Here is a 140,985-nt window from a genome sequence, read left to right on the forward strand (position 1 = left end):
GGCAACTTAGCAAAGTCCTAAACAATTTAGTGAGACCCTGTCTTTACATAAAATATTAAAAAGGGCTGGGGATGTGGTTAAGCATCTCTGAGTTCAATCCCTGATAGAAAGAGAGAAAGAGAGATAGAAAGGAAGGAAGGAAGGAAGGAAGGAAGGAAGGAAGGAAGGAAGGAAGGGGGGAGTGGAGCCACTAGTTTGACGTAAAAATGGCAGCCCAGGTGGGATTTGCTGATAATTTGGAGGCAGGAGCTGTGTCTTGTTTTCCGGTGTCCCTGGCACCCAGCACAATGTCCGGCACATAGCAAGTGCCCACAGACTTTACTTAATGATTGATGAACATCATCTAAGATGACTCGGTGACCATGCCTTCCACCTGTGCCCCAGTCCATGATTCACTCCTATAGAATCCACCGTCTGGTGAAGCGAGTCTCTGAGGAAGCTCCAGGTCGCTGACCGACCTTCACTGCAGGGCAGAGGTGGAACCCTGTAGGCTGGCATTCAAAATGGTCTGGGTCCTCTTGGTCCTCAACAGCCATTCACCTTTTCCGTTGTGTCTGGGCTTGAAGCAGGCCAGAGACCCCCACCTAAAGACCCTTGCCATAATTAAGCTTCCCCGCTTGTCAGACCAGCAGGACCTCCGTAGAGGTTACTGAGGGTGGCAGTCTCTTCTTTCTTGTAAATGCCAATTTGCACACAAAAAGTGTGACAGAGTCTGCAAACTTGTTGTACAAAAGATATTGTCTCTGTGTTTATTGGTTAAAAAAAAAAACCTTGTGAAACCCGTTTCTGGTCTAGAAGATGGAACAGAGAGTACTTACCATGTGACCCTCCAAGCCCTGCCTCCACTGGGCATAAAGTTCAAAGAACTTCCAAATCTTTGTTCAGAGGAAGGATTCTTAGGCGAGAGCCACTTCTGAACTCCGCAGTCAATGAACCTGCTTCCTGGCCACTCCTCAGGTGCCAGCCTCCTCTGTCCTACTTCAGGCTACCTTCTGGTGACTGTTCTGTGGACTTCTTGAAAGGTGTCACTAAGCTTAGCGACCCTCTAGCCTGGACGGAGTGTGCTGCATCTGAACCCAGAGCAGAGGTCCCTCCCTGCATGGAGCCTGCCTTCCCGATGCTCCCGCCAACAGACGTGGGCCGTGTGTTGACCTATGACTTTCTTTTATTCTGTCGCCATGAAAGTTCATACAATCTTTCCACAGTAGAGCATGGCTTTCAAGGTAACTGGAATCCATGTTTCCAGGACGTGGTCTTCATATTTTGCTCAGAATAAGTAATTTTCTTATTTCTTTTAAAACGACCTGTTGTCTTATTTAACACTGGACAGAGGAGAAACTTAAATAACCCAAACAACTCTGGTCTAATTCCTCAGGGAATTGCCTCAACTTTTACCTTTTTGACATTTAACTTTGACAGATCTTGTAGCATCCTGATTTCAAGGAGCGATGCTGTTATCAGTAGGTATATTCCTAAGACAACCTATAAAATCCTTTTATCCTAATATAGAAGAATAACACTACCCTAGGATTGTAGAACAATCTTCTTATTGTAATACGTCTGATTAGCAACTTTCTGAAATAGCAAAAAGAGGCTTTCTCCTTTCTGATGGAACCCCAGCTTCAGATCCGGGACCTCCTCCCCCTTCCACTGCCCTCCCCCATGTTCCCTGCTCTGCATCCAAATGATGCCGGGGTCTTCCTCCTGAATCTCGGCGAACGTGCCATTTCTCAAGTCGGACACCTTGGACCTCCAGCCGGCACCTGTCCCTCTAGCCACACCCGCTCACGTCAGGGAGGCCCTCGGGCTCTCCAGTTCTACCCCGGCTGCTGTTTTAGTTCAGAATCTCATCTTTCTGGATTACTTACTGCAAAGTTCTCTGGGGGACAGAGAAAAGAAAGCCTCACGGGTGGGCATTTTTGCCCCTCACGTGGACACAAAGCTGAAGTCGTCAGGGGAGAGTTACCCGGGTGAGAACCCTGAGCCGATCTGGAACCCCAGCGTGGCTGAGCTTTCCAAGTCAGGACCCTGGAGAGCGACCACCAGGCCCAGACCTAGAGGTGCCTGCAATGCCAGGCCGGGCTCTGCAGGGCCGAACGCTGGAGAGAGCACTGGTGGGCTGCTCCGTCCCACGCCAGGGCTGCTGCCCCCTGGACCCCCGGCCTTCAGAGCTCCTCATTGTCCACCTCTCACCGTCCAGTCTCCCCCCGTACGCCTCGGGAAAGCCTTCCCTCGTCATCCTCCCATTCCCCCACTTGCTCCTTCATCACAACCAGGACCCCCCCCCCCGCCCGTGGGTAACTCCCTTCTTCACTGCTGTCGTCTGCCCCTCCTCCGCAGAAAGCAAGCGCCGTGAAGCAGAGACCACGTCCCTGGGCTTCACCGCGGTGCCGTCAGTGTTTAAACCGTGTCCGACACCCAGAATGTACTCTATAAATATTTGACAATTAAGTAAATGAAATAAGACAAGCAATAAGAGCAGGAAATTAGACTGGAACATCAGGAGGCTACTGGAGACCCTGAGCCCAACAGCTCGGGCTGATACCAGCCGCGTCGGGGTTGCACAAAAGTGCTTGATTCAGGCTCCACGTGGGATACCCCCCACTCACCAGGTGGCACCGCCAGGGGTGCATCTAAAGTTCCAGAATAGTCAATACACTTTTGAGCTAATATGAACTAGGCCCGGGCAACCTCTTATGTGAACCTCAACACAGCTGCCCACCTCATTCATTCCCCCGAGGCACGGTGACGTCTGGACATCAGGTAGAGGACTGACCGAGCTGGGCCACTGACCGCCCCACAGAAGCCAGCAGCCAGCACCACTGCCCTGAGGCCCTCTGCAGGAGGCCAGGGAATGCTCCAGGGAGGCCCCTGGCTGGGCGCTGGGGACCTGCCATCTCAGGACAGGGGCAGGGACACAGCAGGGGTCAGATCTGGGGAGCATGTTTAGTTGGGTCCCTGCTGTGGTTTTAAATTAGTCACCAGTGGTTTTTGTTTGTTTGTTTAAATCAGGAGATTTCACATAAAATAAAGGTGTCTAGCATCTCTTGAAAATTCAGAAGCTCTGGAAATATTGGGCTTAGCATTCCCACAAGACGGCAGTCACCTGACATAGAGTAGCAACTGCCCCCTTCCACTGGGACTCTCCGTCTTGAGGCTGCCCCAGTCCCCGTCCCTCCCCCCGGGCAGTGCTCAGCCTGTTTCATTTACTCCCAGTGACTGCATGGCCCCGATCCTCCCTGAAAGCTGATGACAGGATGGTGCTAAGACTGGGAACACGCAAAGTATCTATAAAGGATCACAGTATCCATTTTCCCCCAAAAGCATGGATCTATGGTATATTGCAACAGGCACGAAACTTGTGGTGGATAATATGGTAAAGATCTGTATGAGAACAGGACACATTTCTGGAGGAAGTGTGCATCTATGTCCATGCATGCATACATGTATGCACATAGTAGGTGCTCAATGAATATTCATTGGATAATAATGTGTTTGAAATCACAAACACTGAGACTCTGACTTGCTACTGGGCACCTCACAGCTTCTGGGCCCAGCACACTTTTCTGTTTTTCCTCATATTTTCTCCAGTTTTAGCTCAATGTGGACAGCAAAACAGAGACCTGGTCACGGCCACTAATAATCATAAGTAAGAGCTGGTTCGTGGATCATCAGGGTCAGTTTGCACTCACGACCTCATCTGGGGAAGGCGAGGCTTCTTGGTCGTTGGTGTGGGCTCCTGGCTCTCCACCAGCCAGCTGTGACTCTGAGCACGTCACCTGGCTCTCGTCCACAGCAGGCTCCTCTGTCACATCACACCATCGGCGGGACTCCTTTCTGCCTTCTGATTTCTCTTTCTGTGAAAAAACAAAGACACGAGAAAAGTGACTGGAAACTCAGAACCTGCAGCGCTTAGCAAAGAAAGGTCAAGAACAGATTTCCCCCAATAGTTAAGGCAAGAGTCTCGAATGCCTGGGCAGCAGTCCACGGACGGCCAACAGTGGGACGCGAACCTGTTACAGAAGGTTGAGTAAAGCTCAGAGAGGAACAGAGGGTGCTGACGGGGAGCGGCCTGGAGACAGGGAGCAGCAAGGGAGCCGGCAAGTGTTGCTGATTAGATCATTAGAAACTGAGCAACTGAAGGTGATTCCTACTGAAGCAGCAAGAAAACAGCCAGGGGTGCTCGCCCGTGACAAGGACCTATGCTAATGGACAGAGCAGGGTCCCCCAGGAACTCAGGACAGTGACCCCCACAGGCCACTGATGGCCAGTGGAAAACAGCATCGGACGGAGCCCAGTCTCACTTACCTACAGAGATGGAAAATACACTGAAAAGCACACAGGAAATGCCCAGAAAATATTTGTTGAATTATATTCATAAAAGCTCAGGAGTGCTTCACTACTTGAAAACCTTAACTTGAAGAAAATGAGAAGTATGAGGAATACCACAACAATTATTCTTCATAAAAGGATTCACTGTTAGTATATCTCAGGCAAAACTCTTGTGCATGCATTTAAAGTGTAAAATTAAAATACTTCCATTAGCAAAGACTTTCCCAGCGTCTATAAAGAAGATGGAGTTCGGAATCCCTGCTGTAGATTTCGGATTTGCCTCCACTTGACCTGACAGCATCAGGCACAGATGCACAGATAAACGACCCCCAGAGAATGGCGCGCAGGTCTTGGTTGTCATCTGCTGCTTCCCGGTTTAATGACTTTGAGCAACAGCCACTTTCCTCTCACAGATCCACAGGTGGGATAGGCTCCGGGAAGTTCTGCTGGGAGTCTTGGTTGGCTGCCTCATGTGCTTGCCGTCAGGCAGGAACCTGGTGTGGAGTCCTCTGGTGTGCTGGAGCCCGGTGGCCTGTCTCCCGCTCCACGTCCATTGAGCCCGGGGGGGCTTTCCAGAGGAAAGCCAGGCCTCTCGCACAGTGGCTGAGGTTCCCGGCAGTACAAAGTCAGGAGCTCCCAGGGCTCCTCACGGCTCTGCCCAGGGCTGGCGCGGGGTCTCTCCTGCCTCATCCCGCTGTTTAGACCAGCCAGGCTCCATGAGCGAGTAGCCAGAGGAGGTCGTCAACCCCGGAGGGACGTAGACTCGACACCACAGTGGGCTCTCCCTGAGGGCCCCAATTTCCCAGAGAGCAGGAAGCAGGCTTAGAGCCAGGCACCTGCAAACAGGCCATTCTTAGTACAGAGAAGGCAGGGCCCAGGGGGTGCGCCCAAGCCCCCAAGAGACCCTCTTCTAGAAAACAGAGGTGAGCCTCAGCCAGAGACCTCCCCAGGCCTCGGGGCAGAGACACCGCTGTGTCAGGCCGGGTTTCAGAACCAGCCAGGACGGGGCCTCCTCCTGCACAGGGGGTGGTGGGAGCTCTCCCGCCGTCTTTCACCACAAGTGCGGGACAGGGAGGGCAGGCCACCTGTCCTTGGCCCTCACACCTGAGGCGGTGCCTGTGAGGGATTGCGTCCACCCCTCCACACCAACGGGGCCTGGTTTAGTGGACAAACATCCTGGAGTCCCAGCTGATGCTAAGTGCAGGGGGACTTCGGGATGTGGGGAGAACGTGACTATCAAGGCCAGAGGGCAGCAGCCAGGCTCCAGAGATGGCTCCCTGCGAACCCACCCAACTGCACACCGCTGCATGGGTCCCCTTCCCTGAGCGCAGCTACAGGACTTGATTTAACTAAGAGGCCAGGCAGAGCTGACCCTGAACCAGCAGAGGACCGAGCAGAGGACTGGAAGCTGCTGAGCTCCATGTAAGAAGCCCGGCGGCCTTTCTGGAAACACAACATAGAGACACCACAGAGCAGCCACATGGAGAGTCCTGAGTCCACAAGAAGAGGAAAGGCCCAGGTGTCCCGGCACCAGGCTTCCTGTGACGACTGCCACCCAGGGGACCCAGAGAGGCCAGCCCAGGACCCAGAGGAGCATGAAAGGCAGTCGTTGTTCTCAGGTACCACATGTCAGGAGAGTTCACCTGCAGAAGCAACCCGTGAGCACCGGCAAAGCTCCACATGTAAGACGGTTTTCACATCCCATGCATACACTGTGCTCCATCCAAGAAACACTTGTCACGCCTCTACATCGGCCGCGTGTCCTCTCCCCGTGAGAGCACTTGCGCCTTCTGCCCCAGAGAACCAGGCTTACTGTTGGAGTTAAGAAAAGTCTCCAGTTGAAAGCGGGAGTCTCCGTGCCGAGCGCATCAGCCCTTAGGGGATGTGGTCTTGAGGCAGCAGTAGCAGAAGCCTCTGCAGGGTCTCAGGGGAGAGGTGACATGGACCGAGTGGTGTTTGGGAGGCTCCTTTTGGCAGCAGAGCGCAGACGGCTGGCAGCGGTGTGATCTAAGTAGACCCTAGTCCAAACCTGGGCTGCTAGAAAAGGAGAGAATCATAGAGCCTGATTAACGACAGAAAGTTAAAGATTGCTGAGACCTGGAGAAAAGTGCTTGCGTTAGCAGAGAAATGCGAGAGTGTGAGAGCTTGGGAGGAGGAGCTGTGCAGGGAGGGTCCACCCAGGTGTGGACATTGGGATGCCCCTGAGAAGAGGGCTGTCTACAGGGATCTGTGGCAACGAAGGCTGAGCAGGCGGTGGGGAGAGGAAGGCTGGAATGGAGCCTGGGACCAGGTTAGGTGATAGGTAAGCGACGCTTGGGGCAGTGACGATTCAGAACCGGGTTCCTCCTTGCCGAGTGCTTTGGTTCTGCTGTCCCACGTGACCACTTGTTTTACTGTGTTCAGAAAGTTTGTGATGGCTTGTTTCTGTGGTGCTGGGAGTCAAACCCAGGGCCTGGGAAATGCCAGTGAGTGAGGTGAACCCCAGCGCCCCGTGTTCCCGTGTTCCAACAGTAGGCAGAGCGTCCCGAGTGATCATTTGAAACCCACGCTCCAAAGAATCTGGACTCCAGGTGTCTCTGTCGTGGACTCTTCAAACCCCACACAGAGCCGAGCTCTCACCCCTGTAAGGAGCCAACTATAGCCTCCCCAGAGATCGTTACATCTCAACAGAAACAATTATTCATCACTTAGAGGACAAAAGGGTTTCTTTTAGGCAGGAGTATCTCAGTGCCAGTGTTGCCCAGGATGATACTTAAAAGTACACCAACTGTCAGTGGGTTTCACTGTGGTTTAAAGATTCCCTGCAGAAACGCACCCAGTTGTGCCCACACCATGTCGCTGCCTGGACTCTGGTCTGACAGCAGCACAGTGAAGTGGCGCTCAGCGGCCTTGGTTTCCCCAGTGTGGAGGGCCACACACCAGATGAAGGGACAGGTTGGAGCAAGTCCCCTTCTGCGCAGATTGCACACCACCAGGGGGCTGTTCTCACTGCCTTTAAGATCCAAGAGTGAGCACCGTCCACAGTCCCCTTGTCCTACAACCATCCAAAGAGGAAGAGCTGCCGTTTCAACCACTCCTGTGCAAACCCGGAGCTGACCACCTCACCTGAGGGGCCTGTTGGTTCCCGCAGGAGCAGGGGCAGCACCCTAATGTCTTCCCTTTCACAGGGGAGGGACCTGAGCTCAGAGAAGGCTGCCCGAGCACCTGGCCCTGTGTGGCTGCGTGGCTGGGCTGCTGGCCCTCACCAGCACCTGTCTTTCTGTCGTCTTGGAACACGCTGATCGCACCCCAGCCCCTGGCTCCCAGTGCAGCCACTTAGCGCCAGTCACCCCAGCCCTGCCCCTAAGGCAAGTTTCGCCAGTTCCCCTGGTCTGTCTCCTTGGTTGTCTGTTTGGGTGCAGAGAATACAGTGGAGGACTTGAGGGGACACTGGATAGAAGGGGCCTGGGCCCTGTGTTAGTCAGGGGTCTCCAGAGAAGTAGAACAGACAGGGCACATAGACATACACGGAAATAGACCCGTGAGCGTTACGCAGGCACGCAGAGCTGCCGTGATTCATTGGCTCACCCAGCTGTGGCGGCTGAGAAGCCCCGTGATCTGCCATCTGCAGCTGGGGCCCCAGGAGAGCTGGCGGCAGGCGGAGACCTGAGCAGGTGTCCAGGGCGGGGCAGTGCAGTCCACTCAGCTCCAGCAGCAAGCGCCTCTCCCTTCCCCTGCCTCTGGACCTGCTCTAGCCCTCAGCCTGGATGACACGCACCCACTGGGGAGGCATCTTCTCCCTAGCCGGCTCTTCAGAAAACACCCTCCCTGGGACACACCCGGAAGACATCAGGGCCTCCTGTGATCAGGTCAAGTGGACACACAGATCCACTGAAGTCTTCATGGACACGTGGAATGAGGGCAAGCTGGTCCTCTGGAGTATGAACAGACACGCGGTCCCAACTGAGCCACCTCGGGTGGGCCAGCCCCAGCCAACAGTGCAGCTGATCACAGATGTACGAGACACCAAAAATACACACATGGCCTACCACGTGGGAGAGAGATGCGTCTTTGTTGTGTGAGGGCTGAGACTTGGTGCGTTGTGACACAGTGCTACAGTCTGAACTGGCATCATTCAGCTCCAAAGCCGATACTCCCAAAGGACAGAGCCTGCGACAGCCAAGATCGCCCAAATGTGAGCTGACTGTACAGGAAATTGTCCCCAAATTCCCTACACCCACGATCCCACCAGTAGCACCAGACTCTAGGAAAACCCTCGGGAAATATCTGCATTGGCAAGCTTTAGCCATCTTCAACCAAGTGCTTACAACAACAGCAGACATTATTGCAGCTCACAAACTGGAGAATCTGAAGCCTTGTCTGGTCTCAGAAGGGCAATTCTGCCCGCCTGGGCCAGACTCTGCCAATACCACCTGGGCTCACTCAAACATCTGGGCCCTGGCAGTGTTGGCTACCGCAGGCTAGCAAGATAGCTGAGCTTGACCAGGTGAGGGTGGTGGCAGAGCGGCAGCAAGAGGACAGTCTCTAAAGCAAAGCACTTTTTAGCCAAAGCAAGTCACATGGTTACCAAAAGGAAGTGTGGAAGGCGTTGCCACCTGTGTGGTCTCCAAGGCAGACCCAATGGGGTCATTCCTACGACCGGTCTACGCCAGCAGGCCAGGGTCAGCTGCGGGAACCAGAGCACAAACCAGGATGTCTCTAAGTCCTTTCCTCTGACCTGCGGACCTCCAGCAATCCAAGGGTAACAGATCACAGGACAGCAGCCCCGGCTGGCTCTCGGAGTGTGCTGGGAAGCAGGCTTGGAGAGAAGTGACCGATTCAGTGTTGCCACGTCTGGTTTGGCAGAGCCCAGAGGAGAAAGCCGACTCCACTGACAGAAGCAGCTTCCGCAGGATGTGAGGCATCCTCCCCGTGAATCATGGGGAGGATGTGTTCCAGGCCTCCCTCGGCCTCCTCCACGTGGCAAGGAGGAGGTGACCGTCCGCAGTGAGTGTGTCCCCTTTCCTAAAAGGAGAAGGATAAAAGAAAGCCACCGTAGGGCAGTGGCACAAGTCCAGCCCATCTGCACTCCTCCAGGTCTCCCTTTGCCTTGATTTCTACATCCAAGAGCTTCTCTTTGCGGCTTGCTGTTGTTTCTATAAAAATACCTTTCGCTTGGCAACATCTTAGACAAGAAAGAAAAATATCTAACTAGAAAAAGCACAGCTTGTCTGTCATTCAGTGTCTTAAGGCCAGAGCAATAACGAGTTGTTATGGTTTAAATTATCTGCCTCCAAATTCACATTGAAGTTCTGACCCCAAGTACCCCAGAACCTGACCTGACCCAGAGAGAGGGTCAATGCAGATGTCATGAGCTGAGAGTGGGTAGCACTGGTCATGCACACAAAGAGATCGCCACCAGACGATGAAGTCAGACTCCAGGGCCACACAGCCGAGCCAAGGACGGCAAGGATCTCTAGCAAACCAGCAGAAGCCAGAGAGGGGCGCAGAGCAGCTGCCAGTCCTCGACCTCCAACACCAAGCTCCAGGACTGTGAGGCAGGGAATGTCCGTTGCCCAAGACACCTATCTGTGGTCTTTGTCATGTGGCCTCAGCAAACTAGTGCAGAACAAGCACCCACGCCACCCACCACTTCACACTCACCATTTTTCGCTTCCTACCCCAAGACTGCTGGCCCTAGACCCAGGTGAGAATACAGACACAGGCTCTGCCCGGCTCAGCCAGCATGGCCCTGAGCAGACCCCCACCCAGGGCCCCAGGCCGCCCTGCACTTTCCTCTGCACAGAGCTGCTGTGGAAAGTTTGCAGGCAAAGACCGGAGCTGCCATTTTAAAGGTAGCTGCACCCACAGTGCAATAGATTATCTGCTCAAAGAATTGGTTCTTAATTGATTCCTTGTAAACTCTGAGTGCTCCTGGGTGCTCCTATTTAAAAGAGCTCTGTGGGAGACCCTTTGGTATAGCCAAGGGTCTTTCAGGGTGCGAATGATCACCTGCCTCCCTCCAAATTCATTTGCTTTGCAAGCGTAACTTCTCTTCCCAGGAGAGATTTTCCTGAATGTGGGTCTGCCCTGGATCCTACGCCCTGCCCTGGCTGTGGGGCCCAGTAAATGCTTCCCAGTGCCACTGTATCCTGGTTCATGGTGACAATACAGGACACCCACAGGGCGCACTGCCTGTGGGAGGCACATGGTGTCTGGAATGATCTCCCCCAACCCACTCCATCGTGAACATCCTCAACTTAAAATCATTGCTTCAGGGAAAAAAAAAGTGGGGGGACAGCATTTTGCTAAATGCCAACCTTTGACTACTAATTACTCCTACTAGTGAGCTCTGTGTTAATTACTACTCTGGGTACCTAGGTGTTTGTGAAATAGCAGGTGCTTTGCTGGGTCTGCTTTAGGCTACCTGCACAGAAAGAGATTCCTCTGTGGGTGCACATGGGCCACAAGAGGGGGACAGCTGTGGCTGGAGTGACTAGAATCACATCACTTTAACAATAGCCTCTATTTGGGGAAGGTTGCTGGAGTCTGGCATGAGCTTCAAGGTTCTCTCCAGCAATTGCTTTCATTGATGATTAATTAATTTATTGCATAAGCGTTGATGGAGCCTGACTAAGTGTCAGTCACTGTTCTCAGCCTGGATGTGGAGGAGAAGAGGCCTCAGCTCTACCCTCCCATGCTGGCCGTCTAGTGGGACGATCAACTGCAAACCAACACGCCAGGTGGCCAGTGCTGTCCCAGGTGGAGAAAGGCAGCTTGGGAGCACAAAGAAGCACCTGGTTCTGCTGGAAATGCCAGGCACTGCTCCCAGAGTTGGTGGCATTCTCAGGAAAACTCGGGACGTGTCAGGGTTTGCCCAAGGCCTGGAGTCAGGCGTCTCAAGAAGACAGAGCAGCGTGAAGGGTCAGCAATGAGGTCCAGAGGCTGCAGACTGCTGGGGGCGGGCGGGCGCGATGGGGAGCAGGAGGAAGTCACTTTAGAACAGTCGCATCATTGGCTACTGAAGGGCTTCACCCTGGATGGGACAGGGCCCAGTTACACTTGGTGGCCTGGAGGATGCCTGAAGTGTGAAAGGACTGGAGGCAAGGGCTGAGCCGGGTCACACCCACCACGGGGGACGTGCAAAACTGGGGCCTCCGCTGCGGAACGGAGAGAAGGGCAAAGACTGGGCAGTAGTCACGAGGTGGAATTCCAGAGCCCGGGACTGCCGGGGACCGAGGAAGGGTCTGGGAAGGCTGCACACCTCCAGCTGGGGTTCACAGGAGTCCTTTCTAAAACGGTGGTGCAGGCGGAGGGTGACTAGTGCCGTCCACTCCCAGGAGCAGCAGAAACGCAGGACAGCTTCCAGGGAGACCTCCACCCACTCCTTCCAACAGGTTCTCCTTCCGACCTCCCAACTCAGCCACAGTTCACAGGAGATCAGTGCCACTCACATCGGCAGGAAGCACCGGCCCTGACCCTCCAAGGCTGCCAGGTCCTGCTGCCCACGGCACAGCACCCGGCAGAAAAGAAGAGCTATTAAAGTACACTGGATGGCTCCTAAAATCAGGAGCAGGGCTGAAAGGCCAGGCCTGGCAGTGGCATGACCAGGGTGGACCACACTTGTACCTCCAGCACAGATGCGGCCCTGACCCTGGGCCCGGGGACCCGGAGCCCTGCCCCCTTTGCTGCACGGCTGCCTTCACCAGGAGACGGTGGACACCGCGTCAGTCTTCCCTAGAGCATATCAGATGGTAGAACCCGGTTCTGCAGATGTGGCCGCGCTGGAAGGAGGGGGAACGCCAGTGGCTGGCTTCCTCTTGGACAGGTGAGACCCACCGGGCAGAAAAGCCCACATGGGGCAGGTTCAGGACGCGCTGCTAGAACACTGCTTCAGAGGCCCCACTAGGACAGACCTGGAACCCAGTGACCCGTGCCTCCTGGGCTGTGCGACACAGTGAGTGTCCACCGTGCAGCTTCCAACTTTGTCCTGCGGTTCTTCCGCTCAGACAGGAATCTCCCTGTGGTGGGTGAGGGCTGGTGGGTGAGCTCCCGTGGTGGGTGAGGGCTGTTCTCACCTCACCAGACAGCCCTGGCCACTCCATGACCGCCAGGGAGCGTGGCTTGCTCCATGAGCACTTCCTGGGCTGCTGCGCCCCCCGACCTGCGGGCACTCAGCAGAAGTACTAGACACACCGGTGCTCAGGCTGCCCCGCCCACAGGCCCCTGTGACTGCAGAGATGCTGCGGCGCCTGTCGTCTCTGTGACCACCTACCATCGGTGCAGAGGCTGTCATGGTTTGCCCTGCAGAGGGGCCCTCTGGTCACTCAGGGAGGCGAGGGCCACCCTAGGCAGGTGCAGCAGCACACCTGGCTGCTACTCCTTGGAATGGGCTCCTGCGGACTCTGTCGCCATAAAAAGAAACCAGGGGAAGGGCTGAGCCAAGGAGATGAAAGGAAAAGCCGGCAGCCCGTTGGCAGACTCTGAAAGGAGGCCTGGGCTGGGAGAGTCTGAACTCCTGAGGAGTCCACTCCACCTCTTTGTCCAGAGGGAGGTTGTCAGATGCACGTCCAGGCGGCCGGCCTCGACGCACCAGGAGCTGCCAGCTCTTCCTCATGTCCACAGTCCGCTGTGCTCGGAAATCTGAACGGCTGTACAGAGAGAAAGTCCCTCATCCTGGTCCCAAGGGGCAAAGGTGAGGCCCGGGCTGGGTGGCTCCATTCTTAGTCTTGAGCTTGAGGTCCAGGTGTGCAGAGGCCCATGGCCCCGGGCTGTTTCCCTGGGAACCGGGTCAGAAACAGTTTCAAGGAAACCAGGCAGATCCACCGAGACCGGGAGCAGCTGGATTCGGGAGACCCATGGTAAGGGGGTCCGGCCTCCCGGCTCCTCCGACACATGCTGACAGAGTCCAGAGGCAGGGGCGGCTGGTCTGCGGCAGGTGGGGCTGACCACTGGGATTCAGGCGTGTCGGGGCTCCCCTGATGCCCTGTGTGCACAGGCTCCAGTTCTCCATGACCATGACATGACACTTTGGATGGGAGACTCCTCAACTGTGAGATCTGTAAGCAATTCACCTATTTTACATCTATCTCCACTCCCACTTTACCAGATGGGGTAAAATGACCCCAGCCTTAAAGAACCCAAACAAGGGAAGTTCACAGACATTCAGACCATGGAAGAAGAGGCAAGGGAGGGCCGGGTCCCCACAAGAGGAAACCTCAAAGGGGCCCTGCGATGGGTCCCGATTCACACCTGGAAAGTTTCTGGACATAAAAGAGGGGGAGAGGGTCCCAGGCAAAGGGGTCTCCCTGAGCCGAGGAGGTGGACTGGGCATGGGGGGCCGAGGCAGCTAGATCCAGTGAACAGAGAGAGCGATGCTGTGGTTCCGATCCGAACACTCCCAAAGGCGAGCGCGGCCCGGCCTTGGCCCCAGCCCCGGCTCTGTCCCGAGTAGTGGAACCTTTACGTGACGGGCTAGTGAAGGGGGTTAGGCCCCCGAGGGGTGTCCTTGAGGGGACACTGGAACCCGGGCCGCTCACTTCCTCTCTGCTTCCCAGCACCACGAGGTGGGCAGCTCTGCGCACAGCTGCTCCTGCGTGGTGCTCCGCCTCCCCACAGGCCCAACGCGACGGCCAACTGGCCAGGACTGAAGCCTCTGAAGCCATGAGCCACAGTAACCCGTGCTCCTTAGAAGCTGTGTCCCAGTGCTCCACTCACGGGGACGACAGACCAGGGGATGACGGAGCTCAGGGTCTGAGAGGGCTCCTGCTGCCGTCCACGGGTGTCCACAGGAGTGGGCTCCCCACAGAGGGGATGCCGAAGTCCCTCTATGAAGGGCACAGGATTCGCACATCACTTGCCCACCTCCTCTGCCCTGCCCTGCGTCACCTGCAGGTGACTGTGATACGGGAGTCAGTGTGAAAGTGTATGAACCGATGCTCTCTGTATTGTCTAGGGATGGCGGAGAGCAGCAAGGCCTGCGTGGGTGCTACTGACACAGCTGCCCCTCAGACACTCTCACGGTCGATGACCCCACAGAGGTGGGACGCCAGGGCACAGAGGGCCATCTGCAGGGGGCATCCCTGTTGGTGAGGACACTACCTGAGTAGAAGGACCATGGAGAAGAACACGGGAAACAACTCCTGACGCTCACACAGGACCGGGCACAGTTTATGCTCCCGATGACCAGAGTGCAGACATCGTGACACACAGGTGTCGGGAAGAGCGTTCAAGAGAACACCGCCAAACTGGCCCCGTGAAAGGTGGCCTGGCCTCCCCAGACAACGCCGAGACGCAAGTCTCAAAAGGATCGTGCGATTGCATCCTTACTGGGTCCCAAAACAAGCACAGAAGCATTTAAAGGAGTAAAAAAAAAAAAAAACAATTCAATACCCAAAACATAAGATGTACAGTGTTTGGCATCCAGAGAAAAACAGAGGCAGGAAAATATGATACACGAGGAGGAAAACCAGACAAGTAAACAACGAGAAATGGCACAGACCATAACATGATTAACAAGGACATTAAAACACCGTCATAAACATACCCGTAGGCTCAGGGTGATAACAAATCGTGAACGTGATCAGGAGAGAGAGGAGAGGTGTCTTAAAATCCAAATTGAACTTTTATAGATGAAAAACACATCTAAGGTTAAAAACAACAGAAAGCATTGAGGGATCAGTCCTATATAGAAAGGTCCCTTAACACCAATAAAAATACTCAAAGGTTAAAATCGAGGGGAAACATTGAAAGAGTGAACAGATCATGAACGAGCTTCAAGCCAGCTAGCAACGTGTCACCGGTGGCCCTGAAAGAGAGTGGGAGAAAACAGGAAGAGGAAACAGGAGGAAAATGTCAAGAAATAATGAAAAATTTCCCCCAATTTGAAGAAAACTATAAACCAGACTCAAGAAGTTCAAAAGAAGAAACAAGACACAGACCTATCAAGGCACATCGGAATCATACTGCTTAAAACTGAAGATACGGAAAAATGTTTTTAAAGCCGCATTTATAGAAAGGTATGTCACATCTGTCCTATATAGGACAGACAGGAGAACAACAGACTTCTCCCTGGAAACCAAGCAAGTCAGAAGAAACGGGTAACATCTCAAAGGGGCCAGAAGAAAACACCATCCACCTCGAACTCCCTGACATTGATGAATTAAATAACTCACCTACCAACAAACCCTGAGGCCCACACAGAGGACTGTGGAGTGAAATACAATGGAAACTGCTCAGAGGAAAATGCACAGCATGCAGCACTTGAGTTAGACAAACAGGAAGTTCTCAAATCCATTACCAGCTTCTGTCTTAAGAGAGTAGACAAGAGACGAGCTGGAATCTCGGTGCAGTTTTAATTTGCATTTCTCTAATTACTAGTGATGTTAAGCATTTTCTCATATATTTGTGGACCATTCGTATTTCTTTTTTGTGACATATCTGTTCAGTTCCTTTGCCCACTTAGTGATTTGTTTATTTGCTTTTATGGTGTTGAGGTTTTTTTAATTTTTTGTACCCTGGAGATTAATGCTGTATCTCAGGTGTAGGTGGCAAAGATTTTCTTCCATTCTGTAGGTTCTTTCTTTACATTCTTGATTGTTTCCTTTGCTGTGAAAAAGCTTTTTACTTTGCTATCAACCCATTTATTGATCCTTGATTTTACTTCTTGTGCTTCAGGAGTCTTGTTGAGGAATTTGGTTCCTAAGCCAACACAATGGAGATTTAGGCCTGCGTTTTCTTCTAGTAGGGGCAGGGTCTCTGTTCTAGTTCCTGAGTCCTTGATCCACTTTGAGTTGAGTTTCCTGCAGGGTGAGAGACCCACACTTATTTCATCTTGATACATGTGGATTTCCAGTTTTCCCAGCATCATTTGTTGAAGAGTCTCTCTTTTCTCCAGTGTATGTCTAAGGTTCCTTTGTCTAGTAGGAGATGACTGTGTTCATGTGGGTGTGTCCCTGTGTACACCAGGGTCTGCGTGTCTGTTTGGGTGCCAATACCATGCCGTTTTTGTGACGGTTGCTCTGTAGTATAATTTGAGGTCTGGAATTGTGATGCCTCCTGCTTCACTCTTCTTGCTAAGAATTGCTTTGGCTATTCTGGGCCTCTTATTTTTCCAAATGGATTTCATGGCTGCTTTTCCTATGAAGAGTGTCATCAGAACTTTAATAGAAACTACATTAAATCTGTGTAGGGTTTTGGTAATATGGCCATTTTGACAATATTGATTTTGCCTAGTCAAGAACATGGAGACCTTTCCCTCTTCGAAGGTCTTCTTCAAATTCTTTCTTTAGTGTTCTGTAGTTTTCATTGTAGAGGTCTTTCACTTCTTTTGTTAGATTGATTCCCAGATATTTTTAGGCTATTGTGAATGGGGTAGTTTTCCTGATTTCTCTTTCAGTTGATTCATCACTGATGTATAGGGGCACAATTGATTTATGAGTGATGATTTATACCCTGCTACTTTGCTGAATTCATCTATGAGTTCTAGGAGCTTTCTGATGGAGTTTTTTTTGGGGGGTCTTCTAAATATAGAATCACGTCTTCAGCAAACAGGGATAGTTTACGTAGCTATTTTCCTATTCATATCCCTTTTCTTTCTTCCTGAGATTCCATCTCACTACATTCAGAATGGCAAATATCAAGAATACAGGCAAAAATAAATGTTGGTGAGGATGTGGGGAAAAAGGCACACTCATTCACAGCTGGTGGGACTGAAAATTGGTGCACTACTCTGAAAAGCAGTAAGGGGATTCCTCAAAAAACTATAGACCACTCCTTGGTCTACACCCAAAGGATTTAAAATCAGCATACTACAGTGACACAGCCACATCAATGTTTATAGCAGTTCAATTCACAATATCTGAGCTATGGAACCAAACTAGATGCCCCTCAACAGATGAGTGGATAAAGAAAATGTGGTACATATATACAGTGGAATATTACTCAGCCATAAATAAGTATGAAATAATGGCATTTGCCAGTAAATGAATGGAACTGGAGACTATCATGCTAAGTGAAATAAGCCAATCCCCCAAAATCAAAAGGCTGAGTGTTCTGATATGTGGATACAAACACAGAATAAGGAGGGGAGAGGGAAGAATAGAAGTTTATTGGATTATATAAAGGGGGAAAAAGGCAAGGGAGGGGGTATGGGACTAGGAAAGACAGTAGAACGAATTGAACATAACTCTCCCATGTTCATATATGGATACACAACCAGCATAACTCCAGGTCACGTACAACCACAGAATGGGAAATCATACTTCACGTATGTATAATATGTCAAAATACATACTACTGTCATGTAACCTAAAACAACAAATAAAAAAGAAACATGCGATTGTATGTCTTTTTCTACTTAGCATTTAAACAAAAAATAATTAAGGAATGTACTACCAGTGGTTAAATGACTGATTTCATTAATCTGACTGTCCATTTCCCGAGAGCCAAAAAACTGTACTGAAAACTGATAAAGGAAAAAGTGAACGATGAAAGAAGGAAGTAAAAAGGGACAGATCAACCTTGGTGTAAGAAGAAGGAAATGACGACGTCAGGAGTCGGCATCCACTGAACAGGAACGACACTGGTCATGAGAAAGGTGTAAGACCCCGATCTGACTCTTGGAGCACATCAACACAACTCATAACCTTCCACCTAGATTGATATACATGACAAAGGAGGAAAAGGGTACAAATGAGCAGTTCAGAAATGAAAGGGTGGATTCATGACGGACTGCACAGAACTAAAAGAAAACTGAGGGGACCAGATGCTGCCCTTATCACCTTGGGGCACCAAGTGCCAGGGGTCTGGGGCAGAAGTGGGTGACCGGCTGGGCTGCAGGTCAGTGGGAGCGCTGCCCAGCATGCAGGAGGCCCAGGTTCCCCGAGGTGGAGGGAGAGGAAGTAGAAAACCTGAAGAGCCTTATAAAGAAATCGCATTGTAACTCAAACATGGTTCCGGAAAGAAAACTCCAGGCCCAGATGATGTCACTGCAGATTCTACCCAACATTTACGGGAGAAACACCAGTCCTTCACAAACTCTCCCCAAAAGTTGAAGAAGAGGGTAGCAGGGCAGGTGCAGTGGCACACGCCTGAAATCCCAGCAGCCCGGGAGGCTGAGACAGGAGGATCCTGAGTTCAAAGCCAGCCTCAGCATCGGTGAGGCCCTAAGCAACTCAGTGAGACCCTGACTCTAAATAAAGTACAAAATAGGGCTGGGGACGCGGCTCGGTGGTGGAGTGCCCTGAGTTCAATCCCTGGTACCTCCCCCCACCAAAATAAAGCCTAGCAGGCAGGATAATGGTCCCCACAAGTGCCCGTGTCCTGTCCTCTGTGTGTGTGGCACCTCACGTGGGAAAAGGGAATGTGTAAACGTGACTGAGTTGAAGACCTTGAGCAAACTGTGTGCCCTGCCCCACCCAGGGGAGCCCACTGCAGCCCCGGGTCCTCTCGATGGAAGAGGGGGCAGCAGCGGGAAGAACAGGCGCTGGGAGATACCCACTGGCCTTCTCTTAAGGAGGAGAAGGTGGCCCTGAGGAAGGAATTGAGAAAACCTCTAGAAACCAGAAGACGCAAGGGCAGAGTCTCTCCTGGCCCCCACCCCCAGGAACCAGCCCTGCCGACACCTGGATTTTAGCCAGTAAAATTCTCTTGAGACTTTTGACCTCAATAACTCGAGGGCAATACTTTTTTGTTGTTTTAAGTCACTGACTTTGTGTTAATTTGTTGCAGCAGCAGTAGGAAACCAGTCCAGGAAAGGAACCTTCCAATCCATTCTGGGATTCCAGCAGCATCTTGGTACTGGGACCAGACAATCGCCTGGCAACCAAGGAGCCTGCAGAGCGTTAAAACGGACATCATTACTCAGCTCCAGCAAACCCAGCCTGTAAAGAGGAAACTCATCGAGCCAAATGGGACGTATCCCAGGACGGGATACGTGGAGTTCAGACCCCACTGCTCTTCCCACACCCGGCTCCTTTAGCGGATCCGCCTCCAGCCTCGCGTCCCGGGTCACCCTCATCTTCCCCCTCCTCCCCAGCTCGGCCCCTGGCCCTGCGTCTTTCTGCTTCCTGTGTGAAGCACCTCCTGTGCTCACGCCAGGCCCCTGCTCACACCGTCTCTTCCTTCAGATCTCACGGGGGATCCTCCTGGTCCACGTCCCAGTGTGGACAGCGGCCTGTGCTCTGGGACGCTCCCCGTCCTGGGCAGGCTCCCTGCTCCTCTGCCCCATGGCACTCCAGTGGGCCTCCCCCCGGGACTCCCTCTTCTCTTGAACTACTGCTCTCTTCCTAGACTGCGGGTCCCACAGGGCAGGAGCGGCGACCCGGGCTTCTTGGAGTCCCCAGTGCCCCGCAGGGCCTGGCACGGGGTGGAGCCTTCGTGAACCATTGCTCAGCAGACACTTCAGTGGAGAAGAGTCGGCACTTCCTTGGGATAAAACCCAGTATCCCGGGGTCGGAAAAAACGAACCCAAAGCAGAAGTGGTCATCAGAGGGACGGAGGTGTGCAGACACAGCACTCCATGTCCGCCACTCAAGACCTCTCCATGGACTCTGGGGTCAGAGCCTCAGCCAGCGCACCTGAGGCACCAAGAGGATGGGGCCCCCTGTTTCTCTGATGAGGAAACTGGAGCTCAGAGGTGGATTGCTGCCCAAGATCCTGGTGTGAGACGGTGCCAGGGGAGGGGGTCCTCGCCCAGCCCACTCACTGTCCAGTGCCCACCCGCCACACTGCCCGCTCCCTGCAGAAGACACCTCAGCAGGCTCTCCGCGCGCCCCCGAGGATCACTGCAGACAGTGCTGGAAGCCCCACAGCCACCCTGCTTGCCCCTGCCCGGCCCCTGATGTCTTTTCCTAAGGGAATAAATATGGAGAAGAGGCATGTCTGAATGAGAACCTATGGGAACGCAGTCCGCGGTCCCGTGAACATTTCCCACTCACCTCCTAGCCAACCTGGCCTCTAAGACAAGCCCCTGCCCACCAGGACGGTGCCCCCTGTGTGGGGTGACTGGGGACTCGGGCCCCACGGGCTGCATCTCATCCCAGCGGCTGCCCCGAGCCTGTGTTTCTGTTTCTGCTTGGGTCTCCTTCACACCTGCTGGGTTGTCACCGCGTCCCAGAAGGGGCAGTGGTGAGGCCTCCTTTGCTCGGGCCACCACCCTTCACTGTGAGAGCTGCCCCAGTCCCTGATTGGGTCCTGGCTCTGTCATCTGGGAAGGAGTGAGCTGCTTCCCATTGATCATTCATTTTTCCATTTGTTTGATGTCATATTTTAATTTCTTCCTTTTTGAGCAGGGAATTGCACAATCTCCTTAGGCCTCTGCCAAATTGCTCAGATCTGCATTTATTTTAGCTATCACCACAGCATGTGCAGGAAGACGCTGCCCAGCAGATGGCCCTTGATCTCCGAGAACAATCACTTTTCCAAGGTGGACACAGAGTCACAAAGTCTGGGGACAAGCAGAGGGGACACTGAGCCCCTTGAATGGTAATGTCAGGATCTGGCAGTGGCTCAAGCTTCTCCCGCATCCTCCATCTCAGGGCCACACAAGGGCAGCCAGGTCTGGGCGCTTCCCCAAGTAGCCAACACAGTGACCCGCTCTGACCGCGATGGCCCACGAGGGTGTCTGGTCTGCTGCTGGGCTCCTTCCCCAGCTCACGTGTGACCCAGGTGTACTCAGAGCTGGACTGCTCAAATGCCCATGCCATGCCCTCAGAAACCCCTTCCCCTCAAGATGTCCGTCCCTCTTGAGGACTTACGTCCACTCACTCTTGCTCTGGAGGCTGTCCTCACTAGCAGAGGGGATCTTCCCATCTGTCTGTATCAGCTCCACTCTGTCATCGTCATTCCTGTGCCTCTGCCCTAGAATGGCCCAGACGTGGAAGATGGCCACTCTTCACATACACACACACACTCACACACACACACTCACACACACACTCACTCTCACACACACACACTCCCACACATACACACTCACACACACTTTCTCTCTCACACACACACTCTCTCACACACACACTCACACACTCTCTCACACACACACTCTCACACACACTCACACATACACACTCTCACACACTTTCTCTCTCTCACACACACACTCTCTCACACGCACACTCTCACACACACACTCACACTCTCACACACACATTCACACACACACACTCACACACTCTCACACACACTCACACACACTCACACTCTCACACACACTCACACACACACTCACACACACTCTCTCACACACACTCTCACACACTCACACACACTCACACACGCACACACTCTCACACACACATACTCTCACACACACTCTCACACACACACACTCTCACACACACACTCTCTCTCACACACACTCACACACACTCTCTCACACACACACTCTCACACACTCACACTCTCTCACACACACACTCACACACACACTCTCACACACACACTCACACACACTCTCTCTCTCTCACACACACACACGGCCTTCCTGTGTGAACACGGCTGTGTGCTGTCTGCAGACACAGAGGAGCAGTCTTGTGACGGGAAAGACTGGCACAGACCCCCATCTGAGCGTCCTGCCGTCCTTGTACTGGATATTACTGGCTATCATCACTCAGCTTCAGCAAATCCAGCCTGTAAAGAGCTGGGTTTGTATTGTGGGACTTGCATTGAGGGTCCCCCAAGGCCCACCGCTGGGCATAACTGGGGAGTGGCAGGGTCTTCAAGAGGTGGGGCCCAGGGGGTGGCCTTGGTCACCGCAGGTACTCCCCAGAGGGGACTGGGACCCTGATACTCCTGCCTCACCCCTGCCATGGTGAGGGGAGGGCTCTACTGGACCCCGGGTCCTGCCACCGTGAGCTGCTCTGCCACAGGGCTGACCTTTCACCTCTGTGAGCTGTGACCTCAGGCGCTTGTCACAGCGGTGGACAGCTGCGTCCACCCTCCACTCTTAACTCCGTCCCTCTTCACTCTGTCTCTCCCTTCTCCAAAGCCACGCTCATGTCCACGAGAACCACGCATCAGCTTCCTACAGCTCTCAGCTGCTCGTCACTAACGCTCTTCTCGGACCCTCTTAGCCACACGGGAGCTCCCAAGAAGGAAGGCAGGAGGGGGTCTGAGGACAGCTTCGAGACGTAAATCACCATATGAACAGGGAAACTGAGGCTCAGAGAATCCAAGTAACCTGCCTGAGCCCAGAGCAGCCAAGCAGAGGCACAAAGCTCAGAGACACAAGTTCCTACCCAAAAGAGTGGCACAGAACTGCCATCTGAACCCAGTATGGACAGGGGTCAGGCTGTGGCCTATTTAAGATGCGATCAATGTGCTTCGAGCATTCTAGGGAGACAGCCTGGTGCTCTCCACCCAGCCCCAGGGACCTGGGGAAGGAATTGGATGTGGGGCTGCTTGGTGCTCGACTCGTGTGAGCGCAGGGCCGTGGGAGTTGGAGGCAATGGCCTAGGAAGTGTGACCACCAGTGTCATCCTGCCTGTGGTGTGTGACGCTTACTGAGTGATTCCGATAGAATGAGTTTCTATCCACCTAAAGGGATCTTGGCTTTCTCTCTCCCTCCCTCCTGTACTGCTCACGTCCTCTCTTATGCGTGGTTCAGACGGGCTGTCTACTCACACCCAATCGTTTACGGCAATAATAAACATGCTCACAGAGCCCTTCTGTTCACCCAGCCTGGACCCAGGCCGCATTGGGCTTCCTAAGAACACACAGCACTCAGCAGCGCTTCCCAGACGCCACCCCCTGAAGCCCCTCTCGGAGCCCCATTTCACCTGTGGGTCTGCAGACACCTGTCCCCAAGGACCAGGGGGGGGGCAGTACTGGAGAGGGACCTGGAACGCACATGAGATCTCAAAGCAGGAGCTGGCAGAGATGTGTCTGGTATCTCACATGTCCCAGGTGCCCACACATATCCCAGGAAGAGAAAGGCTGGCCTCAGCACCAAGCCCCCGCCGGGGGGACAGATGTGTCCAGCAGGGGCCAGAGAAGGCAGGCGGGGCTCACCAAGGTGAGTGAGCAGGGGCCAGACTCCAGGGCGGAGCTCAGGACCCTCCCGCCCAGCCATGGGGTGGAGGGGTCAAGGTGAGATAGGGCAGTCTCTCTAGAAGGACTGGGACACTGTGAGGGTCACCAGAGCAAGGACTCAAGCTCATTCGTTTATGCAATAAATATTTTTTGAACCACCACTCTGTGCCAGGCATGGCCTTAGGCCATGAAAATGACCAACAGAGATCCTGTCCTCATGGAGCCTGTGACCAGACAGGAAGGCAGACCTGATCCAACAGGGGCAGAGGACATCGCCTCCTCATCTGACGGGTGCCGAGGAAGAGGCGCAGGAAGAGAACACAGCAGCACCCAGCTGGGGCTGGGGGATCGAGAGCAGTCCGGGGCTGCACTGGGGCTGGACTTAGAAGGCTGAGCTGCTCTGGGAAAGGTCTGAGCAGGGAGAGGCAGGAAGAGCGACCCCATCAGAAGCAGGGCCTGGCACAGGGGCCTGGGGTGGGTGAGCTGGACTTGTTCTGTGGCTCGAAACAAGGGAGATGGAGCAGCAATGTGCCGGCGAGGCAGCCAGGAGCCAGATCACCAGGAGCCTGTCACAGTCACGGCTATGGCAAGGCTGATAAAGGGGTCCCAAGAGCAGGGTGTGTGTGTCGGGGTGGGGGGGTCACACTGTTTTCCAGAAAAAGTGGAAATTTTTAAGGATCATTATCAAACCATAGTTTTAAAAAATAGTTTTTAGGCAGGGGTGAGAGGGAAATGTAGGGGACCAGCTAGAAGGCTCGGAGAATCGGAGAGAGCCACTGCAGAGGTGGGACAGGGAGCTTGGAGTGGGTCCTAGGGAAGGAGCCGAGACTCTGGGCTCAGCACCAGAGGCTAAAGTGAGCCCTGGGTCTTGGGCACACGCCCAAGGTCAGGTTCATCCCAAGGCTAAAGTGAGCCCTGGGTCTTGGGCACACGCCCAAGGTCAGGTTCATCCCAAGGCTAAAGTGAGCCCTGGGTCTTGGGCACACGCCCAAGGTCAGTTGGGGCACCCCGGCTCCACTGAGGCTCAGAGTCGGCCTCCTTGGCAGTCCCTGGTGAGCTGAAACTTGACGGTACCTGAGGGCCAGATCCCAGGAAAGACCTCCACCCTCAGGGAGCTGCCACGCTCACAGGATGGGAAGACAACAAGCAGCCGGGGTGCAAGCTGTTTGGGGTGCAAAGGACCTCAGTTGGTTAAACATGAGCCTCAGGAAGGAGTTCAGGCGGCAGGCCAGGGAGGGGCCAGATCACTGTTCACTGCGTCATGGGGAGCGAGGTCAGGCCAAGGGCAGCGCCCTCTGTGTCCTCCTTCCCCAGCCCTTCCTACAAGGCCTGACCGCAGCAGCTGCCCGGCACATGAAGGAAGGGCTAACGGGGAGAGCATTGCCTTCAGAAGGGCCAGCAAACAACAAGATCTTTTACATAAGTAAAAGAGGGACTGAGAGAGAGAACCATCCGGAAGGGCCCCCCACTGTCCAGATCGGTGGTGACCAGTTAGGCTTGCTTATGTTTATTGGTTCTAACACAGCCACTAACAAAACATACATAAAAATACACATTTTTAACAGGAAACCTCCAAAATGATGGAAAAATTAAAATTCCATTATGTTCTTCCTCTGCTCCAGTGGAGACCATTTGGAGATCAGAGCTCTACTCACGAAGAGAGGGGTGGCTGTGCCCCCGTGTGCATTATGGCCGGACAGCAGCAGCCCCGCAGACGAGAAGCCCTCCAGACTCCAAGCACCACACTGCTGCTCGTGCAGGGAGCTGGACATCCTACAGCCAATCTCACCATCTGACCATGAGGGGCATGATGATAAACACCTTGTCCAAGATCCCCTGAGTCAGGCAGGAAAACCCCAGGGTGCAGCAAGAAGGTGGTCAAGCTGTGCCATGACCTCAGGTTTATCCCCTCGAGACATGAAGGGAAACAGAAAATGGAGGAGCCACAGCCAGGCCTGTCCACTTGCTGATCCGACCACTCTGGAAATTCCTACAGGAGGAACTGTGCTGTCTCCATCTGCCCAGACTTCACGTGGCCACCATGTTACGGCCACTGTTGATTAGCATTCACTGAGGGACCACGGGCCAGGTGCGGCACTGGGTTACCACTGAGTCAATGCAACAGCAGCCTCAGGAAGAAAATGAGGCCTAGGGACAGCAGGGGTGTAGACCTGGTACTTGTGTAATTCAGCTGGGACCCAGGTATGTCCGTTCCAATGCTTTCCCTTTTCACTGCCCCTACCTGGTGTAGACCCTGGGTCTGGAGGCTGGGGACCCAGGCTCCCTGTGGGCCTCTCTTCTCCCTGCACCCAAGTGCATGCTTGGCCACAGTACGCTTCCTGCTGCTCCCTGGACAACACCTCCCTTGTGCTTCTTCAACTCCAACGCCAAGACCGCTGGTCCTCAGAGCACAGGGAAATGTCCACTCTCAGCCCTCCAACTCCAACGCCGAGACCGCTGGTCCTCAGAGCACAGGGGAGTGCCAGCTCTCAGGCCACATCGCAGAGGGACCCCGGCAGAGTGAGCATCATCACGAGACCCCAGGGAGCTGTGTGGCCATCATTTGCACCCGGTCCTCACTCATCGTCACTGGAGGATATAAAAAGTGCCAGGTCTGTGCATAGACTGCAATAAATGTGACACACAAATGTGAGACAATGGTCACATATGCACAGGAGAGACACACAAACCACCTGTGTCCTGAAAGGGCACGAGCTGTGGAGAGCAGGGCAGCACCTGCTGCCTACGTGCTTTGGACGCTCTGGGCACTCACAAGGCGGCACCAGGAAAAGGCTCAGAGGGCCCAGGAAGGAAGGAGGGAGGAAGAAACCGGAGAACAGTAAGCCGTGACTTCTAGAATGACCATCAGACAAAACATCCCCCAGCCAGTCCCCAGAGGCCATGGTCACTGGAACACCCGCTGCCTAAGACCCAGGTTGCCACAGCTCCCCCAGACTCAGCTCTTCTCGTGTGATCACCTTATGGTGTCCTCCTCCATGGGGCTGTCCTCTAGGTTCCTGGATTTTCCCGGTTCTCCTCCTCCTGGGGCTTATCATAAGCCTGCCACAAAGCCCTATTGTTCCATTCGTCCATCCACCAGCTACTCATGTCCACCGGGTGTCCCAGGAGGGGTCCTCATGGGACCCAGACGGTCACTAGTGTGCGGTCAGAGTCTGGAGTTGGCCTGAGCATTCACCAGTTGGGACCCTGGGGCATCCCTTGCTCTCTCTGCCACTGTACCCACATCTGTAAAGAGGGCAAGGACATTACCCCACAGGCTGGGTAAGGAGTGAATGAGCCGCACACCACTGGTACTTGTGACTGTCATGGAGCGCACAATCAGAGGCAGGGCTTCACCAAAACCGAGAAGAGGCCTCTCAAGGAAATGGGCCCTCTACTCTGGCCGCGGCCTCCATGGCTGGGAAGCAGAGGGAAAGAACGGTAGAGGCGGGTTGGCCGGCTCCCACCGGGCCCCACCGAATGCCAACCTGAGGGATGGGTGGCGGGATTGAGGGCAGAGGGGAAACACGAGGATTTCTCCAGCCAGAAGAAGCGTCATCAAGATCCCTGACGTGATGTGTCAGAGGAGAGAGGCCACGAAGCAGACGCAGGAGCCAGTGTGGCTCAGGCTTTTAAGACTGGGATGACCCTGGGGGCTTCAGCCAGAAACAAGGGTGTGGCGGAGATGTAGGCTGGTGAGGAGGCCGTCAGCCCCTGAGATGGCGGGGTGGCAGTACAGCCAGATGGAAATGTCCAGCCACAGATGGGGAGGCCACGCTAGAGCTGCCGGGGCTGCGGGGCTGGTGGGACTCGCAGAACAAGTAGGAAAAATCAGTCAGAACCAATAGCACAGGTAAGTTGCCCGAGGGATTTCAGGTTGGACCAGGGACACCTAGGAGATGCCACCCTGGGAAACAGGGAAAGCAAGCAGGCTGGGAGCCAAGAGAAGAGCCAGAGGTAGGACTCCAGGGATAACGGAAGAAAGAGCATCAACTGCCACCACCCGGGACTGAGAAAAGGACTTTGAGTATGGCAGACAGGAAGGGGAACTTCACGGGACACCTGAGGAACTGGCACCCTTTGCTGTAGTTTCCACAGCCTGATATAATCCAAGACTGTAAACGTGGGCTGCTTGAAGCAGCTCCCACAGCTGGGGCTAATGGCTCTGGCAGAGCAGCCGGAGACTCTTGCCTTGCCCTCTCCACGCTGAGTTCTCAGACTGTCCTGGAGAGAAACTGGCTGCTCCGCCCCGGGGTGGTGGTCTGCACAACTCTCAAACAGGATTTGTCTTTCACTTTGCAGTCTTGGAACATCTCATTTAGCCTCTTACCTGCCGTCAGGCCATCTAAATTAGATCAAAATCCGTCTTTATTTGAACCGGATCAGGGACCATTCCTCAACTTTTGGTGGTCTGTTCTGTGATTTCTGAAAATCCTTGCCAAGGTCAACCAGAAAATGAGCCCCTATGACCCGAGTTTCTAAAAAGCATTCTTGAAAAATTGAGTAATGAGTCAATCAATAGGAAAAATACAGTCAGAGATGACTCTGCTTCCTAAAGGACAGAGGGCAGGGTCATCTGCAGCTGAGGGAGTGCATTGTGGAGGTGGCAGCAGGCCAGCACCCTGGAGAGTGCTCGAGAGCCTTGCTTGGCACTGAGGGGCTCTACCCGGCCCAAGAGCATGCACAGTGATGGACAAAGGCATTTGTGCCGTACTCTAGAAGGAACGCCAGGAAGTTGTTCATGAGGATCCACTGCCGTCAACATCCCGTCCTAGAACGGATGATCCTTGAGAAAGGGCACAGTGCTCAGAGACAAAGGGCGCCACCTGACCTCAGGGAGGCACACAGAGAAAAGAGTGGGAGGGCAAAGAGGCACCGTGCAGAAAGAACCAGGAGGAAGCAAATGCCCGCAGCTATCGGGACCGCCTGGAGGCCCACAGGATGTGTGGGGAAGGACCTTTAGCAGGTTTCTGAGAACACCTTAGCAGAATATCTGTTGAGCAGCTCTTGGGGCCAGGTTCTGGATGGGCACCTAGACACAATAGCAGAACCCCACAGAGGGAACCGCCCAGCGGGGCAGACAGGTGTGAGCAACTGCAGCAGCATGGGAAAGGTGCCCACAGAGGCAGAAAAACCCAGAGGGCTGGGACGCAGCTCAGAGGGGAGTTCCTGCCTCGCACCCGGAGGCCCTGGATGTGAACCCCAGGACTGTAGGAAGGGAGGAAGGGGAGAAAGCAGGGAGGGAAGAGCCGCGGGAAGCTCACGCAGCTCTCACATTTCTGAGGACTTCCTCTAGGCTAAGTGCAGCGCTGCGGTGGCAACCAAGAACTGAACGTTCAAGAATGATGACAGTCTCCAGTGAGTGACTTGAAAGGTTCCTGCCATGAGGCAATTTGCTGAGACATAAATTTGGATGGGCTGCTTTGAGGCCAGAGAGCACTTGCTAGCAACACAGCTCGTGCGTGGACCCTACTCCAAACTGGCATTGTGTCCAGCACAGTTCCGCTCTTCCGACATCTACCCGGCAATTCTCGTCAGGTTGTCATCGTGGGCTTACAGTCAGGGAAAGATGGAATTAATGAGGTAGGATATAAGACAATGAAATAAGGAGTCTATTTCAATGGGAAATTTGAATATCTTTAGAAATTACCTTGGCCCCATATTTATAGAGCCATGAAGAATCTGAGAGAACTCCTTATACTTTCCAGTTACATATTACTGCATTATATATTGGAAATCATATGTCATGGTGACACTTATGATTTTGAAGACTCACTAAGGTCATGAATGAACCCTTCAAGAAAGTCAAGGGGGCAAGTCTGTGGATAATGAATTCATTTTATTGACACTCTACTGGATATAATAAGGTCTAAAGTTCAAAAAGTAAGGTATGTTCTCCCTTACATGATTTCCCTATAATCTGGGGAAAGTTATTGTTCTCTTTTCATTTAAGAGACTTAGCAGAAGCTGAGAGAAGACAAAGGAGATATTTATCCACAATTCTGCAATGGACAAATAACTTAATTGGAAATATGACCTAATTTCTTAACTGAATGCTTTTCTTTTGGTCTATTTCCTAGAACCTAACAACCACTAAAACTCATGACCCCTTCCCAAAATGACCCCCAAGCACCTCGAACTTAACACGATTCGTTCACAAACCCAACTTGCATCTGTTTGTCTCCTTCTGCCCACATATACTTAATTACCAAGTCTTTTGGAAACAGAGTTGATTCATACCTTCCTCCAGCATCTAATCAGCAAGTAAATCAAATCTACCTCCTAAATGACTCTCCCAGGCAGCCAGACCCCTGCAGCCCCACAGTGCTACCCAGCACAGAGCCAAATCATGCCTGAGACCCTGCTTTCCTATCCTCCACAATGATACAGACTAATTCTTCTCAAAAGCCAACTCTTGCTTTCAACAGCTTTTGCAGAAGGTCCATCTCTGGTCCTATCAACAGCTGGTTCTTGGACGATGGTTCTGCTGTGTTGGTCCACACACCACATGGAGACGCACCTGGACTGTGCTCATCCAACCCTACCCTTTCATCCTTGGCTTCTTGGCAAGCCTCCATCAGCTCTTCAGATCCATTTCAGCTGTCACTGCTTCAGGAGAGGCATATGTAAATCCCAGACTCTCTTGTCTGGTCTTCCGTGGCACTGGACAGATGTCCCTATTAAGCATGTGTCACAGTTGACTGTAACGAATTGTTAACAAGTCTGTCTTCTCCAGCTTTCTGTGTGCTCTTGTTCAGCTTTGAATTCCTGGTACCCAGCACAGTGCGTGGCTCCTGCCAGGCAGAAAGCCAGTGTGGATGATAAAAGGACTTACGATGGAGGTGAGATAAACTGAGAGTCAAGCCATCAAAGAGGGAAACTGCTTTTCTGTTAACTATAAAGTGAACCAAGGTAACAGAAAAGTTAAAATAAGGATGAAGAGTAGTTTTAGATCACAACCAATTTTTAAATTACTGGTCACATCTGTCCTAAAGACAGTCTAGCAGCCTCCTGCAGCCTGTTAGTGTATTTCACCCTTGGCCATTAGGTCCAGCAATGTTCAATGCTCATGGAAGAAATACATAAAAAGAAGCTATTGGCTTTGAAACCTCAGTGTGAGAAGATGCCCAGTAAAAGTGTCTGCTAAATTTTCTTCCTGATGGCACGTTAGCAATAACAGGCACACAGCAGTAGCCCAACGACACACAACATCCATGGTCTGTGGTGGCAGTTCCCACAGGTCAGCGGCAGCCAGACGCTTCATTCATGTTCACAGACAACTGTTGGGTGGTCACCTGTGCCAGTCACTCTGCAGCACTCTGGGGAAGCAAGACTAAAACGGAACCCTAAGAGGCCAGGCTTTCTGTGGGGTATGTGGGCTGCTACCAACGGTACCCAGATGTCAGGGTTGGGGACATAGGTCAGTGGTCGGCCTTGGCATGCACCAGGCCCCAGGTCCAATGCCCAGGACAGGCGTCTGTGTGTGCGGGGGCGGGGACATTAGTATAATGAATAGGTTACTACTGGATCCTGCCTGGTTCCCAAACGCTCTCGAGTTTCCCCTGTCCTCGGCAGAAGCCCAGGCGGCCACCCCAAGGAGGCCGCGAGCATTCCCACCCGGCTGGCCGCGCGGGGCACGGGCTTCCGGGGCTCCCGGGCCGGGCGAGCGGCGGTCCTGCTGGGGACCATTTGGAGAGGCCGAGGTTCGGACGCGGCGGGCCACCGCGGAGGCGGAGCCGGGCTCGCGCCCACCCGGACCGGCGCTCCGGGCCGCGGTGCTGGGACCCGGTTCCCCGTGCGCGCGCTCGGGCGGGAGGAGGAGCTCCCGAGCGGCTGGGCCGGCCGAGGAGCGCCCCCGGCCCGGGCCGCAGTTCCCCCGGCTCGCGATCCCGCTGCCCGCCGGCGCCGGCCGACCCTGGACAGCGCCCGCCACCTGCGCCGCGCCGCGCCCCGCCCCGCGCGCGGCCGCTGGGCTCGCGGCCCTTTAAACACCCCCGCCCCCCACCCGGACGGCAGCCGGCGAGGGACAAAACGCATGGCGCAAAGCCAGTGTCTTCCGCGCAGCTCGTCCCGGGCGGCCCCAGCCGCGGGCCCTCCACCCGGCCGCGGCCCCTGGCGCCCCCAGGCCGCGGCGCCCGGCGAGGAGAGTCGTCAAGGCCCGGCCGCGGGGCGGGGCCGGCGGGAGCGCGATCTCCGCCGCCGCCGCTGCCTCCGCCTGCCGCTCGGGCCGCCCGCTCGCCGCCGCTGGGTGCGCTGCACGCGGGGGGCAGCGCGGTGCAGAGGTTCATGCAGCAGCGGCGGCGGCGGCGGCGGCTGCTGCTGCTGCCGCCGCGGAGGCAGACAGACCGGGCGCTGCCGCCGCCGCCCTCCCCCGGCTCCATGCCGCCGCCGCCACCTCCTCTCCGGCGAGGGGCGGGGGGCTCCGGCCCCGAGTGGGCGCCACTCCGCGCAGCGCCGCTCCCCTCCCTGCCCTCCGCCTGGGCGCCGGAGCCGGCGAGGGCGCCCGCCGCCTCCTAGGAGCGCACGCTCCGCGCGCCCTGCTGGAGCGAGGGGGCGGGCGTGGGCGGGCGTCCGGGCAGCCGGCTAGAGGAGGGGGCTTCCCCGAGGATGCCCGGCGGCCGCACCTCGCCCGGAGGCGCGAGCTGAGCGGACCTGGATCGAGCGGCGCGTCGCCAGGCCGGCGTGACGGGCGCCCCCGGCTGCCCGCGCGGGCCCCCACACTGCCCCACGCCGAGCCGCGCCGGCGCTGGGCGGCAGGATGGGCTGTATCCAAAGCATCACCTGCAAGGCGCGGATCCGGCGCGAGAACATCGTGGTGTACGATGTGTGCGCCACCATCGACCAGTGCCCCACGCGCATCGAGGAGACCTCGCCCATCGTCCTGCGCTACAAGACCCCCTACTTCAAAGCCTCGGCCCGCGTGGTCATGCCCCCCATCCCCCGCCACGAGACCTGGGTGGTGGGCTGGATCCAGGCGTGCAACCAGATGGAGTTCTTCAACACCTACAGCGACCTGGGCATGTAAGCGACCCGCCGCGCGGCGCCGGAGCGGGGTGCTGGCCCCCATCTCTGCCCTCCACCGCGACCCCCTCCCCAGTTCCTTCTTACCGCTGTCCCCATCCTCTTTTTGAACCTTCATCCCGCCTCCCCACCCACCTCCCTCCTCCCTGCGCTTTTGTCTCGGTGACTGGGCGGGGGTAAGGAGGCTTCTCGCGAAGGCATGTTTTTCGTGGCTGGCTTCTGACTCCTCCGAAACGCAGGGAGAACCGTGCGGGGCGGAGAGAAAGCGACCAGGAGGGTTCGAGGCGCAGAGGTGTGGGGTAGCTGGAGAGTGCCCTGGAAGTTTCGGGGCTCCCCGGGAAGAGTTTGGGGGAGAAACGTAGAGAGGAACGGAATGGAGCGCGGGGGGCGCGAGGGCTGTGCCGCGCGTCCTTTGGAGAAACCCGAGCCGGCTTGGAGGAGAAGGTCCAGGGCGTCGGAGCGGGAGTTGGTAGCTCTTGAATTCGAGCCCTGTGCCCCAGGCCGGGATCCCCGAGGCATTACCCTCTGTAAGCGTCAGCCCATCTGAGCCAGCCGCCTCTCTGGCCCTGCGATGAGTTCTGGGGCGTGGGGAGCTGGGAGGTGCCGGGCGGGTCCCCGACAGGGCTGGCGGCCTTCTGCAAGCAGCCGGCTGGCGCCGCGCTGGGTGTTTTTTATGATAAAGAAAGGATGAGTCTCTTTTCTGTCTGGGGTCTTTACTTTTCAAAACTTTCCGAATTGCTGTGCTGGAAGGAATTCCCCGATGCCCACCGCTGAGTCCGGTTGTCAAGCTGCCAGCTCTCCAACTTCTTTCAACCACGCGGGTGGGTGCGCCCGGGGTTGGGCGGCTGCGATGGAGACCCAGGATCTCCGCCGTTGGTTCTTTGGCCGCCAGGGGCCGTCAGCCGGCCCTGGAACTAACTGCAGGCTTCAGGCTGTCTCGGCCAGGACGTTTTTAATTATTGAATTTTCATAACTCCCGCCCGCCTCCTTGCAGGTGTGTACCCTGAGCAGTTGGTGACTACAGTGGCTAAAGGGCCCGGGGCCTGTATTCTACCTGCTGTACAATGTAGGTCTAGAGCACCCTAATTAGCCTGTGGCCTGTAGGGGATCCCTTTTTCTGGAAATTCAACCTCATTTCATTTCTTAACCTAAAACTCTACAGCTCCAGGGTTTACCTATTTAATATGGATATGGGGTGGGGGAGTGCTCGTTTTAAAAGGTCAAGGCATCTTTTTAGCAGCAGTTCGCAGGCTTTTCATTGCACTCTGAGAGCATGTAAGTTAACACTAGTCAGAGGCGCTAAAAGGAATTTGACAGATCATTTTGTTTCCTTTATCCCTCCCAGAGTTTGCACTTTTCTCTTTAAGCATAAAAGCTCAGTGCTGGAGAAAGCTCATTCCTGGTGAAGAAATGTGAATCCCAGTTTCCAATGTGCCTCTGCACACTGTGTTCCTGTCTTTCTGGAAGACAGTTAGATGTGAGAAACGGGGGACATGTTATTTTGGGTGAATCATGCCATTTAAAAAGACACACCCTCAAAAGAATAATTACATCTTAACACATGTGTCTTAAAACTGCTTTTGTTTTCTATGGAATTCATTCTTTCCAGCCAAGTCAGAGAAAGCCATGAACAAGGCAAAGGCCTGTCGCATCCCCCGGCCTCACCCTGATGGCAGTGAGGGGATCTTGCCAGGGGAGAGTCACCATACCTCCCCCACCCCCCGCAGCCTGGAGGGGAGGAGGCCAGGAGAGACCCAGCAGAAGCAGCCACACTTTTCCCAAGACTGCACAGTGGGCCGTCTGTGGCCTCACATCTCTTGTAAGTTAGAGTAAATATATAAATAAATAACTCTCCCGAAAATGGGCAATGTATTCTTCCTCTTGAGTCTAGAGGAGGGTGAGTTCACACTGGAACCAGTTTTCAGGGGTGTAAATCAGAGACAGCATGTTCTCTGACCTTTCATCACTGGATTCTTGCATTTGGGGTTTGGAAAGAGATTTTTGGATTTTTAACTGCAACTTTTGATATTTTAAGATTCCTGATTTTCATGTTGTTTGTGCAGGGGAACAAAAATAGGCCCCAAGAATACTAAACTGTACTTTAGATCTGTGCCCGGAGCCCTCCTGTCTCTTCATGGCTACAGTTATTGAGGGTGTTTAAGGCCACCGAGGAGCCCAGACTGTATTGAACCAATTTCCACAAAATGTTTATACCCTGCAAACTCCGCCAATGGAGACTTTTTAGTAGAAACTCGTATTGCATGAGAGTTGTGGTGATGTGTTAGTTATTGTGTTCACTGTAGCCAGTGCCTTGGGTGGGGGCGGGACACTGCAGGCCACATTTTCACTCCTGTGTAGTGTTCTGACCCTGAAGCATGACGTGGTGAAAGGTCTGGGTGAGAAACCTGCCTTTTTAATGTTTTAAAAAAGGATTTTGCCAGAGGATACCCACAGCTTAAAATGGTAAGACCTGTTCACAAGGTCGGTGGAAGACAGGAGCTCTTATGGTCTGAATTTCCAACAAGAGGGAGGCTTTTTAAAGAGCCTTTGGAATAGTTGGTGGCCACCGTGGCTTAATTGGAACCTGAACTCAAGTGACTTGGCACTTTCTTGAATGACTGTACAGAAGGCAGGCTGGTAGATGCCCCAGCCACCTGCTCTCCTCCTGCCTGGGCCTGCTGGAGTCCATCAGTGTGTCCTTAAGCAGACCGACACAAGTTGGCACCCTCAGGCAGGACAGGTGCCATCAGTGGACACACACTTACCAGGTGCTTTGGAGACACAGGCACCATAAGGCTGAGGGAAGCCCACAGAGGCCTCACAGTGGTGCCCCCCACTGGGGTAGGAGGAAGCTGGGGGGGGAAGGCAGGCAGGTGGAGTGTGCCAGGTAGGTAGGGTCTGCAGGGAGGGCCTGGAAGAGAAGGTGGCGGCCAGATGTTGACCAGACAGGGGGTGTTGGGAGGCTCTCTGCCTTCTCCGAGCCCCTCCGGTACCAGGAGCTTTCCAACAGACTCATATTAACAGAAGCTCATGCTGCATGAAGGTTGCTGTGGTCTGCTAGCTGCCAGTCCCGTGTGTGGAAGAACACTGCCGAACACTGTCATGAGCACTTCACGTGCTGGAGCACCGTAACCCAGGGGTTTCCTGAGACAGGTGTGAACAAGGAGTGGGGCTCTCTGTCAGGGGATGAAGCAGAGGTTCAGGGAGTGCCGACAGGAGCCGAGACCTTCCATGTGTTTCTAGGGCAGGAAGGGACTCTCCACAGGCTGCGGTTTGAAGACCTTTAGCCTGGGCAAGACTTGAGGACGTCATTGCTCACTCTGCCTTTGGGAGCCAGCTCCTGTCTGTGTCTCTCCTCCTCCTTCAGAGCCAGTGGGTGAGGGTCTGACTCCACCACTGCTGCCTGTCCCCTGCCTTCCAGGCCGGTCCTCTCCAGCCTGAAACTGTTCTGTTTGTGATTCCACGGTCCCAAAGCCAGAGCCACTTTGGGTAGGTGCTTGCCTTTTCACCACCATCCCTCTGTCTCCAGTCACCCATCTTTAGCCTCCACTCCATTTTCCCACTGTTCTCTGGGTCTTTCCCCAGGACACGCTGTATCACACCTGGACTCTGCCTGGGCGGTCCCACCCACCCCAGTGGTAGGGCGTGCTGGTGATGCACACCCTGTCCAGGTACGCATGTCTGTGGCTGTCGGGGAGACGTCTCAGGCTCCGGGTGTCCCCACCTGAACTCTCCGCTGTAGCTCCCACACGAAGTCACACATCTGGCATCCCTCCTCTCCCAGTGCATGTCACCCCTACTCCCTGAGTTTCTCAGGCTCAAATCTGCGCCACCCCAAGTGTTTCCCCACATATCCAGGCCATCAGCCAGCCCTACTGATCCTATCTGGGGACACAGCTAGGATCAGGCCACCACCGGCCCCGGCCCCGTCACAGGCCGCGTCCCCCTCCCCACCTATGCCTGCAGGAGGTTCCTAACTGAACTTGCCCCCCCATCCTTGCCCCCCTCCGGTCTGTCTCCCACAGGGCAGGCAATCTTACGTTAAATCCCGTCTAAACTTTCCAGTGACTTTCTGTCACAACGAAGGTAGAATTCAGAAGCCTCTTCCCCACCGAGGTTCGGCTCCCCATCTATGTCAGCCTTCTCCAGCTTTTCAAAGCCACCCACTTTGTCTGCTCAGGACTTTCCCACGGGCCGCTCTCTGCCCCAAGTGCTCTTCCTGCTGCCCTGTTCTAGCCGGTTCTTGCCCAGCCACCCCTCCGAAGGCTGGGCAAGAACCTTCCTGGTTGCAGTTCCAGCGGGGTCCTCTGCTCTTGCCTTCATGACACACTGTTCCTTTACTTGTTACAGTCCGTGAGAACGTAATGTGCATTCAACTTCTGACTCGCCACTACAATATGAGCACCAATGAAATCAAATATTGTATCCACTTTTTTCTTTGGACTGGGGTCACGGAAGCAGATATGCAGTGAACATGTGATACAGGTAAATAAACGAGCCATTATTATGGCCCAGGTGTTGGTGCCCTCTCCCACAAGTCCTGTCTCTTGGACCTTGGCTCTTCCTGTGAGCTGCAGTCTTGAACTGTTGACCCCCACAGTTGCTCAGGACCAACACGGTCAGCTCCGTGCAGCATGCTGTTGTGTCTGGGTCCTCTGCGTCACTCTGGTTGGCCTGCGCCGCGGCACGGGCCGTGCGCCTGCCACTCGCTGTCTCCCTGCAGTGTGCTCTACTCCAGGAGAGCTGTTCAGCAAACCCAGAAACCTCACCCTCCTGTCACCTGCCTGCCAGCACGCAGCATGTGGTGTCTGGTCAAGGAAACGTGATGTGGAGACCTTGTTAGCCCCGTGCCTCCTGCATCCTGAGTCCATGAGCCCCGGGACTTGTGCACCGGCTTAAGGGCCCAGCTTCAAGGCCTTCCCTGGTCACCTCCGAGCTGGGCCAGCACCCACCTTCTTCTTGCATGGGCAGAATGAGGGGCCTTGCTGTGGTAGAGATGACTCTTTTGGGCACTCTGCTCCTGAGGACGAGATCAGCCCATCGACCCGGGGAGCCCGGGGAGCCTCTGGCCACTTGCCCAACGCCCAGCCCCCTCCCTGTTACACTCCACCAGGAGGCTCTCTGCCTGGAAGGACCAGTGCTGCTGCTCACCAGGCACCCTGGGGCCCTGCCTGGAGCATCAGGGGAAGCAGATCCCGCTCCCCAGGGCACATTCTGAGTGCCCTTGAAGCGGGGATGGCCCAACCCTTTGCCTCTAATCTCCATCTCTGCCAAAGAGGAAAGCGGAGGATTAACTGGCCTTATCAGTGCAGCATTAAGCTGGCTGGAGGCAGGGCCCACTCCAGAGGTGGGGGGCCTGCAGGGGCGCAAGGAGACAGATGGTCAGGCAAAGGGAGAAGGAAGAAGCACCTGGGCTCGTGGGGCTGAGGGGCCAGTCTGCAGCTGCCCAGGCTGGGGTGAGCAGGGGGCATCAGAACAGGAGATGAGCCTCGAGGGATAGAGGGCACTGGTGCCTGCAGGACAGTGGGGCAGATGCTGTCTTGGAGCCAGATCTGCAGGGCATCAGCGTCCCGGAGAAGGACGAGGCTGGCAGTCGATCAGGGAAATGCAGGCTCCGTGTGGGGCGCAAGGTCCTGTTCTCCCCTTTGTGTGTTTTGATCTCGTCTGACCCAACCGTCCTGGGAGACAGGTACCATTATCATCCCTTCTTACAGAGGCTCAGAGAGGTCACACAGCCTGCCTGAGGCCAAGACCTGTCCTGCAGCTGAGCTGGGATTATACACCGTGGCTTCTGACCCTGTGTCCTGCCTGTCTGCACTGGGGCCAGGTTGGCCTGTGACAGGGACAGGTCCCTTCATTCCTGTCAGCACTAGAAAGCCTCATGTCGTGTTGCGGGTCCATTATTCAAAACCCTTGGGAACGTAAGTGTTTCAGTCTTGGGACTGTTTTGGGTTTTGGAATCTTTGCATGCATATAGCGAGGGGTCTTGGGGAAGGACCCAGGTCTGCTGTTGAAACTCACGATGTCTCACATTCGTGGCTGGCATGGTTGTAGAGTCTCTTTAGTGAGCCTGCATTTTGCCTGGACCCCGCACGTAAGATCGGGCAGTGTCACTTGTGAAGGTTGGAGCTCAGACAGCACCAGATTTTGGAGCATTTCCAATTTGGGGTTTTCAGTTTGAACAGCTGCTGTAGACAGGCCCCAGCGCCCAAGCTCAGCGCTCCTGAGGGAGGGCCTTGGCTGCCCAGAGGCCCAGGTGGTGGTCGCAGCTCCCTCCTCAGCAGCCTCCTTCTCTGCTCTGAGGTCCTCCGAGGACAGGCAGGTTGTCAGCAGGGCCGTGACTGCTGTGGCACTGGCACCAGCCAGCCAGGGGCTGCAGTTTAGAAGCCGGTAATGGGGACTCTTCAGGAAGACAAGGAACAGTGAACGAGCAAGCACAGAGCTCCTGTGGACACCACGGAGGCAGAGCGCAGGCCGTGCCGAGGGCCCTGCGTGGGGTTGGGAGCCTGCACACCAGCAGCAGGGTGCCCGCAGTGGGCATCGTCCCTCGGAGGCAGCCAGGGGCAAACTGCCTCCCGTTCTCACTAGTCCAAACCAAGGGGGTGTGTCAGGGTGGCCCCAGGGTTGTCATGGACGCCAGTAGAGGTGTGCCCGGGCCCCTCTTGGAGAGTCGTCCTCACCAGGGAACGCCTGGGACTCTGGGAGAAAGCAGAGGCGAGGAGAACAGGTGGCCGGGCCGAAAGGCCTGCGGGCCTCCTCTGCTGGGCTCCCTCCACACGTGAGGGACGTACTCTGTTGTGAGGTCCAGGGAAGGTCAGTGCCTGACCTGAGCAAGCAGGCCAGGCAGGAGGCAAGTGCGGTCCCCTGGATACTCTGTTTCTAATGGGCTTGGGCAGAAGGAGGTTCCCTGACCTTGCTCTGCAAAATAAAAATAACGAACTTGGCCTTGCTGTTTTTCTCTGATTTGTCTATTTCCTTGCTCTTTTGAAGTGGAGCTGAGAACATGGATGTGCACCTCTTCCTCCTGAGAGTGGCAGGTCAGCAGTCAGAGCTGCGTCTTTGTGGGAGGGCTGGAGCAGGAACAGCAGGGAACTTGCCTGGGGTCTCTGCTCGGGTGCTCCAGGCTGCCTGGTCTGGCTTTGGGTTTCAGTCCCATGTCTACACCTCTGGGACCTTCCTGTGGCCACACACCAGCCCTGAAGGGCAGTCATGGGCTCTGGTAGAGTCCAGAGCGCTCTGGTGCTGGATTTGGAGTTCTGTGCATCTGACTCTGAGCAGATGAGTAGGAGGAACAGGAGGAAGAGCGCTCCCTGCTGGTGGTGGGAGGAACCGGGCTCTCTCTCCAGCTCCAGTTGGAACAGCCCCGCAGTGCCAGGTGAAGACCTCACTCAGCTGCCCAGCACAGGGGCTGGAGGCAGTAGCCCTGGGCTCAGCGCCAGCCCTGTCAAGTCTGTGTCCTCTTTGCAGGACAGTAAGACCTGTCCCATACGGGGTCGGGAGTCTCTCCAGCTGCAGCGTGTGTGTTCAGGCTGTTTCTTGTCGGTGGTTGGAGGGTACCTCTGGGAGGTTGTGGCTCTGGCCCTGGCTTCCCTGGGCAGAGAGGCATTCACACACTGGGGAGGGTCCCCGATAAGCCAGCCCCGACCCCTGCGTCCCCACCTGGAGCTAGAGGGAGGAGGGAGGCTTGCTCGTGCCTCTGGAGCCAGGGTGTCGCCCACTCACACTGAGGAGGGTAGGAGAGACCATACCCCACCCAAAGCCGCCCTTCTGCTCTGCCAAGGGCTGCACCCAGGACTGGGCTGCTCCTAACCCTCGGGCATGGTGCCTGCAGCTTAGGCACACCCTCAGGGGAGGGCCTGCCCCATCGGAGTCCTCCCTTAGGGACAGTCTTGGTCAGGCTCTGGTAAGGCGCTACGCTGTGTCCAGGGCTGTGCCTCCGACGGGGCCATACTGGGGCACGGGCACCATACTGTCACGCTCAGGAAAGCTGTGGAGCTTCCGGCTCGGGAGATGGATGAGACCAACATCTGAAATCATTTGTGTCCAAAACTATTTTTAATATAGGTTATTCTTTCCAAGTCCCTTTCACCATTTCCTCTCCCTGTAAGAGGACCTCATATCACTAACCTCGATACGTGAGACATGCTTGGGGTACCAGTTGTTCCCCTTCTTAGCTGAGCAGGCTGAGGCCCACAGGCCACATACTCAGGGTCATCCTGCTGGTTGCCCAGCCTCCAGCCCCTGCCCCAGTGCCCTGCCAAGTGCATGAACACAGCCCCAGGGGGCAGTTGGGGCAGAAGGAAGCATCCTCGGAGCTGTGCGCCGTGGCCTCTGAAGACCAGAGAGAGGACAGGTGCATCTAAATGTATTTCACAAGTGCAAAGAGAGATTTTCAGGCTGTCAGATTAAAACCAAGATGGCCACGTGCCATCGATGGTCCGTCAGCAGGCGTACTGTGTCAGTCCTGTCTGTCAGCTCTGCTGGCCCTTGCTCCTGGGGCCTGGCCTTTCCCAGCAGGCTCCTAGGCCCGGTGGGCCTGGGTCCGGCAAGGCACTGGGGCTGTCAGAGGCCTGGCCGAGGGGCCAGTCAGCAGTCTCTGCAGCATCGGGAAGGACCCTGCGTGAGCACGCACCTCTTGTCAGGTGCTCCCTGTGTACCATCTACGATGTAGGCACTGTTCCTGTGTCCGGGGACTGAAGGGGGCTGGCACCGGCCCAGCATCACCAGCCAGTGAGTGGCAGAGCCCCATTTAGAAACCAGATCAAAGGCATTCAGTGGTGTGGCCTGTGCTGTGCCCTCGGAGGTCGGGCAGCGAGGTGCTGTGCTGGCTGCCTCGGGTGCCCTGGAGCTGCCGGAGCTGGCCTCCTCTGCTGAGGAGACTGGGAAGCCAAGGCTGAGTCCGTTGGAGGTGGCTTGCCTCCTCACCACCCCGCTCACCAAGCCGTCGGGATAGACTCGGGTCTTGGGATCAGACCCGGGGACATCTCAGCACCAGTCAGTGCTCTGCCCTTCCGGCTGCCACAGGCAGTGACTGAGGCCAGCTCCCCGTCACAGCTCAGAGTAGAAAGCCCCTAGGAATCGCAGGTGCTGGGTCAACAGAGTCCTCTGCGTCTCCTGGGGTGTTAGGTGCGCGGTGCCGGAAACCATCTGGTCCAGCTGCCCACTTCACAGATGGGGACAGGCCTAGGCCCAGAGGGACAGCATAAGAATGGAAGTGGGGCAGTCAGGGCGCAGACCCCTCCCATCCGAAGCCATGCTGGTGCTGGTCACCTTTGCCCCACACCCTCACCCTGTCTGCAAAGCTGTGGTCAGTGCCCACCCCCTCTGCCTTTTCACCCTGTCCCCACGGACTTGATGGAACTTACTTCTCCCCCTCCTTCCTTCCCTCCCTCCCCACCTCCTTCCCGCCCTTGTTTTTATGGTCCTGGGATGGAACCCAGGACCTCACACAGGCCAGGCAAGTACCGCACCACAGGGCCACGGCCGCCCTCCCTCACTTGCGGAGGGTAGCCTCCAGGCAGAGATGGCCACTGACCCAAGGGTGGAACAGAGTGGCTCCCGGACTCCCAGGAGGGTGGGCGATTCTGCCCCTAGGGAAGGGCCCTGCCACTCCTCCGGGTCCCTTAGACCTCAGACCTCTGAGGGAGTGGTGCACCCAGACAGGGGCCCGGAGAGCTGGGGTAAGGCGTCCTGTGTGCAGGATGAGCCCATGCCTTGGCAGCACACAGAGGGACTCGGATCAGCCCAAGGGACGTCTACGCAGTTGCCAGGAACAGAGACCAGGCTATTCCCAGTGTCCATACGCAGCTATTAGCAAGCTAGAAGGGGGAGGGTCTCCCCGAGACCCCAACACAGACAGCAGGAAGTGGGGGCTTGGCAGCCACTGGAGGAGGGCAAAAGGAGAAACGAGGTTCCACCGGGATGCTCGGCAGCCCAGAGCCACGTCCCCCACTCGGGTCCAGGTGCGAAGGCAGGCCTGGGCCCCTGGCTCCCTGCCCACGGACCGGCAGCCCCAGGGGAAAAGACCAAGTGGTTTCCAAGATGACAGATTGTGAGGGCCAGGGGCCCTCCCCTGCCAGCAGGGCTCAGCTGGGAGCCCCCGGGAGCAGAACAGATGGGACAAGTCTGAGAGGGTGTCCCGGCCTGGGGACCCTGGCTGTGCCCTGGCTCCGGTTGGGTGTGCAGTCCCCTCTTCCAGCCTTCCTGCTGGCTCTCCCGCCCTCCTCCTTCCCGCCCGCCCTTTGCTGTTAACCCAGCCTCGGACCTGGGCCAGCTGCCCCGCTCACCCTGAAGGAGACTGTGGAGAGCTGCCGGGCAGCGCACGGGTTCCCTGCCCTTGTTGGCCTGGGGCAGGTGTAGAGGAGGGGCTGCCGGGGACGAGCGTGCTCCTCCAGTGGCCAGTCACCTCTCCTGGCTGGCCACTCCAGAGCTGCAATTGTACCCTCCGGGCCACCTCTCCCGAGGAGGACCTGGAAGTCCAGGGCCCTGTCCGGTGTCCACCCATCCGAGACTCAGCCCAGCCTCGCCTTCCCTTCCCTTGAAACTTGCACTGGACCTAACCCTGGCCCCTGCCCTCCAGGCCTCCCTGGGGGAGGGCCTCCTCGGTCTCCTGGCCAGCTGGGGCCCTTCCTGTGCCAACTTCCTGGCGCAGCCCATTCAAATCCTGTGACTTCCGGGCCTCCTGACCCCAGTCTGGCGGGCCTGCTGCCTGAGTGGCTAGTGTGTTTCGCCAGGCTCCTGCCTGCCTCAGTCCCAGTCTCCTACATGTGTCCATCCCAGCATCCCCTTGTCCGGTTTCTGACCCTCTGCCTTCCTTGGTCAAGCCGCTGGCTTAGCCAGGCACCTTACCCCAGCTCTCCTGGCCCCCTGTCTGGGTGCACCACGGCCTCTGAGTCTGAGGACCAAGGGACCTGGAGGAGTGGCAGGGCCCTTCCCCTCAGGCAGAATCGCCCACCCTCCTGGGAGTCCAGGAGCCACTCTGTTCTAAAGAAAACCCCCTCCTGGGTGATCGTTGAAGAAAATCACTTGTGACTTAAAATGGCAACTGAACTCTGGTTCCTGACGCCTGGTGAGAACTGGTGAGCAGGGGACTCTGTCCAGAGGAGAGAGGAAGACTTCCCCTGAGCTGGTGACTTGGAGTTCAGGAGGGAGCAGGAGAGGGGTGCCTTCGACAAACCTCGGGGGCTGGCTCCTGCCCGGTAGGTCTGCAGCACAGAGCAGGTCGGAGAGAATATGAAGAACGAGGTTTCTGCCCTCAGGGGCCTAGGCCTCTAAGGTCCAGGAGAGCAGACCCTAAGAAGTGAGCAGGCTGCACAGCAGAAGCACTGTCAAGGCTGGCCTGCCTGTACCTCTGGTCCTGCCCTGTGGGCTGGTGTGAGATGGCAAGTCCCAGCAGAGCTGGCGGCTGCTCCCACCGTCTCTGGCAGCTGCTCCCACCGTCTCTGGCAGCGGGACGCCCCCAACACAGGGTCCCCTGTGTAGCACCCTCTCCAGCCTCCTGGGTTGCCCTTTCTCGGAGGCCAGCTGACTGGGTTGGCGCGGGGCTGCTCTGCCTGGCCTCCAGCTCGCTGGTGAAGATGGACCTCAGTCTGAGCCACGCCCCTCGGCGCACGCTTCCAGTCTGCTTCTGTGTGCTTCTCCAGAGTCTGTGTCTGTGGGGTGGGGAGCTCCCGACGGTGTCCCGCACACCTTCTCCTGCCCGTCTGGGCCGGGCGTTCGTGACGCTTGTGGTTCTTTTCCATCTTTGCCTGGTAGGTCTTGAGGCTGAGCCCGCTTACCTCTTGAGTTTGCAGTTTCCTCTTCATTCTTGACCACCAAACTCGACCATGCATTCAGGAAGAAATGTGCAGTGAGGGTTTGTCCAAGGTATTTGGTTTGCTGTGATTTGCTTATTAGAGTCTTCTGTTCCTCGGTTTAGACAGAGGAAGCTTTCGGGGGCTCTGCTTCTGGTCTGGGTGAACCTTTCAGAGACGGTCTGCCTAGGCAGTGCTCTTGGGTAAAAAGCTGATGTTTCTTAGCACTGTGCTCCTGGGAGCCAGGGCACCGGGAGGGTCTGGATGAGGCCAAGCCCACGGGAGTGCAAGCAGCAACTCTGCCCTGGGCACACCTGGCCCCCAGGGTTTCAAGGGACGCTGCTGAATGACTGGCCTCTGTCGGCCTCCTGGGCACATTGCTAATCTGCCTGGCGAGGTTTTCCAGAGAGGAGGGTGCAGACCCCTTGGGTCCCCGCAGCACAGTGTCCTCAGTGTCCCCCTGCAGCAGCAGGAGTCACAGTCCCTGGCCTGGAGCCTCCCTGCACCTGTCCCTGGCCTTGGCCCCAGGCTCCAGTGCACTGGCCTCTGGTTCTGGCTTCTGGTGGTCAGTAGCGTATCCATGCCCTTCTCCTCCAGATGGCTCCCAGACAGACCAGCAGAGGGCGGGGACACAGGTAGAGCATCTGCCCCTGGGAAGGTGCCACCAGGGACCCCCAGTGGCACGGAGCTCACAAGGTGGCTGGGTCAGAAAGACCGAGAACCTGCTGGGAAGGCCTGGCTGGAAAGCTGGCGGGCTCGGCAGTTCACACGCTGGGAAGTGGCCGCCAGATGGAAAAGAGAAAGTGAGGGGGCTTCAGAGGCTGGAAAGACCTTGGAGCCCTGTCCAACAGCCATAGCCAGGGTGAGGGAATGGCCCACGGTCGTCCGAAAAGCCGAGGCACTCAAAGGACGGAGTTTATTTTTAAATGTCTTGCTTTTGAATACCATTTAATTCAGCAAATTTAAGTTTATGCTGCATTTTTTCTGAGAAACCTCCTATGTGACAGAATGACAGTGTACAGGAGTGGCATTTCCCAGCCTCTGACAGTCTCAGTGGAGGAGGGACCCAGTGTCACCTGGGTTCAGAGTGACAGAAGGGGTCTTGTCCTCACATCCATTTAGTTTCATTAGAAATCTGAGCTGCATCCCACCCAGCCACATGACCCTCCTCAGTCCTTCCTGACGCATATGTCCGTCACTGCTTAGCCACCTGCTAGGTGACCTAGGACATGGGCCTGAGGGCTAGGGGTCTACACAAACTGACTCGCCTAGCGCTCATTCACACCCGGGTTGCATCCATTTCATGCAAAAGAAACAGGCTCTTGAAAGATCACATGACTTGCCCGGACTTGCGGTGCTAGAACCAGAACTTAATGCCAGGGTCAACGTCAGGGCAAAGAGGCCACCTCTGTGCCTCTGACCACCATCACCAGGCAGGTGCTTCATCCCAGGTCTCCGGCCCTACAGCGCTTTGCATTCCTCTGAGGAGTCCCGAGGGTGGACCTGGAGCTGCACAGCCGTGGGTTGATGAAGGTGAGGGTCAGCTCCACAGAGATGGTGCTGCAGTGGAGAAGAAGAGCATGAGGTCCCAGCACCACCACAGCCATGAATTCAGGGCCACCCTGATGGGAGACGACATTGTCAATGCATGGACTCAGGAACCTCAGTGCCGTGTCCAGTCCTGTGCCTGCCGCCTGGAGGCTGCGTGACTGCAGCAGAGCCACCTCCCTACCTCTGCCGCTCCGCCTGCAAGAAGGGGACCATTTTCCCACTTCAAGCAGTTGTTAGAGGTTACAAGAGTCAACATTTACAAAGTGCCTAAAACTGCCCTGCGGGCACCATGGTGTTGGGCTTCTCTAAAATCGATGAGCAACAACCCAGTGGGAGATGTTCACTGGATATCTGGTGTGTGCCAGGAACCGTGCTAGGAAATTTTTCATACTGTAAAGAAAAGTGTGATTTGTGGGAGCCCTTTCGGGACCTGCCGGCTGCAGCTTAGTAGCACCCACAAGCCGAGTCCTCAGTGGGCTTCACTCTGAGCAGGGGAACCTGATGGACCCCAAGCCTTTCATGCAGCCTTCTCCTGGCGGAGCCCTGCCCGCTACTCCCCGAGGCGTCCGTGGGGTTCCCGCTAGGTCATCCTCTGCACTCTGTGCCCAGAGGCCTGGCCCACACCACTGCAGCCCTGAGCAGATTCTACGCGCTTCCTGCACCCTGACCCCTCCCAGGAGCTGCTGCTCCCCGCCCCGCACCTGCTTTTTACCTCTGAAACAGCACACGGCAGGACGGGGCAGCAGTTGTCCTCCGTGGCCCCTAGGACCTCTGGCCATACTCACCACACACAGCCATCTGGTTTCCCTTCCCTGTGTCCACCCCTCCTGACCACCTCTCCTAGGTGAGGGTCTTTCTGACTCAATTCTCTCCTGGTTCTCCTGAACTCCAGCCAGGACAGAACTGGACCCAGAACTCGAAGCCCTGGGATGAGGTCATGAGCTCAGAATCCGAGGGACCCCTGGCCTTGACTGTGAGCTGGATGCCATGGGGATCCAAGGAGCAGGCCAACCGAGACAGGTCACCGGTCATTATCACCAACCGGCAAACTGAGCCCGGGCACTGACTCCAGGGGAGGAGAACCCGTTGCTGCCAGGTGAAGTGAACCCACTCCACGGGCTTGCTGTCTTGGCCACCAGGCTGACTGAGGTCTCCTAAGACTCACTGTCCACGAGCTGTCCACTCTACTGGCCTTTGGGGTTCTGGATGTGAACATCAGCTTAGTGGCACCCTCACCCATCATGTCCTCCCAACCCCCCTTTTCTGAATCATCTGGCCCCCGTAATGGGCAGCTCCGGGTCCGCCACTTACTTTCCTCTTTGCCCTTGGCGTGGTAGAGCTCTGACCCTGGTCCTGCAGCCCAGTGCAGGCTGCAGAATCTCCTGGCACCAGTCAGCGGAACAGCCCCGCTCCTTCCCGGAGGGCGGCACCGTCGTCCTGAGCTCGCCAGCAGCTCTTCATTCACTATTTTAACAAACATAGCTTGGCTTGGCCTTTACATCAGCCCTGCTCTGGGCACTGAAGACAATAAAAATCAGCAGGATTCGTTCAGAGGTAGAAGAAGGTGACTCCCAGGGTCCTACACACGCACAGCTCTTCGCAGTCCCAAGTCCCATAAGACTCTGGATGAGGAGTAGAAGTTGGCCTTTGCAAAGCTCGGGAGCGTGACTGTCATCCGACCACGGAGCTAGTGGCCCAGCGTAGCCCTGAAGGGTACTCAGGGCGCCCAGGCCTGGCGAGCCTCGCTGGAGACCCCGCCGGGTGGCCTGTCTTCCTGCAGCCGGAGGGTCGTGGGGGGCACATTCCTTCACAGTGCTCTGCTCCTCAAAAGCCACTGTGGGAGGAAGGGAGGACGTCATCATCTCTCCCCTGTCCATGGAGAAACAAGGTCTGTCACGACATGACCTGTTAGGCATGTCCACTGCTGTCCACTGCTTGTCCACTCTGCGTGCCACGAGCCTCCGGGCTCTGGATCTGAGCGCGAGGACTGCAGCCAACCAAGAAAGAGTGTTTAGTCTCCTTTCGTTTGGCCAGCCTGCCTGGAGGGGCCGCTCGGTGCCAAGAACCGTCCGCCTTGCGCTTGCCTTTGATGCACAGACCCGAGACCGCTGACCACTGCTGAGATAATGCCCTGTGGTCTCAGTCGTAAAGGAGCCACACGTGACTCATCCCTTCCCCTCCTCCAGGCAGCCCAGAGGCAGGTGAACATCCGTGCCCAGTGGGCCCCTGTCTGCTCCCCTGCCTATTGAGACACCTACCTTCCGGTGGAGAGTCCCGGGAAGCACTGGCCGCAGGGCACCAGACGGCAGGAGGCCCCGGCCAGGAAGCCCGAGGGACTTGGGCAGGCTGGTTCCCGCAGGACAGGAGGCAGGCAAAAGCATTCTGTAAGATCTCACCTTGGCCGGTGTCTGGGCACCTCCGACTTGGAGGGGAACTTGATGGAGGAGGGGAACGTGGGGCAGGGACGGCGTGCGTCAGAGGGGGCTCGTGGTGACCGCAGTGCCCTCGGCCCAGTTTGAGGGTGCTTCTCCCATCCCCACAGCCCACCCCGTCGTCCCTGGGAGCCGCAGCGTCTTCAAATGAAACCCAGAAGGTGGTGGTGAGGCCCGCAGCCCAACCCTCCTGCCCTCATGGACAGGTTTTCAGGGAAGCCTCAGGACCAGGCTCGGTGCCCGTGGCCCTCAGGCCCTCCCCCGGGACCTGAGCCCCTGGCCCCTGCCCAACCCCGCAGCTGAGATTTTGCCCTGGAGAAAGTCAGTTTACACCTGAAGAAAAGAGCTGCGACTTGAGAGATGAACAGCCACCTACTCCCTGTCCTCAGGACCAGCAGCTGGAGATGAACGGGCGCTTGGCCCCCTCTCCGCCCACCCATTACTCCGTGACTCCTGCAGGTGAGGACCGCCAGCCTCCTCCTCCCCATCCAGCCGCCTTTGGAGGGAGACAGCTTAGAACTGGGCTCATCCGTCAGGAGACGTGTGGATCCTTTAAAAGGCGTCTCCAGTTCCTGCGCCCCACTGCACAGAAGCCGTTTGGGGGTTCTTGCAATCCCGGGTTGAAATCTGTCTCTTTCCGACAAGTTCACTGCCATCTGTTGATCCCATCCCTGGGACCACACATCGAGAGCACCCCGAGGAGTGTGGGACCCAACCAGACCTGCTGCCGGCCCTCGCCCCCCGAGAGCCAGAGCAGAAATGCAGGTGCACGTGAGGACACACGCACACACACACACTAACACACTACACATACACCTCACACACACACTCACACTCCCTCCACACGTATACACTCACACACACTACACACACACTCCCTCCATACACACACATACACTAACACACTAACAACTACACATACACCTCACACACACACTCACACTCCCTCCACATGTATACACTCACACACACTACACACACACTCCCTCCACACACACACAGACTAACACACTACACATACACCTCACACACACACTCACACTCCCTCCACACGTATACACTCACACACACTACACACACACTCCCTCCATACACACACACACTAACACACTACACATACACCTCACACACACACACTCCCTCCATACACACACACACACACACACACTACACACACTAACACACTACACATACACCTCACACACACACTCACACTCCCTCCACACGTATACACTCACACACACTACACACACACTCCCTCCATACACACACACACTCCCTCCACACACACCTACTCACATACACACTCACACACCTACTCCACATGCACACACACACCTACATACACACTCCCTACATACCCACACACACACTCCACACACCTACTCTCTCACACACACACACACACACACACACACGTGGTCAGGCGGTTGGGGGTCTGGGTCCTACATCATAAGAGTGGGCATGCGCCAGGCCCTTCCCCCTTAGAGCCCTGGTCCCTGGACCCTTGACTTGGGCCAGGACCTCTGGTGCCTTTCCCAGCCGCGTGGCTGGCTCATGGCTCTTCCGTTTGTATTCCTAGTGAAGTGGGTTCTCGGGTTGTTTCTGACCGTCGTCAGCCCCTGGGGGTGCCCGTTGCCTCCCCATCCTGTGTCCACAGGGTGTGGGTGAGGACCGTGGAGAGGCTGCGCACACCGAGCCCGGCACAGGGCCTGCCGTGGGGTTCAGGGCTGGTGGGCATTCTCATGGACGAGCGTTCTGTCTTGACCTCCTGACCTCCCCAGACCTGTCCTCTTCGCTGTGTCCACCTCCTTGGTGAAGCCTTGCCATCTCCTCTTACTGGCCTCCCTGCCTCCCGAGCCCACTCCTGCCCTTCACCATCTGGCCTCTGCACCACAGCGCAGCAGGCGTCTCAGAACGTAAACCTGGTTCTGACGGACGCACACGGACGCACCCCACTAAAAGCCTCCTGAAGTCCCCCTTCCCTTAAAGAGAACATTCGCACTCCTTACAGGTAACACCCAGCCTCCGACCCAGCCTGGCAGGAAACCAGGGCCATCTCTAACCTGTCTTGCCGTCTTGTCCCCCCGGTGCCACACCAGAGCCACACCCTGTGACAGGAAGTCCCTAGCCACGACACCCCTGGCCCTTGCTCACCCCTGTGCCCCAGCCAACGTCACCTCCCTTCTGCTGGAAGACACCTGTGTGTCCCCAGGGAGCCTCCCTGGTGCCCTGCCTCCAAGGCCGCAGCCTCGACTCCGTTGGAAGCTGACCGTGTTCCTGGGTAGTCCACGCATCACCTGGTTGATCTCTCGGCAGCCTGGGCTGGGTGTGACTGGTACTGCGGCACCTTACAGAGAGAGAAAGACCTGGAGGTGATCTGACCCACAGCTTTGAAGAGCCGGGACCTGGCTCAGACGCTCTGGCTCCAGCCTGCCTCTTGCTGTGATGTCCCTGCTGTCCTGGGCTGAGCTCCTGCACGGAGAAGCCCCCTGTCCTTCATGTGGGGGCCTGGCACCTGTCCCACTGCCCGGCACAGGGCAGGAGCCCCTCCTCTCAGAAGCCCTTTGTCCAGCCTGTCCACGCTCCCAGGGCTGTGGCGCTCAGCAGACTTCACGGCAACCCCTCACAACCGTTGTCCCCCATCACCCCACAAATGATGGACCTCAAGAGCCTCTCTGTCTACGGCTGTGCAGTCAGAAGCCTAAAGACCAGGCTGCACTTTAGGGAGACTTTTAATCTGGTTAGGACATTACCTAAGTAATGACAGCGATGTCTCAACTCACAAGCAAACCCATTTTCCTTACTTTCTGGTTAAGTGTCACATAAAAATGTTTCCGTCTTTCCCCAGCTCTGACGGGAGGACCAGGTGCCAGACGTAACTCATGCCTGGCACGCAGGAAACGCTGGCCTGCTGCACCCTTGAGCCTCTCCACGGGCTCCAGGCTTCTATGGCTGCCACATGCCGGGCTTCGGTGACACAGTCTTTGCAGGCCTGGGTGGGGAAGTGGCCCAGAGACCCAGGCATCTGGGAAAGTTCAGGTTGGAAGCAGATTCCTAGGGGCAGAGTCCTGAGCTGTTCAGGACACCAGACACTCTGAAGTGCAGTCCAGTCCTAACTCCTAGCAATTAGGGGCCATTGTGAGAGGTCCGCTAGTGACCACCTGGGTGGGGGAAGGGATGAGGCAGCGGGCCCCTTCCCTGCAGACATTCCCCAGGTTGGCAGGGCTGCTCTCCACCGTGCACTCTCCCTCCCAGTCAGTTTGACCGTTGAGGAACCTGCTCAGGGCCTCTCTCAAGCTGGCCTGCTCTGCAGACTCACAGAGACCCCCACAGCTGGGCAGCCCACAGCGCCTGCCAGCCTGCCTGGCCCTTCCCCACACAGCCACCCAGTCCTCCAGGCCCGGGGTGTGTGGCTCGTGCCAGGCGTGTCCAGTTCTGCCCTATCAGTGTGCAGCAGAAGATGGTGACGCGGCTGTCACAGAGTGCACATCAGGCACCACAGGACAGCCCGAGGTGGCTGCCGCTTCCCTGTCCCCCTCTGTCCTACCCCATGTGATGTTCTTCTGCCACCCCTGCCAGCTGGAACGTGCCTTCCTCTCCCGCTAAACGGGGATAAGCTCGGCTGCCTTTCAGAGTGCGGTGAAGATGCTGCTGGTCAGTTCAACACGTTCGATGAGCGCCTGCCTGGGCTCAGCTCCCGGCGCCCAGGGGACACTCAACTCTAGTGGCCACAGGAAAATCGGTTTTAGACAAAAGAACTTTAAAAACTGAAAAACCCCCAGGGTGGGATATTCTCTCTGGTTCTGAAGGACATCTCTGCTGGGTGTGACAATCTTGGTCAGAGGTGGTTTTCCTTCAGGGTCTGGCCTTTAGAGTTTCTTCTCCGGAATCAGAGGTCGTTCTCACTGGTCACCTGTAAATGTGGACTGACGTTTTCCTGTTACGGCTTTGTGTTCTCCACGTTGGTCACTTTCATCACAGTGGTCTTGTCTATCTGGGGTTCTAAATGCCTTCTGTGTCCGCCTCATTCTCAGGGTTTGGGGACTTCTAAGTATTATTCCGTTTAAAAGATCATCTGCCCTTAGCTTGTATCTCTTCTATTCCAATGACTCTTGCGCTCTTTCCCCTAGTGTTGTCCCCTAGTGAACGTGGTGATCAGAGTCCCCTCTTCTCTATGAGTGAGTGCCCTGTCTCTGAGGCCTGAGAATCTGACTTGTATGTGACCCAGTCTATTGATGATACTCCCACTGAATTCCTCATTTACGCGTTGAGTCTCCGTTTGCAGGATTCCATCTGGTTCCTTCTTCAGGGTCTGTCTGTTGCAGTGCTCTCTCACTCATGTACTTCCCCTCTGTTCATGTCTTAGATATCTCTTAGTTCATATGTAATTCTCGCCATCAACTTCTTAAACTCCTCGTCTGTGGTTCCGTCCACATCCACATCTGTGGATTCTGTTTTAGGGGGTCGTGGGTTTTGCCTGTTTGTTGAGATGGATTTCTCTGACTCTTTATGGGGGACCTCAGCTCATGGTGAGTCCTGGCTGGAACTGTGTCTCGTGTCACCACATGCCATCAGCATATTCAGGGTGCTAAGCTCAGAGCTGCTTTTAAGAGAAGAAAGTGACCACCAGCACCGTGGTGATCTGAAGGCAAACACAAATCAACACCTTTGCAGACATGGCCGATGCTCTCCACAGACCTGCTCACCAGGGCAGAAGTCAGTGAGCCACGCAGAGCAGGCTGCAGAGTGAACACCAGTGGAGGGACTTAATGCCAAGTTACATAGGAACAAGGAGCAAAAGAAAGGAGAAGAGGAGAAGTGGTTGGTGGACGGAGGGAGGTGGGTAGAACTGGAGGGAGGAGCAGACAGGGAGGACTGGAGGTCAGGAAGAAGGGCGGCATCAGAAACCCCATGAATTGAAAATACTTAAAACCAGTTGGATTCATCAGACACAGGACGAGGGGGACACAGTCAATCTGTCGCACACCACAGCCATTACCAGGACTGCTCCCTGCCGAGGTATTTGAACACGGAGACGCTCCCCACCTGCTCTTTCCTCTAGTTACAAACAGGCGGGGGCTTGCCGTGCGGGTTTCCGAGCTTCCGTGAAGGTGGCACAGGCAGAGCCGTGGGCCACCCAGCAGGTGGGGTGTGCAGCGGCAGCGGGCACAGGACTGTGGCCAGTGGGTGGAGCCAGGGCTGTGGTGGGTGCAGTGGGCACCGGGTGGCAAGGGCACGAGGGCAGCTGGTGGCAGGTGAACGCACCGCTCCCAGGCTCCGCTCTCACCCTGAGGACGCTGCTGGGGTGTGTGGCGGGGAGACCTTGCTGACAACTGGAGTAGAACCCAGAAACGCTCACGTCCCAGTCTCCCGGTGTGTGCAACGTGGGCACCTGTCCACTGGCCATCATCTCACGGCCGCCATGTGGCTGGCTTGCCTGTGTCCCCACTGGAGGCCACCAGGGCAGAGCCCAGGTCACGTGCTCACCACCACTGCCTTCATACTCAGGTTCAGCTCGGCAGGGCCTCTGGAGTGTCCGGCCTGCTCACAGGACGGGCACCATTTTGTAACACTTCGTGCTCCTCTAACTCAGTGCTCTTGGTGACAGAGGCTTTGGGGGCTGGGGACCAGGCTGCACGCTCAGGCGGTCTGTGGCATGAACTCAGAGCCAGTTGCTGGCCTTCTCTGAACTCCAGTTTCTCCACCTGAGAAATGGGGACATTGTGGCAACAGCGGCCTGCAGGGTTGCTCTAAGAGTGGGCAGACTCTCAGGGGACCTCGGGGGCTCCTGTCCCTGACATAGACATGTGGTCAGGGTGGACACAAGTCATGCCCCCAGAGGGCTTCTTGGCTGTGTTTTATCATTGAGCAGCTTCATGGAGAAGCGCAGCAACCTCACGATCTCCTGGTAGTCCGCCACTTGTCCTACCACTTGCGACAGGGAAACGGAGGCACGCCATGGCCACACACCTGGTGTCAGGAGCCAGCCAAGACAGAGGCCTCCTGCAGAGTGGCCCCTGGCCCCTCGCCCGCACCTCCAGCTCCATCAAGAAGCCAAGCTTCGGGTTTACTGGGTTCCTGTTGCTTCCCGCAGGCCCGAAGCCCCCGAGGCCGCTGCCTGGCCTCCTGATGCAGGGCCGTGCTCTGCAGCCCTGACAGTTCCGAGTGCGATTTAGTGTTCACACTCCCTGTCTGGTCCTGGTCCTCCCAGGAGGGCCCGCTGCGAAGGCGGGAGTAGCTGATGAGCTCTTCCCGAGCCCCCGACAGGCTCCGTGCCTCAGATTCTCGCAGCCCCTTCCACTCCGTCCTCTGTGTCCTGCGCTGACCCCCAGCTGGTCCTGGAGACAGCAGATCACTGGCCAGGTTGGCTGAGTTGTGTGCTCAGCACACCTGCACTGCTGGGGGGCAGCTCCCTTCGGCGAGGCCTCTGAGGAGAGACTGGCCAGGGCTCCGCATTCCTTCCGCTGTCCTGAGGAGGCGTCCCTGCGGTCCCCTAGGCCCTGGGGAAACTAGGTCTCTTCTCAACACATCGAGAAACAACTTTGGAAAACAGGCCATGTCTCCGTGATTCACAGCCCGGTGTTGGGTGGCTGTCCTGGGCCTGAGTTGGCTGGGGCCTGGTGGAAACTGTCCCATTTGGAACTCTCTCTGGCTGGGCTTCTCTGGGAGCCCTTCCTCCCTGGTGGCTCAGGGGCTTGAGAGTGCGGGGTGTCCTGTTGCGTCTGCAGGGAGGACGCCTTCCCCAACACCTCTGCTGCTGGGTGCCCCGTCAGGCAGCCGGTGGGCTCCCCGCTAAGGAGGCGCACAGGGCCACACAGCTTTCCTTAGGAATCCTGACCCAGGGGCCGGGGTCTCAGGGGCATCTCCTTCAGGCTGTGGAGATGTCCCATCTGTCCCATCTGTCCACAGGCACTAGGGTCTGCTGTCCACAGGCACTAGGGTCTGCTGGCCCGAAACGTCTCCCTCATCCAAAGAGGAATTGCCGTCGGCCTTGACTTTGGAAACAAGAGGCTGTATTTTCACGGTGTCGCCGCTGACGGTTCAGCTGCATTCCACGTGCTCCTGCCCCTCGGTCCCACCTCTCTCATCTTTCTTCTGGGTCGGCTATGACCCATGACCAGCCAGCTGTCCTCAGAGAACTCCTCCTGCAGTAGCCGGAAGGCGGTGGGGAGAGTGCGGCCTCGGAAACGGACGAGGCAGGAAACTGGTTGGAACCTCAGAATTGGCCTAATTAATGTGTTTGCCTAGTGTCACACCTGTTTTCATTGTAGACTTAATTAGCTTCTTTAAAAATGCTTCTTCAGGTGAAAGATGTTAATGGCTCTCCTCCTGCCCTGCTGAGCAGAGACCCAGAGCTCCATAGTTTTAGGCCAAATAAACGGGTGAGATCATTACTCCTAGGAGCGTGGGGCCAGAGTTATAAATAGACTCCAGGGACGAATTCAGAGCAAATCACGGTGGCCGGTAGTACTGGTGACTGAAGGGCACAAAGGGATGCGTCCTAAGTTTCTAAAGTAGGACCTCCGGTGGGTCCCCTCATGACACCCCCAGCACAGATGTGAGGGACTGTGACCTGCGGAGATGGTTCGGCTCTGCTCGTCCTCAGCCACTCAGTCTCTGTACCCTGTTTTGCTGGGGGGGTTCGTACTTTTAGTTTTTAGTGTTCTGATCTCTCAAGTGGGTGCTCCTTCAGGACTGGGAAAGGGTTTGGAAAAGCTGTAGGGCTCCCAGCCCAACCTCAAGGGCCTGGGCTCCCGCCCAGCCACCACTAACCAGCACACACCACCTCTGGTGCCTGGCTGTTCTTACTGCAGAGAGGGCTTGGACTGAATGTCCTTCCAGGTCCTGCGGGTGATAGAAGTCTGTGGCTCCATCACCCCCCAGGGCCCCTAGGGTGGAACAATACCGGGGCTGGCTTGTGTGTTTCCCACAGGGATAGACCATCCCCCTGGAGGCAGGAGAGAGTGACCCTGGAGAGGAGGGGAGGGGACTCCTGGCAGCCCGGGAAGCCCCCAACTCCTTTCTGCTAACCTGGGCACAGCAGAGCTGTGGGTCTCAGGGAGGTCAGGCTCAGACGCGGCTGGGTCACCTGCTGGTGAAGTGGAGGTGGGGGTGGAAGCTGGGGAGGATGAGGCCAGCTGCAGCGAAGCGCCCTGCCCGGCTCCTGGGTGGCGCCGGGGCTCAGTCGTGCTGCTGGAGAGCACCACCAGGGCCAGCATGGCCAGAGGAGGCAGCTGGGAGGGTGCACCTGCCGCCCACAGCTGGGCCAGGACCTGTTCTGATTAAGCAGGCATTGGACAGGGCTGGGATTCACCTCTAGCCTCCGGAAATCAGGTCACATCTTACCCCTGGGCTTCTCGGTTTTGCAGGTCGCTGTGTTTAAATGCCGCGTATTTCAGTGAGTCTTTGAAATGGTCAACGTTTGTAGCATGTGAGGACCGTCCCCACTGCAGTTTGGTTTGTTAGGCTGTCACCTGCTGGTGGCGTACGCAAATTGCAGGTTCCTTTGTTTAAGAAGTTCCTCTAAGGGACCTGGTTGGCAAGTGACACTGACCCTAAGATTAGCCCTAAGGTTAACCCTGGGCCAGGGGACGCAGCGTGCAAAGCCCAGCCCTCGTGCATCACCCCGAAGCTGATAGAGCACTGGGGTGCAGCCTCTAGGGAGATCTAGATCTCAGAGCATCACTGGGCCTCTCCCAGGCCAGCGACCCCCTGGACAGGCCAGATGATGAACAGCCTGTGCTTCCCTCCTCACTGGACGCTCCGGGCCCCCAACACACCCTCCACTATGACCTGAGGCTGGCCCCAGAGGTGGTTGCCCTGCCCGTGGGCTCTCAGTGTGGTCCCTGTTGGGAAGCAGCTGTCCACTCGTGGCGAGCAGCTGTGCCGTACCTGGACAAGCTGGTCTAGCAGTGATCTGGGGCAGGCCACTGTGCACACAGTGGATGAGCACGTTTTCATAGTGGCTCCTTCACAGGAAACAACTGGAGGCAAGTGGGTCTGGAACTTTGTGAGAGGAGCAGCTTGTCTTTTTGGCCAGTGAGTTGGCAAGAGATCGCAGTGGGGGGCTCGCCTGGTGCAGGGCGGAGGCCACCTCCCCTGGCGCACCAGGTGGCAGAGGCAGGACAGGAGGTATGGAGTGCCCCTGGCTTGAGGACTGACCCTCACCCACCCCTTGCTAGGCATGCGGCTGTCTCACGCCCTCACACGTGCTACAGAGGCAAGCGGTGTCTTACCCTCGTTTTACAGAGGGGGAAACTGCAGCATAGAACTGAACGGCTCTCCCAGGGTCACACTGCTGGTGGCAGGGCTCAGGCAATGTCAGTCCAGCACAGAGTGCCACCACCTTCCCGCTGAGTGCTGGGAGAGGGGCGTGCTGGAACCGAGTGACAGATCAGCGGAGTCGAGGGCCCTTGGCTTGTTTATGTGAGCAGCTGGGTCCTCGTGGCCATGGTTGTAGTGATAGGGTGTCACCCAACATGTCACTCACACTGTGACAATCCTGTTGGGCAGTGACGGCTACCACGAGCGTGGTCTGCGTACGGTACAGACATCTGCTGACGGTGTTTAAGGTGGAGGCAGCCCTAGGGTGAGCCCCGGTGCCCGTCCTGTCGGCCTCATTAGAAGCGGAACCTTCTCCACGCAGTGGGAAGGGCACGTGCACCACTGTCACTGCAGCTCAGGCCCCGGCCCTGCAGCCGCTGAGCTCTCCTGCGTGGGGGACTCTCCAGGCCACATCTGCCCTTGCAGGAGGCCTCAGCACAGCCTGCAGTTAGCCCCTGGCCTAACGGTGCTTTCCCTCCCCCAGAACCTCACAGGATCCTGGCGGTCTCCAGGAAGAGGTCATCCAGCTTACCTGAGCCCCGTGATGGGCGTGGGACTCGGTGCCACTCTAGACGGCTCTCATTCTCCTCCTAGGGAACCCGAGCCTGTCCTGAGCCCCACCTCGCCCCCGAAGCCCTGAAGATGGTCTTGTACACTTGAGGGTGTGCTCCTGACCCCCGGCTGCCCAGCTCCTGCCAGTCCGCTCAGCCCTGCCCCCGCTGACTGCTGCCTGCAGGCTGCAGTGGGAGGTTCCAGGATGCGGGCCACACCACGCGGCCTCTGGGTGTCCAGCCCTCCTCCTCAGTGCCCCAGCCACCTCTCTGCTCTCCTGAGCCCGGGGGTTTCACAGCATGGCGCTGTGGTGCTGTGAGGGTGCGTCCTTCCCTCTGCCCCAGCTCTTTGACCAAGGAAGACCGACTTGCTGCGTTTGGGTCAGCAAAGTCGCTTCTGCTGGGGGCTTAGCTGTCACTGTGGGGGGGTGTCTTCCTCTCTGACCCCTCCCCACCGTGGACCATGGGGCTGCTCCAGCCCCGGAGCGGTCTTGTCTGGCCTACTGGGGTGAGGCTCAGCTTCCCCTGGGCTTCTGGCCTCTTCCTGTTTAGTTAGGAAGGGCTGCACTCAGGGGGCTCGGGAGGAGCTGGCAGGCCACAGATTCTGCCTGGGCCCCAGCCGTGTCCCCTGAGGACTAGCAGGCTTAGTAGGACAGCACTCATTGTCAGGCCTGGCTTCCCGGCTCCTGCCACAGATGGACCGTGATCCAGGAGAAGAGCGCTGGGCGGGGAATTGGGGAACTGGGGCTCAGGCCGACCCCTGTGCTGGCTAGCTGTCCTCTGGGAAAGACACTAACGTGTCTGTGTGCCGGTTCCTCGGCTCCCTCGGGAGGCGAACTTACTGCTCATGCTTAGGGTTTCGACGTCGGCACCTTGGCTTTGGGCCTGGGTGAGTTCTTTGTCAGGAGCTGTCCTGTGCTGTGTCCAATGGGCAGCCACATCCCTGGTCGACACCCAAATGCAGGTAGTGCCTCCCAGCTGTGGCTACCAAAAGCATCTCCAGACGTGGCCAGGCGTCCCCTGGGGGGAGAATTGCGCCAGTGGGCTGCATCGACTCGCGGGCTCCTCCGGTGCCACGATGACTGTGGGCAGTGTGGCTTCCCCTGCTTCTCCAGCACGCAGGTTGGGTCTGGGTCGATTGCCGCGTAGGGGCAGTAAGACCAGCGTCTTCACCCCACGCCCCTGTGGGCCAGCAGGTCACTTGGTGAGCCCAGCTTCACCTGGAGAGCTCAAGTCAGCTGCCTGTCTCTGCCAAGGAGGTCTCAGAGGTGAGCAGCAGTGTCCGTCCGGGTCGGGGATTCCCCGGGAGGGATGGCTCAGGGCGCAGACAGGAGGGCTTCGTGGAGGAGGTGATGTCTGGGACAGGCCTGAGACTGAGCAGGTTCAGCAGCAAGGCGGCCACCTGGCCTGAGGGGAGCGGGTGGGGAGCCCGCAGGAGGGAGACCTGTGGTTGGCGAAGGCGCTGGACGCAGCTTTGTATACTGTCCTTGGCTCAGCAGGAGAGCCCTGGACGGCTTCTGAGCCGTGGAGCGCACGGTCAAGCTGTTCAAGGGGCGTGGGCCGGGGTGTGTGACGTGGGGGACAGAGCCAGGTGGGCTCAGGATGGGGGCCTGGTGGTGCGGGAGGCAGGCTTTCCGTCAGCAGGGCCAGGCACAGGAAGAGGAGCCCGCAGTCAGGACCCTGACCACTGGGAAGGGCAGGTCCTCGCCCTGCCTGGAGGCCCCGCTGGCTTCCTGGGGAAGGCACACACGTGTCGCTCACGGCCTTGTTTCCCCCAGAGAGGGGCTTCACGTCCCATTTGTCCTTTTTAGGGCCTGTTTACACGACCCTGGGCCACAGTCCCTGTGAGCTGCATCTTTTCATAAGGGAAGAGCGGGAGTTGGGGTTTACCTGGGATCAGAGCTGTGTGTGCCCCACGTACTACGTCTCTTTCCCTGGTGTCCCGGCAACGCATGGGGTGCCCTGGGTCTGTGTGATGGACGGGCGGGAGCCCCAGCACCACCTGGGCACTGGGCTGGTGCCGCTGGGCTTCCTGCCACTCTCACACGCCCAGACAGCAAGACTTGCCTGACCCCGCTGTGGCAGCACCTTGTTGTGTCCTAGCACAGGGTGCACCTTCCCAGGGACGCCTCAGTCACATCCCGTGGTGAGGCACTTTGACCAGCATGGACCAGCAGAGGTCTTGCTGGAAACTCCCACAGGGGCAGGTGTGGGGTCAGCCGTACCGTGTAACTGGACTCTGAAAGCTCACCCAGGGAAAGGCCGTGAGCCGGAGGCCAGCCTGCCTGTCGGACGTGAGGCTGACTTGTTACCCACCCCTGTGCTCCCCAGCATGGCCCCAGCGAGTTACGCCTGGAGAGAACAGTGTGGGGCCCCTTCTCCCGCCGCAGGCAAGTCTCGAGGGGAGACCAGGTGGAATTTGACGCACTGCTGAGTTGGAGATGTCACTGTGGCGACCTGGTGGGTGCCGGGTGCTGGCCGGGTCCCCTGCACCAGGTCAGCCAGGGCGGCCAGTCTGGGGCTGGACTTCTCTGCCCACATTCCTCGCACAGCCTCTAAAACCCAGCGGCTCCGGGGTCTTTTCTCCCGCCTCCTCCTGCTGCCCGTGGAGAACTGTGCTCACTTCTGACAGCCATCCTGGGTGGGGACTCACTCGGGCCCAGCGGGGTGGACCGAGGCTGCGCCAGGTGGGTTCTGGAGAGCAGACCCCGCCGTGTTGCTGGGGTTTGGAGGTGGCTCTGCTCCCTCTTGGTGCTCTGGGCTCAGGCAGGTGGCGGGAGCCACCCAGCCTGTGGGCTCGCTTCCCAACAGGGGCTGGTGGTGGTCTCTGCGGGGCAAGGAGCGCGTGAATTCGCGTGCCGGGTGCCCACACAGGCTGGCGTACTGAGTGCTGCCTGTTTGTTCTTCTGCCAGTCTCCGCTGTGGCTTAGTGCTCTTCTGTGCTAACCACGGTATAGGCACAGGCCTGCTCAGGGCCCAGAGAGAGGCTTCGTCCAGCCTGGGCAGTGCAGCTTCAGGGACACGCCGGGCTTTGGCTCTGTCGCTCAGCACCACCCTTGACTCCTCTCCCAGGCCCCTCCCCTCCCCAGTCTGTACTAGGTTCAACCCTCCTGCTCCCGTGGACCACAGTGCAGAGGGAAGGGCGTCTGGCCCAAGCTGGACTTCTGCTGGAACTGGGGCAGGTCCAGCTGCCCCTGAGACGGGGGCACACGGGCAGTTCTGTGCCACAGGAGGCCTCTTCCTCACCCGACAGAGAAGCCCCCAGTGTTTTAGTCAACTTTTGCATCACTGTGAACAAAATACCAGGCAAAAACAGCTCACAGGAGGAAGTTTATTTTGGCTCACAGTTTCAGAGGTTCAGTGTGTGGCTGGCCGACCCCATGGCTCAGGGCTGGAGGTGGGGCAGAGCATCAGGGCAGAGCATCACGGCAGAGCAGGGCAGCTCAGGGCACGACGGCCAGGAAGCAGCGAGCACCACTCCTTGGGAACAAAACGAAACCAGGAGGCACGGCCCCGGAACCCACCTCCTCCAGCCGCACCCTCGTGTTAACACACAGATGATCCATCCCAGTGGACCAACCCCCCTCGGTGACAGCCTCGTAATCTAACGTCATCTCTGTTGGTTCCTGCATCGACACACGGGATCTTTTGGGGGACACCTCGTTACGGAACACAGCACCTGGCCCAGCTCCAGAGGTCCTGGGAGCTACCCCGTGGTCTTCCCTCCCAGGGGTGGCCCCGTGGTTCTCCCCCAACTGAGACAAGCCCGGTGTCCTGCCCACAGACCCTTTCCTTAAATCCGAGTTTCCTCAGGTTGGCATCGACGCGTGCCAGTGGAGAAGCCTCACCACAGACTCGGGGGCTTGGTTTCCTCCTCTGAGCGCCGGGGGCTGTGGAAGGGTGTTAAATCGGGCCGGTTGTGCGTTTCAGCGAGGTCACCCTGACGGCTCCGTGGAGGGTGGATTAGAGAGAGAGGTCGGGGTTGGGGGCGCCTGTCAGGAGCCACCCATTGTCCAGGAGAGAAGGGGTGAGGCCTGACCAGGGGTGACTGACGTGGAAGAGGAGAGATGCAGGGGAATGGTGGCCGAGCCGTGGAGCCGGCTGCTGCAGCTGGCAGCACCAGGCCCCGGCCGGCCCCTGGGGTCTGTGGGGGCCATCCTGGCTTGACGTGAAGGTCGAGCCCCGAAGCCGGCAGCCAAGGCCTGCTGCCAGGCCGCACTGTCTCTTGCCGGGTGGGGTCAGCCCTCTGCTCCCTGCACCGAGGCTTCCTTTTAGACGTGCTCGGTCCCCGCTTCCTTAGAGTGGTCCTGGTCCCGTGTAGCCCCTCTGCTGCCCGCGTCCCTCAGTCCTCAGCCTGACCTGCTTTCCCCGGCACAAGACGGCCCTGAGGGCCTGCTCACTCCAGGGTCCTGAGGACGGCCTGGCGGAGGCCCCAAGGGAGCAGCCCAGGCTGGCAGTGGCCTGGGAAGGGGAAGGGACCCTGCACACCTGGTCACATCTGACTGTCACAGGATCCTGTCGGGTGGCTGCTTCCACCCCGTCTCACAGACAGCACAACTCAGAGGCAGGGGGACCCCCTGACACCGCGTGGAGGCTGGGGCCATGGGGGGACGCCAGGGCCTGCCTCTCACACCTCCGCTCTGGTCTTACCATTTGTGAGTGGGCTACTTGGAGCCTGTGGACCTTGGGGTGAGTGGCTTCCCAGGGCCACCGGGTGTGTGCCACCCCTGTGCCTTGCTGGGCCTGCCCCTGCAGGACTGAGGCGGGCACCCTGACCTCTTCTCTTTGGCCAGTCCCCTCCCTGACTCAAGGGCAGCTTCCATCACTGACTGCTGGGCACGCTGCTCCTCTGTGGCATCAGGCAGGTCTGTGCCCTGGGCAGGGTCTTCCCCAGTGGTCAGCTGTGGCATCGGCCACCGTCTGCAGGCGACTCCCACCCCCCGCCCCCGGGGGGATCCCTCCTTGTCCTGGCTGGGGCCACTCCTGACCGACTTCCCACTCTCCAAAACGATGCTTCAGCAAATCCACCCCACAGACCTGAGAATCAGTCCACCGTCCAGCAAAAGGGGTCCGTGACAGGAAGGCTGTTGAAACGTTCGGGAAGGCCGGCCATGAGTATACAGTAGGCACTCAGCAGAGCCTGGCTGGGGTTATCTGCAGGGCTGAGCTCTCTGCGGCTGCCATGTAAGCCCTATGCCTCTGGAGTGGGCCCTGGTGGGAGTGTGGTGTGGTCAGCAGGAGCAAGGCCTGCAGCCAGACGCCGGCCCTCTAGGACCTGGGGCCGCAGCTCACCCCGTGTCCCAGCCTGTAGGGTGAGGAGGAGCAGGACCTCCTGGTAGGGTGTCGTGGGAACTCAGTAAGCAACATGCAGAGGCCGCTCAGGACCACTGAGTATTAGCACGTGGCGCTGAGTGGGCATTGGCGGGTCCTGGCCCAGTGGTATCCACCCACGTCATTGCCATTCTCCGACCCTGTCTAGGCCCCGTGCTTTAGAGGCCCTGCGCTGGCCTCTCCTGTGACCGTCTCCACAGTGTGGGCCTGGGGCGATGAACTTGTGGGGGACTGGGCCTGCCCGGCACGTGGGAGGCCAGAGTTGGATGCCCAGCACGGCCACAAAAGAAAGTTCCCCTGAGCGGCCCCCTGGGGTGAGCGGCTTCCCGGAGCACTGGGAGCCCTGCCACCCTGTCACCTTGTGTCCTCGCTTCCTTCCTCTGCGCTCTGCCACGTGGAGGGAGGGGCCTGGAAGCAGGTGTGGAGGCAGGGTGTCTGCAGATGTGGCCGGGCCTCTGGGGGCAGCAGCTGCTCTGTCGTTCTGGCCCGTGGGGGTGCACCTGTCCCCTCTCCGGCCTCCACTCTGCAGATGATCTCCTGCTTCAACACGCCCTCCTCCAGCTGATGTGCCGCACACAGAAAGCACGGGGTCTCCACGCCTGGCCCTGCAGCTGCTGGGTGCCCAGATGAGTGACAAGGCACAGTCAGCCAGCAGCCCTGGGGGACCCAAGGCGTGGGACCTCCAAGATGGCACAGCTGGAACCCCGCTTCACCAGTGACTTGCTGTGTGCCTTAGGAGCAGTTACTAGACCTCTCTGACCTGTGGGTGCTACGTGTATAAAGGGAGAGCTGTCTTTCTGGCCTGTGGCTGTGCCAGGTTGGAGAAAGGGCATGTGGAAGGCTCCTAGCCCAGCACCGGGCACAGACAGAGGTCTGATAACTGTCAAGACCCGGCCTTAGTTGGCTGTGACCCTTGTGCCACACACAGTGCCTGGAAGTCAGTGCTGGCTTTCGTCATCTTTGAGCTGAGGGCAGCTGGGCTGGGAGGGGCCGGGCTGAGTTCCCGGCAGGGGGACAGCAGGCCGACCCCCAGAGAGCCAGCTCTCCCGCTCTCTCGCATCCTCAGCTGGAAAATGCAAGCTGCGTGTGAGCTGGTGGGCACCCTGGGGACACGGGACCTCACACATGTCCAGCATCTGCCTCGGAGAGCCCGAGTGCCACTGAGGACAGCGTGGTTGGTTCTCGTGGCCACTCACGTTGGGATGCTGACCTGGCTTAGTCCCTGCTGAGCGTTCAGTCCCGTCTGTTCAGGAGAGAAGCGTGGGACAAGAGGGATTCAGAAGGGACACTCATTGGTGGCCGGGGGAAGCAGCCCTCGAGGCGGCCGTGGGGAGGAGGGGCCAGGCGCTGCGCCCACCTGTGTGCTCCTGGCCAGGTGCAGGGGTCGGTGGTCTGATGGGTTCTCACACGGCCTCCAGGCGCTGTTGGCTCCTTCGATGCCCCGTGGAGGGACAGGCCTGTGCTTCTCCCTTCTCGGTGAGTCCCCTGGATCTTCTCGTTTCAAAGGAAGGTGAACGTCAGGTGTGCGGGGTTTGCTGTCTGTGGCAGGTGCCACCAGAGTGGAGGCGTTAGCGCCTTTGGATCGTGCCAGCCTGCCAGGCCCCGGGCAGCCGTGGAGGGCTCCCACAGATAGCTGTGGACGTGTCCTTTGGCCAGAGGCAGAGGTGAATGCGAACGCCGGCTGGGCTTGGGAGCCAAGTGCCCTCAGACACTGTGCCTCCAGGCCTCCAGGCCAGTCTGCAGCCGGTCAGTAGGGTCAGCGCTTGCCAGGCTGCAGCCAGCGTGTGAGGGTAGCCGGTGAGTGCCCAGGTCAGGCAGTTCCTCTCTGCCTGGGGACCCTGCCTGTGAGATGGCCAAGTGGCGCCATGTAAAGGGGTGCTGACCCTCGGGGCAGTGGGGAAGGGACCTGAGAACCCAGAAGCAGCGACACTCAGGCCTAGGTATCCCTCAGCCGCCAGCTCTGCTCAGCCGGTCACTTAACCCCGGGCTCGGTACCCTCCTATAGTGAGGATTGCATCTGATGAGACGTGGAAAACGTCTCCTGTAAAGGTCAGGGGATGTTCGAGGCCTGGGGCCACAAGATCCCTGGCACTCGACTGGCCCTGTAGCATGAAAACAGCCAGGACGGCACGTGGACAGCAGGCCGGGCGTTCTAGTGAGGCTGGGTTGAGAGCCGGCTGCAGCTCCGACCCCACGGGGGACAGGCAGCCTGTTCTCTGCAGCGAGGTATGCGCCTCGTCCTCAGGGCCCAGCGCCTGGGAGAGCGTGAGCGGCTCTCGCATTCGCCATGTGATTTGCTCCAGCTACACGGCAGAAGACACTCTGGTTCCACTTTTTAAAAATTCTCAGCACCTGGGACCCCGAGAGCCCGAAGGCCTGGGGGACCCGAGTCCCACTGCCGTCCCTGCAGGAAGCCCCTCGGCAGCTCCTGGCTCCCGGCTCTGCACATGTCCACTGCCCACACCCTGCCTTGTCTCTGAGCTGCAGGACAGAGCTGCCCCGGGACCCCCGGGTCCCGTGAGGCCTCAGGGCACCGCCGCCCACCTCCCTCCTGATCTGAGCCTGGCTCCTCCGCCCTTGGCTCGCCCTCACCCAGCCGCTGGGAGAGCAGAGTGTGTACTCGGCCAGGCGTCCAGCCAGCCGCTCCTGGAACTCGGTCAGTCCCCACTGGACCCAGCCTCCGCTCTTCTCAGACACCCTGGAGCCCTGCCAGCCCGGCCCTGACCCAGGGGTGCACCGTGAGCCTCAGGTGTTCAGAGCCATCTCCCCCAGACCACTCACTTTCCACCTGCAGGGCCCGGCCAGCCTGGGGTCTACCTGGAGGGCCCCGCCACTCCTCTCCCGAGGGCCTGTGGGGGATGCGGGCCTGTGTCATTCTGCCTCCATTGTTGGGCCGTGGGTCTCGACTGTGACTTGGCCACTCTGCTACTGGACACTTGCTTCTTTACACAGAGGGCAGACTCTCCATGGTGAGGACCCCGCTGCTGAGGATGAATGCATCTCTGAACGGGGCCATGCAGGCCGTGAGGAGTGGCATCCCCCTCGGGAATGCAGCGGACAGCAGTGCAGGACCCCTGGGAGCAGCGCCAGGGTCCCATCTCCAGTTCGGTTGGAGGAGACAGGCGCCCAGAAGCGTCGCGCTGCCCCTCTGGCACAAGGGTGTGCCTCCCGCGGCCCCCCGAGCCCCTCGTGTGCATGGCCACTGTGCGAGGCAACCAGGCCCCAGGCCAAGCTGAGTGACCTGCTCTGGTGGGTGGACAGAGGTGCCCGGAGCCCTGGTCCCACCTGTGTGCTAGCAGGAGGTCACAGGTGAGGGAGAAAGCTGCGCCCCTCCGGGGGCTTCATGTCTGCAGAGCCTTCGTGCCTCGGGCCTGCAGAAGGGAGTCGAAGCTCAGGAAGGTCAAGGAGCTGGTGCGGAGCACAGCGGGCCTCCAGGGGACTGCACAACAGAAGCCCCTCCTGGCCCCCGGCCCAGGTGCCCACCCTTGCCCCGGGGCCCCAGACTCCCCTCCTGTCTTCCCCTGCTAGACCACAAACTAGAGGACGGCAGAGGCCATGGCGGTTCTGCACGCCCAGACACTAGGACGAGCCCGACACGTAGAAGAGGCTCAGGCCTTTCCCCAGGCTCCCGGGTGGTGGCGTCTGCGCCAGTGCTGTGCCCGTGCCTCCTTCCCTCACCTCTGCCCATCTTCTCCACACAGCCTCAGAAGCACGACACGCCCCACCTCGGGTCCTTGGACACCTGCAGGGCCCTGTCCCCAGACACCCGCGTGGCGCTCTCCCTCAGCTCACCTGACTGGGCTGGAAGTGACACCGTGCCCCTTCTCTGACTTAGAAAGCACCCTCCCGTACTGCTGGGGGTCTGTCTGCTCCCCACCAGGAGCCCGGCTCCTGGGGCAGGAGCCCCGTCCATGTGACCCAAGCTTGAACAGTCCCCGGCACTCGACAAGCAAAGCAAGTGAGCAGCCCGTACCTCTGCCACCCTGAGAAGCCATCCTGTGACCCGCCTCCCGTCCCTCACCTGCCCCCACAATTTCACAGTCACTGCCTCTGTGTCCACAGTGATGATCCTGAGGGAGCTTGTCCTACAGGACTGGACCGGCCCCGGAAGGCTGCAGCTCCTGGGAACCTGAGTCACATGTCGTCCAGCTCGGCAGAGACGCTGGGGTGGGCTGGGTGGCCGAGCACTAGCCCAGCCCACAGAAGGCCCTGGGTTCCGTCCCCTGTAATGGGAAAGAAAGGTGTTGGCCCTGGTGACCATGGTTTCTGAGATTTTAGAAAAAAAATAAGCTGTACGTACGGTCATCTCTTTTAGACGGCCACCTTGTTAGGCCCCCCGGTCATCTCTATTAGACGGCCACCTTGTTAGGCCCCCCTGGTCATCTCTATTAGACGGCCACCTTGTTATGTGCCCCTGGTCATCTCTTTTACAGGGCCAGCTTGTTAGATGCCCCCTGGTCATCTCTTTTAGAGGGCCACCTTGTTAGGCCCCCTGGTCATCTCTTTTAGAGGGCCACCTTGTTAGGCCCCCCGGTCATCTCTTTTACAGGGCCAGCTTGTTAGGCCCCCTGGTCATCTCTTTTAGATTGCCACCTTGTTAGGCCCCCCCGGTCATCTCTATTAGAGGGCCACCTTGTTATGTGCCCCTGGTCATCTCTTTTACAGGGCCAGCTTATTAGATGCCCCCTGGTCATCTTCTTTAGAGGGCACCTTGTTAGGCCCCCCTGGTCATCTCTTTTAGAGGGCCACCTTGTTAGGTGCCCCTGGTCATCTCTTACAGGGCCAGCTTGTTAGATGCCCCCTGGTCATCTTCTTTAGAGGGCACCTTGTTAGGCCCCCCTGGTCATCTCTTTTAGAGGGCCACCTTGTTAGGTGCCCCTGGCCATCTCTTTTACAGGGCCAGCTTGTTAGATGCCCCCGGTCATCTTCTTTGGAGGGCCACTTTGTTAGGCCCCCCCGGCCAGTCCGAAGTTTCTTGGCTGTGTCCTCCAAGGTGACCAGCACAGGAAGGTGGAAATTTTTTTCAGTGCTGGTGATGGAACCCAGGGCCGTGGACGTGCTAAGCAAGCTCTCTCCTGAGCGTCACCCCAGCTCAGCGCAGAGGGTGCCAAGGCCACCTCTGCCCCCACCCCCTCCCACGCTGTCACAGTGCGGTCAGCCGCGTGCCTTCGGTCTGCCGGAACTCTCCTGCCTGGAAACCTTCCCGGCCGCCCAGCGTTCTTGCTTCAAGTGCATTTCTTCTTTTCCCCTTGGAAATCAGCGCAGAGGACTTGACTGCGCCCTGCCCTGTCCCCGTGGAGGGCAGTGTTCGGAATTCCCCGGAACTTTCTAAATGCCAGTCTTTTCCAAAAGTGGACAGAGCTACCCAAATCAATTCTGAAAAATCCCCACCATCTTATGAATAAATTAAAAAGACCCCAGTGGGCTCCAGCCCACCTTGGCCACTCAACAAGTGGACCCCGGGGCGCCTCCCTCCCCGCCGATCTCCTGACCTCTAAGGAGCTCTGCATGACTTGTCCGAGCATCCCCTCAGGTAACGCCCACATGCGAGCTCCCTGTGTGACAGTGTGCTTGTCATCGTACCCCACCAGAGGGCCTTGGCTGAGCGGTGGGAAGTGGGCATGCCAGAATCTAGTGGGCAATGCGTGTGCCTGACAGGTGCCTGCGGGTTGTGCCCCTGGTGTGGTGGGCATGTCAGGGCTGAGGTTTGGAGGCCAGCCTCCCTCTGGCCCGTGTGGACCCTCTGTGGCCTACTCCAGCCTGCGGCCCCCACCCCACGGCCTGTGGTTTTGCTGCTGTGCCACCTCTCACAGCTCCTGCCTCCTGGTGCCTGTGCACAGCCTCTGTGCCAGGAGAGACCGCGCACTTGCCCTTCAGGGCTGGGCGAGGGTGTCGGAAGGCCCCCGGCAGGAGACGGGTCAGTGCCTTGGAGGAGCCTCAGCACTGTGCAGTCCTTCTGCCAGCTGCGGGCAGCAGGACTCCTGGATTTCCGCTGCCACATGCCATCCCAGGAACATGGGCATCGTGTATCTAGTCCATGTGAAAACTCGGGTGTCTCTGGAGACGCAGAAGAAAATAGACTCCCTCGTGCACTTCACGGCTGCGGTTGTGAGGCGTCCACGGGTGCTTCTGCGGTCACTCATCCTCGTGGCTCTGTGGAGTAGCCGAGAGCTCCTTCCACACATGAGGAGCCCAGGGCTGGGCAGAGGTCCGATCAGAGCTGCAGGCAGCAGTGGAGGGACTCCAGCCACTTGACCCCTGCAGACTGCGCCTGTCACTACAATGCACTGACTCCCAGCAGGTCCTTGGAGGCCGTGAGACAGGGCCCTGGCAGGGACCCGGCCCAGGACAGCAGGCCTGGCCCAGACACCATGGTGAGGTGCCACCTGCTTGTCTGTCCCCCAGATCCCACACCTGGCTCAATCAGGGTAGGCTGTGCCGGGCTGGGGGCTGAGACCATCTTCAGGCTGAGTGACCCTCAGACAGGGTGTAGCTCAACCTAATTCACTGTTTCTGAATTTTTATTTTTTAAAGTAGAAAATAAAATTGTAAAAATTTCTCATCCCTCTAGCCAATTTAATGCTGCACTTTAAGTGGATTTCCTAGGAATCCAGTCATCAGGGTCTAATGGCCTGGGTCTGTAGTCCAGCTCTGGACTCAGCCAGTGATACGACGGATAAATTGCTGACCTCTCTGGGCCCCCGTCTCCGTATCTGTAAAAGACGATGCTTACGCACCTGTAAGGTGCTGCGGCTGTGAGTGCTCAGCTCAGGTGGGGCGTGCCACGCTGGGGGATCGGTGGTGCAGGGCCTTGCTGCTGTGTCCCCTCCACTCTTGGGTTGGGGAGCAGGGACAATGCCTGCCTGGTGGAGCCACCTGCGGGTGGTGGGGACGGGATGGCTGAGGGGAGGATGGAGCAGAGCCAGGAGTTCACACCCCAGGAGGCCCGTGCGCTGAGAGCTCTTTGCCAGGCTACCCCCGCGAACCCCCAGCGAGGGCCTGCAGAGGAGAGGCAGGTCCTAGGAAGGGCCTCCTAGCTCTGGGCCTTCTCCCCTGCGCGGTGCAGGCCGTTGACCTGAGCGCCTGCCTAGAACGCTGTGGCGCGGGATCGGCGCACAGAGCAGGCCCTGCCTCGGCTCCGGATTTGTGTTCCCTCAGCCTCCGTCTGCTTGGTGTCTGTCTATCCAGGAACCAGGGTTGTGAGCACGGTGATAACAGAAAGGTGACGAATGGCCCGGAACCCCAAGCGTAGCACATCTGTTTTAGCAGTGGGGATGACTAAGCTGAACGAGAACCGAGTGCCGGGAGGTACGAGAGTTAGACAGGCAGCAGAGCCCGGCCGCCTCTGCAGACCCAGCTGCAGAATCAGAATGTCTCCTGTGCTGATCAAGCCTCTGAGAGCCTGCACCACTCAGCTCACTGAACTTAATGTGTGTTCTCAGGCAAAGTCGCACGACCTGGGTAGGGTTGAGCCAGCCAGGCACAAAGCCTCCAGAGTCGCAGTGACAGCACAGCCCTGCCCCAGGGCTCGCTGTGCTGTTACCTGGAGGTGGACAGGTGTGTGCTGTGTGCCAGCCGTCGTGCTGTGGGCTTTGGTGGCCCAGGGTCAGTGATGAAGGCCTCCGGTCCCATCACTGCTCCATGGCTCTCTGTTATGAGGACACGTTCTTTGACCTTGAGAGTTTGACATTTCTAACACGTCAGGCAGCCAAAAAGAAGTGATGCCCAGTTACTTGCAGATAGAGCAAGAGGCTGATTACGCCTCCAGAATCGACCACGGGCTCAGCAGGGCCTGCGTGGAGACAGTGTCACTGCTGTACCAGCTGTTCCGGCCTCCAGCAGGCCGCTCCAGACAGCTGAGACCTCTGACGTTCTCTCCATGCCTGATGAGATCCTGCACATCAGGCCTCTCCACCTGGGGCCAAGCTCAGACAGAGGCCGCTGGCTGAGTGCCGAGAGCCAGGTCCCCAGGTCACCCTGCCGCCCTGTCCCTCCCCTCAGTGTGCAGGAAGCTCCTGTTACTAACTCACTGATTGGGGCTCTCCCTGGTGCCGAAAGTAGCAGGTGCTGGGCCTTGGACAGGGCCTCGTGGCTGCCGGGCCCAGGGGAGAGGGAAGGCCAGGTCTGGGGTGTGAAGAGGTCCCTTCCACAGAGGCCCATCAGCCTGTCCTCACGCAGAGCCTCGGGTGTGGCCTCGAGATGGTGGTCCACGTGGTCCCTCACCACGACTCCTGCGTCCTTACATTTGCTCAGCAGCAGCCCTTGAGGCGTCTCGCTGCCCAAGCTAGGCTGTGTGTGCGGGACGTGCTCACCTTTGTGACTCATGGACGCACGGCCTCAGACCACCCTCAGGGGCACTGTGTGCCGTTATTCCTCTGCCCCTCGGGCGTGCACAGCTTCTCTGCCAAGGGGGGTCAGAGTCCTGACAGAACGGGGTGCAGGCTTCTCTGCGTGGCTCCATTCAGAGTTTCCTAGCCCCAGCCTCCTCTGGCCCCTCTGGCCACCAGCAGTGCACAATGTGGCGCGGTCACTGCTTCCGTGGTGGGCAGGCAGGAAGCGCTGCTGGAGTCCACTGCTGGGCTGCACGTCGACAGCGTCGCTTGAGAGGAAGGGCAGCGAGTGCTTCCCACTTCCACTGCCTCGGCCACAGGGGAAGATGAAGGGCACCGTCCAGCGAGAGGAGGGTGAGCGCGGCTCGTCTTGCCGCCCGACTTCAGAGACGCGCAGCTGTGCAGGGCGAGCAGCCCAAGCTGGGGCCTCCGGTACCCAGGGACAGCAGAGTCAGGCCGGAGACCAGTCCCGGCTCTCTTCCTTCTGAAGACAGCTCTTCATCTTGTCTGGATGCCAGGACTCCAGGCTGGTTCCCCCGGCAACCAGCTGGCTTCCGTGTCAGAGGTCGGGATGATGAGATGCAGGCGTGCAGGGAGGAAGGCCAGGCAAGGTGAGGAGGCGGAGGGCGTGGGAGAGCAGGGAGGACACCGAGCAGGACTTCTGGCTAGTCCAGGGCTGGCGCAGAGATCCCTACCTGCGCTGAGGTGAGAAACAGGCGCGAAGTGCGGAGGGACACACCCTGGTCACTCCAGGCCGCAGGACCAGGAGTCAGACCCGTCACAGCATTTCCTTCCTAATGAGGTGCTGGGCAGCCCAGAGAGGTCGTGCACTGACAGCTGTCTTCTCAGAAAAGACAGATGGACACCCGGGGCTGTGGGCTGGCTGGCCGTGAGCAGGCTGAGCACTGCCCCACCAGCCAGTCCCCAACAGTGGCTCCCGGGCAGCAGTGGGGACCCCAGGACCAAGGGAGAGCTGAAATCCAAAGGGGCATTCCTCCGACCAGCAGAGCTGCTGGGGGTGGGAGTTGCTGGGAGGAGAGCAGCAAAGGCTCCCTGGACACTGGCAGCCTGAGTCTCCCAGAGACCGACAGGACGATGGCACGGATGTCCTTCAAGCCAAAGACCTAGGGTTGTGTTGCTTGGAAGAGCGTCTGTTCAGCCTGGCCCTCCGTCCACAGCGTCTCTGCGTGGGGCTCCTGGGCTCTCTGGCAGCTCATCGTTGGTGGGTGCTGCCTTTTACATTTCTGCCTTCAGCTTCCCGCGAGCAGGGTCGGGTGGTCTCTGGGTCCGCCACTGGTCCCCTCCACGTAGTTCCTGACTCCTCTCCTGAGTCCCAGAGGCTCCCTGGGAGGGCGTGCTTCCCTCGCTGCGTCCACCAGGGCATCTTTTCCCATCTTGGCTGGGGAGAGGACCCTGGGAGGTCTGGGTCCTGTGGTCTCTCAGGGCCTGGGCAGAGGCAGGGGAGTGGCACTCGCCAGGGCGGTACCTGGCAATGTGCTGGCTGCCGGCTCCTCGCAGTCCCAGTCTCCCCTCCCCAGAGGCTCCAGCAAGCCTGTGCCCCGGCACTGGGCAGCTGTGAGGAACGCCTCGGGCCCTCCTGGATTTGGCCGCACAGGCCTGACACAGCCGGGTGCCTGGTTGTGCACCTTCCGTCGGCTGTGCCACAGCTGCCCTGGCCCCTGTGCACCAGCTGTCCACCTCCACCGCCTTCCCCTTGTCCAGGCTGCACTCTGCCCTCGGTCCCGGCATCTGCTTGTTCTCTGGGACCATGTTTTCCTGCAGCTGACCGCTCTGCCTGCCGCACTGGAGGGGCTGGGATGGCAGGAGGGGCTGCTGCGTGGAGGGTACCTGGGTGCCTGTCTGAGTGCGTTCCCCACACAGCGTGGGCAGGTCCTGCAGGAGCGGAGAAATGTGCAGGACGGGCCTCCTGGGCCCCCGTGGATGGGCTGTCCTGAGGACCTCCACTCAGCTCCCTCGCTTCACAATGAAGCAGGAGTGTCCTGTGTGCAGAGACCTGCCAGCTCAGCCACCCGAGACTCAGTCCCCTGGACAAGTCACCTCAGCCCCCTCCTCAGCCCCACAGTGGCTTTCCTGTGCCGATGCTCCTCAGCTTAGGCTGTTGCACCCTCGGGCTGGAAACATCCGGGCCCAGGACGCAGTAGCGCATCTGCCTAGCCGACACCAGGTGGCCTTTCACCCCGTGGGGCCACTGCCAGCATCGCAAGGGCGTCGCCCTGCCCTTCAAAGGCCCAGGAGGAGCTCACGGCCCATCCAAAGTGCATCTCCCACGGGGACCTTGGCAGGTGGCACCATCATGAGCTGAACAAGTTGGAAGCGGCGCCTCCCTCAGTGGGGCGTCTGCGTAACGTGGGCGGAGGTCTCCGGGCCTGAGGGGTGCGGAATGGCTCCCCACTCTGCGCTCCACGGCCTGCGTAACTGGTGCTGCGACTGCTGCCACGCAGGGAGGGCAGCCTCTGCCCTCCGTGGTGCCCACCTCCTCTGGCCCTCTCAGGGCTCCCGCAGCATGTGTGCCTGTCCCCGGTCCTAGGAGCCTCGAGCCTCCCATGTCAGAATGTCCCCTGCAGAAGACCGAAGGCACGTCCGTCGCGTGACTGGAGGGCACTCCCACACTGTCCGTCTTCCAGGGAGAGGGCAGACCGAAGCCAGTGCGCTGCAGGGAGGCCGAGGACGGGTCCCCAGGCACGGGATTGGACAAGGCCCACCGTGCCACTCTGCACCGTGGCAGAGTGCAGGGGTCAGCGTTGCCTGCACACTTCCCACTGGAGGCCCATTCCTGCAGGGAGCACAGGACGCGGCCTCACTGTGAGCCTGTCCCATGGCGGGGTGGCCTTCTGCTTCTGTCCCCACCTCCGGTCTCCCTCTCCGCTGGGGCTCGCTCCCCTGGTCCTGCCCTTGCTGGCCGCCCCTCCCCCGTGGCTCTGGACGTGGCGCTTCCCTGGGGCTGAGAGCCCTCCACCTCTAGACCAGCTGGGCCTCTGGCTCCGCGAGGGGTGGACTCAGCTCGTTCACTGCTCGGCTCCCCTCCCTGTCCCCGGGCCCCTTGGCGCCTCTGTGCCCAGTGATTGATTCTGGACCTCCAGTGCCCCCCCCAGCAGCCCTGTCCAGGGTCATCCCAGCCAGGCAGGACATATTGAGGAACAATTCAGATCGTTCCTAAAATGTCGATGCCTGCCTTACCTCCAGTGCCCCATCTGCGCCTGCTGATTTGCTGCGTTCTTTAACATACTGAAGAGCGATGCCCGTGCCACCCTCTTGTCTGCCGTTCACAGCCCTGAGAAGCTACTGCTGATCAGACTCTCACTCTACCAGGAATCGCTCGACACACTTTCTCTCACGGGTTTGTGCTCTATTAATTTGGCACAGGTTCACTCTCGAGACTCAGTCCCCTGGACAAGTCACCTCAGCCCCGCAAGTGGGCAGCAAGGGAAAGACTGCATGTAAAAGCAGGCCTTCGAGTTGGGGTCCAGGAGCGCTGGGTCTTCCAGGGCCAGCGTGTTCAGCCCTTGCGCTGCCTTTGGCCCAGAAGAGACCTTTTGGCTCCATGCACCTTCGTGGGAGCAGTGGGAATAGGGGGGACTGAACAGCTGCTTGGAATTGAAGAGGATTTAAGAGGATTGAAGCTCATCTGCATCTTTCCTGCAGTTTGTGGTCCCCGTTTCTACCTGGAATTAAGGCATACCCGGCCATGGCATCCCACCACCTGCCGCCTGATACCTGTTCCAAGACCCTTCTCACAAACGGACGTGCCCCGCTGTTGGAGAAAGCAGAGCTAGATGGCAGAGACGTACATGCATACATACGTGGACGTGGATTCACACGTCGACTCACAGAGAGATTTAGACAGATGCTTCTGATGTCTTAAAGAAACAAAGCAGGAATAATTAAAGGGTACTTATTTACATAACCTATAAATCTTTCCCGTTCTGGGGCTTCTCTGCAAGACTCCTTTGAGGTGTGCTATCTGCGTGTGTTGAATTGTCCCCCGACACATCCTGAACTGTCACTGGAGTTACCAGCAGATCTGAGAGTGTGGGGTGGGGTCAGACGGGCCAGGTTTGGTGCATTCCAGCCTGACCTCCTGTCCAGTGAGCTTGTCTAGGGACGATGACCTTCCCACCTAAACCATGCCGCGGAAAGGACGGGATCACATTTTCCTTCCTTTGTCACAAGCGTCAAACTTAAGAGAGTCTGTTTGGGGTGGTGGGGCCTGAATAAAATCTGGGGAGCATTACAGAGCTCACCCCGGGAGCCATGCCCTGGGATCCGAAGGGCAAGGGCAGAGCACTGGGTGGGCAAGGGCGGCTGGCAGCTCAGGGTGTGCATCCTGCAGACTGCTCCAGAAAGCTTGAGGACAGTCAGAGCCAGAGTGGGATTCCAGGTGCGGCTCCAGGGCAGAAGAGGCAGGGCAGGGCGGCGGTGGGAGGAGGGGCCTTCAGAGCACTCAGGCCTAGAGCCAGGGCCCCTTGGAAAGCCCCTGGTGGGCAGGGGCAGCGGGATTCCAGGCTGCACATGGGGCGGGCCGACCGGGGGCCACCCTCCCAGGGCCCCCGCAGGGGCTTTCCAGCTTTCTTACTCTGCATATCAGTGCTCAGCTCCTGGGCCCAGATAATTAGCATTGACGTAGCTCATTAGATAATTATTTCCGGCTCCTGTTTACCAAGTGTTATTATAGGCAGATCAGGGAGATCTTCTCCCTGACAGCCAAGTTCTGGAAAATTCTTGGCAAAAATAGACTTTTGATACATAAGGTGCTCGCTCTTTTTTTTCCTTTTTTCTTTTCTTTGAGCACTGATGACTTGCCCGGGTGGACCAGGTCCCCGGCTGCCTTGCCTCAGAGGGAAGCAGGGGTGTGGTAGGGGAATAACAGTGCGGGCTCAAGCCCTGTTCACTCGCTCGCCACCTGCTGGACCTGGGGAAAGCCACTTACCTTCCTGAGCCTTCAGAGTGGAGGCCACGCTGTCCCCCCGGTGGGGCGGGCTGTGAAGCGCACCAGGTCAGCGTCTGGTGAGGGCTCCTCCGTTCATTCCATCATAAGTGCTGGCGAAGCGTCTCCGTGGCGCTGGGAGGTGGTGATTCATGATGAGATCCACCTCCTTGCACCACCCAGCCGGCCAGCCACAGGGCTGTCAGGGCCACCAGCTCCCCGGGCCAGCTCTTCCCTCTCTCTGGCCCAGCTTGATGTTCAAGAGGCATGGAAACCACGTCTTCCCTCCCACCGACACCCACCCGGAGGCCCCTCTCCCAGGCTCCGCTGCCGCTCGTTCTGCATGTCAGGGTCCGCTCAGGAGCCAGCTGGCCGGGGCTCCAGCCCTGTGCTACCCTAGGCCGCCTCCTTCACCTCCCAAACCTCCCCTTAACGCAGGGACAACATCAGCACTGACCTCACAGGGTCACTGTGATGTCCCTCTGTGTGTGGCGTGAATGGAGGACACCTGTGCAGAGCAGGCCTCCAGTAAACGTTGGCTGTCACTGTCACCATCGTCCTGCTCTTCCCAGCTGGCCGGGGCTGAGCTGCTGCCCAAGAGGGCATCTCAGTCTCCAAACATCTAAATCCAGATCTAAGTAGAGGTCCTCCCTCGGGGCAGGGAGTCCGCCTTATGGGTCTCGTCCCCTGCACCAGGACAGCGCCTGCACTCGGTCAAGAAATCTCTGAGCTGGCATCTTGTGGGCCCTGTGTCTGAGCTGGTGTCACGTGGGCCCTCTGTCCGACATGGTGTCACATGAGCCCTGTGTCTGACATGGCATCACGTGGGCCCTGTGTCTGAGCTGGCATCATGTGGGCCCTGTGTCTGAGCTGGCATCACGTGGGCCCTGTGTCTGACGTGGCATCACGTGGGCCCTGTGTCTGAGCTGGCATCATGTGGGCCCTGTGTCTGACATGGCGTCATGTGGGCCCTGTGTCTGAGCTGGCATCACGTGGGCCCTGTGTCTGACGTGGCATCACGTGGGCCCTGTGTCTGAGCTGGTGTCACGTGGGCCCTCTGTCCGACGTGGTGTCACATGAGCCCTGTGTCTGACATGGCATCACGTGGGCCCTGTGTCTGAGCTGGCATCATGTGGGCCCTGTGTCTGACATGGCGTCATGTGGGCCCTGTGTCTGAGCTGGCATCACGTGGGCCCTGTGTCTGACGTGGCATCACGTGGGCCCTGTGTCTGAGCTGGCATCATGTGGGCCCTGTGTCTGACATGGCGTCATGTGGGCCCTGTGTCTGAGCTGGCATCACGTGGGCCCTGTGTCTGATGTGGCATCACGTGGGCCCTGTGTCTGAGCTGGTGTCACGTGGGCCCTCTGTCCGACGTGGTGTCACATGAGCCCTGTGTCTGACATGGTGTGACGTGGGCCCTGGGTCTGACGTGGCGTCACGTGGGCCCTGGGTCTCGCTCTTTTTTTTGGCGTCACGTGGGCCCTGGGTCTGACGTGGCTTTCTTTGCTGCTGATCTCAGCTGAGCTGCATTCCCTTTGGTGGTCAGACGTGACCATAGTCGGGTGGAACTGACACCTTGGGTGACTTCTGCGATGCTGTCCCCCGAGAATCTCCTTTGGCTCATGCCCACCCGCTGCCCACACACTTTTCAGCCCAGTCCTGGTGAGCAGGGGCACCGTGTCAGTGGTGAGCCACTGCTCTGCCTGTCCAGGGCTGGGCAGGGCCACGACACATGGGCAGACGGTCACGGTGGCCTGGACGATGGAGAGCGGTCACGCATGGTCCTGTGCGCAGAGCTCTGAAGAATGGTGCGTGTGTGGCAGGGACTCCTGTTGCCCGTTTTCACCAGGTCTTTCGCGTAAGCGCCGTCAGGTTAGGGCGTGAGCTCAGGGCGCGTGGGCAGAGGGAGCCGAGTCTCTGTGGGCGGAGGGGCCTGGTGTTCCTGACCGGCCGTGCTCCTCTGCAGGGGGTGCTCATCAGCTTCCTGCCTCACTGTTCAACTTGGAAAGGCTCAGGGAGGCTCAGGGACAGCTGGAGCCCACGCCCTGACCACAGAGGGAGAGGCGCTATTTTACGTTCTCCCCAGAGAGCTCCCTGCTGAGAGCAAGGGACAGCATGCCCCTTGACACCTGGAGGGCAGCCACATGGACATGGGCAACCCCGGGGCCCTCCTTGGGGCCCTCTTCTTCCCGGTCCTTCTCCCGGCCTCAGTGCTCTCTGGCAGCCGGCCACACTGGACTCCATAAGACCACGTCGGCCCCTTCCTGAAGCTAGGGCTGCTCCTCTGAAGCCCCAAGTTCAGGCGCCGCTCTGGGGTCTTTCTCCTGGACCCACTCTGTGGTCCACCGAGTCCTGCTGTCCCTTGCCCACCCCACCACACTGGCACCGTGGCTTTCCTGCTGGCCTCCATCCTCTGGCCTCTTGTTGCCCCTCCTTCCCACAGACGTCCGTCGGTTCCCGCCCCGTGACCTTCGTGCACCACCTGGGCAGGGGCTTGGGCTGCGGTGATCAGGGCTAACGGGTTCCGGCTGCGTGAAGAGGGCCGCCAGACCCTGAGCAGACTTACAGGCGTGTGATCACAAATGGCAGCCAGCCGTGTGGACCAGGGAAACAGAGGGCTCCGTGGGAAAGTCGGCGGGTGAGGGGATGGACGTCCAGGGTCAGGGAAGGTGTCCCCGAGGAGTGGTACACTTAGACCCACAGGTGGCACAGGCAGCCATGTGCACGTGGGCAGGGCACTGTCCACACCCGTGTGCCACGGCCCCGAGGCAGACTCTGGGGTTCCCGGCTGCCAGGGAAACTGGGGGGGCAGATGCAGAGGAAGGCGGGAGTCAGGCAGATCACACAGCCGCGGGGAGCAGGGCGTGGCTGCACTCTGCCGCAGTGGGAAGTCCTTCAGGATTGTGCCCTGGGGTGCACTGCCCAGCACAACCCAGTCCCAGGCTAGCCAGGGTCCACCTGCCTGCCGGTACCTGCTGCAGCCCAGAGCCCTCCAGAAACCAGGAAGCCCTTCAGGGGTCAAGGGGTGGGGAAGGCTTGGCTGGAGCTGGTGCCGCTTGGTGAAGCCTGGGGCAGTCTCCATGCAGGAAACCTTAGTTGTACCTGCTCCTCAGGTGGCCCACACGGCGGCTCTGAGGGAAGGCACTGTCCTGCACTGCACAGCTGCAGCCTGAGCCCCCACAGCCTCCGTGACAGTCAAGTGGCTGAGTGGCAGACCTGACTGCAGACCTGGGTCTTCTGACTCCAAGGCCAGGGCTCTTTCCGCCCCACGCAGCAGGACCTGCAGAAGAGAGGTGCTCCTAGGGCAGACAGAGGGGCTGGGCCAGGCGGGTACAGTGCCACTCAGGTGCCGTCCCTCCTGAATCCTCGGGGCTCGCACAGCTGCAGGGCTCCCCTCTGCAGGCAGACTCGCAGGGCTCCTGGGCACCCCAACATCTGAAGCCAGTTCTGCAGGCCTCTGAGGCTCACCGCTCTCCTGCTGGCCCTCACTCTGACGCCAGAGCCTCAGAACAGAGGACACAGGGACAAAAGCCAGCGCCTGAGTGTTTGAAGGAGATAAGGGACTCCCCTGAGCAGAGCTGGCCCAGAGCGCCTTCAGGCTGCTCCCCCCCCTGAGCAGAGCTGGCCCAGAGCGCCTTCAGGCTGCTCCCCCCCCTGAGCAGAGCTGGCCCAGAGCGCCTTCAGGCTGCTCCCCCCCCCTGAGCAGAGCTGGCCCAGAGTGCCTTCAGGCTGCTCCCCCCCTCCCCCCCCCAGCAGAGCTGGCCCAGAGCGCCTTCAGGCTGCCCCCCCCCAGTGGAGGACTTCTGGGCCCCGCCTCAGAGTCCAGGGCCAGGCAGCAGCACACCAGGGCCCTCTGCCTGCCCACTGCCCAGAACGTCCTCTGGCCCCACGGGCACGCTCCTCCTCCACGCACCGCGGCCATTCAGGTGTGGCAGACGCACACACAGGAGCAGGTCAGGGCATCTGTGTCCCCCCACATAGGACTTTCAGCATTGCTTATAAAGAGGTCAGCCTCAACCAAGCACCTAGATGGGGGTGACTGATGTCACTGTTAGGAACTGAAGGCACAGGGCGGTTGAGAGGGAGTCAGACACTTAGAAGCTGGGCAAATAGAGTCAGGCACTTAACCTCCGTCTTAAGTCGCAGCCTCTGTGAGGTGGGCTGACAATGCGCACCCTCCGGGACGTGGGGCCACCACCTGAGCTACCCACAGAAAGCAAAGTGGGCAGCCAGAGCTCAAGAACAGCTGTTCCCTCCAAGAGTGTCCATCAGGACCCAGGGCAGCTCCCCGGAGGGCCTCCCCCGCGGCTCCCTGCAGCTGGCAGCCAGGCGACTCTCAGTTCCCTGGGACTCAGTTTCCTCCTCTGAGAAGCGGGGTTGGTGCTTCAGCCGCCACCTCGGTGTCGGTGCAGATTCAGCCGGCAGGTATCTGAGCCCCTTGTGTCCACAGTGGCCGATGGCATCCCCCGGGACCTGGTGCAGGTGGCCACCTTCAGGCATCCTGGAAACCTTGCCACCTCTCTGCTCCACCCTGGAGCCTGTGGCTCTCCCGGTCTGTGTGTGTGTCCGAGTGGCCACCTCTGCTCACTGAAGCCAGGCACCTCTGTCTGCTAGTAAGACGCTGCCAGGGCCTGTCCCCACGGCGGCCAGCATCCCCAAGCCTCCTGCCCCCGGCTCAGCTGCCGCCAGGAGCTCCTCACACCTGCTGCCTGCTCTCGTGCGCTCAGCGTGGCAGCCAGGAACAGAGTGGAATGTTACTGGCGACCACAGACTCAGTTCAGCATCTGGCCACTAGACCACCCCGTCCTGTGCCTTCCTGCGTCTGCCTCCCTGTGTCGGCGCTCACCAACCCGGCCCTCCCACCTCCGTCCCTGCTCTGTGGTAGAACTGGGAAGCATCCACCTTCTCACCTCAGGGCCACTCGCTGCTCCCAGCAGCCGGCTGGTGGTACTGGCAAAGCCTGTCCCTCTGCCACATGCCTCCCCAGGGGTCATGTCCCAGTTCTAATGTCACTGTGAAGAGAACCAGTGCTTTAGTAGGGGGTCAGGTTGGGGCCCCTGGTCAGTAAGGGCTGCGGGGGCCAGGCGCAGAGCTGGAGAGCGGGGGTCGGCTTCCTCCCACTCTGTCACCACTTGCTCTGTGACGTTGCTGAGTGATCTGGCCTGAGTGATCTCCCTTGTGCAAACAGCGGGAGCCATATCTGCTGACCACGAGGCTGCGGCATGGGGCATCCAACGGGGTGCCTGGCACAGAGCCACTGCAGTAATGGCCTTGCCAATGGCCCTGGCTTGAGATCCCCGCCCTCTGCCCGCTGGAGCACCTCCACCTGGAGAGCCTGCTGCGCCCCGCGGCCCCGGCCTGCTCCACTCCAGTTCGCAGGTCTCTTTGACTTGGCTTTGTTACCTGGGCTCCAGGCTTTGGACCTCCGCAGACCTCTGAGGTCAAGGGGCCCCAGCCCAGGTCGCATTGACCCCAGGTGCTCAGACCTGGGTCCCTTCTGAGCCGTACCTGGTCTCTCACCCTCCTGCCTGGTCCCTCAGCCTTTCTACCTGTCCCCTCCTCAACCCCAGTCCTCTAAAATGAATGCCCGTGCAGCCTGCGCCCCGTGGGCCCTTCTGCAGGGCAGCTGATGGGCTGGGCAGGGGCAGAATGGATGCCTCCTCTCTTCCCCATGCTGGGCAGCATCTAAGGGTCAGTGATCCCCACCCAGCTGTGGTCAGAGGGGCTAGGTTTAACATGATGGCAGTGGACACCATGCTGGGGGAACCTGAGAGCAGGAGGAGGGCGGGAGAGCTGCGACCACCCAGACACCTGCTCCACGCTGGGCCGACACCTGCTCTGGCTGGCTCACCCATTCAGCTGACAGAGTCTAGTGGCTCCCTGTGCACCTTGAGAGCATTTGACCATCTGTCCTTGTCAATATCTCCTTGACCTTGAAGATCTGTTCACCTTAATGGCTTCAAATCAGGTGGGGAGAAATGGTAACAGCTGCAGGCTGGTGGGCAGATCTGAAGGGATCCTGAGTGTGTGGCCCTGACGCACACCCCCCCTTACGTCCAGAGGTCAAGGGATGCAGAGTGTCCCTGTACTCAGGGCCACACAGGCCCTGGAGGGCCACTGTCAGGGTTCATTGTCACCGTCAGATGCATGCACCACCATAGGATTAAGAAACTACTCCTGTCTCTAGACAGTGGTCACATCCGCAGTGCAGAGCGTCAGCCAGACTCAGCAGACCACTGCGGGGAGAGAGGACCCTGGGATGTCCTTCCAGGGGCCCACCAGAAGATTCCATGCCAGGAATCCCACTTGGTTAACACGGAAGGAAATGAGTGAGTGCCCTCCTGTCAGTTGTGGCCGCCTCAGTAGGAGACTGCGGAGAAGGGGCCGTGTGTTCACGGGCCGAGGCCCCTCATGGTCACAAGAGCTTCGGGTCTGAGACTCTGGGGGCCCGACTTTGGAGCCGGTACTAGGCAAGGTGTGGCAGGGTTGGGCTCCCTGCATTGCCCATGCCCTGCAGCAGCCCCCAAGTGACAGCAGTCCCCCAGGAGACTCAGCCGGGAGGAGCCAGAGCCAGGCAGGGGCTGTGAAGGAACCAGGCCCAGGGAAGTGCCCTGAAGCCTGGGGACACCAGTTGTGTGGGCTGTTTCTGGGAGGAGCAGCTTGTCCCTGGGGAATGGACTCCTTCCCTTTGTGGTCCCGAGGCCCCACACCGTCAGCACAAGCCTCATGGAGCTCCCCTGGCCTCACTGTGAATGGTCTGTTCTGCCCTCCTGGGTAGAGATGAGGCGGCCCACTGTGCACAGGCTCCCACGGAAGCAGGAGGTCCAGGGGCCTCCCAGAGGGCAGGAGCCCGGGCGGCCGGCTGCCAGAGCAGGTGTTTTACACGGTAGCCTCCGTGGGCTCCTGAGCAGAACGTGTGTCCTAGGTCCTCGGTTGTGTTGTGTTGTGTTGTGCGTGTGCATCTTATGCCCTCTGTGTCATCTCCAATGTTGAGAACACAGCAGGTGTTCAGAAAAGCCTTGTAAGGGCAGTGTGGCCCTCTGCACCACGGCCCCAGCCACCTTGTCTCCTGCGAGAAGGAAGGGACCATCCATTTGAAGAAGCTCAGGTCCCAGCTCACCAGCCTTGGTTTCTAGAGAGCAATGTCACGGTGGCAGTTCCCATTAATAAAGCGCCTTGTGTGCCAGGTACAGGGTAGGTTGCTTTTCACAGGTTTTCTTATTTATTTTTTAAAACAACCCTTAAGGCATGTTCTGTCATCGCCTGAGTGCATATGAGAAACAAAGCCCAGAGAGGCTGGACATCTGCACAGCCTCGTGGGCAGCAGGTGGCCACGTCCAGTTTGCACGCCGTTCCCCAAGTCGGGTCTCCCCCAGCCTGCCCTGCTCTGCCCACCCTCTCCCCAAGTGCATCATCTCCCCAAGTGCTTTGCCATTCTGTGGGATAGCTCGTCACTCTCTCTTATAAGTACAAATTGATTATTTTTAGTGAGAACGTTTACAAAAAGAGAAAATACCCTTGACCGTAGATCGCCACTCCTCATCTCGGGTGTCTGTCCCGTAGAACCGCCGTTTTAGCCAAGTTTCTATATACGACAGCGGGATTCTAAAATCCGAAGAACACAACAAACGCCCGCTTCCCTCTGCCTGCCGTCCATCTGCTCCACAGGCTGGGGGTGGGGGTCTCCCCCCGCGTGCCCCCAGCACCACCGCCTGGCCCTGCAGCCCCTCTGCTCCGCTAGGCCTGGTGCCAGCACCTAGCCAGGGACCCAGGGACACTCGTCCCCGTGTGTCTGCACCAGCCCCCGTGGCTGTCACTGAGACTGTCTCTGGACTCCAGAAGGGCTGTGCCCACTGCTGCCCTCTTGATCTGGCCCCACAGGGAGCCTTGTGCGCCTGCCAGGGTCACTGGCCCGTCCATCTCAGCAGCTTGAGCCAGCACTTGCTCTGGGCTCTGCTAGTGCTGCTGCAGGTGTGGCCAGGCCTGTCCCTGGCCTGGGCAGGGAGGGGCGTGGGGACAGAGCACAGACACACGCACAGGGTGAGGGCCTTGCAGGGGGACTCAGAGCTGCGAGTTAAGGAGAGAGGTGTCAGGTGTTTAAAGAGCCAAAGGAAGGGGACAAAGGGACCCGTCCAGAGGCCCCAGGAGGGAGGTCTCATGCAGAGAGCTCGTGATGCTGGTGCCTGAGAGCCAGGGGGGATGTGGTGGCCATGAGGCTGGAGAACCGGTGGGCAGCTCGTGGTGCTGGTGCCTGAGAGCCAGGGGGATGTGGTGGCCATGAGGCTGGAGAACCGGTGGGCAGCTGGTGGTGCTGGTGCCTGAGAGCCAGGGGGATGTGGTGGCCATGAGGCTGGAGAACCAATGGGCAGCTCGTGGTGCTGGTGCCTGAGAGCCAGGGGGACGTGGTGGCCATGAGGCTGGAGAACCAATGGGCAGCTCGTGATGCTGGTGCCTGAGAGCCAGGGGGACGTGGTGGCCATGAGGCTGGAGAACCGGTGGGCAGCTCGTGGTGCTGGTGCCTGAGAGCCAGGGCGACGTGGTGGCCATGAGGCTGGAGAACCAATGGGCAGCTCGTGATGCTGGTGCCTGAGAGCCAGGGGGACGTGGTGGCCATGAGGCTGGAGAACCGGTGGGCAGCTCGTGGTGCTGGTGCCTGAGAGCCAGGGGGACGTGGTGGCCATGAGGCTGGAGAACCAATGGCAGCTCGTGGTGCTGGTGCCTGAGAGCCAGGGGGACGTGGTGGCCATGAGGCTGGAGAACCGGTGGGCAGCTCGTGGTGCTGGTGCCTGAGAGCCAGGAGGGATGTAGTGGCCATGAGGCTGGAGAACTGGTGGGCAGCTCGTGATGCTGGTGCCTGAGAGCCAGGGGGGATGTGGTGGCCATGAGGCTGGAGAACTGGTGGGCAGCTCGTGATGCTGGTGCCTGAGAGCCAGGGGGACGTGGTGGCCATGAGGCTGGAGAACCAATGGGCAGCTCGTGGTGCTGGTGCCTGAGAGCCAGGGGGATGTGGTGGCCATGAGGCTGGAGAACTGGTGGGCAGCTCGTGGTGCTGGTGCCTGAGAGCCAGGGGGATGTGGTGGCCATGAGGCTGGAGAACCAATGGGCAGCAGTCGTGGTGCGAAGCGGCCCTCACAGGACCTCCAGGGCCACCCAGCAGGGTCCAGTGAGTGTTCTTAATAAACACATTTATGGCCAAAGGGCTGGGCGAGCAGAGCTGGGGCAGTCCTCAGACCCAGCTGGACGGCTGACCGCCATGTGGCAGGGTGAGAATGCAGGGACAGGGCTCTCGGTGAGACCGCCGGTCATGGGGGCGTGTCCTGCTTCCCCACATGTTGAGGTCTGACGTCAGAGAAGCACAGGGAGGCACGTGTATAGAGCAGGGTTTATCTAAAAAGGGGGAACGGTCTGCTCCCGGGAGGGAGAGGGGGCCGTAGCTGGTGTCCTGGTGTCCCAGGAAGCAAGAGCGACCGGCCTTTTCATGTGTCCTAGGCTCCCTTTGTTCTCCTGCCTTTCCCCCCGTGTCTCTCTCCCTCCTGCCCAGGAGACCAGGCCCAGGGATGCCCAGGGATGCTGGGTGGGAGGCCCAAAGGTGGGAGACGGGTGGGCTGAGGGGGAGGGCAGGATGGAGCGGCCCAGGGCACATCAACAACCTTACAGCTCCCTGCAGGGAGGGGCAACTCCCGGGACAGGTCACCTTGGCAACAGGTTGGAGCAGGGCAGGCTCTGGATAAGGGTGGAGGGAGGACTCTGAAGGAATTAGCGTTTCATCCCCAGGGGACAGTCTGCAACTTCCTGGACTCACCCAAAACTGGCCTCCTTGGTCCGACCTGACTCCATTTGCCCATCTGCACCGACGGCCTGTCTAATTCTGGCTTCATCGGGAGCTGGAGTTCGGGCTGCGTGGAGCAGGAGGGTGGCAACAAGGGGAGCCCGGCCGGACTGCCTCTCCGAGGGCGGAGAGGAAAGGACGGTCAGAGGAGGGCCAGGGGAGGCCGCAGGGCCAGTGCACAGGCCCCTCTGGGTCTGTCAGGAATGAGGAGACTCCAACCCAGTCGTGATGCCGGGGCAAGCCAGCGGGGAGCATGCACTAGACCAGGCTGGGGACTGGTGTGCAAGGGGCCCAGTGGCCAGCCAGGGGCCGTGGGCTGCATGCGCTGCGGGGTGGCACAGGCCTGGCTGGGCCCCGCCTGCTTCCCTCTCCCGGCCAGAGCCGGTCCCCAAGCTCTCCATGAGGAGTGTGGGGGGAGGTGCTGCAGCACAGGAGGGCAGTGCTGTGCTGGTGGACGGGCCGGCACCTGGGAGGCAGTGGTGTTCTCTCCAGCCCAGCGTCCCTCCCACGTCCTCTTCCGGCCCTCTACGTGCAGCCGAGTTATCACAGCAGCTGGCCTTCCTCAGAGAGCAGGATGGACACGGTGGTTAGACCACAAACTCCACAGTGCCTGCGTCCAGGAGGTCACCTCAGCTGTGACGAGCGCGGAACTGAGCCCCTGCCCAGCAGGGAGCGGGGTCTGGAGACCCCTGCTGCGCTGGCCTTGACCCTTCAGCTGATGGACCTGGGAGAGCTGGGCTTGGGCTGGGCAGGAACCAGGGTGGGTGGGCCAGCAGGGCTGAGTGGTCGTCCTGGAATGCGTCACTGTTTTCACAGCTGGCAGGGCCACGGCAGCCTGGGTCAGCTGATGTCATCACCGCCGCTGGCCTCCTTGGCGCTTCAGGACTGTGGAGTGCCGGGCGGCCTTCGCGTGTGACTGAGAACCAGGTCTGGGTCGCCGCTGGCCCTGCCCCTGGCTAGCAGAGCGCCCTCACAAGTTCCCTCCTGAACAGCAGAAGGCAGAGCGCCCCCACCTCGTGCGTCGACGTTTGACGGGGTGCGGTGCGTTTCTGAGCGCTTGTGTGACTGGGAGACGGCGCCAGCGGCACACCCACAACCAGGGGGCCCCTGACCAGATCGCCCAGGCCTGCAGTGCCCACCCGCCTCTGCCCATGTCGGAGTGGAGGCTCCAGAGGAAGGAGCCAAGGCCTGGAGCGTGCTGTACAGACCGAGGCCCAGGTCAAGCAGCAGGGCACCACATGGAGTCTTATCCACCCACTGAGACAAGCACTCCATCCCCTGAAGGCCAGGCTCTCGGGCTCCCAAAGTGGGGTGCCAGGACGTGGCCACGTAGGGACCGCTGACCCTCGGCCCACGGCCCCTTCCCAGCCCTCGCCTGTGCCCCACTGTGGACGGGCACCCCGTGCCTGTGGACACCCAACACTTGTGCCCACGCTCCACACGAACCCCCAACAAACAGCCACCCCTGGCCGCCCCTGGGGAAAGGCCTGCATGGGCCAGGAGGTTCAGAGCCTTTGGGGCTGGGAATACTGAGACCCCAGGTGCCCTGAGGTGGCCTAGGAGGAGGGGCACGTCTCAGCCACAGACCCCTCGCCAGTGTGGGAGGCCATGCCCTGAAAAGTGAGGCCAGCCAGGGCCCCTCTCACGTGGGGCTGAAAGCTGGACCCCCCAGATCTCAAGCCTGCCCTGGACGCTCTGCAGACCCGAAGCCAGCAGCCCCTGTCTCGTCCCACCCTCCTTCACACCTGCCAAGCAGCCTCCCTGCGTCCTGTCCCCGTGGGGTGGAGGTCCTGACACACCTCTCTGGGTGGCTCCAGGGCACCTGTCTGAGGCCTCATCACCTGCAGACAGCTCTGAGGTGGGGGCCTGGGGTTGGCTCTCTTCTGTTTTGATGTAAGGAACCTGAGGCTGGGGAGGGGGTTGCCTGGGGTCAGCAGCTCTGTCGGTTGTGTTTCTGGTGCTGGGCACAGAACCCAGGGGCTCTAAATGCCACACAAGTGCTTCACCCCTGAGCCACCCCAGCCCTTTTTATTTTTTATTTTGAGACGGGGTCTCATAAGTTCAGAGGCCGCCCTTGAACTCGAGATCCTCCTGCCTCGGCCGTGGAGTTGCTAGGATGACGGCGGGCACCGCTGCGCCCAGCTAGCCTGCTGTTTTATGGGTAGGGAACGTGGTGCCAAGGGGCAAGGGGCAGCACCAGGTTCCCAAGCCCACTTCCCGCCGCTGGCAACCAGCCCTGAGCCTCCACGCTCTCCCCTCCTGCCCTACTCCCTACTGCCTCCATGGAGGGCCTCTCTCCTCATGGCTCCTCACAGAAGGCCTTCCAGCTCCTCTTTACTGCTGTGTCCATGATTAGCACACCCCACCCTGGTTCCTCGAGGCGACTCCCTGAAATCCCTTCCCTTTGGAAACCAGTCCACCCCCTTCACAGCTTCTCAGACTCCTCTGCGTCTCTGGCCGTCTAACAAGCCTCCTTGGGGCTCCTTTGCCCCCAGGCATCCAGCCGGTGCCCACCACTCTGCAGCGGGTGGCTGGCCATTGTCCCTGTCCAGCCCCAACTCCTTCCTGAGCTCTAGACCCAAGTCTGCAGGGACCTCCCGGCCAGCATCCGCCTGGCTGGTCCCCTGCACAGAAACCGCAGCCTCCTCTCGTCTCCGACTCCAGCTCAGTGTGACTTACTCAGCAGATGTCGGCTCCTCCTGCTGGCTGCTGCAGTGGCCCTGGAGACCTATGACGTCCCTGCTGCAGAGGGACTGCGTCTGGGCAGCGGGTGGGGAGAGACAGACATTGGCAAAGTCAGGAACTTCCCGTGTCTTGTGGGGTGGACCAGGGGTCGAGGTGGCCTGGGACGGTGGCCCTGGGAACGTGGAACTGGTCAGCACTGAGGAGGCCAAGGGGCAGGACCTTCAGGGACCTGAGGGAAGGACGTGTCGAGCAAATTGAAAGTCAGTGCAGGGCCCTGAGGGGGGAGTTGGTGTGTCCAGTGAACAGCACAGAGGCCAGAGTGGGCCAGAGAGGAGACGGGGTCGAGGGGGGGGGGGACGGGAAACAGAGCGTGTGTGTCACACAGCCACCTCCAGGACTGGGACTTTTCCTAAGTGGTTTATGTGGAGTGGTGACTTTTTGGGCAGGGGAGTGACATGGTTTTAAAGACCTTAACAAGATCACGTGGCTGCCATGTGGAAATACCAGGCAGCAGAGCTGGAGGACTGGCAAAGTGATCCTTAGGAGGCCCTGGCCACCATCCCACAGCGGCCTTGCTGGACCCGGGCAGTGGTGGTGGAGGTGGTGAAGTCCAGAGGACTTGCCGGCAGGTGGTGTGCGGGACACGAGAGTGGCCCGGAGGGACTCCAGGGTTTTCATCAGCAGGCAGTTGGGAATGGGGGTCTGGAGCCCAAGGGAGCAATCCCGGCCAAAGTCGGACATTGGTCCCGGTATAGAAATCACGAGCCCCGAGGAGGTCACCCGGGAAGTGTGAGGCCACAGGAGGAGAGGAGCAAAGACGGCCCTGAGACAGCAGCCGGGCAGCGGACACCAAAAGAGAGAGAGAGAAAGGAGCAAGTGGTTGCAGGCACCATGAGCCTGGTCCCTGTCCTGGTCCCAGGAGACAGATACCACCGTCCTTCCCTCCCACAGGGCCAGACCTGGCGCCCTGAGTGCCGTGGGGGTAGACCCAGGGCGGGGTGTGGAATTCAGGGACAGGGAGACCACACCCTTGTTCCATCGGGGAGCAACCTTGTAAACACACACTCCAGGAAGAGTCCAGAGCTAGGATGAACACTGGGTCATGTACAGGTGACGAAGCTCTGGGTGCAAAGCTGGTTCAAATAAGATACCCCTTCAGTAAAGGTTTATTAGGCTTTACTATGTCCCAGCAACGTGCTGGACACCAAGGACTCAAAATAAGCCACTGTCTCCAGGAGATCATGATCCAGTGGCAGGACAGACACATGAACCAGTCGTTAAAAGCTGTCACCTGTAGGTGTGGACATACTCATGGGCACAGGCAGAAGACGGCCTTCTGGAGGGGTAGCCCATGATAACCCTGCAAGGACACACATTTAGCCACAGGGACACTTGAGCAGGAGAACGTGTGGGCAGGCAGAAGACGTGGCATGAGCCAGGGCAGGGTGGGAAATGGCAGGGAGGCTGGGTGGGAGGGCCACAGCTGTCCTGCTCAGTGACACCAGGGCTGGCCAGGAAGAGGGATCTCTCAGGGGTTTTACCATAGAAAAGGCCTGACCGTATTCCTAGGGGGACACCTGTGTAGCCAAAGAGGTGAGTCCAGAGGACGGGGACCATGTGGAGACAGGCTGTGGTAGCACAGCGGAGCAGGGGAGAGGAGCTGAGGGCGTGGATGGAACACAGGCAGCCCAGTTGGATGGAGAGGAGGAGATACATCCAGGTGTTGTTCATGGGCACGGTTCCCGGGATGCAGTGATTTGATGGCCATGGCTGTCCATCAGAGGGATGGGAAGAGCCCAGGGTGACCCCACTCTTCTGCCCAGGAAGATGGTGCAGCAGAGACCAGGAAGCGCCTGTGGTTCAGGGCAGGAGAGACGAGCTCACTGTGGGCCACATGCCGTCTCAGGTGCCTCGCGCACAGCAGTCCCGTCCCTTGGTCAAATGACTCCAATATGCTACCACCCTGGGGACGGTTCAGGGACTTCTCTGAAAACCATTATCAAAGCCAGCCTCTGCCCTGTGTGACTGCATCACAGTCACTCCATGGTGCTCCCTCTGTGCCGCAGGAAATGGCCACACCTGAGCTTTCGCTGGTTCTGCTTCAGGTCCTGTGGCAGTTCCTGCTGACCACAAGGGCATGCAGACCAGGGGGGAAGGCCCGGGCCCTGGGGCTCGCCGCCTCCCCAGGTCCAGCCCCGCCTGCCTCAGGTGGCTCGGCTGCAAGGAAGTGCTGTGGGCCAGCTGCGGGAGCCAGAGCGCAAGGGCGATGCTGCTGGCCTGTCAGTGTCCCCTGACGGCCACTCCAGACCACCGGCCACTCCAGACCCTTTGGAGAAGGCCCTGTAGGGTCCTCTGTCACTTCCCAGGAAGGAGAAATTTGTGTCAAACCAGCCCCTCCCCAGTTGAGGGATGGAACAGTCTGGTTTCTTTCTGTGATGATCAAGACCTTGGCAGTTACCAGGTCACTACCCAGGGTCATCCCTAGATCTGGGGATAGAAATACAAAGAGTGCCCCCTCAGGTCCACTCCTCAAAGCTGGGGCAACTGGCTCACAGGACATCCCGAGTCCCTCCACCTGGCCTTCCGCCACCGCCCTGTAGGGGCAGTGGGGCCGGCACGATGTGGTGGTGCGAAGCTCGGGGCCCAACGGTGCCCAGCTCCACCTCTACCACCCCGGGGCCCTGGGTACGCACCGTAGCGTCCAGCCTTCAGCTCTCCATGGGAAAGTGGAGAGGAGAGTCACGTAGGCTGTGGAATATCTTGAACATTAGCTGAGCCAAAGGACTTAGCAGGGTGGTTGGAATAGAGCAGGTGCCCCGTAGGTGCCCGCCATGGCTGTTTATCATCCTCATTACGGTGACGAGGAGCGGCCCATGGTGGGGGGAAGCGTGGTCCTTGCCATCCTTCTGTACAAGGTCGGGGGGTGCCTAGAATGGTGGGATGTGACCCTGCACAGCAAGCCGGCCAGGCTGACCTCGAAGCCCAGGAAAGCAGGGCGTCAGACGGTGCCAGCAGCTGTGCGGCTTCACAGGCCACGTGGTCTCCAGGTGACTGCTGTCTCCTTGAGTCGTCCTTCCCCAGGCTGCCTTTGCCAAGAGCTGGACTGCAGGTGGCAATCCGTGTGAACAAGCCTCTTGGTTGAAGAGAGGCCCCCTAGTGTGACTTCCTAACAGCTGGGACATTAAACTTTGGCTCCTTGCCCTCCTTCCCCGAGCCTTCCTCCAAGTACATCAAATTCAGCCTCCACCTCGTCCACCAAACAGCCCTTCCCACCCTCAGACCCTGGGGAACCTGTCCTGCAGGGGATCCCCGGAGCCGCTGACTGCCACCATCCCCCCTGGCTGGTGCCTCCTTGTGGTGGATGCCTGTCTCTTGAGCTCTAAGCTTTCCGTTGGTCATCTGTGCTCTCATTTAACTTTGTGGGCATTGCTTTTTATCTCTGCTCGGTTGCGTTCCCACTTGATCCTGAAACAGCGCAGAACTTCCTGGCCTTTTCCCCCTCTGGGCGGCCACTGTGCCGAGCTGTCTGGGTCTGTAAGTGGTGGGCACCTCTCAGCGGCTGAAAAACTCACACGGCCTCTCTCTTGTGCACCTCTTCTGCCTTGCCAGGTCCAGCTGGGAGCTGCCCGACCTGAGGGAAGGGAGAGTCAAGGCCATCAGCGACTCGGATGGGGTGAGCTACCCCTGGTACGGGAACACCACGGAAACCGTGACCCTGGTCGGCCCCACCAACAAGATCTCCAGGTTCTCTGTCAGCATGAATGACAACTTCTACCCCAGTGTGACGTGGGCAGTGCCAGTGAGTGACAGCAATGTGCCACTGCTCACGAGAATCAAGAGGGACCAAAGCTTCACCACCTGGCTGGTGGCCATGAACGCCACCACCAAGGAGAAGATCATTCTGCAGACCATCAAGTGGAGGATGCGGGTGGACATTGAGGTGGACCCTCTTCAGCTCTTGGGGCAGCGGGCGCGGCTGGTGGGCAGGACTCAGCAGGAGCAGCCCCGGATCCTGAGCCGGATGGAGCCCATCCCCCCCAACGCACTAGTGAAGCCCAACGCCAACGACGCCCAGGTCCTCATGTGGAGGCCCAAGCGGGGGCCACCCCTGGTCGTGATCCCTCCCAAGTAGAGCAGACGGCCTGACTGTGGAGCACACACCGCGAGGCACTCTGCGAAGTTGCCAGGGTGGCAGGAGCCACAATGGTCTCTGAGCCAAAGCAGACCTCTCAGCCGGCTGGCCAGCCCCCGCGTCCGCCGGGCAGAGCCAGCGCCCCTCGGCGGCAGGGTCCCTAGGAAACGCCCTTCCTCTTAGGAGTAAGTCGCTGATTGACAGACTTGCCGTGACTGTCTCCACGCAGCCATGGTTCGGCGCGGACCAGGATGGTTCTCCATTTGACTGTTGCCCAATTCTGCCCTGCGAGATGCAGGGGACGGCAGTGGAACTAAGCAGGGCCTGTGGAGGCGAGGGCTGCTTCCCAACCAGCTGAATGGAGTGCAAACAGCCAGTGTTTGTGAGGCCCGGTCCCTTGTCGATGGAGGGGCTGGGGAAGCAGGTGTGAGAGGTGGCAGAGGAGAGGGTGGGGGAGAGGATGTGATTTGTCAGTTGACCTCGGCTTGGGACACGCACTGGAATGAAGGGAACACTGGCCAGCCGAGGAATCCAGGCGCTCCTGCACCGGAAGGGGGAGCTCCCGGGAACTGTCCAGGGTGCTGGCCCACTAAGCGGTGGAAATGCCGCTTCCCCTCTCCAAGGAGGCGGAGCCCGGCCTCCTCCCCGCAGAATGGACGTGCAGTCCCGCCTGCCGCAGCCCTGTGTTTGGGCCCTGCGTGTTTTCAGTGGAGCCCAAACTGATTTTGTTTACAGCTGCTTATTCTTCTCCCATCACCAGCCCTAACTTTACAAAACAGATTGATAAGCCATGAAGCCATGGAGGGTTTCAACATTTCAACAGGCAAGAACGGTGTTTTCAGGTGTGTGGTTTTCTTTAGCCTCTGAATGATTTGAACACATACAATGCACACATGAATGCACACTCGTAAGCACACACACGCACATGCACAGGCGTGGGTACAGCATGTGTACCATTCCGATTGGCCGGAAGCGCCTGCTTCCGTGCACCGTGGCCTCCCCACACACAGTGACAACACTGTTTGCCACAAACATTCACTTAGCTCAGCTTCACAGAGGCCCACTTGGAGTGTTTGTGGAAAAGTGCTTCCCAGGGCGTAGCGTCAGCTCCTTAATGGAAACCTGAGCCGTTTAAACTAAGCGAGCCTGTGTCACTGAGACCCAGCCCACAGGGACAGAGGCCCGGTGTCCTTCCATCAGGGCCCTCTGAAACTTTTTAAACAGTGTCCACACTTTACATGAGAATGTTTCTAGCTCTTCCAACCTCGGCCACGCCCCCCCACCAAAAGGGCTTCTGCCTTTATTCTCAATAATGGAAACTGTGGCTGTGGGAGGGGGATCATTCAAACTCCCACGCAAACTGGCTATAAAATGCCACAGGGTCACTGTGTGTTTAGTGGGTGGGCGCGGCAAGCCTGATTCCAGAGGTGACAGCACCCAAGTCCAGAGCAGTCACAGTCCCACGGCTGCTGCCAGAGGTCTGCCTTCCACCAGAGCGGCAGAGCGTGGGGACGCAGGTGAAAACGGGAGAACTCGTTTATTAGTTTTATTAAAAATGCCTAATTCATTCAGGTCTGAGTCCCAGGATACGTTTCTTGGACACTTGAGAGTGTTGACAGGCCCCCTCCACACTATGGAGCATTAGCCTCACACCCTGATCTTTAGCTACTCTTTTGCAGATTAGCTATTGATGGCAGGTTTCTGTACAGCACAGTAACACACACGGGTGACTCACAGAGACCTGAGACACTGGCGTAGAGGTGGTTCAGTCATTACCCTGGGATTCCTCTGTCCCTTCCCAGGCTTGAGATAAAGCTGTTTGTTTGCACACCATTGTCAGAAACAGCAACCTCTCTCTTGGACTGAATTAGATGCCACCTTGGTGGGATTCTGGGGAGCGGGTTCTGATCCTGTAGTCCAACCAGAACCGCCCCACTTTAAGAAAACCTGATATTTAAAAATCCATCAGTGTGGCCACAGGTTAATGAGCAAGGGCTTATATTACAAAATCCTCTGCAGGGTTGCAGTTTTCAAATTTCCCCAGCCCATTGAAGCAAGATATGACTCATGCAATCAGAGTTACACACAATGTGATTTTTCCAAAGGCATGTGTGTGTATTCATACAGCAAGGGCAGCATAGACAGTGCCTTCATTTAAAAAACATAAAATCACTTTTTGGAGTCTCCCAGCAGTTTCTGGGAAATTATGTAATAGAAAAATAAACAAGAAAAATATATGGGGAAGAGCTTATAACAGTTTAAGGCGTTCTGCAGATATGCATCGTGGTCACTGTTGGTGACACTTCCCGGACTCTTCAGTCGCGTCTCTGAGGTTAGCCTGGCAGAACACTCTGTCGCCCTGGAGCCAATTATTTGGAAGTCATCTTTGTTTTATGAGGATCTGAGGATGTTGCCTTCCAGCCTAGTCAGGATATTACCAGATGAAAGACTCTCACAAGCGAGAATTAGCCCTGAAACCTCTGTGGGGTCGCCCCTCCCTCCCACGGTCCTTCCCCAGAGAGTGCCTGGGTCGGCGCCAGGTGCCATCAGCTACCAGGGCCCATTCGGTGCCTCAGTGTCAGGGGGTGGTCTGATTCCACGTGCACGGCATGGTTTCTTGGAGTACAAGTTTTGAATTCCTGTGTGTGAAAGAAGAGATCGTCAGACCCTGGGTTCTTAGATGAGGTCACCTTGGAGACCTCTTAGGCTGTGATCTTGAAGGATCTCTTTGAGTCTCTGTGCAATGCCATCTATTAAGGCCACATCCCACATCAGCCTGAGGCCAGGAGCAGCCTGGTCACACAGCAGTCGCCTTAGCCGGCTCACAGCTCTCCCTGGCTCCATGAAAAGCCTTGTCACCGTCCCAGGACTATCGACCCACAGGCCGAAACTCCAGACCCCTGGACCCACCCTTTAAAGAACAGCAGTGAACACGTGTTACTGTGGAGTCGGAAAACAGAAGTTCCTGTGGCGGCCATTATGAGGTGGGCCCTGACCCGGGCCCTTTGCAGCCTGCGTTCACACCCCCAAGTCACTGTGGTACCCATGGCACCTGGGAAGGTTGGCAGCCATTCTGTGGGCCTTTCCAGACTCCCTCTCTCCTGGTGCCAGGAACGATGCTCCGAGGTCACAGGCAGGCTCTAAGCAGCAATCCTGTCAAGAACCGCGACTTATGGGCTCTTGTACACAGGCTGCCACCGGCACGCCCCCTTCCCAGGCAGGCTCACAGGAAGTGTGACGCCATGTCATCATATTGTGACCTTGTTACAGAGAGCAACTGAGACCAGAGAGGCTGACTGGCACACCCTAGGCACATAAGCAGAAAAGGTCAGGGCCAGGGTCCACACTAGGCCTTTGAGCTCCGAATCCCACCTCTTTGCCTGGTGGCCTTGGGCACAACAGGAGAGCCCACCCCGTTCTCTCAGGCAGAGAACCTTCTTGTCCCAGGGAGGCTGGCCCAGGAAGTGCCTGTCAGGGGCTGGGTGTGGGAGGGCTGCCGTCGCTGGCAGCTCTTAGCACAGGACTCGTAATTAGCAGGGTAGGAATCTGTTCCCCTGGTCTCAGAGTCCCTTAAACACCACAAGTACAGAGACTTGGAGGAAATCATGCGTCCCATGGTGAGGCCCCACCACCAGCCACCCCGCGGCTCGGCAGGAGCAGCCCAAGGGAGGAGGCCATGAACAATGGCCTGCAGCCCCCTTGGCTGAACGCTGAACGTCTCCGCGTTATAACTGAGGGCACAATTAGCATCGCCAGAGTCGGCTCCCAGCGGAGTTGCAGAGAACGATGTGAACACGCACACACACAAAGACCCACCACACTCACACACTTTTCAAGCTGAAAAGAAAATTAATCAAGAACCCAGTGAACGCCTGAACTCTATAATCAAGCCTAAGTGATTCTTGGATGGAAAGGGACTGGGTGAGCAAGCTCAGTCAGAGATATTTTTACCCCAGTCATTGCCATTAATTTCTTTTGAGATCTTGAGTACATCTGGTTCCCATCTCCCTGGTGGGGCGTCTGCCTGTGGAAGCCTTCCGGAGAATGGCCATCTCTGCAGCCAGAGGACAGTCAAAGTCACTTGGTCACTCCCAGGCACTTTTATGGGAGTGCATCTGGGTCAACGGGGAGGCCCTGCGCCCTGGTCAGCTGAGCATCCTCTGGGGCAGATCCCATCACCAACCTTGAGATTCCTGGGGGAGCCTCGGGCCGGGAGCAGCTGCAGACGCTCAGGCCCCACCTACGTGGAAGCCCAAAAGCATCTCAGGGAACCCACCCTTCCTGCCCATCAAGGCCTGGCCTCAGGATCTGACTCTCCCCTGCCGTCTTACTCGTCTTACTCGGGAGGCCTGAACCTGCAGGAAGCCATCTCCAAGAGGCCTTTTGGGGAGGAAGGGGGCTGAGCATCGGGTCTGGGCAGGTCGCAATCCCAGCTCGATTCTCCGCCAGCGCATTTCCTGTGGTGATGACAGACCAGAGACCCAAAGGGGATATATGCGTTCAAAGTCTTGCATGGGTCTGCACTGGACCGTCTGTCCCTACAGCATTGGGACCCCATGGTTTGAAGTGGCATTGCAGGTTTTGACATGCGAGTTCACAGAGAAGGAGGAGGTGCTTCTGCCCCCCAACCAGCCCAGCTGCCCCACCACAGGAGGCACACTGGTCACACTGGTCACGACCCTACCTCTCCAGCACACAGGACTCCTGGGCTGGTCCCCCCGCCCCCCGCCCCAACTCGTGCCTCATTCCTAGCTGTGCCAGGTTCCCCAGGAGCATCTAGCAGGCTCTTCTCTCGGGCCCCTGGGCAGCAGGCCCTGTGGCCACACATTAGTGTCTCTCCTGTGTCTGCCCGTGTTTGCCCGTGGCATGGCCCGTGGCTGACGTGCAGGTATCATCTCTCCTGTTATCCAGCCAGCGCTGGGCCAAAGATGCCCAGGGGAAGGAAGAATGGACTCCAGAATCACAGCTAAGGGCAGAGGGCAGGGCATGACCCAGCACCAGGGGCACACTGAAGGCGGGATGGCCCTGTGGGCTGGCCTCAGCTGGCCTGGAGGGAGAAGAGATAGGAGGACAGGTGCTGTTGCTTCCTGCCTGGCCTGGGACTCAGGTGAGCAAGCCAGGTGAGCAGGTCAGGCTGCTGGGACCCAAGGTCCAAGCCGGGCCTCTTGTGCCCCACCAAGGGCAAGCCTCCTCAGCTTTACCAGGCACCTGGCTGGGATCCTTGGTCCCCACCCTGCTCCACCTACCCCCGGACACAGCAGGGCAAGGAGGGTGTCCTGGGAGCCTGTGAACATCCCTCTCCAAGGCGCCTTGACACTGGTGTCTCCCAGGAGGCTGAGGGGCCCCTCCCTGCTGGGGCCACACACTCCAGGGAAGCCCAGAGCCTTGGGAGGTGCCCCTCAGCCTTCTCTCTGTCCTTTCCAGCAGCCAGTCCACCTTTGAAGGGCCTGGCCTGGCCCCTTTCTGGCCTGTGAGTGTAAAGTGACAGGGCAGGACTTATCTCTAGCACTTTGAGCTCTTCCAAGGAAAGGGACTTGAGGACCCTGCAGCCAAGTCAGTGTACACCCTGCACTAGGGACGGAAGAGGCTGCCGCTCTCTCTCCATCTGCTCCTGTCCCTTCACCCCCACCCTTCAAACCAATTAGAATCTTCTGCACAGACGTGAGCCAATGAAATGTTAATTGGAAAAATAACAGGAGAGATAATGCACGCACTTCAGGCTGAGAACTAGTTCATTAAACTGAGCTTTGAAAGCAAGACAGCCAATTAAATTATTTCCCACTTCACTCCCTCACACACCAGAAACTATGGAAAGCTATTACTTTTAATTAATTAGGAAAGAAGAAAGACTGCGCCTGCATATCAGATGAACGGGACCCGAGCCCCCCGCCCCCACCCCTGCGCGTGTGCCTGCCTTGCGCACCAGGGAGCTGCGCGTCTCGGTCTGGCCTTGGGGACTCCTGGGTCCTCCTGTACAGAGCCAACCCTGCTCCTGAGATGGAGCAGAGGCAGACGCCTTCCTGGGGCGCGTTCACGAGCAGGGAATAGTGGGTGTTGTGAAGGAATAAGAGCTGTGAATCCCACCCTCTGCAGCCAGGCAGTATCCGCTTTCACCTGTAGGAGAGCGGCATCTCCAAGCAGCTCTCCTTACCAAAGGAGGCCACCCTGTGGTTCAGGGTGGCCTCTTGACAGGGGCCCTGGGGCTCTGAGGCCTGATCATGACTTGGCTTTACGCAGGTCCCTATAAGTCACCTTGGGGCCTTCGCTTTCCAACCGTGAAATGGGAAGAAGGCGTGTTCCCAGTGCCACGTTGACTCCCTCAGAGATTTCAGGCTCCTGAAGACACAGGAACCGCTCTGGGCCCCTGTTTCTTTCTAAGACTGAAACCGCGCCTTGCCTTGGAGAAGTGAGTGCACAGGACTCAGCATGCAGTTAAAATGGTCTCTGTGCAAAATCGCGCTGACCCATGGCATCACTGCTCTGTAGAACCTGGAACCAAACTAATACGACTCAGCGAGGTAATAGCAGTCCCTATCCTGGTGATGTGACCTGCTGGGGGCATCTCCCCAGGGTGGCCTGTGAGCTGCAGACAGACTCGGAAGCCGGCCTCAGGCCTCAGCCCCTGTTTACCCACAGTGCACCCCACCCCCCACCCCACCACATCTGTCACTGTGCCAGGCGAGGGATCAAGGCTGGCAAAGCCCAGCACAGCCTGTGCCCCTGACCATCTCATACTGCAGGAGGGGGAAGTGGCATTTATTGACACAGAAGAGCATGGCGGCAACACTGGGCACAAGGGGCAGAGGAGCACCTCTGGATTGTCCTCTAGGCTGTCCCCCTGTTATGTATGATGAGAGTGACTTCTAACTTCAGACAACTGGAAAAGGGTTTTTGACCTCCTGAGTAAGACTTTGGGGTATTTCTTTGTAAGACTGAACCCATGCAGCCTATCTGGAAAGGCAACAGCGTTACCTAATGTGCAGCTGTAAAAACCTGTTGCATGGTAGCAATTTGTCCTTACAAGCAAACCCAGCACATCGAATTCAAAGATACCAAGAGGGAAGAGATCCTGGGAGAGGAGGGCTGGGCTTGGCTCCCCCGGAACAGCTCTCTTGTGCATTCAAAGACATCTTTTTTTTAACTTAAATAATTCATTTCACCCACTTCTTTAGGACCCATCTATTACATAAGCAATATATACAACTAGCTAGCCCCAGAAAAAGTGACAGCATGGTTTCTTTTTAAAGAGAAACTGATGGACAACCTAAGGCTGAATAGTACTGAGAGGAACTCAGGAAGCAAGTCTGAGCGCCATTGGTGGGTGAGCCCCCAACAGGAGCTCCGTTAGACTCTGGCTGTGGTCAGTCAGACGCCTGCCAACCTCCTGTGCCTTGGGACACCCAGGAGCCACGCCATGGAGGATCTGGAATCCTACCCATTTCTGCACACACCTTGCTAGTGAGCTACACATAGACGTGACTTGGAATCCTTGAATGTCATTTTAGTTTTTGATCTTTTTTTAAAGAACCAGATAAACACGGCAGACTCTCTTTATGGAGAAGTGCATGTAAAAACAAACACTCGGACTTCACTTGAAGTTCCAGAGTTCTCGCCCCTTGATCTATTTGTGCAGCCCGGAGGGTAACACCTGCTTAGGGCCTGGTGTGTCCTTGGTCTCTGACGCCCACTCTACCTTCACATTTCTGTGTCCACATCCAGGTCTCCTAGGGGGACAGGGCAAGCCTAGAAGCAGAGCCGCGTGGCAGAGCCGCGGAGGAGACAAGCATGGCTGGTGTCCCAGGAGCTCATGTCCCGGACAGCTGACCCCACAGATGGCGCCCTCCTGCCTGCCTCCCACACCCTCTGTCCTGCGACCGTACCTCCTGCCCAGCCAGCGGGCCAGCGGGCCGGCTGGTTGGCTTGTGGGGAGCTACTTGGAAACGGGAACCGCGTCTGCTGTATCTTTTTGTGTGGAAACGCTGGGTTCATCCAGACCACAGGGAAGCCCCCCGAGGACCACGAGCTGGTCAGCCTGGACCCCCAACACCTAACGTAGCCCGGCCCTGGCTCCCACGTCCTGCCTCCCGCCCGCACGCCTGCTCTCCCCTCCTCCTCCCTCCTCCACGCGGGTAGCTAGCATCCACGATCTCTTGGAGAGCCAGGGCCAACAGTCATTCCTCTTGCCATGGCCAGGATGGGTGCCTTCTGTGACCACGGGTGTCCTGGTGTCACCAGGGTCAGTGGGGTGAGGAAGAACCACCCGAGGCCACGCAATCAGAGTGTGTGCTTTTATTTATTGGTTTATTTATTGGCATATGTGCTGACCTATTTATTTATGCAACATGTCTGTATGATACCGAAGCTCGACTTCTGTCCTTCAGGCATCAGCCCCAGAGTTTGTCTTGTAGGTCCCAAATAACATAGTGAATTCCTCTCAGAAGACACAGAAAAGAGGAGACATTCTCTCCCTCTGCCCCCGTACCCCCACTCCAGCCAGATTTCCCACCAGAAAACACCAGCTAGCGAGGCTGTCGGACCCCGCGTCACGAGGCTCCACAGTCTGGACAGGAGCCCCAGGGCCCTCCTGACCTGCCCTCCCCTTCAGCTCCTTCCTGACTCCGCGGGTCCTGGCTGTCCAGCTCCCACCCGGCCACGAAGAGCACGGTGCTCACGCTGCTCTGACGGAGCACGCTGACTCCAGATGCATCCGCGCCTGCTCTCCACCCAAACCAGTCACGGCAGGCTGTCCCCGCATGGCGGGCGGGCAGGGTGTCCCTCACTTACCAGGTGATTCCGCTGTGAAAACAGGGCCGAGAAGTTCTTCCAGGATCTTCTCCCCTGGCCCCTCCCACCACTCAGGTCCCTGCCTCCCGTTTCCCGGCTTCCTCTGGAGTCCCCTTCTGTCCCTCCAGCCTGGCTCCCCACTGAACATTCCCCACCAGCCCAGCAGCCTGAGCAGATGCCTGGAGAGCTGGGCAGGTCCCAGAGTCATGCCCCGAGGCTGGCACCTGCCCTGCCTGAGCCTGCGCCCGAGTACAGCTTCTCTAGGAGCCGAAGCCCCTCCCTGCCAGGCTGCTGTCTCCTCCTGCATCTCCCCCAGTCTGCAAAACTCCAAAGGTTTAAAGGGCACGGTGTCGACATCCCTGTCTCCAAGCCCCAATCCTAACAGCAAGGCCATGCCAGTCTCTGTAAGCAAAGCCGGGCCATTTCCACAGAGCCACCTGAGTTAACAGAGGGTCTAACTGATACCAGGAAGGGTCATGACACCCCCAAGCCAGTCTTTTGCCCAACAACCTTGCAGTGGCCACCATGCATCCGAATCCTAGATGGCCGGGAAGAGACATCACCCTTCACATTGGCGAGGCCTTGACTGCAGAGTGTGTGCAAGTGTGCGTGTGAGTGTGTGTGTGCATGTGTGCACACCCTGTCTGCACATAAGACCTGGATCTGCAGAGCTTCCGGATTTTGACTTTATGGTAATGAGAATCTGCACAAGACAGTTGGGGACTTCTATCATCTTTGACTCGACAGGGATCTGCTGTCCTATTTTCACGGGGGACCAGTGCATTCCATTTTACGGACATACAGAGAATGCTGCAATAGGCACAGACCCTCGGCCACCCCACACACCCAGAGCCTAGGGTGCCTGTGGTGTGGGGCAGCCCCCAGTCTCCCACGGCAAGTACACCCTCCGCTGCCCAGCCGTCCCCTGCCTGCATTGGCACCTCCAAGCCTCCTCTCCCCGCTATAGCATGTCCTGCCCCAAGTCCCATCTCTCAGGGTCCTGCTCTCTGATAGGTGACATTCAGTCAGTGGGTGCTAAAGAGTCGAGAGTCACGCTTCACAGGTAGCATTTGTTTTAACAGGGGCTACGAATCATGCCTTAATCTGAAGGAGTGGCTGTAGCGGTGGGAACTTCAGGCCAGCCAGGGAGATTATTTCTTATCAGAAGGGCATTTCAGAGCCCTGAGTCACACCCATCCTGAGACCAGCCCTCCACGCTGCAGAAGCACACTCACCAAGCACACTTCCCTTCCTCTGAGATGTCCCTGCACTGGCCCCATCTCTAACGTGGAAGAGAAAAGCCCAGAAACAGGCTAAGTTAGTCTGAACCTCATGGGAAGCAGCCTGTCCTCGCACAGGGCATCAGCCATCTGGTCCCCGCCTGCCCAGCTTCCTCCCGCCCTCCCCTCTGTGCTGCCCCCTTGGTCCAGACACCTGTGAGTCCCTCTGCCTCTAGCCTCCGAGGCTCCCTCCCCTCCCGGCCCCCGCTGGAGTTGCGCTGTGTTCAGGGTGGCCGGCACAAACCCGCAGGTGAGGAGCGTGAGCATGTGCGTATCCCTTCGAAGAACGAGACCCCAGGTGTCCTGCTACGGTTTGGAGGAAACCCAAGGAGGAAGAGACGAAGCCGGCTCTGCAGAGTGCCTTAAAACGACTTCACTAGGGATTCTGGGTCGTCGGTCTGGATGTTGCATAAACTCAAACAGATGTCGCATTTCACTTCTCTGGGATTAAAGACAAAAAGTTAAATACAGTATGTATTCAACACAACCAAGTGTCTTTTCTCTTTAATTTGTCCTGAAAGATTTAGTGCCTGATTTCCCACAAATCCTGGGGAAGACCCTGGGCACAGGCCGGCCCTGGAGCACACGGGGCAGACTCGAGAGTCCCTCCCAGCCAGGCAAGCTCTGGAGACCCAGAGAGACTGTCGCAGGCAGGTCTGGTCCAAAGGCAATCCTACAAGAGAAAGGGGCTGACACCCAAGAGCAAGGCTAGGAGAGGGGTCCTGGCCCTTCCCTGACCCACTGCTGTCCAAGTCCACGCTGCTGACCAGGCCACAACCTGGGGCGCATACCCACAATAGAAGAGTCTCCCAGCTCTGGAAGCTGAAGTCCAAGGCCACAGGTCTGGAGGGTGGTCTGGTGAGCACCCATTATGGCTTCGACTTCATGGACAGCCTCTGCCTCCTCAAGGGGTCGGGGGGGGGGTGGGGGGGGAGACTCTGCAAGGACACTAATCCCACCAGGAGAGCTGCACCCCGGGGACTTACGCCTCCCAAGGCCCCCCATACATACCCTGGGCTGAGGATTTCAAGGTGTGAACTTGGGGAGGGGACACAGCACAGTGGACACCGCCCTAGGCCATGACCGGTGCTGTGAAATGGAACGCCCTGGAGATGCAGAGGGTGCGCCTGAGTCGGAGTCGGAGTCCCGAGGGCAGGTCCATTCCTGGGCCTGGTGCCTTGCACCTCTTTCTGAGCTTTGCATTTTTAAAGGCCAGACCTCACCAGGCGGGCGTGGGAAGGACAGGGTCGGAGGGAGGTCCTGACCTGGCCTGGGATCCTGAGAATCCTGTGCAGCTGGGAAGGAGGGAAGCCCCCGCTGTGCTGGCCCCAGCCCGACAGGTCTCTGCCTCCCACCCTCCCCCAGACCCACCCCCGCCACCCTGACAGCAGGCCTGGCTGCCCTCTGCCCTGACCCTTGCCACAGAGACGAGACCCTCTGCAGTGGGCAGTCGCTGATTGAGGTTCTCTTCCCCACACACTCTCCTACACACCAGTCCAGAGGGAGCAAGGAGACGTGGCAGAATAGCAAATAGGAGTGTCCACAAAGAAGATTTAAGGAAAGGGCCTGAATCCGCGTGCCGTGCACTGAGGGGAAACGTACTCAACAACAACCTGAGGTGCCCACCTCCCGGGGGGCGCGCAGCCCACGCATGCTCCGCCCTGGAGGAAGCAGCGCTGTGCGCCAATTTTAGAAAAGGAGCCCTGTGTCCCTGCATAGGGACTGTGACCTCAGGGGTAGGAGGCGTCTGTACTTTCTCCCTTGCTGGTTCACCTGAAGCCAGGAGCCATGCGGACTGGGCGCGGCTGCAGGACGGGAGCACACACAACTTGTTCTGCGCAGGAGTGAGCCTGGGGCATGCGGCAGCAGCCCAGGGACCCTGGAAATCCACCCAGGATTTCTCCCTGGTTAGAAAACTGTAAAGCTCCGGGTCTGGCTCTGTAATGACTCGACAGAGAGAACAAGGACGTGTCTGATTTTTAAAAAACCAAAAGCCTGTATTTTACTCGGAGGCTCAAAGACAGTTTCAAACACAGCTCATGCTTCTTGTTCACTCCATGCAGAAGGGTGTTGCCTGTGCGGCCAACTGGGGCTGCAGACGTGGCCGTGTTTTCTCTGTTTTCCAAACGAACTACCTGATCCCTCCAAAACCTATGCACTCCACCAGAGTCAGAACTCCAGGCAGAAGAAATGGTTCTCTGCCTGTTCTGCCTTCCCTGCCCGCCCCCTGCAAGAAATCAGCAGTCTGCCACAGCCAGGTGCCCAGGACCTGAGCTGTCACCTGTCACGCACGGTGTTGGGCAGGACACACCCAGTCCCCAGGCCCACAGCAGGATGCCAAGGGGACAGGTACCTTGTCACACGGGGTCAAACCTACGCCCTTCCTTTAGCACTCTTCCCAGACCCTTCTGGCCCCTTGGAGTAACCTCAGACCTTGGGGAGAGGAGCTGGGGACGGTGCCCCTTCTTACAGAAGGTCCCCCCACCCACACGCCCTCCTTCTCCCCAGCTCTCCATGTGCATGACGAAGGAGACCCACGTGGTCTGCGGAGTGAAACTCAAAACCCACCCCTGAGCAGCTTCCGCTCTAGCGGGAGGAGGTAGACAGAAGAGGGAGATGAGGAGACGCTCTAGCGGGAGGAGGTAGACAGAAGAGGGAGATGAGGAGACGCTCTAGCGGGAGGAGGTAGACAGAAGAGGGAGATGAGGAGACCACGGGTGTGCGGAGAAGGGTCCTGGGAGGGAAACAGGAGCAGACAGGGCCATGGCTGCGGGGAGCTGCCTCTGCCTGATCCCGCTCTGACCCCGTCTGCACCGGGGGGCTTCCTGCTCCCTGAAGCCTTCGCACCGATAGTCCGTAGATCCCAGGTAGGACCAGCGCATGGTCTCCTGCCATCTGGACTCCTGCGGAGGCTCCATTTCCTGAATTGAGGAAAGCCAAGTGATTTCCAAGGCCACACGCTGCGGAGTGCCAGCTGAGGAGCCCAGCTCAGCCCTCGAATCCACTGTAGGGTTTTCTCAGCAAACAGCTCAAGACCCGAAGCCAGAGATCCCAAACTGAGAGCCAGCCTGGCCTCTTGTGAGGTGGACAAAACCTTAGACGGTCACCTGCAAACCTAAGTTAAGGCTGGACGTGAAATTCCATCACAGATGGTCACAGGCAGAGTGTGGACGTGAGGCGAGGGGGCAAGGCTGCAGGCCGTGGCCAAGCTCACCCACTCACTGCCCGTGGGATTCACCTAGTAAATAAACACAATTAAAAGGAGATATTTTTATAACACACCACACGCAACTCCTAAAGCAGTTCTCACTCATGTTGAAAAAATTAAGACTGTATGTATTTTCTGTCTCTAAACTAATTACCTGATTCAAATGGACCTAAAGCGGCCCACCCCAGATCCTCTCTGAAGGCCCGGGTCAGTGTGCGACGTGTGCTGAGGACGCCCTGGCGAGCACCCTCGTGCACCCTGAGTGTGATGTGAGTGCACGTGTGCGGGTCGCGGGGCGCAGGGCTGTCGGTCCCTGCTCCGGGCCTGGTCTTCCTCTGCGCCACCCCTGTCCCTGGAGAGCACACAGCAGGGAGCACACAGGAAGCCTGGGTCCACACTGGTCAGGGGACACTTCTGAGCTGGGGCAGAGGGGCACACGCCCTCCAGGGAGGGCCTGGGTAGCTTCCGCCTGCTGAGCTTCCCCAGAGGGCACGGCTGGTCCTCCACCCAGCAAGGCAGGCCTCCCGCCGGCCACACGCTGCCTGCCCCCTCTCCCTGGTCAGGGCAGGGCACGTGGAACAGGACAAGCAGCACCCAGCTTGGTGTTCAAGGTGTCGTCCCCCTGCCTCTCGGACTCCACCCACCAGGATTCAGGGCAGATTCGACAAACCACCCCAAGAAAAAGACCTCTGCAGGGTCCCGGCTCGCAAGGAAGGCAGCGGCTGGTCTCGTTCTCAGGCAGAATTTCAGAGAGGGTGGACCCAGGCAGCAGACCAAGGAGCGCCAGGAACATGGAGGTCACTCTGTCTCCAGGAGTCTGCCTTCCACCTGGGACCGGGAAGCGAATCAATCTGAAAATTAGTGAGGAAGATGCAGACTACGTTAGTGAGACGGGCTCTGGAGGAGAGTAAGCAGGCAATGAGCACGTGGACTGAGGAGGGGCTTAAAACCGGGTCAGGAGGTTCCCTAGAGAGCCTTGAGGCAGACCTAAAGAGGAGAATGTGATGGGCAGATACCTGGGAGGGCTGCCAGCAAGAGGAGCTCCAGAGCTGGGCAAAGGCCCTGGGGTTGACCTGGCCAAATGGATCCAGGACCACAGGGACCCAGAGTGGCTGGAGTAGAAATGGCCAGCTCACCCAGGGTCGTTTGAGTGCTCTGCCCATCCATCCACAGCAGAAGGGAGGCTGGGTGGCCCGTTTCCCTGTGAAAGTACTTTATCCAACCTTTCCAAGGTGGGTCTTAAATGGAACTACACGTCCTTTCTCTAGGACAGAAGGGAAAAATCAGGAGAAGTGTGCACGGAAAGGCCATGTCCATGACCGCGCTGTGCTCTTGGTGCCCCTGCACGGCTGTGCCTCCCGCAATGCCCCGCCTCTGCTGTCCACTCAAATTGCAGGCTCTGGTATCCCACCTGCTCCCACTGTGCCCTGGACTGGCCTTGCAGGTACGCAGGAAGCATTAGCCCTGGGCGAGGCTCATGGTGGAGCTACTTCCTTTGCCATGGGTTCTGTGGGCAGGCAGATAAGTGTGCCCCACGGCCCCAGTGGCCTGAGGGTGCTCCCATCACTGGTACTGCGGCCTGCAGGTTGGACCTTTGCAGGAGTCTCACGGGTGCCATATTGGACACCCAGAGGACACCCAGTGGCTTTGGATGCTTATCTTTAGCCAAAGTGAAATTTTAGCTGTGACATGTGCTGTCTGTTAGGTGCAGAACAGGCTGAACAAATGTTAGCTGCAGGATGGCCCATGCACTCAAACCCCCTCTGTCTGGTCCTTTATCACCTGTTTGCGTCAAAGCTGAACACTCAACCCCCACTCAAGACTGAACACTCACCCCCCTTGTGCCAACAAGGCAGCTTGCAGACCCAGAGGCCCCGCTAGATTTGGGCTATAAGAACTCCCTCCTGCTGGGCCCCGCTCTCTCTGGCTCTCTTGCTCTGTCTCTCTCTCTTGATCTCTCTGTCTCCCTTGCGCGCATGCTCTCTGCTCTCTCTCCCCTCTCTCTCTCTCTTTTCTCCTCTGTTGCACTGCTGCAGAAAGATCTCTTGGTCGCTCCGAGTGTCGTGGTCACTTTCCTTTCATTGGTGCCGAGACCCGGGACAGGGTTAAAACCCACTTTTGGGTCCCTCTTCCTTCGGAAGTGCCACTCACTGGATGGCCTGAACCCATTTTCTCGATCGCCAGAACTCCATCCACCCCGGCCTTCGATTGGTGAGTTTCCCCTTCCTGGAGTCCTAAACCCAGTGGTGTCAGGAGGATTTGACCGTTGATTGTCCCGCAAACCTCTCTGCCCACCTGCGTGCGGGGAGGAAAACACCCCACCACAGCCTTCAAGGCCACCTGGCCCTCAGGGACTCCTTCCTAGGGCAGAATAGACTCCTGGGTTCAAACTTATTCCCTTCCCTTCCCAGCTGGCAGTTCACCAGCACAGGCTTTGTGGGTCTTCCTCGAAGGACTCGTAACCTCCAGAGACACACAACAGAGAACTGAACACCACCCCACCCAGACCTTCATGGTCTCGGTGGCTCTCACAAAGTCCTAGTCCTCTCACCTTCAAGACTCGGCTGCCAGAGAGACACTTACCCTCCCCTTCCTCTCTCTTCCCCTGTCTCTCTCTCTCCCCTCTTTCCAGCCCTGGGAGTATCCGGCCTCTCCAGGAGGGGTCCCGAAAATCCTTGGCCAAGGTCTCCCACGGCTCCGGCTCCGTCCAGGACGAGAGCTTCGACTGTCAGGATTCGATGACGACCAAACCCTGCAGCTCCAACCTGCCACTAAGGCACTCCTGATTTTTGGCTCTAGCAGGGACGCCCCTTTTGCCAATAAATCAGTTTCCTCCTTCTCTCTCATACTCTCTTTTCGTCTCCTTCCCTCTCCCCTATACTACGTTTGCATCTCCTTCCTTCTCTCCTATACTACGTTTGCATCCTCTCCCTCCCCCTTATACTACGTTAGCGACATGGGTAATATGTCCTCTCTGCGGGTCGACTCTCCCCTACAATGCCTCTTGGATAACCTCAAAACCCTCTCCTTGACACCAGACATCAAACCCCAAAAATTGATCAAATATAGCACCCAGGCCTGACCCACTTATCCCCTAGACAACCAAAGCAGATGGCCCCCTTTTGGGTCCCTAGATCCCTCCATTCTAAGGGATCTCTGCAATTGCTGTGAGCGTTCAAAAAATGGGTAAAGATGGCTTATGTCCAGGCTTTCTCCTTGGTCTGATCCAATCCTGCTCTCTGCACCTCTTGCAAACGTCTGCAAATTCTTCTAGCCTACAAACCAACACCCACAACCACCGACCCCCAATCTCCTCCTCCTCTGGACTCACCCACTTCTTCTGACCTTGCTGAGGAGCCCCCACTCTATCACCTGCCTCTAGAAGGCCCTCACCCTCAGCCTTCTGCCCCAGCCCCTCCGCCATCACCCCCACCTCAGCAACCTGATTTCCCACCTCAGCAACCTGATTTCTCACCTCAGCAACCTGATTTCCCACCTCAGCAACCTGATTTCTCCCCTCCAATTTCTACTTCAAAAACCCAAACCTCCGCCGGTTCTCAGACCCTTGACCCCTTACTGAGGTAGCAGGTACTGAAGGAATCCCTCCACCCCTCACTCCTCTCTTCTCCTGTCAGCACCCACACCGGGTCCCACCAGGTCCTCTTACCAGCTAACCCAAAGCTCAAACGAGCTGAGGAGAGCCCTCAGACCCCTATCCAAGATCTGGGAAAAAATGGCCTTTAAAGTTGCTTTGTCATCACTGAAAACAGGTTACTAAGAATTTAAAGTCCCTCACAGGCTTTTGGGGATATTCACTCCCATCCTGTTCTGCTCAAGCTTTCCTTGCTAGGGAAAATCCTGTTCTTCTACATCTCCTTCCTCACTCTCAGATCCACCACGGAGCTGCTCTCAGCCCCGCCTTCCAGTCTTCCCCCTCCCTACCAGGCCCACAGAGAAGTCTTCACTGACCTCCGGAAATCTTCACCATGGCTGATTTTAGGACTTTCAGCAAAAAAATCTCTACAAAAGAGTTTAATGTAGATAAACTTCCTATTTTCCCGTTGCCCTGTTTTACTTGGCCACTGGCTGAAAAAAATCAGCGCTCCAGGCGCTGGACACCCCCTTACTGGTTTTTCACAAAATATGTGAACAAGACCTCTGGCCTTGAGCTGGGCTTCGCAGAGATGGCTACATTTCTAAGATAAGGAAGTTACCACCTGGGCTCCATGGTAACAGCTGGCAGGGGGAGGAAAGAAAGGGAAGGAAAAGTTCTCCCCTTCCCAAGTGTCCTTGAAAAGTTAACTTGCCCAGAACAGAACAAAAAAAAAAACAAACTGCTTTTTGTGAACTTCTGCAGACTCTGAACTTCTGAGCCCCTCCCCTTACAAATTGGGTACAAAATTCTGAAACTACCTAAACTTGGGGTTCAGGGGACTAATTGATTACAACAGAAGCAGTGCACTCTGAATCTGGCTGCAACCAAATAAAACTGTTTCCCTATATTCTCTGCTATCTTAGGTGCCTTGCCTTGTCCGTCCCTACAACAGTATAATTCTATATACTTAAACATTGTTCATCTTTTCATGAAATGGTCAACAGATGTGATTAATTGTGTGCTGCAAATAACAAAATATCTCTTTATTTAAATGGAATAATTTGCCTAAATTCAGAAATTTACAAGGATTGTTTAAAATGTAAATAAAGAAGGAGTTAACAGATGGGAAAGAGAAATTAGAAGGTTCTAGGTATGGATTTAATAGAAGGAAAATGTGTTTCTGGATAAAAGAGTCTATTAAGTAAATAAGAGGGTTTAAGCAAGTGATAAAGAAGGTCTGTGTACGTTGGCTATATAGGTGTAAGTAAGTGTTAAAGAAGGTCTGTGTATACAACTATGGTTAAACAACAACTGTTATTTTGCAATATTGTAATATCTTATTTCTTTAAGAGCTAAACTTGATTAATATAAAAAAAACAATGTAATGGTGATACTATTACTCTTCTCTGTGTATTAAATGTGTTCATATTTTCCAGGTATATAAGTCATTAAGATAGAAGCTTTAAAAAAAACTATATCAAGCTGGTGTTCTCCAAAAGGTTGCATGGTAATTTTAGGCTTATAAAAATAACATATTGAAGATTTATTTATATTATTTAATGTTCTATAACTGGACCTGTTATCAATAAGATTAATATGAAGTTCTATACACTGGGTATAATTTAAATATAATATCATATTGTGTTAGTATTCATGTGACATCAAGCAACAATATAGGTAAACTTTATAAAATAATATTTAAAAACAAAGATCAGTTCAATAATAGAACACTTTATCTAAGATTTATAAATCTTAGCCTTACCTGAGATAAGGCTGTGCCTCCCATCTTACTACATGTCAGAATGACTCCAAAGTAGGCCAGACTTCAGCTAAAGCCCAGTACTCTTAATTTAAGGTGAAGCTGACTTTGCTGGATGTTTATGATCAAAACTTAAATTAAAATGGCCAAGAAAACCAATATTTGGCTCTGGCCCTCTGAGTCAGTCTGAATCCAACTCTGGGCCACATGACCTCCTGATCAGGGAGATTAATGAGACCCCTGGAGAATGAAAAGCCAATCCGTGCACTTGCTGTGAATAGGAGGGTCACTGGAGACAGGAGACATCCCTGATGCTTCCAAGGGAAGCCACATGGTCAAGCAAGACCTGGACCCATCCTAGCGCAAATGGCACTAGCAGAACTGAGAAGCTGCTCTCAGGTTCCCCGACGAGTGACCCCTGTGGGAACCCCACTGACTCTTAACAATAGATAGAAACAAAGTCAATTTGACCAGCTTGATCTTAAACACCTACCAAAATCAGTTAAGCCAAAGCACAGTCATTCCTGGGGGTAATGAAGGACAAAGAACAGCTAGAAAAAGGAGACAGCAACTAGGCCAACAGGCTCCATGGGGAATGTTCAGTCAAGTACGGCCTTGGCTCCCCCCCCTCACAGGACCCCTATTAGTCCTCTCTATGTTCCTCCTAATAGGGCCATATCTGTTAAATTGCCTACAGAAGTTCCTGCAAGATCAGATAACCAAATTCACCAACCAGTTGGTCAACCAACCAGTTCTTCAAGACTACCAGCCCTGGTGCCCAAGACAGACACCTACGACTCATGACCAACTCCTCTGGCTCCAGAGACTCTGCCCATCTAAAACCCTCTCTAACCCCTTTTTTCCAGCTTTCACAACCCCTGTTTCACTTCCTAGGAATGAGAACTGCTCTCCAGCAGGTCCACTCTTCTTGTTCTGTCTGCTCTACAGCATCCCCACAAGGAAGCATCAAACCTAAGCTCCCCACACCTCAAATGAGGAGCCACCACCCAGGCGAAGGCTGGTAGATCAACTTCACTCCATGCCTAGGCACAGAAAGCTTCGCTACCTACTTACTTTGGTTGATACTTTTCAGATTGGATAGAAGCCTCCCCCACATCCAGGGAAACTGCTGACACTGTAGCCTCCATCCTCATCCAGCAGATCATTCCCAGGTTGGAACTTCCCGCCTCCATCCAGTCAGACTACAAATCCAGCCTTCACTTCTCAGGTTGTTCAATAGTCTCCAAAGGCCTCAACGTCACTAGGAGGCTCACATCCCCCACCAACCCCAGTCCTCGGGTAAGGCTGAGAGGCCTAAGGGCATTCTCCAGGATCATCTCACTAAACTCACTATTGAACTCAGGCTCTTCTGGCCCAATCTCCTGCCGTTGGCCCTCACCTGAATCAGGCAGCCCCAAGGGCCCCCTCAGGCCTTAGCCCCTTTGAGCAATTAAATGGGTGCCCTTTCTTAACCACCCAAAGCTTTACAGTCACTCCTCCTCCCCTGCGCCCTACCTGCCCTAGCTCACACTTCTATGCAAACTCCTAAGGGAACATGCAGACCAGTGCCTTCCTGTTCCATTCATTGCCTCAATTCCAGCACAACCACCAGCTGAACTGGACCCTCTTCAACTGGGTGACTCAGTCTTACTTCAGGAACTGCATTCTCAATCGTTGGAACCTCGCTGGACGGAACAACATACAGTCATACCTACTACCCCAATGGTGGCCAAGCTTTGGGGCCACTCTCCCTGGTACCATGTCTCCTGCCTTAAAAAAGGCACCTGTTCCAAATGTCCACTCCTGGACTATCACCACGCCCACCAAACTCAAAATTTCTCGCCAACCCTCTTCTTCTACTAATCATTATTCTCTCTCAAGTTTTTATCTCAAACCACAGATGCCGCTTCCACATCCAAGCCACATGGCACCAGGATGGCACCACCCACTCTCAGTTCATGGGTCAAGGCGATGCCCTTCCACTGGCTGCGATCGGGCTCTCACCCTTGACATTACTGGGTTCAACCAAGCCACCTCCGGTACTTCCTAGAGTCCCCACAACAGGACCAATGGCTGAGACCCAAGATCTCCTCTGCTCAGAAGTGGTTTGATGCCATTGACAACCTATGGGTTCAAGGAACCTTTATGGACTCTGCCCCTTCCGAAATAACTGTCTATAGCCACTGGTTATTTCTGGCTGCCCTGGTGTTCACAGACCTGTCCCCTGAACATTCCTCCACTTTCCCTTCTAGGTTCCACGCCACCCACCATTAAGCAGGAAATAGCTAGAGGACTTTACGACGTCCCCAGTGTCACTTAGAAAAACAAAAAGGGAGGAATGTTAGGTGCAGAACAGGCTGAACTATGTTGTCTGCAGGGCAGGCTGAACAAATGTTAGCTGCAGGATGGCCCACGCACTCAAACCCCCCTCTGTCTGGTCCTTTATCACCTGTTTGCGTCAAAGCTGAACACTCAACCCCCACTCAAGGCTGAACACTCAACCCCCCTTGTGCCAACAAGGCAGCTTGCAGACCCAGAGGCCCCGCTAGATTTGGGCTCTAAAAACTCCCTCCTGCTGGGCCCCGCTCTCTCTTGTTCTCTTGCTCTGTCTCTCTCTCTTGATCTCTCTGTCTCCCTTGCGTGCATGCTCTCTGCTCTCTCTCCCCTCTCTCTCTCTCTTTTCTCCTCTGTTGCACTGCTGCAGAAAGATCTCTTGGTCGCTCCGAGTGTCGTGGTCACTTTCCTTTCACTGTGCACGGTCCCAATGACCAGGGTAGGTCATGCCCCAGGGAGGAGAAACAATGGTGCTGTTTGTGGTGCTGTCCACAGAAGCCCACCATGGCTGGCCATGTCTCTCGCTCCTCCTGAGCTCAGCACCAGCTCAGCCCCTCAGCCACCACCCATCCCAGCAGCGGCCACTCAAGGTCCAGCCAGCAAGCCGTGTCTGGCTCCGGGGGCATAGGGAGCAAGGGCTTTGTGAAGCCCAGATGGGAGTGCTGGTTCCTTGGTTCAGCATTTCAAATCTCGTTTCCTGCAAAGTCAGCTCTTGGGCTAGAGATGTTGCATCACGAACCCTGAAGGTGCGACCACTAAAAACACAGGAATGCCACAGAGGCGGCTCCGTCAGCCGGAAAACGGGCAGGAAACGCTCTGCCTTCAGGGAGAGGCGGCCTGGGAAGCTGGACGGTCGAGGAGGAGCCTAGAGACCCTTGGCCACGCGAGAGTGATGTCTTGTTGTGCAGCAGCTTTGCAGACAGTTCCGACCACTCCCCGAGGGCGTGGTGACAGTCGTGCTGGAGCTGCCCACTCCTGGGCCATCTTCTCAAGAAGCAATGACGCGCTCCTGGCGAGTGTGCTGAGGGCCAGCAGCCCTGTTCCCCGGTTCACCCTGTGGTCAACCCTGCCGGGCCAGAGGATGGCCACGTTCCCCAGGGACACCGGTGGGGACCTACCGGGAGCCCACAGGGAGAGCGCCAGTGCCGGACACCTGACTGTGGAGCTGGACACCTGCCCTGGTCAGGGGGAGCTGAGGACCAGGAAAACGTTGCCAGAGGAAGGAGGCTCTGTTTGATTCTGAGAGGGATGAAGGTGGAGGCCAACCACCTGGCCCTCCTCTGGCCTTTCCCGTCTGCCATACCTCCCTGGCAGGTGGCCTCCTGGGGTCATGGTGATACCTGGTCCTGGAGGCTCTTGGACTGTGTGGACAAGACCTCCATGAGCCCCTCTCCCTCCTGCAAGGGTGTCACGGTGCGGACCTGTGCCCACGACCTCCTGCCCACCCAGACCTGCCTGGCCAGCGCCTCCCCTGAAGCTCAGCTCACACCAAGGCTTGGGCCTGGGACTATCCCTGGGTTGGGGTGAGCAGAGCAGAGGGAGCCCCTGCACCCACAGACAAGACTCCGTACTCGCGGCCGTAGCTGTGCGCAGGTCCTAATGGCACATGCACGGTCTCCTTTCAGGGGCCCCAGGAAACCCCATTACCAGCACCACCACCTCCCAAAGACCCCTTGCTCCTACCCCCAGTGGCAAGGCTGTGCCCGTGGTGCGAGTTCCGTTTACACCATAAACACCATGATTCACACATTTTGTGACAATTTTCTGGCAGAGGGCCGTCCAAGGTCTGGCCCACCCGCAGGACAGACTCACTCTGATGGCCTTGCTGCCCTGGCTGATAGGAGCAGGGGGCGTCAGGAGCTCCTGCTGGCTTCAGCTGCCCCCCCCACCTCCTTCTGCATCCTGATGGGAGCAGTGGACCTGGCCTGAGACCCTGGCCCGGCGTTCTAGTTGACCAGATGGGGACAGGGGACCAGAGAGGGCCTGGGTGGGAGGAGGAGCCTTTCAAAGTCCTCAGCTGGGACCTCACCTGCACTTCCTGCTGGCCCTGGGAGGAGGGGAATGCCCTGTGTCCTGAAAGCCCCCAGCCATGACCTCCTGGTGGGAAGCACGTCCCCCCGCCTCACCTCGGGGCCAGGCTGCCCATGCTGCTCACCTCGGGTCCAAGGGTCAAGCGCAGATGCTCAGCTGGAAGCAGGCGTAACAGGGCCACCAGCTGCGCTGACCTCACGGTTGTCAGTGTCACCCAGCAGCGAGGCCATCTTGAGAGGTCATGTCACTCCATCTCCAAGGCGCACGCTGTCCTCATCACCCCTTACAGAGGTCCCTGCCTTAGCGTGTCCCCAAGCTGCCCACAGTGCCACACACCTGTCCCTCTACTCATGCCTTCGCTTCCTAAGGCTCCGGTTACTGGCAGTTCACTGAATTCTGAAAACATTAAATGGAAGTTTCCAGAAATAAACCATTTGTTTTAATCAGATTTGTGTCACGGTGACCAAAAGACAAGGACAACTTACAGGAGGAAACGTTCATCTTGGCTCATGGTTCCAGAGTTCAGTCCATGGTCAGCTGACTCCACTGCTCTGGGCCCAGGACAAGTCATAACGTGATGTGGAAGGGCAGGTCGGGGAAGGCCGCTGGGGACCCAGCAACAGAAGCAGAGAAGCTCCGCTCACCAGGGACAGATATAAACCCCAAAGCCCGCCCCCAGTGACCTACTTCCTGCAGCCAGCCTCATCCTGCCTGCCTGCAGTTACCACCCAGTTAATCCATTCGAGTGGATTAATTCACATTAGGTTGCAGCTTCTCCCATGAACATGTGGCAGTGTCTCACCTGTGAGTTTTGGGGGGACACCACTTGTCCAAACCATAACACGCTCCATAAATTCTGATTAGCTCTTATTACCGTCTGTGGGAACAATCATTCTATTTTGTCATCAGCTATTGCTGATCTCTTACTGTGCCTGATTTGTAACTCACCCTTGACCCTGGGTGGTGAAGAGGAGAAAGGATAGTGTACGTAGAGGTCAATACCAACTGCAGTCTTGGAGCATGTCCCCTGCAGACAAGGGGGACTACCGTACACCATTCTCCCCATTGTCCCAGCTGTTTCTTCTGACACTCTGGCCCCAAATTCCAACATGGCACCCTTCCTCATCCCAGGTCTCTGGTTGAATGTTACCTTCTGTAAAAACAGCAACAGCAGACAGAGCACGGTGCAGAGGCCGGTGGCAGGACGCAGGACGGCAGAGAGGCAAGCTGCCGGCTTGTTTACAGCAGCAGGCCCCATAGGTCACAGGCGTCAGGAGTGCAGTGTTCCCCGTGTCACCAGCAGGTTACGGGGTCAGCAACACTGTGCCGCTTATTCCTCAGTCACACTCTACAGTTGCAGTGTGCGGCGTTGGGAGCTCCTGTGGCTCTCAGGAAAGTCCACTGCTCAGAGTTACTGTTGGGAGCAGGTTCGGAGCAGCAGAGCCGGTCCACCAGTGGGGTGTCCAGCAGGGAGGCCCTTCGTTGCTGAGTGTCTGGGATCACCGTCGAGGCTGACAAGACCCCAGCACAGAGCTCCTCACGCGGGGCATTGCCACAGCAGCTGGGCCTGGCGGGAGTACGGGTCACCTTACGAGTTCCTGGGGAAACTGCAGAATCTCTCAAGTGGGGGACCAGGGTGCCTGTCCCCCCCCCCACACACACCCTGGGAGTTTGCTCACCAGAGGAACGCTGTTCACGCGTCTCCACCGCCAGAATCCTTACAGCCTTCGAGACGGGGCGCCCTCCACCAACACTCCCACTAAAACTGCAGCCCCCACCCTCCCGGCCCGGAAGCCAGGGCTTTCCCCAGAGCACGCCCGACAGAGAACCCCCTGGCTTGTCATGTCCCGCGTCTCCATCCCCACCCTGTAAGACGGCGTCCTGAGGAGTCCTGGGTCTGACTCACCCTGCTCCATAGTGAACTTGCACTCAGTGGCCAGGATGACCCAGGCCCGGGCCTGGGCTCGTGGCCACACCACCCCACCGTTCTGTTGAGACCCAGATTCTCCTGAGCAGCCTCAAATCGGGGGACTTCCATGGGAGCCACAGGCCTGGGAGCCAACATTAGGACTGGGAACTCTGGGGGGCCGGCCAGCTGTGGGGACGCCCACTGCACCCTCCAGGCCCTTGGCCTTCCCTCGGGCAGCGTCTCCGCTTCCCCACGGCTGCTCTGGGCTCTCCAGCCGAGCGTCTGCTCCTTATGGCCTCAGTGTGACCTGGGGTCTGAAGGGCTGTGCCCCCTCCTGTCACGTCCTGTTGGGGGGCTCCCAAAACGCTGGCCTCGTGCCAGGAGTCCTCTCTCCCTCTCTCCCTCTCTCCTTACAACGACTTTTCTCAACAAACTTGAAACATGACCTGAGATCTCAGTCAGAGACATTCTGAGGGTGCCCATGTCCCACCCCAAAGCCACCACATCCTTCAATGGTCACTCAGAGTCCCAGGATGGACCACAGTGGCCACCTGATCTCTCAGGTGGTTTCCCAGCCCACCAAGGTCAAGGTCATCCTGACGCCTGGAGTCCAGCTCTCAGTGTCCCTTTCTCGCCGTGGGAACTGTCCTTCTTATAGGGTTTATTTTTAATAAAGGCCGGAAGTTGCCCCTGCACACTCCGTTTTCCACACCTGTGCAGACAGCAATGTCCCTAGGCAGCCTCTGGGCTGTCTGTCAATAGGGTCCCCGGCTCCTGCCCAGAGCCCAGGCTCCCTGGGTAGACCAGAGCCCTCACCTCTCTTACTGGGGGCCTCCCTCATGACCACTCCTGGGCATGGGCCGAGCTTGGCACCCAGAGCGCTGGGGCAGGCGGAGCTCTCTTCAGAGGGGCTTATGCCTGCAGGGCCATGCTCTGTCCGGGCTCCGGGAAGTCGTTGCTACAGCCCCCAGTGGGCGTCCACTCCCCGCCTCTGAGGAAACGCACAGTGGGTGCAGCAGTTCCGGGTCCACAGCAGGTCCACCTGTGCCTTGGGCCCTTCTGCTCAGTGGCCAGGCAGGGTTCCCATGTGCTTCGACTGCGTTTCTGTCCCCAGGGGACCCGAGGCCGCCCACCTGTGTGGAGCAGAGTGGCTGCAGTGCGTTGGCCAGCAAGGGTGGGCCGCTGACCCGGCGTGCCTGGGGTGAGCCCTGACTCAGTCTGTGAGCAGCTGGCACTCAGGGGGAATCCATCAATAAAACATCCAAGGCGGAGCCATTAGGGCCGGCTGGCGGGAGGTTTTATTCATGACTCTGTTGGAAGGGGCCCCGCATGACTCACAGGTTGTTCATGAGCTGCCGCTATTTTTAAAGGTAAATTGCAAGGGTGTTTAGGATGGGGGCGGGAGTCCCACCCCCGCCCCTGGTGTCGGTCTGCTATTTTGGGGAAGACTCCCCCGTTCCAGGTAGAGTCTGTCCAGGGTAGTCACCACCGTTTCCTGTCCTGACCAGTGGGGAGGCAGGCGGGATGCCCACCTCCAGGGCCACCTTTCTGCCACTCACTGTGCCAGCAGCTCCTGGCCAGCCTGAACCAGAGCCTCAGCCCTCTCCTGTGACAGTGCCACCCACAGACCCACTTCCAACTCTCCTCATCTCTGGTTCCAGGCACAGATCCTTGGGCTCCTTTAGGACCTTTAAATATCCTCATTTAAAATTTTTCATCACTGAAATTTTAAAGTGACCCGTCCAGCCCTGGGGAGGTGTGGAGAGGGTTGAAGTGTAGGAACAATGCATAGCTGAGAGCCTATGGCATTGTGAACTTGACCTGGGGCCTCAGTCTACGGAGCCCAACCCCAGTGCTCAAGGGGAGTGAGGGAGTCAGCCTGAGGGTAGCGGAGGGGGTCCCCCAACTGGCCTGGGGTGTCCTGCAGGCTGGTTCTGCCCGCCACTTCCCAAAGACTAGGTACACCCAGTCTTGAGGCTAAAGCGTCCTACACACCATCTCCCGGAAGGTTCCCGCTTTCCATCTAGAAGCAGGCTCCCCCCACCCTAGAACCGCGGGCGGCAGCACACTGGTCCCACAGTGGGCTGTCACTTTGCCCCGTCAGCAGTTCTGGGGACGCAGCTGTCCTGCTCATGCCGGTGTTAGGCTCATGCCTTCTGGCAGAAAGGCTGGCACATAGTAGGGGCTCAGAAGGTGTTGACAAGGGGGTGAGCTGAATAAATAGACAAAGACGTCACTTCCCAACATGACCTTGTCCCCAGAGAGCAGGCGGCCACATAACGAACACTGGGGGAGTCCACCCTGATGGGGATTGCTCACGCACAACCAGCCTAGGAGGAAGTGGCCCTCACAGATCCTGCAGGGGCCACTCACACCACCAGCCAGAGGCCCGCATGCCCAGCAGCAGACCCCCCGACAGGGGCAGCTCCCCCATGCGCCTCTGCAATCTACCATGCACCCTGGGGACTGCTGGCACTTTGGGAAATAATTATACCAGGCCAAGGGTTCGGCCAAAGACTCCTATTGATTTTCTACCAAGGAGCCATGGAGGAGGCCCTGCTTGGTGCTCGGGAGCTCCCTGTGGGACCCCCAGGAGAAGGAAGCAGCATGTCCCTCCAAGCAGGCTCCGGACTGTGCCTGGCATCCAAGGGGGTGCAGGCAAGATTCGTGGAAGAGAAGCAAGGTGTAGTCGAGAGTTTAATTTTAGAGAACTGAAATAAAAAGAAAAAGCACTTTTAAGAAATAGAGAATGGAAGAGAGAGCAGAGTACATTTTTTTGGAATCCACAGAGCAAGTGACAAAACATGAGAGCTTGTCCTATGAACGTCTCTCTGCGTCTTCCCCTCTCTCTCCCTCCTCCCCTCCTTGCTCCAAGCTCAGAAGCAGTGTCACTTCTCAGCAGGGACACTGAGAGGCGGTTCCATGTAATGGAAGGACTGTGGATCTCGAGTCTGTAACCAGCTCCCGAAGCAGAGCCAGGCCTGTGGGCAGAAATCACAGGGAGGCAGGTTTCAACACATCAGTCTGCTGTTGTCCTGCTGTTAGAGGTGGCCCACAGCAGGGAACACTGCTGAGAGGTGGCAAGTGCCCAGTCACTGCAGCGATACAAAAGTAGCTGGATGACCTTTAATGGGGGGGTTGGAGGTGCTGCAGAGGCACCAGGCCAGGATCTTGGGGCCAGCTGGAGATTCCTCTTTAAATCTGAGGTTCTGTTCTTCCAAGTCCCTCCCCAACCAAGCTCTCCAATTTAAATCATGCTGCCCAGTATTCAGAGTCCCCCAAGCCAGTCATGAGATATAAATGACCCTGGGGGACCCAGGCACCCTCTCAGCCAGCAGAGCCAGCCCGTAGCCCCTAGAAGGAATCCAGGAGCCCATGTTCTCCCCTATGAGCGGTCACGGTTAGCACAGAGCTCCTCAGAGACAGGAGGCCAGGGCCCACTCTCAACCTGGCCCTCGCTCTGGAACCCAGGGCCAGGCTGTCCTCTGGCCCTTGCTTTCATTCTATATCAAATGCCAAGGTGACCGGGCCGTCCTCACCGCCCCCAGCTCAAAGCAGTTCTGTTCCCATCACACTCTGCAGAGCACAAAGCCGTAGATGAGCCCCGCCCGCCTGGGAGGCCACCCCGGCTCCAGCTGGCTGAGGAGGGGGCATCCCCACACCTCCCTCTGGTCCACTTCCTACTCCTGCCCTGCACCCGAGGGCACCAGAGCCCAGAGGCCTGGGCCAGCCTCCCCCCTCCAGGTGGCCCCAGTGAGCGTACAAGCAGGCCCAGGACCACAAAACCCCTGGCCTTGCGCAGGTCCTGATGTCAAGACATCCGCCCCATAAGGACCTGCCAGACAGCCACAGAGAAGTGCACCTGACACTACTACGGACATTTTAGAACTCTAGCACAATAATACCATCAGGTTTCCTAAAGAAAGAAGTACTGCATTTAAAGTAACCCAGGATCAGGAGGAGCAGTGTGTACAGGTAGAACCGGGTGCACACAGGTCAGCAACTTTTGTAGGCACTGGGGATGGGCACGTGAACATTCCTAATCTAAAATTTATAACACAAAATGCTCCAAAATCCAGAGCTCGCTGAGCAGCCACCTGATGCACAGTGGGGAACCCCACACCAGCAAACTCTGTTTCCTGCCTTGAATTATTGACATATTGTATGAAATCACCTCCCAGGCTCTGTGTACAAGTGTATGTGAAACATAAGAAATCCTGTGCTTAAATTTGGGTCCCATCCCCCCAGGGTATCGCATCATGTATACGCAGATACATCCCAGCCTGAAAACACCCAAACTCCAAAACACCTTTTGTTCCAAACATTTCAGATAAGGGCTAGTCCACCTGTATTTTCTCTATTTTTGCACATGTTTGGAAACTTCCAGAATAAAAGTTATAAATCATAAACCAGTAAGAGGAAGGCTCTCTGCATATTTCATGTCACCTGTGGGTGCTCCTGTCTCCGGGGTTCTGGACCCCTTGGCAGGGAGAGGGCGTGAGCCGCACAGGTGAGCACGCTCATCCCCAGAGGCAGGTGTGGCAGGCAGAGAAGCAGGTGGTGAGCTCAGGGCTCTGAACCTCGGCCCTGACTTTGCAGGTCCCCAGATCCCAGCAGGGAGCAGTGAGGTCCCAGAGATGCCCAGGTGGGAGGCCGGACTGCCCGAGTTCAGGCCTCCTGCAGGCCCAGTTGACTGCCCCCGCCCCAGGGCTTTATGCTACCTTGTAAAACTTCCCACGTGTCAAGCCTTGGATCACCCCAGCATCCCTGTGAGACTGCTCCCTTCCCTCCGTTTCGCTGGTGAACAGCAACGGACAGGAGGGGTGGTGTCGCTGCCCTTTCCCCTGCCCCCTCCCGGGGTGTAAGCCCCTCGAGTGCAGAGAGGGCAAAGGCCTTTGTGGAAACAGCAAGAGCTTAGCAAGGCCCAGCTCAGGAGCCCGAGGATGAATGCGTGAGCACCATCGCGCTCATGGCGCCGCCTCCTGAAGCCACACGGTCACAGCCTGGCGGCTCGGGGACCTCGCAGGCCTGGCGCAGGGACACTCTGGCAAGATGGCTGGGGAGGGGACACGGGCTCCTGGCATGGCCGTGGTAGGTCTCTGGGTGTGAAGCACTCAGACACGCGTGCCCTTCTCCATGGAAAGCTGTGGTCTTACCACCAGGAACCCAAGAGAACCACGGTCCACAATGCACTCGCTGGTCCCCGACGGTCGGCAGGTCACTCTGGCTTTCATCATTCACGTTCTGAAACTGAAAAGCCAAACTGGGATGTTGGCAACCACGCCCCTCCTCCCTGGCCCCACCACCCCGCTCACTGGGGTCACACTGGGCAACGAGGGTCTTTCTCCACGGATGACATCAGGGTTCCCAGAGTCTGTCCACGAGTTGGCAAAGGCTCGGCAGGCACCTGAAGTGTCTGAGAACTCCAAGTGCCTGGGTCCTGGCAAAGAGCGGACGCGCACTCTGGGGCACCCACTGGAGGTGGGGAGGCTGGGGAGGTGCAAAGTTGCTTTCCTTCTCCGGCTCCCTGCCAGCTGGATCTGGCAGCAGCTGCTGATATATTTCAAACAGCCAGTTTCACGCAGCACTTGTAGCGTAAAAGTTGGGCTCCATCAAGCCCTGGGAAGGTACCCCGGTGAGTGGTGAGGGCCAGGGGCCGAGAGTCCAGGAGGGCACATCTCAGGCCTTGACCTGGCAGCTCTGGCTGGCAGCAGCCCTTCTCTCACCCTGGCCTAAGGTCCGCCACCCAGAGTGAGGGGTCAGGGTCTGCCGGGAGCAGCCTGTCACAGAAGCCACCATGCATTTTGAGTCAGACTGGAAAATTCCCAGGGAATCCAGGGACTGAAGACATCAGGCCCAGAGCGACCAGTGACATGTCCGTGAACCTCTGACCGTTCCTGGCACATCCGTGAGTGCCAGAAGGAGGACTGGGCCAGCCAGGCTGTGGCTGGGTTGATGGAGACAGTGACCCCCAGGGTGGCCGACATCTGACCACCAAACAGCTGGGGAAATGCACCCTGAACACCTGCGAGATGGAGGCAGGTGAAAGGAGACCTCAGCTCGGCCCTTTGAGGAGGGGTGAGGAGAAACGGGTGTGATTACCAGGGGTGCAAATAGGGACGACAGCTCTTGAGGCCTGGGAGCTGATGGACAGAGAGATGTGGCTCTCCTGCCGCGGCCTCCCCAGGAGCATCAGAACCGGAGAGGCCTGGAGAGGCAGGAGCTGCAGCGGGGTCTCCTTCTCACTGAATCTCGCTGGTGGCGCTCCCCGCAGACTCTGCGTCCACCTCAATCTGGACAGAGGCCCTCTCCAGGTTGAGTCCCTGGTCTCTTTGCTCCAACAAATAAGGTCCCAGTGCAACCTAACAATCAGAAGCCGTGTGACTAGCGTGTGAGCAAGCCTGCACCCCACCCCCAGCCCCGTGCACCCCTCCGTGCACTAGAAGCCAAACCAGCAGGTGCCCGACCGACCGCACCCAGGCACTCTGTCCCCCTGCAGTCGCTCCCCGCACACGCATCCTTGTTTTTTAAATTGTTCTCATGAGTTGCACACGACGGTAGCATGCATTTTGACATACGGTACACAATGGTGCCCAACCTCTCCCTCCTCTGCCTGCCGGCACGTTCTGTCTCCAATGTCGTGGGAGCCATTCATGGACATACAGGGCCACTCCAAGTCTGCAAGACAACTCTGGGCACCCAGGAATCGTCCCTGGACATGAATGCAAGGGGTGCTCTGCTTTGAGCAGGTTCTCCAAAGGAAATGTATTCCAAAAAAAGGCTCAAAATCACTGATCTGTAGGCGGAAACTGGTCGTTTTACAAACAGGCCAGTGGCCTGAGAGCCCTTCCCAGGTGCAAGTTGATGCGGTTCAACAAATCAGAGTTCTGGGATTTTCACTGCCTCGGTAATTCATCAACACTGCTAAGCCCCCTCCTCACAGCAGCTGGGGGCTGGTTTCCTGGGCCTGATCTTTACAAAGCCTGTCGGCTTCCCATTTGCATTGCAAATAGCTCTTTTGTGTTGGTATTTCATTTGGACTTGAAGGGTCCATAATATTTCTCCACAGTGTGGGCGGGTTAGTGGCTCCCACCCAGAAACCCGCAGCTATTTCTGTATTCAAAACAAGACACATTCAGTTGTCTCTAAACAATTATAAAGTTAAAAGGCACTGACTTTTTTAAGATTAAATACTCAGATTTATTATTTATTCATCCATTTAACAAATGTTTGCTCAATACCTCATTTAATCCTGAGTGAAGCTCCCCTGACAATAGGAAGTCAGGGACCATGTCACGTTTAACTTCACATCTCCCTACCTCCTGGTACACAAAAACGCTCAATAAACATTGGTTGATGGAAATAGGAATTGTGGATATCTTAGGTTTTTTGTTTGTTTGTTTTTTTGAGTAAATGCTAAACATACTCAAGAATTTAATTTCTGCTCCATTTCTTTTTTTTAAGTTCTTTTTTTAAATCAATTTTTTATTTATACATGACAATGGAATGCATTAAAATTCTTATTACACACATAGAGCACAATTTTTCATATCTCTGGTTGTACACAAAGTACATTCACTCCAATTTGTGTCTTGATACCTGTACTTTGGGTAATAATGTCCATCACATTCCCCATCATTAATAACCCCCTGCGCCCTCCCTTCCCCTCCCACCCCTCTGCCCTATCTAGAGTCCGTCTATTCCCCCACGCTCCCCCTCCCTACCCCTCTATGAATCAGCCTCCTTGTATCAGAGAAAGCATTTGGCATTTGGTGTTTGGGGATTGGCCAACTTCACTTAGCATCATCCTCTCTAACTACATCCATTGACCTGCAAATGCCATGGTTCTGCTCCATTTCTGAAGTAGGAGTAAAACACTAGCACACAGACGGTCTTGGCGGCCCTTGGATGATTCATACACATGGACTCGGGAAGTCCTAATCCTAACGATTCCTACGTCACTCAGCACTGAGGATGTGGAGCGAGCCTGACCCTGGGCCACGTCACTGTACCGAGGCCACTGCTTGAAGGAGAAGGCGAACTTCACCATCTGGCCCAGGGACAGGTGAGGAGTGACGCGAACCCGAGAGCCAACAGCAGAGCCAGAGCCCTCCCAGGACAACTGAGGAAAGGAGAGCCCAGGATCAGGCCTGAGACTCTCCCATCCACCGCGGGATGGACCAAGGAGAAGCCAGCTGACCGAGCACCACTCGGCCTGGGGCTCTGAAGGCCCCGGGGAGGCAGTGAGATGCCTGTGTCCGACTTTCCCTCTCCCTTTCTTTTCCAGTGCTGAGAGCCATAGAGGACACTGCAAAGGGGATTCTGGGGAGGTTTTCAATGGCCACACTGGACAGTGCGGTCCCTCAGGAAGTGGACGAAGCTCAGCAGAGGAGACAGAGGGACAGCTGGAGAGGAGAGGGCAAGGCTGCAGAACCTCCGCCCAGGCACAGGACCCGCTCCATCTCCTGCAGACACGGGCGCGGGGCTGGCCTGGGCAGGGGGTCACGTACAGTCGGTCTCTGCGCCTTTTCTGTGGCTGCAGGGATTCCCACCAGGAAGGACTGGTACAGTTGAGCCTCGCTGACCGCAGCTTGGGCGCCAATGAAGAGAAGCCGGCGATTCAGGAAACATTGAAAAGGTAGAACCCAGACAGCCGGAGGACTCTGGTCACTTGCTGACCTCTTGCTGTGTGCCAGGCCCGATGGTCTCTTCTAATTTCTCTGTCCACTCGTACAGTATTTCTATTATCATCTACGTTTTTGTAGCAGCAGCAGCTGGGACATCTGGGAGAACCAGTTTCTAGGGGCCACTGAGCCTGCAAGTGGCAGAGCCAAGATCTGGGCTAAGGATCAAGCTCCGGTCCTCATCCTTCCCTGCCACCACCGTGCCACTTAGGTCTCTGGCTGGGGCCATTTCCCCATCTGGTGCTCCATGGACCCAACACCGGGGGTAGAGATGGCGAGTCGATGATATTGCTTCAAGCCACAGTGTTTGGGCGTGATGTGTCACAGTGACAGATACAGCAGGCAGGAAGACTGGGGCCTGGGAAGGCAAAGGGATCGTACCAGCTGAGCACCTGCCAGGCGCAGCCCCAGCTGGGAGGTGCAGAGCGGGGCCAGCCCCTAGCCCGCTGCCCTCAGAGCCCCGGCCATCTCTACCACAGCACGCCCCCTGGAGACTCTGGTGTGGCAGCAGCTCACGGTGGGGAGAAATGGCCCTTCCCCCGCCCCTCCTGGAGAGCCTTTGGCCTTAGAAGTCCCAGCTGGTTTTCACACCTTGACCTGTGGCTCTATCTCACTGAAGCCAAGTCCTTATCACAGAGCTGGGGAGCATCAGCTGGGCAGGCTGCAGCGGCAGAGAGCACGGGCAGTAGCCACCTGCTGGCCCAGGCCTGAGGCACAGCAAGCCAGGGCCAAGGCGAACCAAGGACGCCAACCCGTCACGGTGCAGCAGCAGCGCCACAGCCCTGAACCCCCCAGGATCCCATAACCTCATCCTCTTCCTTCTCAACCTCCCACTTTCCAACAAGTGGGGGGCAGAAACGGGGCAGACCTGAATGCGAGTGCAGACTCCAGGGTTGGCCAACAGCCTTGGTGTTTTTCCAAACCCCGATCAGCATGAGCTTGGACCAGCAGCGTTGACCCGAGAGCGACATCCGCCCTGGCCTGGCGCACTCCGGGTGCCAGCTGCCCCTCCCTGGGGCAGTCCTGTTCCTGTTCTTCATACTTGAACCATCCTTCCCCTGGCCTCTTGTCCTCTGCTGACCTGTGAGGGTTTGTGAGTCCAAGAGCCCAGGGGAAATCGGCAGGGAGCTGCTGGAGTCTTCTGCAGCCCTGGGCGTGGCCGGGTGCTGGGGCCGCCACAGGGAGACTGGAACGGGCCACTCCACGGTGGTGGCGAAGCTGAGACGGGAGCTTTGTCTCAGACCCCAGCTGACCCCCACGGACAGCAGCTGTCTTCTCCCAAGGACAGCTGTTCCCAGAGTTGCCACTGCTCTGGTCACTGTCCCCTTACTAGGAGGACGTCACTCTGGTGGGAGCATGGGGTCTTGGCTTAGCCTTAGGAACGCCCTGGACGCTCTGCAAGATCTGAGTTACCAGAAAACCCGAGAGGTCCCCTTCCTCCGAGGCTTGCTGAAGCAACATGGCTACCTGTGTAGGAGCTTCTCGATAGCCAAGAAACGAAGGGAGAATGAAGAGAAACGAAGCCAAGTCTGAATGAAGGGGGACGGTGGGCATCTAGGGATTTCCGTCTCACGGATGGTAAGTATCTCAGAGAGAATTTGTGGGGAGAATAAGTGAGTAATGAGCCTTTTCCCGTGTCAAGCAGAGATGAGATGCTGACCCTGGGCAAGTTACTTCTCCATTCTGAGCCTGTTTCCTTATCTGTAGTAGCAACCAACTCAAAAGGACAATAACAAATTCGAAACCCAGGACTGTGCACACGGGACCTTTAGCAGAATGCGGGGGGCAAGCCATTGTTCTAAGAAGAAAGGCAAAGTCGTGTAGCGGAGACGGACGGCTCTCCTCGGCTCAGGCCGCCAGGGGGCATTGCTACGGTGGACGTGCACCCCGGAGGAGGCCAGACGGAGGCCCCCCAGTCCCTCACTCCCCAGCAGCTCACAGCCCTTCCCCACTGGGACTCCAGCTCCAGCCCCACTTTAGCTGTGTCCACCCCAGAATCCCAGAGCATTTATGTGCCACCCTTCCAGCTGGCCCTCTCTGGCCTGAGACTGGGAGATCTATCCACTCGACCAGGCTGATGAGGAACCTGGCTCTGATTGGTGGCCACATCGTACAGGGACTCCAGAAATGACCCAAACTGATCCTACCACAAAAGGGACATTCACTTCCACCAACTGCACGGAGTGGCCGCTGCTGCGTACACTGCCCAGAGAAGCAGAGAAGGATCCACTGTGCCCCTCCCAGCTGCCCCCCCAGACCAGGGGTCCAGACCCACCCACTCAGAAGGCAGATTCCAGTGGTACAGTCCACACGGAAGGCTCAAGGGAGTCAGAGGCCACCTGGGTTGGTCTCCAGGAGGAGGTCTGTGGCGGGCAGTGATCCCTGGACCTCTCGTCCCTAGCCCAGCATGGTAAACGTGGGGAGGAAGACAGCAGCCCCGACACCGCTGCTACAACATCCAGCAAGTCCCCAAGGGGCCCGCGAGGCCTCCCCAGGGACTGTGCACGCTATCCTCGTTTCCTCAGGGAGAGGTAAGGGATGCTAACAAGATGAAGAGTGTGCGGGGAGCTCCAGAATGTCCAGTAACCCAATCAGGCTAGGCCCGGGCAGGAAGTGAGCCGCTGGGTGGGAGCCGGCCCACTGCCCATCAGTCTCACCAGCGCTGCAGGGCAGAAGCTTGCTGTCTGGCCTCCGTGGCTCTTGAGGGTGGGCCACTTCCTTCAGCGTCCTGCACGGCAGCACCACAGACTCGCCGAGGTCCATCGTACCACAAAGCAAGCAGCTGATTGGAGCCATGAACCTCGTGTGCAATTCAGAGCTGACATGACCAGAAACAGAAGAAGTCCAAGTCACCCCTTCTAGTCCCCAGTCCCTCTTGCCATTGACAAAGCCCTGTCACCTGCATCATCTCCTTTAACTTATCCTCAGAACGACGCGATGCAGGGAATTAGACCTGGAGACGCTCCAGTCCCTGCAGATTGGGCTCTACTGAAAGACCCACCGACTCCCTGTCCAAGAAAGACGCACAAGGCACTGGCTGCAAACGCAAGAGGTTTATTCAGACACAGACGCCTGTGGGTGCTCAGCGAAACCTCAGCCGGAGCTTCGGTGAGCTGGCACACCGGGCTTTGGGGTACAGGTCTTTTATAGGGTCAAGGGGCAGGTTTCGCGCGTGCGGTAAGCAACAGGTTTCTTATTGGTTATTTTGAACCCAGCATACAGGTTACCTAAAGGGTAAAGTTATTTTTTATTTTATGTTCCTGGAATTACACCACATGACAGTTACATATGAGCACTCTGATTTTTCTGTTCCTGCTTATTAGCCCCTGTTTATTCAGGCATGCCCTGGAATCTGTTTTTCTGCTTTCCCAACCATCCTGTTTTTCCCTTTTCTATCGGTCACACTTAACTGATTATCTGAAAAACACATTGTCTGCAGGTTTGTGACGCGCCCTAATAATTTTGTAACTAAGCCTAAGGTTGCTGGGCTGGGGTCTTTCACTACTACCTGAGACAGGATGTGTCACGTGAGCAGAGGTGGCCGTCCCTCGAGTGGCTTGCCCAAAGCTGTAGGTCCAGAGAACCTCGGGGCTGGGACCTGAAACTCTCTCACCCTGCAGCCGACCTGTCCTGGAATCTGGGCCCACAGAACCAGCCCCTCCAATGGCGGAAGCTCAGGGTGTTGGTCCCCTGTCTGTCATCTTAGACTCGCTGTTTTGAAAGAGTCAACTAAAACCACTTAAATGAAATCAGTTTTAAATTAAGTCCTCTCCTCCCCCTTCCCCAACCCCAGCCCCTCCCCCTTCCCCTTCCTGGCTTCTCCCCCAACCCCTCCCCCAACCCCTCCCCCTTCTCCCTCCTTCTCCTTCTTCCTGCTCTTAAGGAGGAGCCTGGAAAGATGAATGAGAATGTTCTCAAAGAAAAGGAAAGGCCCTGAGCAGCAGGACGGTCTGCTTCCTGCTGCCCACGGTTTTCAATGCCTGCGCTCTTCTGCTGGAGAGAGGGGTGTTTCTCTGTAAAGAACGATTCAGTACAACTGATCAATGTCTCGCAACAATGATTCCATTAGGCACACGTGATTTTATATAATTCTATGGTTTTTATCTTGATTGCTTGGCCACATTTTCTTGGGGCACCAAGGAACTGTGGTCCCCTCTGCCCTTCAACCTGAGTGTGATGAGCTGGAAGGCTCTCCACCAGAACATCTGCTGTGCTTCAATTACGGAGCAGCTTTGAGAAGAAGTTGGATTTTGTACATCTGAGAACACCTGCCAGTCAATGTGGAGGTTCTTCAGGCGAAACTCCCTGGTGTCGCCAGGTGACCACCAGCCCCTCCTCCTGGCTCCCACTTGGCTCACTCCCAGCCTTATTGTAACACTGGATTAGGGGACTGGAGGCCCGAGGTGCCTCTGTCCAGACTTAACAGGTGACAGGCGGCTGCACCCATGTCCCCCTGTCCCATCGGGAGCCCCTGTGTCTTGTGTCTGGCCTGGTGTGGATAACGGAAGGCAGACAGGAAGGTCGGACGGGGAGAGCGGGAGGGAGGGAGGGCAGAGAGGGGTGAGGGAGGGGCAGGAGGGCTGGCGGGAGACGGCATGGGAGCGCAGGGGAGCTAGTGGTGGCGACCTAGAGGACTGGACATAGAGGGAAGGAGACCAACCCCTCTCCTCAGGAGACGTGCTGGTTTCACAAGTTCTGGAAGCTCCAGGCGACAGGGGACTGACCTCGGTGGAATAACTAACGACCCTGAAGACCGTGAGGACGCACCGGGCACAGCCCCCACAACCCTGCAGCCTGGGAAGGGGGCAAGCAACCCCGAGTGCCCAGGAGCCTGGGGGAGCAGATGAGGGGGCTCAGCAAGGGCAGAGAACAGCAGCCAGGTCAGAGTCAAGCGTCTTCAGGCCACCAGCCAGGAGAGTGTCCCCGCAGACAGGCGTTGAAGAAGCCTCCAAGTGTTCGGAGCAGAAGAAGATTGTCCCAGATGAAATGACATAGAGGGGTGAAGAAAAGACAAGGAACAAAACAGTAAGCGCTCTGTGAGGTCAGCTGTGTGCACCAATAATGAGCCCGTCTCCTGAGTCCAAAATATGCTCAAGGAAACACCCGACCACACAGCAAGGGAGCCGGGAGGGGACGAACGAGCGGGGGCCGTGGGTCATTGCACTTGCAGGGCAGAGGGTGAAAGTCCACTTAGTGGTGGGCCATAAGTCAGTGTCGTGGTCTCCCGGAGGCCAATGGAGGAGGGAATGGATTCTAGACTCCATCTAAAGGAAGAGGAGGGGGGCAGAGGGACCTGAGGCAGGAGGACGAGGGAAGCTCAGTGAGACCGGCCCCAGCCGGCCGCTGTCATGCCAGCGTTGACCAGCTCACCTGCCATCCAGGTCAGCCCCTGCAGAGGAAGGCGGAAGCTGCCTTCCACAGCCACGCCCTCGTCACAGGAGGTGCCCGGGAGCAAGGAGACTGGAGGCTGAGGTGACAGGACACACCATGCAGATGCCGACTGGGGAGGTCGGGAGCCATCTCCCTGAGGGTGGGAGCGTGACAGAGATGAAGAGGACACTTCACTATGACGAAGGGCCTAATTTACCAGCAGGACATGACACTTTGAAATTTTATGTGCTTAGTAATTTACTCTCAAAATAAATGAAGCAAAATCTGACTCAACTACTAAGAGAATAAACAAATCTATAAAAACCAGTGGGAGATTCCAGCTGGGTTCGATCCTCAGCACCACAAAACAATAAATAAAATAAAGGCGTTGTGTCCAACTACAACTAAAAAAAATATTTTAAAAAATAAAAATGACCTTGAACGCAAATGTATTGAATTTCCTAATTGAGAGATACAGACTGGTTGAAGGGATAAATAATGTGCTGCCCATAATTACGTCACCAGTAAAGACACGCGTCATCTGGAAATACAGAGATGGAGCAGGACACAGCCCGGAAATGGGATCCAGATCCAGCAGAGCAGCCACATTCACATCAGATGAAGCAAGACTCTAAATCCAAACAAAGAGGGTAGCTGCACTGTGCTGGAGCAGCCAGTTACATGAAGCAAGGACTGTCCATCTAGAGGGAGATGGACGCCAACAGGAGAGTATGTGGAGACCTCAACACCCACTCTCATCAGTGGACAGATCATTCAACAAAGAGGCAGCCGAGCCAACCCGCACTGCAGACCACGTGAGCCACAGACTGAGATGTGTTCATCAGCACCTCGAGCACCTTCCAGGACAGACCCACTGTGGACCCCAAAACAAGACTCAACCAGTCCAAACAATTAAAACCCGGCATGTGTCTTCTCTAGCCACAACGGAATACATTAGGAATCAACAAGAGAAACTTTAGAAGTCGCACTGACCCATGGGCATCAAACAGCATTCTCTTGGACAGCCAATGAATTGATGAGGAATCCAAAAGGAAAATTTTAAAATTTCATAAAATAAATGAAAACAGAACGTACCAGAACATACAGCAAAAGCGTCCTAAGAGGAAAGTTTGCAGCCATGAAGGGGCACACCTATTCAAATATGCCACCCAGCAATGCCACTCAAGGACCTAGAAAATCAAGAAGAAACCAAAACCAAATCCAAACTGGTAGAGAAGTTATAAAAATCAGAGAATAAACAAAATGGAGGCGTAAAAATACAAAAGAAGAACAATGAGAGTTTATTTTTTGAATACCCCAAATTAACAAACTTTCAGCTAAACAAAGCAAGAAGAGAGAAGAACCAAATGAGAAATAAAATCGGTGAGAAAAAGAACGTACTACAAATGATACAACAGAAATTCAAAGGATCATTAGGGATGATTATGAACAATTAAACTCCAACACATTGGAAAATCTAAAGAAATGGATAAAGTTCTGGAACCTTACAAAATTTGAACTATGAGGACATAGAGAAACCTGAACAGACCAATAACAAGTAATGAGATTAAAACAATAATAAAAAAATTCTCCCAACAAAGAAAAACTCAAGATCAAATGACTTCATTACTGAATTTTACCAAATTTTAAAGGAAGAATTAATACCAATTCTTCTTAACCTATTCCAGAAATATACATAAAGGAAGGGAACCCTTCCAAATTCATTCTACAAGACCAACATGTCCCTCAGACAAAACCAAACAAGGACACACACACACACACACACACACACACACACCAGTATCCCTGGTGAACACAGAAGCAAACATTCTCAATAAAACTGTAATAAATCAAATTCAACAGAACATTAAAAAGATTATGCATAATGAATGCAAGGATGGTTCAATATATGCAGCTCAATAAATGCAAAGCGTCACTTCAATAGAATAAAAATAAAGACCACATGACCCTCTCAACAGATGCAGAAAAACCTTCTATAAGATTCTACATCCCTCATGAGAGAAACCCTGAAAAACTGGGTATAGAAGGAGTGTACTCACATGACAAGAACTGTATTTGACAAGCCTACTGTTATATCACCCTGAATGGGGGAAAGCCGAAATAATTCCCTGTAAGAGCAAGAACAAGAAACAGATGCCCACTCTCTACACGCTCACTCAACCAAACAGTCCAAGTCTTGGCCAGCACAATGAGACAAAAGAAAGAAAAGGAGGTCATGTGATTCGAAGGAAGGTCAAATTAGCCCTACAAGCCGATGACACGGTTTTATGTGTAGAAAAACAAAGACTCCCCCAGAATAAATGACTTCAGTAAGTCTGCAAGATGCAAAATCAATATGCAAAAATCAGTGAGTGTTTTTAATACCTCAATAATTAAATTGCTAAGAAAGAAATAAAAAATCAAACCCACTCATAGCAGCTACCAAAAAAAAAGAAAAACCCAAAACTATGAATAGATTTAACCAAGGAAGTGAATGAATTCTATGATAAAGTTTATTTTTAAAATAATGAAAAAATTGAAGAGTACCCAAAACACAGAAAGACATCTCATATTCATGAATTGAAAGAATTAGTATTGTTAAAATATCCACACTACCCAAAGCAATCTGCAGATTCAATGCAATCTCTGTCAAAAAATATTAATCATCTTTGTCACAGAAATAGAAACAATATTCCCGAGAACTTCAGGAACCAGGGAAGACCCTGAGCAGCAGAGCCATCCTGAGCAGAAAGAACAGAGCTGGCGGCATTGACAGGTGACCCCAAAACCCAGCACACAGGACGGGGCTGGGGCGCAGAGGTAGCACACTTGCTTGGCCTGTGTGAGGCCCTGGGTTCGAGTCTTAGCACCACATATAAATAAGTAAAATAAAGGTCTATCAACAATTAAAAATTATTAAAAAAAAAAAACAAAAACCCAGCAACCAGGGCCAGCAGAACAGACCAGAGAGCCTGAGCTGAACCCACATCACACCCAGCTGAGTTTCCACAAAAGGGCAAGAACCTGGGAGAGGAGTCTCATCTGCACATGGAGACGGGAAACTAGATACCCACCCGCAGGAGGAAGAAAGCAGACCTGCGGCTTGCACCAGCCACCAGCAGATCAAGAGCTTGACCAAGACCCCAAACTACAAAGCTGTCAGAATGAAACCAGATGCTTCAGGACCGGCCTGGACAGAGATTAAAAAATATACGATGCCAAAAGACGGGAAACAAGAGCAAACACTGACCAGTGGTTGACATGAGACTAACAAACTTCCGTAGGCAAACGAAACTGTCCCCAGAGTGAGACAACCTCGAGAGTGGAAGACGATGTTTGCCAGCTCTTCACGCCACAAGGGACTCATTCCCAGAGTACGTGAGGAACCCAGCAGCCCCGCAGCAGACAGACAAGACGCCCCGTAATCCTCCTGACAACGGGTGAATGGCCTGAAGAAGTTCTCCATAGGACGCACACATGCCCAGCAGTATTGAAAGAGAAAGGCACACACATCACTAACTCCAGGGAGGTGCAGTCAGAACCACATGGGAGGTCATCTCTCCCAGGCAGAACGGCCTTGGCAAGATGCTGGTGAGAGCTGGGGAAAGGGGACCCTCACACCCAGGGGGCGGGAATGCAAATTAATAAGGCCATTATGGAAAACAGCAGGGCTTCCTCCAAGAATCAGGAACCACCTGGTGTGATCCCGCAGCCTCACAGCTGGGCCTACATCCAAAGGAATTAAGGCCGCCTTATGTCAGGGAGACATCTGCACCTGGTGACGGCAGCTCTGTCCACAGTGGCTGAGCGATGGAGTCAGCGCAGGTGTCTGTGGACGGGGAGTGGATGACGGAACAGGGCCCACAGGGTATATGAAATATGTGATGGAACATTTGGTCTTGAAAAGTAAGAATCCCAAGCTCCCTGTGGGGTCTTACTCATGTGATTGGAAATGCTGCGGATCCTCTGGCAACAGCCCTTCCCCACAGGCCACATCAGACACAGCCTTCACAGGGCCACCACCCGACTCCAGGACCACGGAGCCCCTTCCTCGGAGGCCACATGGTTCGTGATTGTCCCCCCAGGGCTGAACAGCTCCTTCTTTATCAGATGTAGCCTTGATCTGTGGGGGTAAAATAGAGGAGAGTGGCCCCACCAGTCTAACTGCCCCCCAGGGGACCTCACATGTCCCTGTGACCTGCGCCATTCAGAAAGAGGAAGGTCCACGCCCCCATCCCTCACTGCCCCGCCCCAGCAGGCTTCCCGGCCCACCAGGACTCCCTCCCTGGTGAGCAGTCACAGGCTCAGCTTTGTGAACAAGATCAACCTGATTGACAACTAAGAAGAAGCCCATTAACCCCCCGTCCTCAGTCGACAGTGGCCTGTGCCGTGAATGGCCGACTTTCTCGACAGGCGTTAACCAGGGGCTCCCGCTCCGGGCCCACGGCCTGCAGCAGACCACACCGATGGCTTAGAAGCCAGGGCGTCTCCTCGGTGGCACAGCGAACATGGCACTAGACCTCAGGTGGGTTCCGCGGGTGCGCAGCACATCAGCTAGTCATTCCCAGCAGCAAATGTGCCCCCACAGTGGCCGAGAAATTCCAGCAGAGCTGGCCACGTCCCTTGATCAAGCCACCCACAGGAGACCTCTGGGACAGTGCTCGCTGTGGTGCTGTCACCACCCTTCTTCCCGTCCACAGTGGCGACGGGCATCTGCTCCATGCCCAGGCTGCACGCTGGCGGGAGACGCAGCGGCGACGGGCAGGAGGATGCCAGGTCTTGTTGAGAGCCACAACCAAGTCAAGATGGCACCTGGCATTTTGCCAGAAGGAGTGGTTGCGGGGTAGCGCCAGCGAGCCATTAAGATGATGATGATTAAGTTAAGCTGTGTATAACTATTAAGATAATGACTGATTGCTCTAACTGGATGATGCTAAACTGAAACAAGCTGTGTATTCAGTTGTGTATGGGGACCTCTGCTGTCTGGCAATAAGGCGGCTCCTGCTACCTCGGGTGCCCGCTACTGTTGAGTTCCCGTTGAGTTCTCACGGAGTTCCCGCTGGGTTCGGGCAATAAAGTAGTTCCTGTTGAACCTACAAGTGCCTCGTGACCTCCCGGTTATTTGTGCCCAGCCAGACTGAGGCAAGGTCTGACTGGCCCTCGCCGTCTCCAGCTGTGAGCCTTGGCGAGGCGCTCCACCTTTTAAACTTGGTCTCAGGGGAGAGTGGGCGACGGAGCCCTGCGCAGGACCCACTAACCGCGCACAGAAGCAAATGCACCTGGCAGTGAGAGCGCCCTCAGGCCGTCGTTAAGGGCACCTCGGTCCTGTCAGTGTCCTGCTCCACTTCATCCCAAGCTCCTCGGTAAGAGGCAGGTGTGATCTCCATCCTTATCTCCAGGGCCTGGTACAGCACCTGGCTCATCTCTGACACCAGTGACCACTGAGCGCATGAGTCTCTATTATTAGTGGTGATTTGTCTTTCTAAATACATTTCAAATAAAATATAGTACAATTGATGATTATTAATGGATGACTGTCATCTGACACTATCGCACAGTGCACTCACTCACACTCAGTGCATGTCCGCCAAGCCCCTGATGAGTGCTCTGTCCTAGGTGCCACCAAGCACAGCTGCACTCTAACCACAGGGGAAGACAGACACACACACCAATGTCAAGACAGTCCCAAGCCCTGCGATGGCAGGAAGTGCCAGCTCCTTCAGGGTGCCTCCGGGGGTGAAGGTGATCTGGAGCTCAGCCCAGGGGCTCTGCATCCCTAGCAGAAGGCAGGAGCCCAGACAGGGGGACAGGAGCGAGGTGGCGTGTCCAAGACGCAGGCCAGGAGGGAGGCCATGTCTGCAGTGATGGGAAGAGAGGGGGCGAGGCCAGGCCGGAGAGGCACCCCTCCGAGCTGCGTCAGGGAACTGGGACACTGGCCTAAGTGGAGCACCCGGGACGGAGGCTGGGGGCAGGGGAGACAGATCTACTTGACACTCTTATAATTAAAGTCTGGCTCCTGTGCAGACAAGATCTGTAGGGAGAAGAGGCTATTTCAGCACCCAGGAGCCAAGCCCGAGAGGGTCCAGAGCAGGTGTGTGTCTGGGCAGTGCAGTGCACAGCCGCACAGTGCACAGAGGTGTGTTCTCAGCCCAGGTGCCACCCTGACCCGGGCTAAACCCCGCATAGACACTCAGGGCAGCTGGCCCAGCACTCCTCACAAGGTCCCCCCTGAAAGGCGAGGGAGCGGGGGTCCAGAGGCACTGACCGGCCTGCTGCTGGATACTGGGTTCTGATCCCCGTGCACCAGCTGCAGCAGGCGGGCAGAGTGCGGGCTGGAGGGGGAGCACTCTCTGAGGTGGCACTGAGGCACAGCAGACGGGAAACTGGCAGGAAGGTCTGAGGGACAGGAGAGGGCACCGACACCGCCTGCCACAGCAGGTCAGCCACTGCAGGTCAGCCACCGCAGGTCAGCCACAGCAGGTCAGCCACTGCAGGTCAGCCATAGCAGGTCAGCCACTGCAGGTCAGCCACAGCAGGTCAGCCACTGCAGGTCAGCCATAGCAGGTCAGCCACTGCAGGTCAGCCACTGCAGGTCAGCCACTGCGGGTCAGCCACAGCAGGTCGCCACTGCAGGTCAGCCACTGCGGGTCAGCCACAGCAGGTCAGCCACAGCAGGTCAGCCACTGCAGGTCAGCCAAAGCAGGTCAGCCACTGCAGGTCAGCCACAGCAGGTCAGCCACTGCAGGTCAGCCACAGCAGGTCAGCCACAGCAGGTCAGCCACTGCAGGTCAGCCACAGCAGGTCAGCCACAGCAGGTCAGCCACTGCAGGTCAGCCAAAGCAGGTCAGCCACTGCAGGTCAGCCACAGCAGGTCAGCCACCGCAGGTCAGCCACAGCAGGTCAGCCACCGCAGGTCAGCCACAGCAGGTCAGCCACCGCAGGTCAGCCACAGCAGGTCAGCCACTGCAGGTCAGCCACAGCAGGTCAGCCACCGCAGGTCAGCCACAGCAGGTCAGCCACCGCAGGTCAGCCACCGCAGGTCAGCCACTGTAGGTCAGCCACCGCAGGTCAGCCACCGCAGGTCAGCCACAGCAGGTCAGCCACAGCAGGTCAGCCACTGCAGGTCAGCCACAGCAGGTCAGCCACTGCAGGTCAGCCATAGCAGGTCGCCACTGCAGGTCAGCCACTGCAGGTCAGCCACCGCAGGTCAGCCACCGCAGGTCAGCCACAGCAGGTCGCCACTGCAGGTCAGCCACTGCAGGTCAGCCACAGCAGGTCAGCCACTGCAGGTCAGCCACCGCAGGTCAGCCACCGCAAGTCAGCCACCGCAGGTCAGCCACAGCAGGTCAGCGACCGCAGGTCAGCCACCGCAGGTCAGCCACAGCAGGTCAGTCACTGCAGGTCAGCCACCGCAGGTCAGCCACAGCAGGTCAGTCACCGCAGGTCAGCCACAGCAGGTCAGCCACAGCAGGTCAGCCACAGCAGGTCAGCCACCGCAGGTCAGCCACTGCAGGTCAGCCACAGCAGGTCAGCCACTGCAGGTCAGCCATAGCAGGTCGCCACTGCAGGTCAGCAACTGCAGGTCAGCCACAGCAGGTGAGCCACAGCAGGTCAGCCACTGCAGGTCAGCCACCGCAGGTCAGCCACCGCAGGTCAGCCACCGCAGGTCAGCCACAGCAGGTCAGCCACCGCAGGTCGCCACCGCAGGTCAGCCACCGCAGGTCAGCCACAGCAGGTCGCCACTGCAGGTCAGCCACAGCAGGTCAGCCACCGCAGGTCAGCCACAGCAGGTCAGCCACCGCAGGTCAGCCACAGCAGGTCAGCCACAGCAGGTCAGCCACCGCAGGTCAGCCACCGCAGGTCAGCCACAGCAGGTCAGCCACCGCAGGTCAGCCACAGCAGGTCAGCGACCGCAGGTCAGCCACCCCAGGTCAGCCACCGCAGGTCAGCCACAGCAGGTCAGCCACAGCAGGTCAGCCACAGCAGGTCAGCAACTGCAGGTCAGCCACCGCAGGTCAGCCATATCAGGTCGCCACTGCAGGTCAGCCACTGCAGGTCAGCCACAGCAGGTCAGCCACTGCAGGTCTGCCACAGCAGGTCAGTCACTGCAGGTCAGCCATAGCAGGTCAGCCACAGCAGGTCAGTCACTGCAGGTCAGCCACCGCAGGTCAGCCACTGCAGGTCAGCTACAGCAGGTCAGTCACTGCAGGTCAGCCATAGCAGGTCAGTCACTGCAGGTCAGCCATAGCAGGTCAGCCACAGCAGGTCAGTCACTGCAGGTCAGCCACAGCAGGTCAGCCACAGCAGGTCAGCCACTGCAGGTCAGCCACAGCAGGTCAGTCACTGCAGGTCAGCCATAGCAGGTCAGCCACAGCAGGTCAGTCACTGCAGGTCAGCCACCGCAGGTCAGCCACAGCAGGTCAGCCACAGCAGGTCAGCCACTGCAGGTCAGCCACAGCAGGTCAGTCACTGCAGGTCAGCCACAGCAGGTCAGCCACAGCAGGTCAGTCACTGCAGGTCAGCCACCGCAGGTCAGCCACTGCTGGTCAGCCACTGCAGGTCAGCCACTGCAGGTCAGCCACAGCAGGTCAGCAACCGCAGGTCAGCCACCGCAGGTCAGCCACTGCAGGTCAGCCACAGCAGGTCAGCCACAGCAGGTCAGCCACTGTAGGTCAGCCACAGCAGGTCTGCCACAGCAGGTCAGCCACAGCAGGTCAGCAACTGCAGGTCAGCCACCGCAGGTCAGCCACTGCAGGTCAGC

General features: G+C 57.4%; 1 protein-coding gene and 1 long non-coding RNA gene across 3 annotated transcripts; both read left to right on the top strand.

Annotated features, from left to right (window-relative positions):
* Positions 1–31,626: 31,626 nt before the first annotated feature.
* On the top strand, positions 31,627–101,477 carry Fam78b (family with sequence similarity 78 member B). 2 transcript variants are annotated; one of them, XR_013088429.2, is made up of 3 exons: positions 31,627–32,364; positions 92,748–94,112; positions 100,990–101,477. XR_013088429.2 is itself a non-coding variant. In XM_076831577.2 (2 exons), exons 1-2 carry the CDS (start codon positions 32,102–32,104, stop codon positions 93,268–93,270), a joined length of 786 nt encoding a protein of 261 aa, XP_076687692.1. In that variant the 5' UTR covers positions 31,627–32,101; the 3' UTR covers positions 93,271–94,782. The 2 variants fall into 2 exon arrangements, 1 of the variants encoding a protein (XP_076687692.1); XM_076831577.2 differs by lacking the exon at positions 100,990–101,477 and having other exon boundaries at positions 92,748–94,782.
* On the top strand, positions 35,115–36,000 carry LOC143379159 (uncharacterized). The gene is made up of 3 exons (XR_013088430.2): positions 35,115–35,517; positions 35,608–35,853; positions 35,950–36,000. It is a non-coding gene; the product is annotated as an uncharacterized LOC143379159 (long non-coding RNA).
* Positions 101,478–140,985: the final 39,508 nt, after the last annotated feature.

Source organism: Callospermophilus lateralis, chromosome 13 (assembly GCF_048772815.1).
Source record: "Callospermophilus lateralis isolate mCalLat2 chromosome 13, mCalLat2.hap1, whole genome shotgun sequence".
Classification (NCBI taxonomy): Eukaryota; Metazoa; Chordata; class Mammalia; order Rodentia; family Sciuridae; genus Callospermophilus; species Callospermophilus lateralis.

Excerpts from the sequence above, each read along its gene's own strand:
- Fam78b (XM_076831577.2), top strand. The coding sequence starts at position 32,102 with ATGGGCTGTATCCAAAGCATCACCTGCAAGGCGCGGATCCGGCGCGAG. Across the intron at positions 32,365-92,747 it reads ACCTACAGCGACCTGGGCAT|GTCCAGCTGGGAGCTGCCCG; the intron begins GTAAGCGACCCG and ends CTGCCTTGCCAG.